Source organism: Meles meles, chromosome 6, assembly GCF_922984935.1.
Source record: "Meles meles chromosome 6, mMelMel3.1 paternal haplotype, whole genome shotgun sequence".
Lineage (NCBI taxonomy): Eukaryota > Metazoa > Chordata > Mammalia > Carnivora > Mustelidae > Meles > Meles meles.
Genome location: NC_060071.1, coordinates 42,646,070 through 42,790,248, shown reverse-complemented (window position 1 = coordinate 42,790,248; position 144,179 = coordinate 42,646,070). Strand labels below are relative to the sequence as shown.

Below are 144,179 nucleotides of genomic sequence, written 5' to 3'. Positions count from 1 at the left end.
AATTTGTTTAAGGGAAAGAGTGTTGACCAAAAGCAGGGTCACTTTTATGTGTGTTTGTTCTATGATATCAAAGAGTTTGACTGTTGAAATTTGGTATGCTACTAAAGAACATGAAGGAAAACATCACAGTCCATTAGAATGGCAGTCCCATTTTTCAAATGAGCATTTAATCTATCATTTAAAGTTATCTATTATGTCTGGTACATAGAGAGAAGGAAAATGGTATCTTTATCCATGAGCTGAGACATATGGGGCATATTACCTTTGTTGTCTATAGTCTGGTCCATTGCTCTTATCCACATTGATTCAGTTCAGTTCAACGAACAGTTGTTTTTTTTTTTTTTCTAAAGATTTTATTTATTCATTTGACAGAGAGAGATCAAGGTAGGCAGAGAGGCAGGCAGAGAGAGGGAAGCAGGCTCCCTGCTGAGCAGAAAGCCAGACACGGGGCTTGATCCCAGGCCCCTGAGATCGTGACCTGAGCCGAAAGCAGAGGCTTAACCCACTGAGCCACCCAGGCGCCCCAACAGTTTTTAAGATACAAGTGCCTGCCGCTGTGCTAGGTGCTGGGCACAAGACGAGCAATGAGAGCAGCCTGGACATTTAGGATTATCTCAATCGACTGAAGAAATCACCTAGATTGTTGGTAAATTTGACAAATGCATGAAGGATCGAACTGGTTGAACTCTAAGTACATAGAATGCCTGGAACTTCTTGTCCCTAAAAAGATGTTAAAGAAGAAGGCTAACTCTCTATGAAAGGAGAGTGTCCTTTGAATGGAATCAACTGAGACCCAGGATGTTGTCTTCAGCTTTCTAGGTCTAAATGACTATTTTAGTAATTATGTTTCCTACATGTGACTAAACCCAGGAAGACTGACTCAAGTTACCAAATTCACGTGGTGCTGTCTAATAAATGACATGACTGCTTATCAGTTTGTAATATGAAAAACCACCTTGTCACTCCTCTTGGCTGATCCACACGCACACACCTCTTAAGTACTACCATCTTCGTAGAAGCCAACTTGGAAAACATGGATTAGCACAGGAGGATCTGGCTGCCTTAACAATCACTCTGTCCACACACAGGCTGGCTCCCTTCAAAAAAGGATCTGCTGGGACGCCTGGGTGACTCAGTTGGTTGGGCAGCTGCCTTCGGCTCAGGTCATGATCCCAGCGTCCTGGGATCGAGTCCCACATCAGGCTCCTTGCTCGGCAGGGAGCCTGCTTCTCCCTCTGCCTCTGCCTGCCACTGTCTGCCTGTGCTTGCTCTCTCTCTCTCTCTCTCTCTGACAAATAAATAAATAAAATCTTAAAAAAAAAATTAAAAAAAAAAAAAAAAAAGGATCTTCTTCCCATTCCCCACTCAGTGGTTCTCTCCCCAGGCTCCAGATTCACCTGATTCGGATGACTGCATCTTGTTGGCTTCTTTTCATAATCCCTTTTCCTCAACCAGGTTTTCATCTTTCAGTTCTACTGATTTGGGATTGATATTTCCTGAGTTGGTCCCTGGTTTTCAACCTGACATTCACCCCTGGCTTTTGTCCTTCACATAACTCTTGGCACTGAATTTACTTGGTTCCAGCAACCAGAATCCTTCTTCAACCAATATCCTAGCACCCTCCTCCTTATTACTTTGCCCCGGAGAGAATTCAGAAAGTAATCTGATTCATGTACCTGTTTCTACGTATCCGTGGAAGGAATTGGAACCTGTGTCCCTTGGTTAGGACTCCATTAGCAGTTCTGGAAACCATTCTTTCTTTTGAGGCAGAGAGAGAGAGAGAGTAGAGTATGGGGTTGAATGTGTAGGCCCCGGAGTTAAGAGAGCTTGAGTTTCTATTTTCCTGTCACCATTGAATAGGTGTGGTACTTTGGGCAAGTTATTAGCTGCTTTGCACTTCAGCTTCCTCATGTGTAGGAAGGAGATTATAATAGCTCATCCCTCAGAGGACTGTTTTGAGGAGTAAATGAATTCTTTTATATAACACAATCCATAGGGCACACAGGAAGCACACAGTACTTGTTCCTGCTCTTCATCTATCCTTTTTCTGTATTCCAAGCAGCCCTTTTCCTTTAGGATAGCACAATGACCTGAGATGTTTCACAATACAATTGAGTGGGTTATAGTTTCAGAGTAACACCCTCTTGATTTGACCCAGGACTACTAGATTAGATTAGACAGCGCACTCACATTTGCATACCATTTCCAGGGTACACAACTTTGCAGGTGTCCAATCACAGTGACAACAGCCACCACTTATGGAGTACTTTTTATGTGCCAGGTACCACACAAATTGCTTTATGAATATTACCACACATAATGCTGACAACATCCTTGTATTGTTTTTGCAGTTCTAAAGATGAGGAAACTGGGCTTCCTGGCCTTAGGACATTTTCCTGGGATGGGTAACAACTGGGGGAGCCCTGATTTGAACCAAGGTATTCCTAGTTTCAGAACCCATGCTTTTTCCAGAATGTTCTGTCGTCTTCTTCATAAAATTCAGAGTGACCCTTTCCTTAAGTTGTGTGCAGTTTGTAGGGATATCTTCATATTGACTCCCCAAGTAATGATACAGGTCTCATTGTCCATGATCAGTTCAGGCCAGATGCCCAGAACTTCTTGGGACAGCCCTGGCTGTACCTTTTGGCACTAGGTTGTCCTGCATTTTATTTATTTGTTTTGCTTCTATTATTGCTATTGCTATTTTGGCTCCAATTCAGGATTCCTTATCTTAACAGGAACCAACGAACTGAACTTTTCTGTCTGACTGGCCTACTGTCTGAAAACCAATTTATTAATCATAGAGTTAATAAATTCTTAACCTAGAGTTCTAAATTCCCCTCCTGCTATGGATAGGATTGGTTCTGGGGTAGACTGCTGGGTAGGAGTCAGCATATCTATTAGAGGAATTGGTGGCTACATATTGAGGGCATCCTCCTCACGGCCATGAGGCTTTCATGGTATCTTCCATGGTGGTTAACCCATCTCTTTTCAGCTCTACTCAATTCCTGGCTGAGGAAGCTGTCCCCAAAACTGTCCTGGGGTGCTCCCTTGAGCCTGAGTCTGGCTTCTGGGTGTTCCACACACATAAATGCTCCCCATGGAGATCCTAAGTCCTGAGATAAACTAGGAACTTGGATGTTGGTGCCATAGGGCAGGCTTGTAACTGGGGCCCACGGGTGCCAGAGTGCTTGGCTCTGGGGGTCACAAGCAGACCAGGTTTGGCCCCTGGCTCCTGACAGAATCCAGAGGTGGAGCGATGAGCAGTGGCGAAACCAGAAAGGAATTTATTCAGTGACGCCAGCACCAGGAAGACAGCAAACTAGCATCTCGAAGACCTTCTCCAAAGTTCCGAAAACACTTCCAGGCTTATGTAAGGACAACATGGAACAGAGGTTTGTGGGTATGTGCAGGTGGGCAGTACAGGTCAGGTCAATCCCTGTCTTGGCATTAGTTTTGCAGGGTCTTGCTGGCTCAGGACAGTCATTATTGCTTGAGGGGGTAGTTTTGGTTCCCCTCTGGGGATGCTTTGCCTGCAGGGTCTTTTGTCTGCATTAAGAGGTAAGCTGGAAAGAAGAACTTACTTAATCAGTTAGAAAGTACAGACTGAGGTCAGAATGGAGGTAGCTGAAGTCCTCTTTCAGACTCTGTATCATGGGCGTTCCCCCATAACTTCTGGGCAAACTTTCTTGTCTTTCCACCTTCTCCATTCCTTGTTAACATATCTTCATTCTCTTGGTCTCTCCGATTTACAGTCTTTGAGTCACCTTCCATGTATGTCTGTCCTTTGACTGCATGCCTAGCCTTCTACCATAGTTGCTTGTACATTTATGTCATCTTTACCTGTCTCACTGTCATAGCTCTAAGCCTTTTCATTATTGTACGAGGTATCAACATAACCTATGAGCTCCAGAGCTTTCAACCTAAGAACAAAACACCCCCTAGAAAGTCAATACATAAGCTCTAATGGGTCTGTAAAACCCCTGAAATTATTTTTAAAAATACCGATGTGCTGGTGTGCGTACACATGCATTTTTCTTTTTTTGTCAAGTTTTTATTTAAATTCCAGTTAGTTAACATATGGTGTAATATTAGTATCAGGTCTAGAATTTAGTGATCCTTCGCTTACATAGAACACCTGGTGCTCATCGCAAGTGCCCCCTTTAATGCCCAACATCCATCTAGTCTTTCCTCTTCTACCTCCCTCCATCAACCCTTGGTTTGCTCTCTATAGTTAAGAGTCTGTTTCTTGGTTTGCCTCCCTCTCTTCCCACCCCCATGTTCATTTATTTTGTTTCTTACATTCCACATGAGTGAAATAATATCGTATTTGTCTTTCTCTGACTCACTTATTTCACTTAGCTATACTCTCTAGCTCCACCAACGTCATTCCAACAGGCAAGATTTCATTCTTCTTGATAGCTGAGTAATATTCCTCTGTGTGTGTGTGTGTGTGTGTGTGTGTGTGTGTGTGTGTGTACCACATCTTCGTTATCCATTCATTAGTCTATGGACATCCGGGCTTTTTCAATGATTTGGCTATTGTTGACAATGCTGCTATAAACATCAGGGTGCATTATCCTTTCAAATCAGTATTTTTTTAATCTTTTGGGTAAATACCTAGTAGTGCAATTGCTGGATCAGAGGGTAGCTCTATTTTTAACTTTCTGGGGAACCTCCATGCTGTTTCCCAGAGTGGCTGCTCCAGTTTGTATTCCCACCAACAGTGTAAGAGGGGTCCCCATTCCCCATATCCTTGACAACACCTGTTGTTTCCTGTGTTGTTAATATGAGCCATTCTGACTGGTGTGAGGTGATAACTCACTGTAGTTTTGATCTCTATTTTCCTGATGCCAAGTGATGTAGGAAGGTATTTTCATGTGTCTGTTGGCCATCTGGATGTCTTTGGAAAACTATCTATTCATGTCTTCTGACCATTTTTTTTTTAAGATTTTATTTATTTATTTGACAGACAGAGATCACAAGCAGGCAGAGAGGCAGACAGAGAGAGAGGAGGGAGCAGGCTCCCTGCCAAGCAGAGAGCCCGATGCGGGGCTTGAACCCAGGATCCTGGGATCATGACCTGAGCTGAAGGCAGAGGCTTTAACCCACTGAGCCACCCAGGCGCCCCTCTTCTGACCATTTTTTTACTGGGTTATTTGTTTTTTGGGTGCTGAGTTTTATCAGTTCTTTATATATATTGGATACTAACCTTTTATCAGATATGTCATTTGCAAACATCTTTTCCCATTCCATAGGTTGCCTTTTAGTTTTGTTGATTTTTCCCTTTGCTGTGCAGAAGATTTTAATTTGTTGAAATCCCAATAGTTTATTTTTGCTTTTGTTTCCTTTGCCCTAGGAGACATATCCAGGAAGAAGTTGCTGTGACTGAGGTCAGAGAGGTTGCTGCCTGTGTTCTCCTCTAGGATTTTGATGGTTTCTTATCTCACATTTAGGTCTTTAACCCATTTTTGAGTTTATTTTTGTGTATAGTATAAGAAAGTCATCCAGTTTCATTCTTCTGCATATCAGTGTCCAGTTTTCCCAACACCATTTGTTGAAGAGACTGTCTCTTTTCCATTGGATATTCTTTCCTATTTTGTAGAAGATTAATCTACTATTAAGCATGGGTTCATTTCTGGATTTTCTATTCTGCTCTATTGATTTATGTGTCTCTTTTTGTGCCAGTATCATACAGTCTCAATCACTACAGCTTTGTAATATAATTTAAGTCCAGAATTGTGATACCTTCAGCTTTGCTTCTCTTTTTCAAGATTCCTTTGGCTATTCAGGGTCTTTTATGGGTTCACACAAATTTTAGCATTGATTGTTCTAGCTCTGTGAAAATGCTGGTGGTATTTTGACAGAGATTATACTAAATGTATGGATTGCTTTGGGTAATATAGACATTTTAACAATATTTATTCTTTCAATCCATGAGCACAGAATGTTTTCCAATTGTGTGTGTGTGTGTGTGTGTGTGTGCACTTCAATTTCTTCCATCAGTGTTTTCTAGTTTTCAGAGTACGGATCTTTTACCTTTTTGGTTAGGTTTATTCGTAGGTATCTAATGGTTTTTGGTGCAATTGTAAATGGGATTGATTCCTTGATTTCTCTTTTTGCTGCTTCATTATTGGTGTATAGAAATGTAATATATTCTTGTATGTTGATTTTGTATCCTGAGACTTTACTAAAATTTGTAGGTCAGTTCTAGCAATTTTTTGGTGGAATCTTTTAGGTTTTCTATATAGACTATCATGTCATCTGCATATAGCGAAAGTTCTACTTCTTCCTTACAAATTTGGATGCCTTTTACTTCTTTCTGTTGTCTGATTGCTGAAGCTAAACTTCCAGTACTATGTTAAATAACAGTCTTGAGAATGGACATCCTTGTCTTGTTCCTGACCATAGAGGAAAAGCTCTCAGTTATCCCCATTGAGGATGATTTTAGCTGTGGGTATTTCATATACGGCCTTTATGATGTTGAGGTATGCTCCCTCTAACCCTACTTTGTTGAGGGTTTTTATCATGAATGGCTGTTGTACTTTGTCAAATGCTTCTACCTCAATTGAAAGGTTCATGTGGTTCTTATCCTTTCTTTTATTGATATGGTGTATCATGTTGATTGATTTGCAAATATTGAACCACCCTTGCATCCCAGGAATAAATCCCACTTGATCATGGTGAATGATTCTTCTGGTGTATTGTTGGATTCAATTTGGTAGTATTTTATTGAGAATTTTTGCATCCATGTTCATGAGCAATATTGGCCTATACTTCTTTTTAGTGGAGTTTTTGCCTGGTTTTGGCCTCAGGGCAATGCTGGCCTCAAAGACTGAATTGGAAGTTTTCTTCCATTTCTATTTTTTGGAATGGTTTGAGAATAGGTATTAATTCTTTAAATGTTTGGTAGAATTCCGCTGTCAAGCTATCTAGCCCTGGACTTTTGTTTGTTGGGAGATTTTTGATTACTGATTTAATTTCTTTGCTGATTATTGGTCTGTTCAAGTTTTCTATTTCTTTCTGTTTCAGTTTTGGTAGTTTATGTGTTTCTAGGAATTTATGCATTTCTTCCAGGTTGTCCAATTTATTGGCATGTAATTTTTCACAATATTCTCTTACAATAGTTTATATTTCTGTGGTGCTGGTTGTTATTTCTCCTCTTTGATTTATGATTTTTATTTATTTGGGTCTTTTCTCTTTTCTTTTTAATAAGCCTGGCAAGGGGTTTATCAATTTTATTAATTTTTTTTCAAAGAACCAGCTCCTGGCTTCATTGACCTATATTATTTTATTTTTAGTTTCTATATCATTTATTTCTGCTCTGCTCTTTATTATTCGCCTTTTGCCACTGACTTTAGGCTTCATTTGTTGTTCTTTTTCTAGCTCCTTTAGGGGTTAGGTTGTTTGAGATTTTTCTTGCTTCTTGAGATAGCTCTGCATTGCTATATACTTCCCTCTTATGATTGCTTTTATTGCATCTCAAAGGTTTTGAACTGTCATGTTTTCATTTTCATTTGTTTCCATGTATTTTAAAATTTCTTCTTTGATTTCCTGGTTGACCCATTCATTCTTTAGAAGCATGCTGTTTAGCTTCCATGTATTTGTGATCTTTCCGAATTTTTTCTTGTGGTTGACTTCAAATTTGATAGCATTATCGTCAGAAAATATGCATGGTATGACTCAGTCTTTTTGTACTTGTTGAGGCCTGATTTGTGAACTAGTGTGTGATCTATTCTGGAGCATGTCCTACATGCACTTAAAAAGAATGTGTATTCAGGCCACCTGGGTGGTTCAGTCGGTTAAGCATCTAACTCAGTTTTGGCTTAGTTCATGATTTTAGGTTTTTGAGATTGAGCTCCACACTGGGCTCTGTGCTCAGAGGTCAGTCTTCTGGAGATTCACTCTCTCTCTCCCTCTGACCCTCATTCTGTATGCTCTCTCTCTTTCTCTCAAATAAATAAATGAATCTTTAAAAAAAGAAAAGGTTGTGTATTCTGCTTTAGGACATACATGCATTTTTCTAAGTAAAATAAATTTTCATCAGTCTCTCAAAGGGAAATGTGCTGGCTTGCTATTATCACTGAGACAAATTATCAAAAATTCATGGGACTAAAAAACCAAAAATTTATTCTCCTACAGCTCTGGAAGAGACAAGTCTGAAATCAACGTTGGCAGAGGTGCATTTTTTTCTGGAGGCTATGTTCTTGCTTTTTAAAATTTCTACAAGCCACCCGCATCCTGTGGCTTGTAGCCCCTTTCTTGTATCTCTCCAACCTCTTGCTTCTGTGGCCATATCTGCTATTACTTGTGCTGATCTCCTACCTCCCTATTAGAATGACTCTTATGATTACATTGGGCCACTCAGGTAATCCAGGATATTCTCACCCTCTCGAGATCCTTAATCACATTTGCAAAGTCCTTTTTGCCATATAAGATAACATTCACAGGTTCTGGGCATTAGAATATTGGAAAGATTTGGGGGACATTATTCAATTTACCACAGGGGTTAATGCCCCCGAATGCTATCTTAACTGGCTTCTTTAATTACTCACACAAATATTTCTCAAACATCACTCTCATCTTGCCATCTTCTGCATAAATTTACAATGACTTCCGCTTACCTATCAGATTAATATACTTTCTGAGCCCAGCATTCAAGGCTATTAGCCAGTGGGCCCCAGTTGATGTTCTGCAATGTGAGACACTCGAAATCATTCCCCTGAGAATGCATTATTATTCCCAGCTCTGCCTCAGCTCATGTTGTTCAACTGCCACGCCTAACCTCATGACTCAGTCCTCTCCATCACTGTAATTTCCTTCCTTTTTATCAAAGACTTTCCTTCACGTCATTTATCATCCATAATGTTTTCCTTAATGAAGCCTTAGAGTCATTGTTGACCAAAACTATAATCATGAATTATCTCTATAATCATGAATTATCTCTAGCTGAGGATGAGCAAGTATTCTAAGGGCAGAAGTTTCTTTTACATTCCTCCAAACACTGAGAGGAGCTTATGAATGAAGAGTTCCTTCTACCTCTTCCACCTCTCCCCATCCACAAACACACTGTGTCCTTCTATCCAGTCCTTTCTCCACTATCCAACAGTAACTGTTCTGAAATATGTTCCATCATGTGACATACACAAAGAAAAAAGTTTCATGGATAAGAATTTTTTAAAGAATTTTATTCAACTAATGAAACCATTTTTATTTCAACCTTTGATATTTAAAAACCCAGGAGATGTTTCACAGGTTTTCTCCCCTATAAGGGATGGAAAGAAGGCACAGTTTAGAAAAGTTTGAAGAGGGGGGATTATTTTTAGTACAAAATGAGGTGTTATTTATTTATAGCTAGGTGAAAACACACCCAGTTTATCTTTTCCTCTTTCCATCAACTGGGGATAGGCTTGGTTAAAGTGTCGGGACAAATTCTTGTACAATTCTCTTCAGAACTCTGGGCAAATCCCCTGGTTGATAACAGGACCCTTCTACCTTCACCTTCTCCATTTGCTTCTCTTCTTGGCTCTAATTGCAAATTGTCTTTCCTCTGAGAACCCAGTTTCCTTTGTGACTCTATTTCCAATGACTCATTCTTCCACATTCTATTTCCTGCCTGCATCGCTGAGACAAGGGAAAGAGAACAGCACTCCTGAATCCTCTCTATTTCCTCTACTCTCATTCCTTTGAATGAGGCCACATTATGTGGCCTCACACTATGCAAAGAAACCCTGTGAAAGGGTTTCAGAGCAAAGACTATGCAGCAGACGATGCTGTTGCCTTTTGCCCTATGACCCTTTTGCTAATTCTGAGTTTCCCTGAAGCTACAGTTGACAGCTACTGTGCACACTGACATCTTCCTACGTCAAGGGTTATGTTGATCTACTTTGCTGCCTGATGGCTTTCTCCAGTGCCAAGGGAATTTGCTCTGCTCTGCAGAGCAGGAATGCCAAGGACATATTGCTTTCAGGAGAAAAACCTCAACCAGTGAGTGAGAGAAATCTATGGATAAATGCCCCAGCTTCCTGGCCCTTGATAGAACAATTCTGAGGCATGTTCTACATAGTTCCAAAGAGGATTCACAGAGGGATTCAGCCCCAGTTGTCCACACTGATTACTCACTCAGTAATGTACACTTTACTGGCTTTTATCCCTTCCCTGTCATGGCTTTCTGCGATCTTCCCCCTTATATTCCCTAGGATCATCCCACAAGTAAACTAACTGTACCCTAATCCTCATCTCAGTATCTGCATTAGGAGGGATTTCAAACTGACCGAGAATTTCTTATTCATCTGATTGGAACATTTTAAGAGCTTAATAAGATTAATATATGAGCAAAAGAATAAATTAATGAGGGCTGTAATGATTCCAGGAGCCGGGTGGGAAGTTGTCTTAGAGCCAGATCTGATGAGCAAGGATGGGACAGCCAGGAGTGAACAGAGTTGTCCCAAATGGAACCAGTGGTCGGTCATAAAGAGGCTGGAGCCAGAGAACGTGCAGAAGTTGAGGCAAAATCTGAGAAGTGAACCCATAAACAAACTAGCTGGGTACCCAAGATTAGTAGGGACCACAGGGGCTTATTTATTTACAAAGGGCAGGTAGGGGTCAAGGGTGGAGGTCAGAGGTGGAGTGATTTCTCTGAGCAATAAGGCAGAGAAAGGCATCCTGTGAGACAATAACAACACACAGCTCTCTTCTATCTGTAAGTGATGCCTGCCCAGCTTAATCTTTTCCCTCAGCTTACAACTCAGGCTTCATGAACTAGCCCAGGAGCTCACTTATTATTGTTCTAGGCTCATATATCTTCACTTCCCTTAGGAATCCTGCTCAAGATTCCTACACAGCCGTTGTTTAATACGTGGTACCCCGCCATGCCATGTCATCTCCAGTTTCCACATCTTTGCCCATGCAATTTCTTTGGTGCAGAAAAGCTTCCCTGACTCCGTCATCCTATTTAACTTCCAACTGTCCTTCAAAATTAGGCTCTAATGTTAGCTCTTCCAGAAGACTGTCCCTGATCTCCTCCCCTCTATTTCACAAAGTGAGGGGATTCTCTTTTTGCATACAAATACATGTACACAGAGCCATCAGCACCACCCTTCCTAATTGCCTTGGGTTTCTCTGTCTCTCTTATTTTTTTTTTAAGATTTTATTTATTTATTTGACAGAGAGAGACACAGCAAGAGAGGGAACACAAGCAGGGCAAGTGGGAGGAGAAGCAGGCTTCCCGCTGAGCAGGGAGCCCAAAGGGGCTCCATCCCAAGACTCTGGGGATCATGACCTGAGCCAAAGGCAGATGCTTAAGAACTGAGCCACCCAGGCACCTGTCTGTCTCCTTTATTAAACTGTAAGCTCTTGGATAGTAGAAGCTACCATTTATTTCTCCTGATAGCCAACTTTTTCTTAGGATCCTGGCCCAAAATTTAGCACATTTAAAGTAGCTATAGCAACATAACTTTTATCCTCCCAATTCACCACATAAAAACAGAGAGAATGACTAGACAGCAAAACCCAAACTCCACGATCAACAATTACTGCAAAAAAAATACAACAAAGCCTCTCCACAACGTCCACAATACAAAGATGCAAAATACAAAATAAACCACCAATGGCTGCAAAACATGAGCTCTATTAACTACTTCTGCAGGGGGAGTCATACTTTTTAACAACAAAAAAAAGTGTCTAAACTTGTTATTGGACTCAATCTTTTAGGTTGCTGAATTTTGAGATTTTCAATTAGCGTTCTAATGAGCTTCATAAAAAGCAGGCTTTAAAAAATCACTTCGTTTCCACACAAATCAAGACCGCAATGAGATACCACGTCACACCAGTCAGAATGGCTAAAATTAATAAGACAGGAAGCAACAAATGTTGGCAAGGATGTGGAGAAAGGGGAACCTTCTTACAACATATTACTGTCATTTACAACTTTGAAAAATGCCCACTGTTACAAAAAGAACTTGCCAGCACATGTTTTGTGTATCTCATATCAGACTTTTAAATTATCTTAAAGAATGTAAACCATTCAGATTTCAAGCCATCACTTCCATTTCTGGTTCCTTCTTTAATTCCTGAAATTGAATGAGTGAGTATGCGGGGGCACAGAGAGTTAAGAGGATTAGCAGAAACACAATGGTCCTGATAAAAAAAAACAACACAACAATACCCATTTCAAATTCCAAATCAAGAAGAGCAAGCCCATGCCAATTTAATGTATGCATATCCAAATTCTTATTTTTGTCCAGGACCCATGTTCATACGCCTGGCAGGAAATTGCACCTCTGACCCAAGAAGCTTAAGTTTCTAAACTGTTTATATTGGTCTCCCTTGAGTAACCACCCAAATACCATCAACAGAAAGAGAGACAACTAATCGAATTGAGTAGAACCAATGTCAAGGTCCTGAAACCCTTAGATTCATAGCACAAACAAATAATGAAACAAATAGACAAACCCTAAAATGGAACCATGTTTGGAGACTAAACCAAAGGCTAACTACCTCTCTCCAACATGAACTGAAAGAGAAGAGGAACTGAATTAGGAACTGACAAAATTAAAGTGTTTGCAGCGGAAGGTGACCTGAAAATTACTGATAAGAGTCTGAAGAACTGCCCAGGTGTATTCTGGAGAAAAGAAGAATGGAGTGGGATGTGATAACTGTCTTTGAATGTATACGGGGCTTTGATGTGGAAGACAGAGCAGATGGCTCCAGAGGCAGGACTAGGATCAAGGGGTGGGATTAATAAGGAGGCGTATTTGAGTTCTCTTAGGAATGGAACACTGATTTGTTCGTACCATGCCTGTCTTGGGCTTAATGGCAAAGATATGTGACTTGACCCACTTAGGAGTCACAGAATGGTCTGTGACCCTTCTTCCCGGTGGGTTCGGAGGCAGCTTGCTCTTGTTACCCTCATCACAACTTCCCCCACTAGCACTACATGTGCCCCAAAGCCCTGTCTCCTTCTGCTGCCACTGCTGTCAATGGAGGCACGCCATCGCCATTCCTTCCTTGGGGACTCGTCTTCTCACAAGCTAGAGCAGAATTCTCCTCCCAAGTGATTCAGCTCTTTTGACAATTTCAGGCTGCTAAGCCTTTGAATGACCTGAGGGCTGACTGCTTGTTTCTACACGATGAAAGCCAAAGGTTGGCCCTTGCTTAACCTAGTCCTATATCAACTCTAATTAGCAAAAATCTTCTACAGTATCTAATATTTGAACGCCACCCTCTTTAAGTGTCTAGTGCTGCTTTATTTTATAATATTTATGTCTCATTGACCATCAAGGATCCAACCACTGTCTTACCAGGAGTTCCTGTTACTTGCCTCTGAGTTCTTTGTGCCCAATACATAACCAGGCTCTTAGGCCTATAAATACTGAGTGAATGAATGAAGTCTACAGGCCGATCTGAGGTGCTAATGGGAAAAGAAGGAATGAAAGGTAATGTGGGTACTCACTTTCCACTGTTTCTTATTGTTTCATGGTCCTGTTTTTGTAAAAATTCCACTCACCCTTAAGAGATGCAGGGTTTGTTTGTTTTTAATGAGAGGGAACTTCTAGTTTTTTTTCAAACAAGTAAGTGACTAGACTGAAAAGGACAGTTTGATGGAAATCCACAAAATACTCAGTGGTGAGGACTGGTGGTGAATGCATATGCCATGGGTCATATGCTCAGAGAACATACAGTCTAGCTTTTGTATAGAGGAAGCACCTGGAGGGAGTAGGTGGCAGCACATTTATTCATTAACCTTCCAAACAGAGGCCCTGGCATGCTTAATTCTTGGCTGCCACAGCAAAGCTTTCTTCTGAAATGCACCGGGCACCAGCTCTCTTCCTAAACCTTCCCTAGGGTGCTATATATTTAGAATGATAAAGAGAAACGATGAATATTTAAAATTCTTTATTCTTCCTTTATATCTGTCCAGGGATAAGTTTGGACAAATATAGCCATCTTTAAGGATATGTTAATAGAAAACAAAGTGAAACCACCAGGCATATGAAAAGATTGTGCTCTTAAAAAAAATGCTTTATGTAATAAGAGCAAATATTGTCTTATAAAAAAATTAGCATATTTTTTTTAAAAAATTAGCTTCTTATCTAAAATAAGAAGATAACTTTGGATGATTTCTAATTCATGATTTCAAGATGACCTAAGAGCAAAAGAAGGAATTTCTGAGATCAAGAAATAAATGCATGGAGATGAAAACTTAAAAACTACAGTGAAGACTTCCAGGTGAACCCGGTGGACTAAAAGGAGATCATTCATTTTTCTTCCCGCAATTCCTTAGGAAATTAACTAAAAATAAAGGGTCAAAGTTTCATGAAAGTAACCAATCAGGGAAGGAGCACAACACTCAGCAAATATTACTGAAGAAACCATGGAGAGGCAGTCCAGTGTGGCTCTAGCCCGGCCCCCACCTCTTGGAAGCCTAGTGAAGGGAGAAGGTGAGTGAACTCAGTCCTGAGGATCTTTACGAATAGTCTCCACAATTTGTAAGGAGGGTACTATAGCAAAAAGTCAGGAGCCTTCCTAAAAGCAAACCAAAAGCCACGATGGCCGATGTTCTACCCTGTCACCATAGAGCCCTAGCAAAGGTTGGGGGGACTGCAGGATTTGCCATCATCCAGGGCATTGAGTAGGGTTTGGGGGAGTCAGCTGGCATCCGCAGAAGTGGTGCTCCTCCCAAGCCCTCCCCTCTCAGGAGGATGGGTCCTGGTGGACAGTGTGTGTGCTCATTTCCCCTAACTGCTATAGCAAATTACCACAAACTTAATGGCTTGAAACAAATTTATTATATTATAGTTCTGGAGATCAGGAGTTTTGAGCTATTCAGAGTGAACCAAAAAGAAACAAACAAGCCAAAAAAGGGGGGGAGGGAGAAAGCAGTTAGAGAGAAGGAAACAGAGGAGATAATCCACTATAAGGATAATTGCTATCTTGATTAGAAAACCCCCAAAATAAGGTGGAGATAAAAGAGTTCTCAGAGGGCGCCTGGGTGGCTCACTTGGTTAAGCGACTGCCTTCAGCTCAGGTCATGATCCCAGAGTCCTGGGATCGAGTCCCACATCGGGCTCCCTGCTCCTTGGAGAGTCTGCTTCTCCCTCTGACTTTCTCCCCTCTCATGCTCTCTCTCAAATAAATAAAATAAAGTCTTAAAAAAAAGAGTTCTCAGAGAACATTTTAAATGTCTCTAAAATAAATGAAAAATTGAATCTTCAAATTGAAAAGGCAAACCATACACACCAATAAAAATAATGCAGAATGACAAATAAGGGCATTTCTAGTTGTTGAGGAGAGAAGTCTTCAAGCAAACAGGCAGAGAAGGAGACCTATATTTATATACCCAACACACTTATCCAATTAGTTGTTTATATAAGGCTTAAGGACTGATACTATGAAGTCTAAAATATCACATAGTTGTTGAGGCTTCTGGGGGCATCCATGCCGGGAAATAGGGTTGAAGTCACATGGTTTTTACCTTCCACAGTTTGAGGGAATTTGTAGGTTGGCAAGTTTTCGTAACTATGTAGTTATTTATACCTGGAGGGGGACAGCATGGCCTTATTAAGTGCATGTAGTATATGAATCTTCCTATGACCTAGGTAAGTATGACTTTGGCCTACACAGATTCAGTTTAGCTTCAGCCCAGCTGGAACAAGGATTAGGTTATTGGGAACTACGTCATAGAGCTCCAGGAAAATTTCACCTCAAAATAGGCAAAGCTTCACGGTACAGGTGTTTTAGGCATTGATTTATAGAACAATGTTCATTGCTTTTATTTGGTTTATCAGCAAAGCTTGCAACCATGACTTTAGACTGTAAAGATAGTTCTACTTGGGCTACAAAGCACTAACGTGTGAGTTTCTTGCGTGCCCAGTTAGAACCAGATAAGCCCCTTTGTGTTTGAGCTGTTGCTAGGGACAAGAGAAGTAGTGGTGAATGAATAAGGTTTTTAGAATTACGTAGTTTGTTCAGAGGCTCAGGTGCTCTCAAGTTGGCCCTGATTTTCTTTGATTTGTCAGCTGTGACCATGGTCTGAGATCTGGTTTCTTCTATAAAATTGTTTATCATTAAATTATATTCATGAACAAATCAAAAAGAATAGCAGCTTTTATTATAAAGAGACTATGGTATCCTTCTTGGGTCCCAGAAGAGAAATTTCTTAATGAAATTATTACAAACATAAAAATGAAGGAGAAAATAGAAAAGGTCGAATATTGTCTTGGGAATAAACTCTGCTTAGTAAATGAAGAAGGTATTGCTTGAAGGAACTAGATGTGGATGCAGATTTTGTGGGGAGTGAAGATACATAATTTGGGTACTTTCTTTAAGAAAGAGACTATAATATTTTAAATGCAAAATTAATAACTCAAAGTTCTTAACTTTAAATGGAATCTAACTTATCAGTCTTTTCTTTTGTGGTTTTTTTTTTTTTTAATCCTGTTTTTTAAAAAATCCTTCCCAAATCCTAAGGTCATGAAGATACTCTTCTATATAATCTTAGAGAATTCTAATTTTGCCTTTTATATTAGATTTTTAATCATCTAGTAATGATTTTTCTGTATGGTGTCAGGTAGAAATCTAACTTCATTTTTCCTCATCTGAATAGGTAACTATTTCAGTCCCATTTGTTTAAAAAGTCTTTCTTTTTCCCCACTGCCCTGTGTGCCCTCTGTCAGCACTCACAAAGATCTGTTTCTGGGCTCTATATTCATTCCAGTGTTCTATTTCTTTATCCCTGAACAACTGTCACACTAACTTAATTACTTTAGCTTTATTATAAATCTTGATGCATGGTAGAGCAAGTTCTCCCAAGTAGTTCATTTTTAAGAGTATCTTTCTTTGATCTCCTGGGTATTTTGTATTTCCACATACCTTTTAAACCCAGTCTGTTAAGTTCCATAAAAATTGCTGTTGGACTTTTCATTGGTATTGCATTGAGTATGTTAATCATGTGGGCAAAATTGGCATATTTACAATATTAAGTCTTCTAAGCCATGAATATTAAATATCTCTTGTTTATATAAGTGTGATGCCATATTAGATAAAAACCAGTTTCTCTTTGGTGTTTGCCAGATGATTTTTGACTTTTTTGGGGAGGGGGGTAACCATTGATTATCTTTCAACAATTCTGGGAAAATTCTCAACCTCATGGCTCTTCCAGTACTGACCCTTCCCAATTCTCTTATTCCTCTCTGAAACTCCAATCATACATTCATTAGTCCTTCACACTCTAGCCTCTGTGGATCTTTACCTCCTTCATATTTTCCATCCTTTTATCTCCTTGAACTATACTCTGGAAATTTTCTTTGGCACTCTATTCAAGTTCATTAGCTCTCTCTTGAAATCTGTCTAATCTTTTCTTTAATATCAAATTTAAAAATTTTACTTTTGATCATATTTTTATTTTCTAGCATTCCTATTTGGCTCTTTTTTTTCCCCTCAAGTCTTCTTGGTGGTTTTTATAGTCTCCTGTATATTTTCAAATCTTCTTTCTACCTCCTAAAGTGTGTTAAACATGTTTTTAATACATATTAAGAATGAATTTTGTATTTGTTACTAATTCAATATCTGAAGTCTTTATGGCTCTAATTATGTTATGTATCATTTCTGCTGGCTTTTTCTGATAACTTATTCTCTTGTGTCCTATGATTTTAACTATGACTTCATAAGTGGAAATTCTTTGAGACCGAGGCTAAACTTTTGTTTCTTCAGGAAGGATTTGTGCTTACTTATGCAGGTTGCAGGGAGGATGATCTTTCCAGGCTCAGTTTATTTTTACTTCACAGTGATACTTATATTTATATTTTTGAAACAATCTCAAATTTACAGAAAGTTGCAGGTATTATATGAAAAACTGCATCCCTGAACTCTTTGTAAGTAAGTTGCCAAGTGATGTTCTATCACTTCCATTTACCCTAGTGTTGCCTACACACAAGGACATTGTTCCACGTAAACATGATACAAATATCAAAATCAGGAGGTTAACATTGATATTACCATTACCTAATCATCAGACCCCATTCATGTCTCAACAATTGTCCCAATATTTGTAACAGAAAAAGCCAGTCTAGAATCATGTGTCACATCTAGTTATCACACTAATTCTTCAGTCTCCTTCAATTAGGAAGGGTTCCTCAGTTTTTCTGGACTGTCTTGATCTTGACACTTTTAATCATGACAGACCAATTTACTTTATAGAATGTCCCATAACTTAGATTTGTATGATTCTTCTTTAGGATTAAACTGAGCAAGAACACAACAAACGAGGCAAGATTTTGAGACTGAGAGTAGAAAATAAGCTCAAGAATTAAAGTAAAAGCTAAGCCTCAGTCCAAAAGAATGCTTTTCTTTAGAAATAACTAATATTAATGAGATGATTTTAAAAAATTAAATGATGAGGGTGAGTAGGGGGAAGTTGAAGCAATCATGTCCTATGGCTTACCCCGTATGGCCAAATATCTTAAAAGGCAAGTCTGCTTCCACTTCCTCTTCACCCACCCACTTCAACTCCCACATTTCAAGAAGAAATTCCCCTTTAAAGGTCACCAGTGAACTTTTAATCATCAAATTCTAAGGTCACCAATGAACATTTAATCATCAAATTCTATAGCCTTACTCAGTATTCATTCTCCTTGACCTTCCTGCAGAAAGTGACACAATGGACCACTCCCTTCATTATTTTTTTTTCTTAAACAGCTAGACTGAGCTATAACTCACATACCATATAATTCATTCAAATAAAGTATACAATCCAATGACTCTTAATATGTTCACAGAGTTGTGCATGGATCATCACAATCCATTTAGAACACTTCATTACCCCTAAAGAAACCCCACTCTCTGTAGTTGTCAACCTCCAGTCCCTCCACCTGCCTCCAAGGACTAGGCAACCATTATCTGCTTTCTGCCTCTATGGATTTGTCTATTTTAGATAGTTTATGTAAATAAAATTTCATATGTAGTCCTTCGTGACTGGCTTCTTTCACTTAGCATGTTTTCAAGTTTCATTCATATTGTAATGAGTAAAAGCCCTTCATTCCTTTTTATGGTTGAGCAATATGCCATTGTACAGATATACCACATGTGTTTATCCATTCATTAGTTGATGAACATTTGAGTTGTTTTCATTTTTGGCTATTGTGAATAATGGTGCTTCTCTTCATCTTAAAACTTTTCCTTCTTTTGATTTTGACATCACTGTATGTCATAGTACTTTAATGGTTTTTCTGTTACCTTCTGAAGAAGGAAGGAAGGAAAGAAGGGAGAGGGAAAGAGAAAGAAAGAAAGGTATGGATTTGTTTTTCTGTCTCAATCTCTGCTTGTCTCTCTCTCTCTCTTTTTTAAAGATTTATTCATTTTTAGAGAGAGAGAGCATGAGTAGGGGCAGGGCAGAGGGAGAGGAAGGAGGAGAGGAGCAGATTTCCCATTAGGCATGCTGAGCCTGATGAGGTGTTCTATTTCACGATCCATGAGATCACGACCTGAGCCAAAATCAAGACCTGGACACTTAACAGACTGAGCCACCCAGGTGCCCCTCTGCTTATCTTTTTAACTGGAGGCAAACCATATCCAGTGATTTCAAGCCTGGATCTTTATTTTATTTTTACGTTTTAAAAAGATTTTATTTATTTATTTGTCAGAGAGAGAGACAGCACAAGCAGGGAAGCAGTGGGCAGAGAGAGAAGCAGGCTCCCTGCTGAGCAAGGAGCCCCATGCAGGACTTGATCCCAGGACACTCAGATCATGACCTGAGACAAAGACAGATGCTGAACCAACTGAGCCAACCAGGCATCCCCAAGCCTGGATTATTAGATGTTTTTTCATACGTTCCATTCCTACCAAAGCTACCATTTTCCATCTTTCAAGGACCAAACAAAACCTCCCAAATCTTCACAGTTCATCTCAAATGCCACCAAAAACTTTCCCATAACCTTTCTATACCAAATTTATGCATGCTTTGTTTTTGTCACTCTTACAACACATACTTTACATTATAAATATGTGTGTATTCACTGTCTTCCCTACCAAACTTAGTCTTTGAGGGCAGAAACTATCTCTTATCTTGTAGCACCTTGCTACACCTTACTACACCTTTGAGTAACTTGACTTACTCAAAGTAGGGCTGTATAAATATATATCTGTGAACCCACTTGAGGGAAATCATGTGAATGATTCAATGTTTCAAAAGAATATCTAGACAATTGAGGTAGAGCTATTTTGGGATTCTAAATTATTGAGAATCCAAAACTTCAGTTATTTTTAATTTGGGGTAAGAACATAGAGAAGATAATTATTGTCTTCTGACTAATTCCTATCATATATTTTTAAAGGTTTTATTTATTTATTTACTTGAGAGAAAGAGAGAAAGCATGAGTCAGGGAAGGAGCAAAGGGAGAGGGACAAGCAGACTCTACACTGAGTGTGGAACCCATTACAGGGCTTGATCCCAGGATCATGAAATTATGACCTAAGTTGAAATCAAGAGTCAGATGCTCGAAAGACTGAGCCATGCAGGCGCCCCTTTCTATCATATTTAATTTGAGACAATGACTCTACTTTTTTAATATATTGTGACTCAATACTACCTGTAACTAAATATCTATGTATAAGTGGTAAATGGAGAGTGACTAACAAAAGTAATTGGTTCACTAGAGTTAGGGGCATCATAGTTTCCAAAACCGTACTAGATCATAGCCTTTTATAAAAAACAAAAACAAAAACAGGGACGCCTGGGTAGCTCAGTGGGTTAAGCCTCTGCCTTCGGCTCAGGTCATGATTTCAGGATCCTGGGATTGAGCCCTGTGTCAGGCTCTCTGCTCAGCAGGGAACCTGCTTCCTCCTCTCTCTCTGCCTGCCTCTCTGCCTACTTGTGATCTCTGTCAAATAAATAAATAAAATCTTAAAACAACAACAAAACAATACAGCCATATTCAATGGCAATGTAAGCTAAAGGAGTTCTGTGGCCCAGTGAATGGAACTACCATGATGGTCCCTATATGCCTGGGTCTGTGGCAGAGGAAGACGTTTGAGACTGAGAGTAAAATAGTGAAAAGACATCATTAGTCATTCTCAAAAGACTGCTAACTCTGCACTCTTTATGAAGCATTCTTGTCTATAAAATTTGGACATGAACATAAACAGGCCTCTAGAGCCAACCACCAGTTTACAGGAAATGCAGGAGAGAAGGGAACAAGTTAAATAACACCAATAGTGGGTAATGGGTACATTGGGGTTTGTTAGCATTCTCCTTTTCCTTCTGTATATGTTTGAAAATTTCCATAGTAAAAAGATTTTTTAAAAATTCCCAATACGGGGTGCCTGGGTGGCTCAGTGGGTTAAAGCCTCTGCCTTCAGCTCAGGTCATGATCCCAGCGTTCTGGGATCGAGCCCCGCATCAGGCTCTCTGCCTGCCTCTCTGCCTACTTGTGGAAAAAAAAATCTTAAAAAAAAATTCCTAATACAACAGATTTGGATTTAATGAAGATATGCCATGTACTTTCTCTAGGCGAGGCCCTGCGCTAGGTGTAACACTTTTATAAACTATACTTCATGTAATTCTCAGTGTAATCCTGAGAGAGGTATTCCTCTTCCCATTTTATATATAAGGAGGCAGAGGCTCAGAGAGAGTAAAGAATGACCAGGCCTCACAGGGCTGGTAAACAGCAGAATCAGAATGCCCATCCAGAGGCAGAGGGAGAAGCAGACTCGCCACTGAGCAGGGAGCCTGACCTCGCACAGAGCTTGATCCAGGACGCTGGGATCATCACTGGAACCCAAGGCAGACATTTAACTGACTGAGCCACACAAGCATCCCTAAGGGTATAAAATATTAAAGAGAAAGTGCGGAAGTGTTAAGTATTCCTGATCAAACTGGAAGGCTACTTTGGGAGGAGAAAAAGGAGGAGTGACAGCAATGCATTCTGGGAAAACAGGAACTCCGACAAGATAGTTTTGAAGATCGCTGATACTGAACTGCACAGACTGCACTCCCCTTGCCCTGGCTGCACCTCCCTCTCCTTATGTTAATGGCATTTTTTTTCTTTTTTTCTTTTTTTTTTTTTTTTGAGAAAAACCACTTGGAAATGAGCAACAGGATGATTAGAGCTATTTGATTATACCCATGCCCACAGGAGCATGTCCCTTCACGTCAATGTCCCGATACCTCCAGGGCTGACTGATCTAAGAGATGTGAACCTAGTTTTCGTGCCCTGCCAGCTCATGCTTAGCTTGCTCCCTTCACCCTCCCTCTCTTCTTTCTGCTCCGGTCTTCTACTGACTGCTTCCTTGAAAAAAGTCAAGTTACAGCTATTTTCAAGTTCAATGGTCAAAAATTTTCAGAGTAAACCCAGGGAAAATACTCTGATCAATCTTGGCATTTTCCAGCAGATCCACTTTCTGGGTTCCACCGTCAGTATAGTGGCACCTGGCAGGTCAATGACAAGTCACAGAGGGGGCTCTTGGGGGTGGCTTTACTTCTCGCTTACCTTCCCAGAAATCCAGCTGAATGCACAAGAGGATTTTACAAGCTATCATACTTCAACCAGCAGTCTATGCAGGTCTCCAACTGCCAGGAACAATATCCCTGGGAAATTCTGGGGATTTACATAATACTAGTAAGAGACCACAGCTCCTATCTAGGGCTGGTGAAAATGACCACATATTAGAGGGCATTGCAGCCCAGAGCTGAACATCCAACCTACCATTTGGGTATGAACTGTCGGTTTGTTGCTGTGTGGATAAAAACAAATTAAGTGATCATAACCAACAAAAGCAGTTGCCTTTGATGACAGCCATTGTAAAGATATGGCCTCAGTCCATCATACATACAGTCACATACATAGAGTGAAAAGAATTCTGAGGGGTGCCTGGGTAGCTCAGTAGTTAAGCGTCCGCCTTCAGCTCAGGTCATGATCCCAGGGTCTTGGGATCGAGCCCCACATTGGGCTCCCTGCTCCACAGGAAGCCTGCTTCTCCCTCTCACACTCCCCCTGCTTGTGTTCCCTCTCTCACTGTGTCTCTCTCTGTCAAATAAATAGAAATCTTTAAAAATAAAAAAGAAAAGAATTCTGAATTTGGAAGCTAAAATACCTAGCATCAGGGCTCTGCTTTTTTACTCAGAGCCACTTAACCTTGAGCATGTAGCTTAACTTAGAATCAGGAAAGTTGGGGGTGCCTGGGTGGCTCAGTGGGTTAAAGCCTCTGCTTTCGGCTCAGGTCATGGTCCGAGGGTCCTGGGATCAAGCCCCGCATCGGGCTCCCTACTCCGAGGGAAGCCTGCTTCTCCCTCTCCCTCTCCCGCTGCTGTGCTCTCTCTCTCAAATAAATAAGTAAAATCTTAAAAAAAAAATCAGGAAAGTTTCCCTAACTATAAAATAGATAGAAAATAATACTTTGCATTAGCTTAATGCAAGGATTGAGTAAGGCTGTGAATATGAATGATCCCAGCAGAAAGAAATTTCTCAACAGGGGAATTCTGAAAAAGTTGAAACAAAAATGTTAACAAAATGGATAAAATTGCATGACAGCTCACGTAAGATATTATTGCCAACTACCTCTAGATAAATTTAGAGATGAGTCTAATATTTAGCAGGAAGAATGAGACATAAATGAAGTGCAAGAAAAATTTTAGTTCCTTTTATTTTTGGCTTGTATTGTTTTTCTAAATATCTCTTAGATTTCACATTCTACAATATATACTTGACAACTGACAACGGTTAAAGAGTATTTCTTTAAGTGGTGAATGATATTATACAGTGAACACTGTATGACCAACACCATATGTATTTAAAAACACATCATTACTCCGGGCGCCTGGGTGGCTCAGTGGGTTAAGCCGGTGCCTTCGGCTCAGGTCATGATCTCAGGGTCCTGGGATCGAGTTCCGCATCGGGCTCTCTGCTCAGCAGCGAGCCTGCTTCCCTCTCTCTCTCTCTGCCTGCCTCTCTGTCTACTTGTGATCTCTCTCTGTCAAATAAATAAATAAAATCTTTTTAAAAAAACAAAAAAAAAAAAACCACAAAAAAACACATCATTACTCCTTCGGTATTTACAGTCATCTTTGGTGTCAAAATAGTACCCAGTAGCATAAATCATATATCATAAATCAAAAATCATGTAAGTCTCAGTATTATCTTTATTTCACTCATCTAAATTGAAAAAGCCAGGCTCTACTTCCCCAACAGTTGAGATTCTCTTTCCCCTAAACATGTCCTTCCATGCCCCCTACAGACCTCTAGGACTAAGCTTTCCTCTGAACCCAGATGCCCGTGAGCTAGAGGCAGCAGAAACCCGAGATTATAAGACTGGCACCATGACCTTCATACTTGGAGAGAAGGCAAGAAGACACCAGCTAGGAGGAGTGTGCTGTTGGCCACTAGACATCATTAGGGAGGAATGGGGACACCATGAAAATAGACTCTAAATTTCTACGATCTGGATATAAGAAAGGGGAGAAAAAGACTGGGATCAAGGAGAGTGCTCAAGCATTTTGCTGTCCTCACTGACTGTGGCCACTTGGGTACATAAAAGTAAGACAGTCCCTAAACCAAATTAAAATTAGAAAAGTTTGCCTAAAAAATCAAAAATGCTTTCCTGCCCTACCATTCGCTCTGGTCTGGATAACTGTAACAGCCTCCTGTTTTTCCAGCCTCTAAAGCACCCCTTCCCCACCGACCTATTTCCATATCGCACCAGGGCTGTTCTTACGTCGCCTCCTTGATGAAAAAACCAAGTGGATTAAAATGATAATAATCATTGATTGTCTCTTGGGTCACTGTGGGTAGAAATTCAGGCAGAAAATAGCATGGATGATTTATTACAGCTTGCAATGTCTGGGGCCCTGCCAGAAGACCCAGTGCCCAGAATCATCTGAAAAGTCCTGTTCGTCTCACATCTGCAGACTAGCTAGGACCAGGGGCAAGAATACCCACACTTGGCTTCTCCATTGGACCTGAACTTCCTCAAAAACTTGCTGACTTCCAAAGACAAGGGTCCAGAAAGAGAGGGAGAGAAGCAGGAGGAGAGGGAAAGAAGGAGGGAAGGGGGGTGGGGAAAGCCATATGGTCTTCTATGAACTAGCCTTAGAAGCAGCCTTGGAAGTCAGGCAGCTTCACTCCTGCCACAGCCTGTTGGTCAGGGAGGTTATAAAGGTAGCTCAGGTTCGAGGAGACGGAACCAAGACCTCGCCTCTGGATGGAGGATTGTAGATCCTGTGGGATGGTATATATACTGATGAAGTCATTTTGAGAAACGGTATCACTTGAAAAATACAGTGTGCCGCACGGTAGACCCTTCACCTCCCACCTACCCTTTCAGCAACACTTCCTTCTACTCCTTGCCACTCACTCTACACTTTCCATACTGACCTTCTGTTTTGCTTAGTTTTTTTTTCTTGGAACATGGCAAACTTTTCCATGCCTCCGTACCCTTATTTATGCTATTTCTTATATTTGGAATGTCCTTTCTTCTCCATGTTAACTCCCTAGGAGAAACCTTCCCACACTTCAAGTCCAAATTCAACAGTAGCATCTCTGTAAAGCCTCCTTGTCTTAGCCCAGAGAAGATTAAATATTCTGTTCCCTAGGATCCTATGTATGTTAAACATATCTCTGTCTTACAGTATTATCTGGTTGACTTTTCATTCTCGCCAGACTGTGAGCAAGTCAAAGAAAAAGACCAAGCTCTGTTATTTTTATTATTATTACTATTATTATTATTATTATTTGCATATTTCCCTGTTCTCTTCCAGTTGCCAAATATTCAACACAGTGCTTACTTAAAACAAGGTCCCCCACTCATTAAATGTGAGTTTCATGGCTGAAGAAAACTTTTAAGGCGACCTTTGAAAAATTATCATTTCAAGGGCAAGGTGGCTTCCTTGACCTTCTAGTGCAATTATTTTTTTTTTCTATTTCTACTGCTGCCTGAAATAATTTACTCTTTTAAGCCTTAGAGAGATAAAGAGAGAAAAAGCTGGGTCGTACAAGTGCCTGGTGAAAGCAAAATAGCACCTCAGTCAAAGCAGGGCTGATGACAACGAAGCCATTTCTAGGTATCTAGAGAAGAGAAGGTTGGAGCAAGCACTCACTGAGGCAGTGAAGAGGCGAGGACACTAACAAGTCGGGAAAGAGAGCAAAAAGGGAAGGCTATAAACACCAGCAGCAAATTCTGCTGCAGTCACAATTTTGCCTTCAGTCAGATCTTGTTCACTTTAAGCTGCTTCTGAACAACTAGAAGCTGGGGGCAAAAGTGGCATGTGTTTGGCCTAATCCCAGCACCTCCGTGGGAAAGCAGTCTAGGAGTTTCCTCTGTCTACTGCTCTTCTACTACCTTCTACAGCCACTGCTGCCCAAAAGTTCCTGTTGTGGTGGCTCCACAAGGCTGGTGGGAGTGGGAGTGGGAGAGAGGTCCCTACCTGCCAGCATCACACACCCCCAGGAGTCTCAAGACGAACCTTACATAAGGCTCTGGCATAGACACGTTGGTGACATGATCATAAGGTCTGCAGTCTCATTCACAACTCTCCTACTTTTGGGGACCTCCATTCTTGAATACGGCCTATCCTCATCTGTTGTAAAAGGTGGTGGGCTCTCTCACTGTTTCCCCAAACCACCTGAAGATAAGAATGTTCTTGGAGAGCTCCGGTTGTTAAACACACACACTTCTGGACCCTTCCTTGATCCAGTGGGCCTGGGAGGACCCTGGGAGTCTATTATATTCATGAGTGATGGGGGCAGTTTAGGAAGGCTCAGACTAGATGACCTTAAGTTCTCTTGTTGGGTTTGAATCAATGGTCTACTTCTCTCACACCTGGTTATACAATTAACCCTCCAAAGTCATAGCTTTGACAGCTTAGGCCACATCAAAGAGTTTGGACTTCATCCTGTAGGCACTGGGAAACACTATGGAGAAGAGTAGCATGATCGTCACTGAGATGTTGAAAGGCCCCTCCATCAACTGCGTGAAGGGTGGTACAAAACCAGAAGCAGTAAGGACAAAATTATTGTAATAGCCCAGGCATTCTCTTCTCCTATCGGGGCTCAGAGCATTCCCACTTCCCACATCCCACAGGAACTGACCTGGTATCACTTAGCTTTAACTGAAATTCATTCTTGTCAGTGTAGACTTTTGCAGAGCTACCCCTGCTATTCAAGAGATGGGGAGGAGCAGGACCAATGCAGTAGCATAGAGGTGGAGAGAAAGGACGGGACAGGAGAATGGTAGTGAGCTAGAAGGTACAGAAGTTGGTGAGGAGAGGGTTAACACAGACACCAGCCTATACCTTACAAGGTACTGTACCCAGTGAGGTGGGAGTGACTCTTACCACCCTCTTAGCAACACTTCCAGGCATCTCACAACCCTTTCCTTTTCATCACCTTGCCTCCCCCTCCTGTGACCCTAGGAATTTCCCTCATATCTGGGAATCCTTTGATTCATGCATAGACCTTTTGAAACTTTTTCTGCTTTCGCCTGGCTATTTACAGTGTTGAATGGCAATAACTTACACATCATACTTCTCTAGAATTTGCTACCATCCATCTAACCCAGGTAATATCCTCATGTAAAGAGGTTTATGTGTGTGTGTGTGTGAGAGAGAGAGAGAGACAAAGAAAGAAGTACTTTAGCTCCCTGTTCTACTAAATCGATTTCTTAGCTTACTGTCTAGGCTCCATCCTTACCATTGGTCTATAGGGATGTTACACTTTTCCAAAACTTGCTCCAGTCTTCCTGCCACCCTATCTGCACCATCTTGCCTCTGTGCCTTACCATGTAGGTACAGCTCAGATGCCATCTTCTGGTTCCCATGAAGACATAACAACTTTCTCTTCTGATCTCTGTAGCACTGCACACCTGTTAGAGCACCACTACGCTCCCTGCTGGCTCGAACACAGAGCTTTCATCTGAGGCAACAGTTAAGTATCTTTATAGCCCCGAGTGCTATAGTTATTTTTGTTGGATTATGAAGATGTAATGTAAGAATCATATTTCACATATACCATAACTTGTTTAGCCCAACCATATCCTAATTCCCTATTCCACAGTTTTAGGAATTGCTTTGTAACTTAAAAAATTGGCATTGTTCTCCTTTGCAGTTTAAAAAAATGGCTGATCTCCTAATACAAACTTTGACACTTTCTCATGAGGATATGCTCACACTAGTATAAATATTTCTACTGGGGGAAGCAGGGTCCTTTCAATGGCTAAAGCATAGTGAGTAAGGGAATATTCAGGAACAGAATTTAGGTTTCCTGAATCCTGATCCAGTGCCTTTTCCATGCTGAAATAAGGTACACAAACAAAAAATTATCATGAAAATAAACACCAATATCAAAACTTTTGCACAGCAAAGGAAACCAGCAATGAAACAACAATGCAACCTAACCAATGGGAGAAGGTATTTGCAAATGACATATCCCAGAGGGGTTACTATCCAGAATACATAAAGAATTTATAAAACTCAACACCAAAAACCCCCCAAATAATCTGATTTTGAAATGGGCAGAGGACTTGAATAGTCATTTTTCCAAAGAAGACGTACAGATGGCCCACAGACAAATGTAAAGATGCTCAATATCACTAATCGTGAAGGAAATGTAACAAAAACCACAGTGAAATATCCCTGCATACCTGCCAGAATGGTTAATATTAAAAAGACACAAAATAACAAATGCTGACAAGGACATGGAGAATAGGGAACACTTGGGCACTGTTGGTGGGAATGTAAATTGTTGCAACTATTATGGAAAGCAGGATAGAGGTTCCTCAAAAAATTAAAAATAGAAATTCCATATGATCCAGTAATTCCACTACTGGGTATTTATGCAGAGAAAATTCAAAAAGATATATGCATTCTTATGTCTATTGCAGTATTAATTATAATAGCCAAGATATGGAAACAACCCAAATGCCTATCAATAGGTAAAAGGTAAATAAAATAAAATAGGTAAAGAATATGTAGTATGGGGGCGCCTGGGTGGCTCAGTGGGTTAAAGCCTCTGCCTTCGGCTCAGGTCATGATCTCGGGGTCCTGGGATCGAGCCCCGCGTCGGGCTCTCGCTCAGCGGGGAGCCTGCTTCCCTTCCTCTCTCTCCTCTCTCTCTCTGCCTGCCTCTCTGCCTACTTGTGATCTCTGTCAAATAAATAAAATCTTTAAAAAAAAAAAAAGAATATGTAGTATGTATATGCAATGGAATATTACTCAGCCATAAAAAAGAATGAGATCTTGCCATTTGTGATAACATGGATGGATCTAGAAAGCAAATAAAGGTAAGTGAAATAAATCAGACAGAGAAAGACAAATATCATATAATTTCACTTACATGTGGAATCTAAAAAACAAGAATAAACAAAGAACAACAGCAACAAACCAGCAGACTCAAATACAAAGAACAAACCGGTGGTTGCTGGAGGGGAATTTGGGGGGCGGGGTAGAGAGGTGAAATAGGTGGTGGGGATCAAGAGGTAAAAGAGGTAAAAACTTCCAGTTATAAAATAATAAGTAATGGAGATGAGAAGTACGCATGGGGAATAAAGAAAAAAAAATTATCGTGAGATAGAGAAAACCTCAGTAACGGCAATTCAACTTGTTGGCAATGCATGAAAACCACTTACAACTAAAAAGGTAATTAACATATTCAGTTCAAATTCAGACAATGTTTCCGGAAATTCTTTACATGCCTTTTCAGAGAAAAATTTAAAAATATGCAAGGGAAGTATCACAGCATAGTCAACTAGCTGAAGGTCTCTGAGCAGTCATAAGAAATCAGAACACAAAGAAACATCAATCTCTTAAGCCCCTGGAGAAAAGCAGCTCCTTATAATGTGGGCCAACCCCTAACATGTGTGGGGTCCAGAAAAGGGGACAAGTGGAGACCCAAATACCATACATTTAAATATTTTATAATTTTTAACTAAGCTTAGAAATTGTTAAATATATTATTCTTTTCTGCTTTAACAAGTAGAACTTAATGACGGCAACATTTTAAAATATGTAAAGCTATACTTTTTATTTGACTGAAAGCAATATATCAAGGCTCCTGAATTTCATTATTAGAAACTCTCTAGATCCATCCATGTGTTATAAATGGCAAGATCTCGTTCTTTTTATGGCTGAGTAATATTCTGTTATATACACACCACATATTCTTTATCCCTTCATCTATTAATAGACAGTTGAGTTGTTTCCATCTCTTGACTATTATAATGAATTCTGCAGTAAACATAGACATATTGTATCTGTATTAGTGTTCTGTTGACATGGCAGCTATGTGTGGGCAACTAATGAAATAGAGACTAGCATGGTTTGTAATTATATATATATTCCACAGAACACAAAATGCAGCTTTGCCCTTTGTTTCATCAAAATCACTGTATTGTTATAACAAAGATTTTCACATAATTTGATGATATTGATAGCAACGATTTAAAGTTTCTTTTAAGAAGGAATTATATTTGAAGTGTAAAAATTTGGCCATGTTTCATGACAAATGTCAGGTAAATAAAAATAGAAACAGTTTTAAAATATTTCTCCTAGATACTTTCAACGTTATTTTTCTAAACTAATTAAAATTTTCTACTCAAAAAGCAAAATAGAAATTAAAATTTAATTAATGAGTATCAAATTTAAATAAAATTACTGTTTTTTAAAATATAATTACATCTCATAAAATACTTTTATAAAAATAAAACTGTTAGACTCAACTTAATAATGGCCATATATGAAAAACCCACAGCTAACATCATATTCAAACCCCTTTGAGTTCCTAAGGTCAGGAACAAGACAAGGATGTCTACCCTCAGCACTTTTATTCAACCTAGTACTGAAAGTCCTAGCCACAGCAATCAGACAACAAAAAGAAATAACCAACTTTGTAAGGAAGAAATACTTTCCCAATTTGCAGAGGACGTGATACTATATATGCAAGACCCTAAAGACTCCACCAAAAAACTCCTAGAACTGATAATGAATTCAGTAAGGTCACAGAATACAAATATCAATATGCAGAAATGTGTTGCATTTCTATACACTAATAAGGAAGCAGTAGAAAGAGAAATTAAGAAAACAATCCCATTTACAATTGCACCAAAACTAATAAGATACCTAAGAATAAACCTAACCCAAAATGGTGAAAGATGTGTACATTGATGAAAGAAACTGAAGATGACACAAAGAAATGAAAAGGCGTTCCATGCTTGTGGGTTGGAAGAACAAATATTGTTAAAATGTTTAAACTACCCAAAGCAATCTACATATTTAATTCAATCCCTAACAAAATACCAACACCATTTTTAACAGTACTAGAACAAAAAATCCTGAAATTTATATGGAACCACAAAAGATCTTGAATTGCCAAAACAATTTTGGAAAAGAAAAGCAAATCTAGAGGTATCACAATTCCAGACTTCAAATTATATTACAAAGCTTTAGTAACCAAAACAGTATGTACTGACACAAAAATAGACTCTAGATCAATGGAACAGAATACAACACCCAGAAATAAACCCACAGTTATATGGTCAATTAATCTTCAACAAAGTATAAAGCACATCCAATGGGAAAAAGACAGTCTCTTTACCAAATGGTGTTGGGAAAACTGGACAGTAATGTGCAAAGGACTGAAACTGGAAAATAATGCTACATGGAAAATAATGAAATGGGACCACTTTCTTACACCATACACAAAAACAAATTCAAAATCAATTAAAGACCTAAATGTGAGACCTGAAACCATAAAAATCTCAGAAGAGAGCACAGGCAGTAATATCTCTGACATCATCTGTGGCTACATTTTTCTAGATGTGTCTCCTTAGGTAAGGGAAATAAAAGCAAAAATAAACTATACATCAAAATAAAAAGATTTTTTTAAGATTTTATTTATTTATTTGAGAGAGAGAGCATGAGAGGGGAGAAAGTCAGAGGGAGAAGCAGACTCTCCAAGGAGCAGGGAGCCCGACGTGGGACTCGATCCCAGGACTCTGGGATCATGACCTGAGCTGAGGGCAGTCACTTAACCAACTGAGCCACCCAGGCGCCCCAAAATAAAAAGATTTTTTTAAGATATCATTTATTTGAGAGAGAAAATGAGCAAGAGAGAGAAAGCAAGGGGAGAGGTTGGGGAGGAGAGGAAGAAGCAGACTCCCTACAGAGCAGATAGACTGTGGGGCTCCAGCCCAGGACTCTGGAATCATGATCCAAGCAGAAGGCAGGAGCTTAAACAACGGAGCCACCCAGGCACCCAAAATAAAAAGCTTCTGCACAACTAAGGAAATAATCAACAAAACTAAAAGGCAACCCATAAAATGGGATATGTTTGCACATGACATATTCAATAAAGGGTTAGTAGCCAAAATCTATATAGAACTTATAAAACTCAACATCCTCAAAAACCAAATAATACAATTTACTTCTTTTTTTTTCCATTTTATTTATTTTTTCAGCGTAACAGTATTCATTGTTTTTGCACAAAACCCAGTGCTCCATGCAAAACGTGCCCTCCCCATTACCCACCACCTGTTCCCCCAACCTCCCACCCCTGACCCTTCAAAACCCTCAGGTTGTTTTTCAGAGTCCATAGTCTCTTATGGTTTGCCTCCCCTTCCAAATTTTTTTTTAAATAAACATATAATGTATTTTTATCCCCAGGGGTACAGGTCTGTGAATCGCCAGGTTTACACATTTCACAGCACTCACGATAGCACTTACCCTCCCCAATGTCCATAAAATAATACAATTTAAAAATGGGCAGAAGAAATAATAGATATTTCTCCAGAGACACAGAGATGGCCAACAGACACATGAAAAGATGCTAACATCATTCATCATCAGGGAAATGCAAATTAAAACTACAATGAGTTATCACCTCACACCTATCAAAAACACAAGAAACAACAAGCGCTGGTGAGGTTGTGGAACCCTCTTGCACTACTGGTGGGATTGCAAACTGGTGCAGCCACTGTGGAAAACGGAATGGAGGTTTCCTTAAAAGTTAAAAATAGAACTACCCTATGATCCAGTAATCATACTACTGGATATTTGCCCAAAAAATACAAAAACACCAATTTAAAGGGATACCTGTACCTCTATGTTTATAACAGCATTATTTACAATAACCAAATTGTGGAAGCAGCCCAAGTGTCCATCAATAGATAATGGATAAATAAGATGTGGCATATATACAATGGAATATTACTCAGTCATAAAAAAGAATGAAATCTTGCCATTGGCAATGACACGGATGGAGCTAGGAAATACTATGCTAAATGAAATAAGTCAGTCAGAGAAATAGAGAACAAACCGGTGGTTACCAGAGGGAAGGTGGGGAGGGGATGGGTGAAACAGGTGACGGGAATGAAGGAGTGCACTCGTTGTGATGAGCACTGGGTGATGTACGGGAGTGTTGAATCACTATGCTGTGCACCTGCAACTAATATGACCCTGTATGTTAACTATACTGGAATTAAAAAATTAAAAAAAATAAAACTTAGAAATTCTAGAGCTTAATATCCAGCTGGTTGCTAAGTTAAAGAATCAGTAACACACTTTATGTCTCGACCTACATGTGTACATATTTTGGAGTATTATAAGTTGTTTAATATTGCAAAATATTCTCCAGTTAATGCATACAATCGATAAGAACACCATGTTAATTTGTGACTACACGCAAAACCATCTATTGGAATATGAGGAGAAGCAAGAAAATGGCCACTTGGCACTCTCAGGCAACAATGCTCCCACGTTGGAAGCCTCTCGCATTCATGCTGAGAGAGAGGACTTGGTAAGTTAGCTCATTTGCCTTTTTCTTTTTTTTTTCTTTTTTTTCTTTTTTTTTTCTTCCAGGCTCCCGGCAGAGCAGAGAGCCGGATGCGGGGCTCAATCCCAGGATTCTGGTATCATGACCTGAGCTGAAGGCAGAGGCTTTAACCCACTGACCCACCCAGGCGCCCCTCGTTTGCCCTTTTCCTCACCTCCATGCTAGCACTGCTCAGACCCTCCCTGTGCGCTCCTTTGTGAGGACAATGCTTCACGCGCTAAACTTCGAGCACTCGAATGCTGTCTTTTGTTTTCAGGACACAGGACAAGAGATGACGTCGGGGTCTGAACTGTGTTAGTGGTGACAGGGGATGTTGAGGGCTGACTGACTCTGAAAGCCAGACCTCGAAGGACCTGGGCACCTGGGTATTTTTATTAAATTGGCTCTTTTTGTATCTGTGACTTCAGGGCCCTCGATAGCTAGTGTATTAGGGCAGACATCCCTCTGACTCAAATATTGCTTACCTTTTCTCCCTCCAGCCTCCCTGAGCAGACCAGGGGCCTTTTATTTTTTTCTTTTTTCCCTCTGCTTCTACTGGGAGCAGCATGGGGGAAGATTTACTCATGCAGGGGCTGTTTTTCAGATACCAAAGAGGATAAGCCACCCTTGAAATGCAGTAAATCTTGTGGGTCTGGGTCTATGTGTTGTCAATTATAGAGGTTTTTCTTATGAGGATCAAATTATTAATTCCTTGAGGTGTGACCAGGCCTTATAGTTTTCTTTGTCATACCCCCAGGGAGTTTGGCCAGTGCAAGGCACCTAAGAGGTCATCAGTAATAGATATAAGGAATATCACAGTAATTCATTTTATTTTATTATTTACTTGACAGAGATCACAAGCAGGCAGAAAGGCAGGCAGAGAGAGAGGAAGGGAAGCAGGCCCCCTGCTGAGCAGAGAGCCCGATGTGGGACTCGATCCCAGGACCCTGGGATCATGATCTGAGCCGAAGGTAGAGGCTTTAACCCACTGAGCCACCCAGGCGCCCCCAGTAATTCATTTTTAAAAATATTTGACAAATGTGCAGTTGATGTTGTAGCAAGGATTTTGGGACTGCGCACTTGTATCATTGAAAGTAAGAGATGTGGTCTTTTCATGATTCCTGTGTCGGCTTGAATGTAAGGCATCTAAAACGAAAAAAGAAAAAAAAGACTTAAAACGACCCAGTATCCTAGCGTGCATGTGTCCTGAAATACTCTTACTGTCACATCACAGACCTGAGTCCAAAGTCACTTGTTTAATTCTTTTTCTGACTGGGGACCAGAGATTTCTGATTATTGCCCTCATGATCTTACCACCTCTAAAAGAGTCTTTCACATGAATTCTAGCTCTCAGCCACCTTTCCTGAAACTCATGGTTTTTTTCATAATTACCAAAAATGTCTGCTTTTTTCATAGCCAGAGAAATAAAAACCCAGGATTTCAATACATATTGAAAATATTGTGGAAACTCATTTTAGGTCTCTGAATTACCTAGATTCCAAATATAACCGATTACTGAAATATCCAGTTCCCAAGGTAATGTCTGGTCATATCTTTAAATCTACAAAGTCACATGAGTTTGGAATGACCCTAAAGTTTATGAGAGAAAGATGAAGATTTTGTTTCATTTGTGATATTAATTTTTCCATTGAGTTTATTTTCTTAAGCATTTTTCATGAAAAAATGCAGGTTAGAAAAACCTCAATAATTTGAGGTGAAAATCTAGACCTATACGGATTTTATATTGAAAAGGGTCTGCGGAAGTGTATTTCTTTTGCAATTCTGATTCTTGTATTTCTCTGGAAAGGCACTTATCTCTGGACAACATGTTGTCTTTCCTGTGTTAGCAGGCCCCTGAAACTCCTTACAGGCATTGCAGTATGCAGAAATCCGAAAACTGGAGGTTCAAGCTGTTTTAGTTATATGACAGATTTTTCTTTTTTCGTGGCAGAAAAGTTTGAGTCCTTTCAACTGGCAAGCAGATGTTGCCCTCGTGCTGCCTCCATATTCATTAGTCCATAATGAATCTATTAATTGAATATGTAAGTTTGGCTAATTAGATGTAAGACATTTCTGCAGATTTAAAGGGTAATAATAAAAAATTTAAACTGCAACACCAGATCGAGCATTTAAGAGTTGATAAATGTGAACTGGAAAGTGCACAATTCCGATATAAATTAGTTAATTGCCTCTGCTAATTTAGGTGAAATACATTAGCAGAAAGGTCAATCCATTTGAGGCTTGATGTGTTTTTCAAATAGTAAATTAAAAATAGCAAATCCAAGAGCACTACAGAGTAGGAAGAAGGGAATCCACTCTTCCAAGCCAGAGTAGACTCAAGGAACTCCAGAGTTAACCTTCTGGGGATTAACCAGCAGTTCTCAAAATAGGCTGTGTCTTATAGACACCAGGAAGCTTTGTTAAAAATAACAGTGCCGGGGTACTGGGTGGCTCAGTGGGTTAAGCCTTTGCCTTTGGCTCCGGTCATGATCTCAGGGTCCTGGGATCGAGCCCCGCATTGGGCTCTCTGCTCAGCGGGGAGCCCTGCTTCCTCCTCTCTCTCTGCCTGCCTCTCTGCCTACTTGTGATCTCTGTCAAATAAATACATAAAATCTTAAAAAAAAAAAAAAAAGCAGTGCCTTGGGCACTACGTGAGACTAACTGAAGTCTTCGGAGGTAGAACCAGGCCTCCATATTTTTTAAGACTCCAGACACGATTGTAATTGGAAGCTGGGTGGAAAACCACTGGACCATTCCATGCATGTCTGGTCTACCCAAGTAAGCAGGAGTATGGTGGCAATATCAATCCATTGTAGGTATGTAAGCATTAGAAACATGACCTAATGTCATCCTTAATGCTTTCTTTTATTCTAAGTGAGGGGAAAAATTCAGCTGCCCTTGGTCCCTCTACATTCTGTTCTGGCTAGGTCTGTACCAGAAGGTCTTATACTTGAGAACATTTAACTTGGATTTGGGAAGTGGGAGGAATCTCAGTTCTGAGTATTTGCTTTTGGGAGTTGCAATCTTAGAAATAACTAACCTCTCCAATCACATCAGTAGGCTTTACACTAAAAGATGTCAAAGGAGCTCTTTTGGGGGCCATGTTTTGAGAGATGTGCCATAGCTCCTAGAAGAGCGTGAGGCCCATGGAAAGGCTGACAAAGGGATTTGCCAACAGGTTGTGCTCTGTCCTCCATGGCCCTTCGCTTTCATTGTGTTCCGCATCTTTTGACTTCTTACCTGTCTCATTCGGCCCTTGACTAGCTTCACGTCAACCCACACACTTCTTTTTTGTTCTTCGGAGTATCTACGTCTATGCGTGGCTCCTAATATACTGTCAGGGAATAGCTGTTTCACCGGTACTAGTCTCACCAGTAGAGAGAGGACAAAGTCTGTGTTCAGCACCAGTAGTCAGGGAGTCACAGACACTCTGAAAGGGAGAGTATGTGTGCCTGAAGCAGGAGACCTGTCCTCTGCAGTCTGAGGCAGGGTGTCCACACTGGATGTCAGTGTCCCGGCTCTGAACACCTCCCAGTTTTGCCCTGTGTCTTTCACAGCTTGAACTCTGTGATTGAGAAGAAAGACATGGCACACCCGCTCTGTTGTCAAGACATCTAAAGAGAAGATTTTCAGTGGCTCGTTCTAGCATGTAAGAGGGAGACGGTAACTGTCAAATGAGCCTTGTCTTCTGGGGAACATGGATATGGATCCCTGTCCCAAATATCCTCAAAGTTCATGCAACCATTCCATCTGAAGAAAGACCCTTTGGATGACTGACAGCCTAAGAGCAGAAGAGGACCTGGGGAAGGAGCTTATGTTTAAGAATGGGAGGGCCGGGGCACCTGGGTGGCTCAGTGGGTTAAAGCCTCTGCCTTCGGCTCAGGTCATGATCCCAGGGTCCTGGGATCGAGCCCAGCATTCGGCTCTCTGCTCGCAGGGAGCCTGCCTCCCCCTCTCTCTGTGCCTGCCTCTCTGCCTACTTGTGATTTCTGTCTGTCAAAAAAATAAAATCTTAAAAAAAAAAAAAAAAGAATGGGAGGGCCCTAAAGTTAGTAGTAGTAGTTAAGAGTCATATGTAGATATGAAGAATTTTACAAGTGAAAGGAAAACTGCAAATTAAGGAACATGAAAGGAAAACAGAAAGGCAAACTTAACTTAGTTACATGCCAAAGGAGTTCTTTTTTTTTTTTTTTTTTTAGTAACCCTTCCTCACCCACCATGATAAAAATAGTTGCTCCCAATCTGAGACACACCCATGTGACTGGCTCAGGAGTAGCACATGCTCTGGACTCCTATGGAAGCAGGACTGTAGGGGTCTAAGCACTTGATTTTCTGTGCTAAACTCGGCTAATAAGCACTATCATTCTTTTCCTAAAAGTCAAATGTTTTTTTTTTTTAATGAGAGTCCCTCTCCTAAATTAACTGTAGTTTGAAATTTACCTGCGTTCGGAGATTTTTCTCCTCTTCAGCCTTTAAATTGAATTTAAAATTCTAACATATCCAAACAGTAGCAGATAAAATACGCTACATCCAAACTATTGCCTTTTGACACTAGTCAATTTCATGTTCGTTTGCACATACTTGCCATCAACTGCAGGGGGAGCCAATGCCTTTTTCCTCAGGCCCCACAGACAAGGCTGCATATCTGGGATTTTAATTCTTCCCTGTGCCTGTTAAGTGTGACTATTGATGAAGTCTGGAGCTCATCCCTGCCCCTAGATTGAAGCCTCTAAAACATATATGAGGTGCAACTGGGCTTTCCAACAAAGACAAATCTCGTTTCCACTTTCAAAACAGTCTCTCGGTGCTCCCAAAAAGTAGAGGATATATTTTAAAAGGAAAGAACTGTGTTTTGTATGAAAACATTATTTTTGGAGTCATAACCAATTAGGAATCTAATCCCTGAAACCATAAATAACCCCCTTTTCATAGAATACAGTGACCAGAGGCTACACTAAGGTATGAAGGACTTAATATGTAGAGAATTTTTATGGTTAATAAAGGCCACAATCTCAGTCTCTTTTCTTCTAGATGTTGGAAGGAACAGGATAATTAAATGAGTGTTTAGATCCCAAATAAAAAGTTAATATTCACGCTAAATAAAAATATAACTGAATTTGTTTTATGGAAGTTTTCAGAGTGGGTCCAAAATACTTCATTAAGCATTTCTAGATAAAAAACATGTAACACTCTTTATAAGCTTTTGTTACTAAATTAAATACCATCTCTCTATAAATATACTTTGCACTAAGCAAAGTATATTTTCCTGTTAGAGTTTTCAGGAAACATTTTAAATGAAGTAGCTGAACATATCCCGTTTGAGATGAATGAGATCATTAGGAAACACTTATATCTGAAATAAGCACTGAGATCATTCCCCATACAACCCAAGGGCCCTAATTTTTTAAATATTTCAAACAATGTGCTCCCTTTAAATCATTAGACTTAGGGACATTTAAGGAACTGATTCAATTAACCCGGAAGAGAGAAACGCTATAATGTGTGATTTATTTTTGCAGATAAATTAAAATGCAAGTGTATCTGTTAGAAAAGGTGGGCTGTCAGCATGTTAGTAATGGGAACAGGAAGGCAATTAAACAGGGCCACCTGAGGCTGAAACAGCACTTGAACACGGAAGCCTACAGTTCAAGCTGGACATAGTCCTTGTCAAAACCAAGTGTTCCTTGGTTGAGAGGGACAGTTTCCTTCACTGATTTTCTAAAGCATGTTTCTCAATTCGTTCCCCCATAAGTGCAAACTAAACATAAGCCCAGGCTGCTATAGTTTCATACCTTAAAAAAAAAAAAATCTAACTTCACATAAAGCGGATGCCTTAAAGTTACAACTTTGCATTCTGTTATTTAGGTGAGGAAATATGAGGCAAGAATTTATTTTTCTCCTCTACAACTGCAGGATATTGGCTCCACCAGGTCTAATAAATTGTTTTCACAAGGAAATAGAGCACGCTGTAGCTTGTGTTCCCTTGTGCACGGGGTCTTATAAACAAGATGTATCCTAAACAATAAATAATTACAGATGGGAGAGGGTGGGAGAAGGAAACATTACAAGGGTGGGAAAAAATGTTTCTTCACCAAATCACGCAAAAGAGTGAATTTCAAAATGCTAGACATCTGAAGGTAGTTGTGGGGAAGATGGCCACTTTAACCATGGTGAAATCCATACAGGAAGTGAGAAAAAAATAGAACAAAGAGAAGACAAGAGAAGTAAAGAAAGAGAAGCGAAGGAAAGACTAAATGTGAGAAAAGAGGTCCTGCAGCCTTACAAGTAAGTAGCAGCAGAGTAAGTCCTATGAACAGAAATGAAGAAAATATAGACTAAAGAAGTCATTATAATTCACTGTTCTTTTCTGTTCAATCTTGTCCCCCATCTTGAATTGGACACCCCGCCCCCCCCCAAATGCACTAGACCTTTTGGAGCCATTTATGAGGACAAGCTAAGAGACTCTCCCTTTCCTGCCTGGAAAAGAGGGAATCTCTTTATTTGCTCTACGTCACTGTGTAACGAATGTTAATGATTCCATCATACCGCTCCTTCCCTGGGAGAGATTTTTCCAGCCATGGTGCTAGAGCCAGAGTTAGCAAGCAAGAGGTGGGTCAAGGGAGGACAACCCTGTCTTATGCTTGGAGAAGAATATAGCTCAATGATTTACAGTTTGTGGAGAGCCTTTCCTGACAATATTCATTTATCAGTCTAATTTATACAGATTTCCCTTTTCTCATGCTCAGAATTTTTTTAAAAGATTTTATTCACTTATTTATTTATTTGACAGACAGAGATCACCAGTAGGCAAAGAGGCAGGCAAAGAGAGATAGGGGGAAAGCAGAGAGCCGATGCGGGGCTCGATCCCAGGACCCCAGGATCATGACCTGAGCCGAAGGCAGAGTCTTTAACCCACTGAGCCACCCAGGAACCCCATGCTTGGAATTTTTTGATGGCTTCTCAGTGTCTCAAGAATTAAAGTCCTTACAATCTGATTCAGCTGCTTTGCCAGGCTCATCCACTGCTCCTCCAGTCACATTGATGCTCCCCCTCAAATTTATATGCCTTTGATCTTGTGGTTCTATTACCTACTCTGTCCTGTGGACGCCTCGCCTCTCCTTTTAAGGCCCAACTCAAAGGCCAGCGTTCCCAGAGAACTGACCTCTTCCTTAGTGGAGCCCCAGGTCATATGGTTGATGATCTGTTGCAACTTTTCCCCACAGCCCCTCATAGTCAGTGATCTACCTCCCTGTGGGGAGGGGATTACAGCTTGCTGATGATAAGGGCTGCCCACCTTGCTTGTAACCCAGTCTCCAGTACTGTGCCCTGCAAAACATGTTGGCAGAATTTTTCCCCCAGCGCCATTAATTTCCCCTTGCTACTATCTTCTCCCTTTCTCCCGAACTAACTCTGGGACTTTATTTTTTATTCCTCAATTATATCTCCAACTTTCCAAGGCTTAAAACAAACAAAGAAACAAACAACAACAACAAAAACACCTGTATCTTATGGACATAGCCTGTTACTAGAACACAATTTTTGGTCATAGCGATTCCCTTGTGAATTGAGATCTTTCTATTGCCTAAAACTGAGGTGATTCCCTTAGGTAACCTCGGGTATTTACTTTGGTTCTGAGAGGCTGGAATTTATTTCTACAAACCTAATACTAAAATGGAATACTTTTGTCTGTTGGGTTAGTATCCAGGCACTGAGTATTAGGTATTTTTGGTAAGGGAAAGTATCTAAGGCAAGATCTCTTCTGGCTGACCCTTAACATCCGGAGAAATGAGGTTGTAAGGGCTCTGAATATGGCATTAAAGATATGAATCAGAAGGGCCCTGTCAATCTTACACTGGGAGTGAAGAGGAGAAGTGACCTATAAAGGTCTTTTTATCTGAAGCCCAGATTTGGACCACCCAGCCCAAAGCCCATCCTGGAATGGGAATCTCTGGGTTCTGGACGTACACCTGTATGCTGACCTCTAGGATCCCACAAACTAGAAGAAAGTTGGTTGGAGCTACATGGACAACTTAATTAGGGAGGTATAGATACGGAAGCTCAATCCCTAAGGGGCAGCCATATGAGGAACCCTATGTCTGGTGGAATGATAGCTCTTGACGTGAAAAACAACAGAAAAGCAAAGCAAACATATCATTGTGTTATTTGGGGGCGAGGAGTTAAGGGCTGGAAGGGGAATCCAAGAAGAAAGATCGGCCGATGAAACACGCAACTCCTAAGAGCCTGTAAGGACCCCACGGCCCGCACCCTGGGGCGCAGCTCAGACCGCCCGGGGCGGTCCCAGCCGGCAGAGGGCAGCAGCTGGGCGGGAGAAGCCGGGCGAGGGCCGCCTTGCGGGGATACTTAATTTTGAGTGTGGGTCCAAGGACTCGCACTCATCACTAGCCGTCCGGGACCCTGCGGCCGTGGCGCGCCTCGGACTCCGCTGTGGGGAGTGGGCGTGTGCCGGGCCACCCGGCCCAGGAAGGAGAGCTGAGGGCGTCCCCCGGGTCTCGGGGAGAGAAAAGGAACGCGTGCTCGGCTGGGCAGGGGACGCGTGTGGGAGGGGCCCCAGACCCGCCCCATCCGCGGCCGAGCCCCCAAGAGCCGCCCTCCGCGCCCCGGAAGCCTCCCTCGTCAGCCCCCCGCCCGCTCTGCTTCTGGGGCCACGACCCGCGCCCGCCATACGCTAAGGTGCGCCCCCCGCCGCCGCTGCCGCCCGTGCCGGGGCGAGGCCGGTCCCGCTCTCCGAGCCCCGCGCGGTCGCGTCGCGGGTTCCGGCCCTGGCCGTCGAGGCCCGCAGCGGGGTGGGCGTGGGCCCGTGCCCGCGGCCTGGGTGTCGCCGGCCACACTTGACCGTGGGCGCCGAGCGAACGGGCCGCGCGGCGCGGGCGGCGGGCTTTATGTAAATCGGGGCTGTGCCCCGGCGTCCTAGGTAGGATGGACCAGCCCCCCGCGCCTCGGCCCTCACGTCCAATAAGAAAAGCCCCAGCTTGACACCTGCCTATATACAGGCGAGCGCGCCCCCGGCCCGCGGACCGCGCGCACAGCCCACGCCGCGGGCGAGCGAGACCTCGGCCCGCCACCATGACTTCCAGTAAGATAGAGATGCCCGGCGAGGTGAAGGCTGACCCCGCCGCCCTCATGGCGTCCCTGCACCTCTTGCCATCGCCCACGCCCAACCTCGAAATCAAGTACACCAAGGTAAGCGGCCGGCGAAGACCTGCCGTCCGCCGAGGCTTTCTAGAACCTTCCTTCCTGTCCATGATCTGTGAGGGGGCGAGGGCGGCGTGACGGGGTCAAGGAGCCGGGGTGACCGGGGCCTGCCTGTCATCCCCGCGCAGCAGAGGGACGCCCCCGTCTTCGGGGTTGGGGGCATCCGAAGGCCTGCCGGGGTCTGGGGACGCCTAGGGGACTCGCCCCAACCTGAAGCTCGGCGCTGGGGGTCGCGGTCAATGGCTCCTTGCCCATTCCGCGCCTGCAGCTGCCTTCGGAGCCGATTCTCGGGGTCCGGACTGCCTCGGGCAAGGCGTCGGACCGGCTTCGACTCCTTAAGTGGAGAGGAAGGGTTCCCGCCAGGTGGGCCACGCAGCCCGGCCGCTCCTCCCGGCGGTTCCGCGTCTTCAGGGGCCGCTGGGCTGCGCGGCCCCCTCGGTCCTCAGAAGCCGGCGCGTGCGGAGCGGCTTTCCCGGAGGAACTGACCCGGCGCGCGGCGCTCCGGCCGCCTTTGCAGATGCGCGGAAACCTGGCTGCCGGCGACGGGCGGCTCCGGTATCGGCATTTCGTTCGAATGTTGTAGGCAGTGGCAGTTGTCCCGGAAAGCTCGGGAACTCTCTAAATGTGTGCAAATTAACGGACTCGCTTTCGGACTGAAAAGAAATCATTTTTTATAACAAACTCTGACATCTTGGGTTTGCCAAGCAGGAATCTCTGTTGCTGTTGCACCACATAGAAAAGAATATGCATTCTCTACCTTAATGGAAAGTGAATTTACTTACTACGAATTCCACATAGAAAAAGTATATTAATTAGACACACGGGGGTGATTATAACGTTAAAGCATGGAGTGGGGAAGAGATAGATGGGATTTAAAGTCATGTTCCCTGGAGTTCATTTTACAGTTCTCTTGTTTGATTTTTCTATCCTTTCAGTTGATTTCTACCCCAAATTTCTCACGATTAAACACACACTGCGCACACACAATAGGGTTAACGTTGTTTATTACAATTTTATCATGCATATTACAAGATAAACTAAATTTGTCGAGAAGTAAATTGGTTCTGGCTTAATGGTTGAAAGAGAAGTTTTTAAAAAATCCGAATATTGAAATTTTCCTTGTGTGTGTTTTAGAATACAAATCAAAATGATTCCTGTTCTGAACGCCCGATTTATGATGGGTTTGATGTACCTGTTAGCTTTTTTAGCTGGTGTGACAAATTTTTGAAAGCCATTTTAATGGGAGGTCGTTAATGGTTACAGCCATTTAGACACTGTTTGCATAACAATAGTGCCAACGCGGGGCACATGTCTGGGTTTGGGAACAAGCAGGGAAAGTGTACAACATAAACGTTTTGTTCTATGAGGGTCCCTAGTCTCATCAGCCTCTCTTTAAAGGTCTTAAGATCCAAGATCTACCCGTGAAGGAGGACCGAACTCTCATATTTAGGAGGGTTCGAGTTAAGTCTTAACTTTTGTTTGGCTTTTCCTCCCAGCCCCGGAAAGGAGTTTTAGGTATGCAGTAGGTATCTTGGAATTTAATTTGGAAGCTCTTCCAGTTTTCTTTTTCTCCAACTACCCTTGCTCTCTTTTTCTCTTGTTCTCCCCCAGTAGGAAAGACAACTGATTTATAGCTAATTGAAGCCTTTAATGTGGAGTCTTTTAGCTCTGGAGAGACTTTTATGCAGTATCCACTTTCCCACTTATTACAAAGAAAAACAATCAGAAATGAAATAATGGATTGTAACTTGACTCTTTAATTTGTGGGGAGGAGGCACCTTATTTTTGGCTTGACAAACAACCCTCGTAAACATTGAGTAATGCTAATCTAAAGGCAAGCTCTTTTCACAGAACCTTGTTAAATCAGGTATCTGTGAACATTTCCAGCAGCTTTCCTCCTTAGCTTTTTAGCGAGACTTCTAAATTTTCTGAGACAAGCGTCATGGGCGAGCAGCTTTTTTAATGTGAAGAGCAGAAGCTGCTCTCTTGGTAGCTGAGGGTAACGGGTAATGATTTGTTACTTAAGAGGAAAATAAGATTAGTGGAAAGGTTTCTAAAAATTCACTTATGATCAGAAGTGAGGGGTACTGGTAATTTGAAACAGAAGAATGAAAAAGAATGGACAGTTCATCCTTTAGAGCAGTAGTACCTTCATCAGGAATTTTTAAAAAGAGTAATGACTTAGAAATTACTGTGTTGGAGGGTTTGTTGAATAACATATAAACAAATACGGTGTTTGTCTCACAAAGTAGTACAAGGTAAACAAGATGGGTCCTTCATCATTTTTGTCTTCTTAAACAAATCTTTAGGGAAGGACATTACAACAGGCTTTTTAAATGTGTTTTGGGGATCAGCATAAAGTCACTGACCACTTACCTACGTGTAAGTGGTCAGATTATGAGAATTTCAAGTAGCATACATTCAGAAATCTTTGCATTTGTGATCTCGTATTTTCCTGTATTTTTCACCATTCTTCTAAAAGTATTTTTGCATTTTTTATAAGTGGGGGAATGGGGGAGAGAATCAGAAATAAAAGTTAGACCATCGTCAGAGGTCCAGTGAAAATACTCCAGAATTACAGTTTGGTCTCCATGGATGCTGAAAGGGTAAAGCTGTGCTCCTATATTGGCTTTCATGCAGTTATGTTTCTTTTTAAAAATAAACCTCCCTCTCTGGAGTTTTAATACCCATTTTAGACTAAGGATCAATGGCAGTACCAACTTTGGTATATGTCTAATCTGATTTCCTTAATGCAGTGAACTAGATCCCAAGTTTTAAAATGATTCCTTACTAAGGAATATGGTGGTGGTGGTGGTTGTTTTCAAAGACTGTGTTATTCAAGAAAGAGTGCTAAGTCCACCAGCAAGAAGTAGCAAGGGGACCACTTTGAGGCCAAGAGAATATGTGCTCTCTTGCTTGTATTCTGAGAAGACTGCTTATCAGCTATTGCAGGAATCTGATTGCTTTTAGCTGTGTTTTTATGAATTAAAGCTTTTCGGAATTGTTTCTCTTTCATCAGTCTGGTTTTTAAAACTTCGTATGGCTGAATATATTATAGGAGTTCACACATTGTAAAATCAAGGCTAGCACTTTACTGACTGCCCCTAACTGCAGGGGAGATTTCTTCCAGATTCCCAGAAGGTCTTTGGAATCGTTCGGTCTTTATCCCCCTGTACTTTCTCTATTGTCTCTATCATCTCTCTGGCTCCAGTGGTTCCTCCCCATTACACACACACACACACACACACACTGCACACATTGTGATGTCTTGGTGTTGAGTGTTTTCTTGGTGACCATTTATGCCTTTAACTACCAGTAACATAAGAGGTTGTGTTTTCTTCCAGCATCTGATGCTGTGGGGAGCGAGAACAGAGGGAGGAAGGGAACATTTATGGAGTGCTGACCTAATAACTAGGAGAGAAAAAAATAAAGGAAATCAACTGAAAATCAGAGCTAATGTGTATTGAGTAACTACTATTCATTTATTTGTTTGTTCATTTAAAAACTTTTATTGAACATCTGCTGTTTTCTGGGGTCAATTTCAATTCAGTCCAAAGGCTGTTTGAGTGGCATAAGGGTCTTATTAATATTCCTAACAACAGTGCTCTCTGTTATACTAGTTGGGCATTTGCCTTCCAGGAGGTTAGGGTCTTATTAGAAAGATTGAGTACCAAAAATTAATTGTCAGCATGGCAATAGTTCAGTCGATCAGTGTAATAACAATAATGATAATAAAATGCATAATGCCACTTACATTGTTTATGGGGCCTAATGGTTTACTTAGCACTTTGATGTGTATCTTATTTGATCCTTGCAAAACCTTTTGAAAGAGAGAGAATAGGAAGAGGTACAAATAACTGATAAGGAAGACCTTGGCCTTGACTTTTTAAAAAACTGCCGGAACTTGCTTCACCATATGTTTTGTTTTTCCTAATAGTCACATAGTTGTTTTTTGTTTTGTTTTTGGATTTTTGTTTTGTTTTGGCATGGTTTTTTGAAAGAAAGAGTTTAGATCTTTATTCTTTGCGTTGCTTCTGTTGCAAAGATGGGACAAACATGGGCTGGTCCATTTCTCTTAAGAAGTAACTACATCCATGGCTTTTGATTCCCTGACTTTAAATTACTATTTTTGATGTGCCTTTGAATTTTTGTTATCGTTGTTGTTGTTAGGTCTAGGGCAAGACTCTTGCCTATCCCGGGGATTATTTCTTAAAAGATGGTGTGGGTCTCGTTGTTCCCAAACCTCTAATCAAGATCGTCTTGATCATAAATTGTGAATCACACTTCCATGTTTATAAGAACCTCAGATTTTCAAAGAATACTTTTTCATAATTGTATAACTTTTTGATGTTTGTGTCATTGCCATTTAAACTAGAGAAGCTAACCATCTTAATTACAGGGCTTGAATTAGATAACTCTCCTAGGGTCCTCATGCCTTCTACTGCACAGTCTTATGCTACTACTGGGAATCATCATTTGCTAAGACAATCCTGCCTTCCACCTCTATAAAATGAGGAATGATAGTTTTTCACTTTGACGGTAGAAGATCCTCCAAGGAGCGTGTTCGGTGAGGTCTGATTTCCCTGTAGCCAGGCTGAAGAGAAGCCAGGCATGCATAGTACATTCTCTGTTGCATTACCCACACTCGGTGCTGAGACCATGGACCAGACCAAAACCATCTCACATACCAATGTACACAGTTGTGTCTCAAGTCTTTCTTAGCTGATAATGAAATAGAAATAGTGATGTATATTTTTGTCTTTTTTAGTTATCTGAGTGACAGCTTGCACCAGTTAGCAAACTGCAGATAATCTGCCTGATGTTGTAAATAAAGATTTATTGGAACAAGGCCACACCCATTCAGCCACATATTAGCATGGAACTGCTCTTGTACTACAATGGTAGAGTCAAGTAGTCGCAACAGAGATCATATGGCCTACATTTTAGAAAAAGTTCCTAAGCCCTTGATTTCAAAAAGAAAGGCTCGGACTTTGTTCAAACCTTGGTCAAACATGTACTTATTAGCTGTGCGGGCTGTCAATGCCCACTCAGCACACAATCCCAGCTGTGCCCCCGGGCCCCGGAGATGCAATGGTAAGCAAGCTATGGATATGGTCTCCTGCTGAGGGCTTTCTTCACTGAGTGTCAGTTGCTCCATTGCCCAGATGGGAGATAATAGTAGCTACCTTATTGGGTTGTTGTCAGGACTAAATAAACAGCTGGGTGAAAGTCGGTAGGATGACATTCAGCCAAGGGCTAGCTCCATTTCATTTTTACATTTGGAGCCATGGATGAACTGAGGCCCATTTTAAGAAAGATCAGAATGGTACGGTCAATAAAATCTTACAAAACAGGCCATTGTGTACTATCTTAATTAGTAGAGTTTAATATTTGGGAAGCTATGGCTCCTTTAAATGTTTACGTTGGATTTTCATCAAATGAGATCCCTTGGAGGTTTCCCTACTTAGATCTTCTGTTTACTAAGAAGTCACTGAATCAAACAATTTCTTAGCCAGTATTTTGATAATCAAACTAGATACCTGAAACTTGTGCCAAAATTTGGCATTAATGTGCCTCAGCACACCCAAGTGGCCAGCCCTAAGGGTCAGATGGCCAGCAGCCATTTCTGGCATGTTAAGCAGTTTGGGCAAAGATGTTGCCAAGTCTTTGGCACATAAATCTGGGAGGTATAGCAACATTTGAGGACATTCTCGGAAGGTATATATGCCTTTTAGAGGGGGGAAGGTATCCTAGTTCATAGAATATAAAACAAAACAGATTTTCATTGGTGTTCTCTGCAATTGACACTCAGTTGGGGTACTTCACCTTCCAGAAAGTGAAACCACCATGCACTGACTATTTTGAAAGCCCTTCTAGCATTTCACTAACTTTTTTATTTGCTGTGACAGATCATCCCAAAGCAAGTCATTTTCCCTCACACACCAAATCTGATGTATTATAAAAGCAATTGCCATAGTGTCACTTCGGATAATTTTTTTTTAAAAGATTTTGTTTATTTATTTGACAGACAGAGATCACAAGCAGACAGAGAGAGAGAGGAGGAAGCAGGCTCCCTGCTGAGCAGAGAGCCCGATGCGGGGTTCGATCCCAGGACCCCGGGATCATGACCTGAGCCGAGGGCAGAGGCTTTAACCCACTGAGCCACGCAGGTGCCCCAAAGATCTTATTTATTTATTTTGAGAGAGAGAGAAGGAAAGAGAGACTCTCAAGCAGATTTCATACTGAGCGTAGAATTGGACACAAGGCTCAATCATGACCCTGAGATCCTGACCTGAGCCGAAATCAAGAATTCAGGCGCTTAACCGACTGAGCCACCCCCAGGCACTCCACTTTGGATAATTTTTAATTGCCTTTCCAGATATATCTTTGCGCTCCATTCCATTTAACCTTTCAGATACATGAGAGTATCCAAATTGAGAATTTCTTACCTCTGGCATTTCTCCATTGTTCCTTTGTTGGCCTTTAAGATGAAATAATGTTTAAAACGTTTCCCTTCAAAATCTGAACCCTTAATGAGTTTATTTACAGCATGTCTCTGTTGGGTCACATGATTTGGAAATACTTCCAACCTTTGAAAATTCCAGTTGGAATAATAATTGGGTGCTTTCACCACCTAGACTTTGCTGGGCTCTCAACAAAATTTCCCTTGGGCTAAACACGGGGGTTTATTGACCTCTGTAGAATGTGGTTAAAAATTAGAATGTCTGTGAGTGAACACTCTAATTTTTATTATAGAAGGAAGCTTGCTTCTTACTTCAGTTCAGCTCTGTTACCTCCAGAAGTTGTTAACTGCTCTGTTTCCTTTCCTCATCATAAGCTGACCTTTGGAGAACCAGAGTAACAGTTGATTTAGCCCTAGATCTCTGGAAAGATAAAAGCTATTATCCAGCTAAAACTGGACACACCTTTCTCTTACTTGCAAAGAATTTAGGATATCAGGGGTTTTCAAACACTTTTCAGTTCTGATTGTAAAATATAGGGAGAAAATTTCAAAATAATTAAAGATTATATTTTTATAATTTTCTCATGCATTCTTTTCATTCCTCTAGCCTACGTCTTCTGATTTTTAAGTCCAGTGACTCTTAGGGTTTTTTGTCTCAGGTTATTTCTAGGGATTTCTTAAAGATTAATGTTAGTCAAAAAAAATGGTATAAATTAGGAACTCTTCTCACAGATATGATGAAACCTACCTTCAAGTAAGTAGATCTTACTAAATATTGTGAATTTAAGTAAACCAAGTAACAGACAGAAAAAAGCTCATTCTTTCCCCAGTCCCCATAACCAATACATACATCTAATCTATGGGCTGATACGTGTGTAATGATGGAGTGTTTATGGTGGGAAGGAAACGGGGACACAAGAAGACCTTGCCTGATAAGATAAATTATGACGTGTCTATAGACATCTACAGAGGATAACATAAAGTCTTATTTCCCTAGGTGTGAAAATTGGACTTTTGCCCAGAATCCTTTTGGGGGAGGAGACCCAGAATCAGTATGACTGGTTAAATTCCTGAGCACACCCGAAAGCAGTGAATTCTGGTTTCTCATCTATGTTTTAGAGTCTGATACCCGTCATACCAATATAACTTGATTTTCACAGGGAAGGGTATCTCACTGTAGTATCTTGAGGTCGTTTTTATTTGTACAGCCAGAGCTACCCTTTTGCTTACCTGAATTTATTTGTTTACTCCTCTGACATTTATTTGGGCCACTTGTGTACAAAGCACTGTTAGTCACTGTTCCAGCATGAAAAGATCTAGAGATGTGGGCCCTCCCCTGAAGAGGCTGGGGAGGGCTCCCACTTGGATGTTGGGTGAGAACCTGCGCCCCTATAACTGTGGTGCATAACAGAAGATGAGCAGGTGTTTGAGACGATCATCCTACAAGCCGCGTGAGCATTCAGAAGGGAAAGAGAGGCTTCAGGCTCCGCAAACCAGCAGCACACTGTATTGTTAGACCTGCGTGACAGGAAATGAAATGTTTCAATCATACGGAAGATTGTAGAGAATAATACAACCAACATGTTTTGTCCCTGTACCCAGTTTTGTTAGTTCTTAACATTTGGCAGTATTTGCTGCTACTTTTTTTTTTTAAAGAAATATACTGAAGCGCCGCCTGTGACCTTCCACTCATTTCTTCCCTTTTCCTTCCTCAGAGACATTTATCTTTCCCATAGGTTTACGTGCCTATATATCTATATGTATTCATAAACAATATATACTCTAGTTTTGCACGCTAATTTTTTATATAGATGGCACCATGCTACAATTTGCTTTGTTTGCATAGCATATTTTCAAGATTCCTCCATGTTATTGGATGTATTTGCGATTCATTCATCGTCATTCATTCATTCATTCATTCATTATCAGATCCCATTCTTTGAATGTATCACAATTTTTCATTCATTCTGCTAGTGACATTTAAAGTACTTCCAGCATTTTGCTGTTACAGTAATGCTGCATTAAATATTCCTAAGCATATTTTCTTAGGCGCCTGGGTGAGAGGCTTTTCTAGGGTGTATACTGAAAGGTTTTGCCAGCTCACGGGGTATGTGGATCTACATCTTCATTAGGGATTGCAAATTTCTGTCCGACACTGTTACGCTAGTTTCCGCTGCCACCAGCAGTCTATCACAGCCCTTGCTACTCTCCATCTTCACCTATGCTAGGAGTTCTCAGACTTCTTAAATTTGGTCAGTCTGTGTGAAATGGTATCTCATTGCCATTTTAATTTGCATTGTGTTGATTTCTTGCGAGATTTAGTATCTTTCCATATGTTTATTGGCCATTTGGCTGTCCTCCTTTGTGAACTGGCTAGTGTATCATTTGCTCATTTCTGTTTGCATATGTGTGTATTTTTACTGACTTGTAGCAATTTTTATGTACTTGGGATTATAATTTTTTGACAGTTATGTACCATGTGAAAAATTTCTGCCCCCTTGTGTTTTTTTCTTCCTCCTCTTCCTTTTTAAGTGTACTGCCATATGGTTTTAAATGCAAATAGGAATATTTCTTTTTTTATTTAAAAAGAGAGCCAGAGAGCACACGCAGGGGGAATGGCAGGAGGAGGAGAAACGGCTCCCCGCCCCCCATCCCTGAGCAGGGAGCCTGATGTGGGGCTCAATCCTGACCTGAGCTGAAGGCAGACACTTAAGCAACTGAGCCACCCAGGTGTCCCTATCTTTTCTTCATGTTTAGTGCTTTTGGTGTCTTTTTAAAGAAATCCATCCTTATTCTGAGTTTTTCAAGATGTTCCTTTATATAGTCTTCTGAAGGTTACTTTCATTATTAAAAAACATATCTTTCTCATTGTGTTTTAATCCACCTGTAATTGGTATTTGTATATGTGAAAGAATACAGGTAAATCTTAAGGACAGATGCTGTAACATATAGGAAAAATAAAATGATATTAATATGTAAAGAATTTTTCAAAATTGTATTCAATGCAATTTTGGAATGAGATTATGAGATTCAGAATATGTGGTTTTTCTCTAAGCCTGGTCTTCTCCGTAATGGGAAAATATCAGAAGCTTGTCCTACTTGGTGGATGATGATTTTGGTACATGTTGGTTTCCCTAAACTAAGAACAGTAGTGCATTCTATAAACCTATCTTTAAGGATAAAGATAGGTGTAAAACTTTAGGATAATATGATCATTATAAGTTTTTCATGCCGAGACTTATTTCCGTACATTTCTTGTATTACCTAGAGCAGAGTAAGTGCTTGAATGTGAGCTACTGTCCTCTCTCTCTCTCTTTTCTGTCTCTCACACACACACACCCCACTCATTTTTTGAAGGAGCATTACCAGGTAAATAGGTAAATTCTTCACTGTGTGCTATTTGTTTATATAGGACTGGAGAACAACTAGAGGGATGACGACTAATACAATGTGAAAAAGAATTTCCAATACACCTTTTTCTTGAATAACTAATTCAATAAGGTGCTACATCCTGTTAGCTTAGAGAATTTAAATTATTCCTTAGTACCACGCTTGAAAATGACGTTACTTTGCATTTCATTAATGTTTTAACTTACTGTGTTTTAAACTCAGAGTGGGTGTTGCACATTCACGTTTGTGTTTGCATTTCATAAGTCACTGATCTGTGCATGTGTACCCCTAGCTCTGAAGAGGCTACTGAGGAAGAACGAAATTCTCCAACCTGAAAACTGGATCTAGCCCTTTTGAGCATATTGCTTATGTAACACCTGACAGAGTTGGCCCCACACTTTTTTTTTTTTTTTTTTTGGATTATAAACTCTTAGTCATTTTGTATTTCTGAAGCATCTAGCTCAGTGACTTACAGTGAAATGAATACTTGTTACACTTCACTATCATTATTGGCCACTAATAGTTCTTTTTACTATTCATACGAAAATTTTCAAAGTGCTTTTCACATGTGATTACATTTAATAATTACAGCAGTTCTATGATGTGAATGTTACATTAATGTTCTCACTTTAAAAAGTGAGAAAATCAAGCATGTTAAAGTTAAATAAATTCTCTGGGCTTGATAGCTAGTAGGTGGCAATTCTAGGACTCAGTCTTCTTCCTTCTCTGCTCATACAACAGGAACAAGCACAATTTGAACTGTGGTCTAAAGCTCTGCTGAGTATTGTATGGGACAATCCCAAGCCCCTTGACTACAAATCCTATTACGAAACATAATTATAGTAGCTATTGTAGTTATCATTAGCAATAATTTCATAAAGATGAGTGTCCATTAAAAAAAAAACACAATAAAGTATTGATATAATCAACACGCAGAAAGATGTGACCCTTTAGGCTATGGTAAAGAACTGTTCTTGGATTCCCCACTGGCTGGTTAGCCACACACTACCCTTAGTAAGTCCTGCTTGATTGAGATGTGTATATATATATATTTTTTTCCCCCATTCATCAAGTACTTTCCTTTGTTATGGTTCTTTAGATCTACATGGGAATGAGTATGTGTGGGACCGTTGAAAGTGAATGTATTTCACATTCTTTCTAGTGCTTCCTCTCTCTCCATTGGCCATCATTTAGTGTAACTTGAACATAACCTGTGTGGGAGAGATGCATGCTGGAAGAGTCGGGGGCTATGTTCCACGTGGCCTTTTAGGAGCCCTCATTTCTCCCGAAGGCTTACCGCATTAGATTCTTCTGTTGCATGCAGCCTCACCGGGGATGCAGAATAGAGAAATAGAGAATGGGCCCCAGAAATTCACGCGCTATCTCTACTTTACCAGAGTTTCAGTGCCAGGAGGGGGGTAATTGGGATGCGCGATTAATGTTTTATTGTGAATGGCTCAAAAATCCTACCTCAGGAATCTGCTGACAAGTTGTCTCCTTGAAGCCAGATCGGAGAGTCCTCAGCTTTCTCTGTCTTCACGGTTAGAGAGAACACATTTCTCTTGCTCCTCTCCTTCTCAGTCAGAGGTATTCCTTCTTCTCACCTTTTTCATCTTTCTCTCTTCTCTTCCCCGAGTATTTCTTCTGCTTCTCTTCCTCCTCCCTAAGTATTTCTGTCAGGCTGGCCTTTGATGACCCTCATTCCTTGGTCAGATTCATTTACCTGTTTTCATAAAATGCCTAGTTCTGCCTGGGAACCTTTGTAGTCAGCTCTCCCAGCTGTTGGCTTGCATGGTCCTTTGGGAGACCAGAAGCAATGAACCTGGAATAACCACATTTGACTTCTGTGAGCCCTCCTGAGAATTTAGTCATTACTTAATGGATTGAATTGGTGACATACGCTATTCCAGATAACAGCCTGGGTTGCATTAAATTAACCTTCACAAATGGGTATTTATTGGTGTACTCTTAAAAGACTACATGTTGGCTGTAATTGTTCTTCCATGTTTCTCCATGCTGATAGGTATTTGTACCAAGTGAAAAATTTCTCAGATTAGAGCCTGGGTGGTAGTTCTAGCCATTCAGTGATGTGTGTCATTGTGTTCAGCACATTGAGCATAAATCCTGTCTTGTAAACAGCAGGGAGACTAATGAGGTTTGCCCACATTCTGGTATCATTACCAGGAATTCCAACAGAGAAAAAAAGAAGGCTTGGAAAAGAAGTACACAAATCAGTGGTTTCTCGAATTCTTGATGATCTGAATTAAGGAGAGAGGTTATTGTTCAACATTGAGTGTAGACATGTACATACAAAGACAGGTACATAAACTACATTTAGCTAAAAAAGAAAAAAAAAAAGAAACCGAAACTTTTGCTTTTAATGAACATTTGCGAAGTTACCAATTTAGTTGTACAGAGAGCTAACAAGGGGCTTATTTATGAGTGCTTCTAATTGTGAGTGGTATCAAGGGGGCGGCTATTGAAATAATGCAGCTGTTAAAATGATAGCCCTCTCTTTGCTTTCTCAGCCCTCTCTTTGCTTTCTCTTCATCATTTCAGCCAACTAAAGTTTCATACTCATTTGAGTCTTACAATTCTTGGAATGATTTGGTTGTTATCTTTATAATAAATAGCTTCTGAACTTGTTGCAAGAAGCCTTTCAAATGTGTGTGCGTGTGTGTGTGTTTTAGGTTGGTTTCAGATCTTTATTATTACTGTTGAATAACTTGTGTGTTTGATAATGCCAAAGCAAGGGATCCAATTATTGCTTAATGCCTAGACTAGTTTTCTTCCTAGATTTGTATTTTCATAAAAGCTAATTATCATGATGGTCTTGACGCAAAGTATGGTCCACACATCTTTGTGTTTGAATGAATGAGTTAAGGAATATAAGTTCTAGAAAAGAAAACTGTCTGATTTCATTTGCACTTACTGATAGACAAAATGCCAGGACCAGAAAGTGAATTCCAGGTAGAGTGTTTTGAAATGAATAGCTCTCTTCTGAGAGTGAGAGCAGCACACACACACACACACACACACACACACACACACTCTAGGATGAAAAACTCCCCTCCCTCAGTCCCACTTACCTACCCTTTCCTTTGAACTAGAAAATCTATAGTGTGTATCACAGAGAAGTGATTGAGGCAGCGGACGGGTCCCAGCATATGCGTACCTTGTATGTGGAGGCACGCAATACAGATTTGTGGAATTGAGTGAACAGATTATTTGATAACTTATTGAGTACTTTCTTCTATATTGGCTCTGGAGATATGAAAATGCTATGGTATACTGAGTTAGTTACTTAAATTCCCTGGACATCAGTTTTATTATAAAGTGATGGGGCAGAATAAGATGCTTATTTATGAACCTATCTACTTATAAAAAGATTGGATTGGAAGAGTTGTAAGGTTTTTTTGATCCCCACCCTGACTCTTCAGAATTCTTTCATTTCCTGGGCCCAACCTGGGATTATGAGGATCAGAAGGAAAATTTTGAACTTGTTTGTACATTTTCCTTGCAGTCTTTCTGGGACCCCAAATTTTTGGTCGAAGCTGTGTTTCAAGTATTTTCCCAAGGATGTCCTTATAATTACCAGAGAGCCGTCCACAGAAATCTGTTAATGATTGATTCTCTTTCCGTGAATGAGTGATTTAACCATGTCATAAAGATCCACCAGAAATAGAAAATGTGTTTATTAAAGACTTAACAGTACTAGAAATTTTAGAGCAGTGACTCCCAAGAGAATTCCTTCTTTAAATCGTAGGGAATGTGGATGTTAGCACCCCGGTCATGGTGGTAGAAACAAAGATTTGTTGGCATTTTTCCTCCAACCCACCTCGGCAGTTTTTCTGTCAGTGTAAGCTCATGAAAACCACGCCGGGTCCGGCAAACTCCATGGCGAGGATGCTTGTCCCCGGCCTCCGGCTTTTCGCTTGAGTCTAATAGAGACTTAGCGCTTTGCAGGTCAGTGCCACTGCTATTTGTCTCTGACCTAAGAGATCTGGAGTTCTTCACATCAAAACCACATCTTGCTGAGCAGAGATCAAACGTAGGAAGGTAAGGATTCTGCCAGTGATTTATCATGCCAGGGAGAGCGATCAGGCCATATGGGGCCGCTGCAAATGAAGTTGACATTCCGGCAGTTTCTCATATAAGGTCTCACATGTAGTTATGGCTAGTTTTTCTTGTAGAGGAATTCCGGGTCAAGTGGCAGCTTTCGGGGGTGTTTCTTAGCCAGACTTCCCTCGAGCATGAGGTTATTTCAAAATCAAGTCCTTGCAAGATTTTTCTAATATTTTGTTTAAATGGCAAATAGGGGTTTCTTGCTCAGTCAGTTGCAGGTTCATTTGAGCTTTTCATCTGATGTCTCCTTTCCTTTCCCCTTTGTGGAGAAGGTGTCTATTTTTAAAAGAAAGGGAAAAACACAAAAACAAAAAATTAAGGTGATTTGAGGTCTGCCAAAAAACTTTTCTTTCTAGATATTAGATATGACTTTAGGGTAATGAAATTGACTGTGTTGGGTATGCACAATTAGACTTATTAGTTCTTCATCACATTTTATTAACTCAGGGGTTTTAGGAATGAACTGTTGTAAATATTGCAATCCAGTTCCTGGGGTAGAAGAAGGTATCACACAGAACTTTTTGCATATTTGTAATGGTGGAGAGGGAGGAAGAATTTAATCATTGTAGAACACAGACAGAATTTACAACACAGAATTATGTTTGAAAGCATTTGCTAACGTTTGAGTCAAGGGCAATAATTTTAATTTTAATTAAAAGAAAAAGTCCAATAATCCCTCTCTTCATCTAACTCTATCAACAGATCCATGAAAATGATCATGCTATATAAAATTCAGCTTGCTTTTTGTTTACCGTCACAAGCAAATGTTTAGTCTCCTGTGAAGAAATCACTCATTTATTGTTTCAAAGGCCTCTTCAACGTTAGGATATGCCCTGGGGTATTTCAGCCTCTCTTTACACAGGATGTTTGCTTTGTAACGTAAATGAAAGATGATATTGGCATTTAAATGTAGTAGTTCATGACATGAAGTTCTAATTCAGCCAAAGATACCAGTTGTCCCTTTTGTGTTTTACTTTTTTGTAATGAGAAAAATTACCATAAATGAATGGGCTTTGGCGGTTAGAAGTAGGTTTCATCCTGTAGTCAAAGTTCAGTTGATTTCCTGAGGTACTGTTTATCTGTTCATAAACTGGGGAGTATTATTCAGATTGATGAAGTACTTCAACTCTGCAAGGAGCAAGTTTAAGTGTAATAATGAAATAATGAAATGGAATTTCTCCCAGTTTCCACTTGGCATTCTTGGAGCATGCACAACATCCATGAAAACCTGGTAGGATTGCCAGATAAAATATACAGCGTCTAGTTAAATTTGAATTTTAGGTAAATAACGAATATTTTTTAAATATAAGAATGCCCCATGATTTGCCAGTGATTTGGGACGTACTTACACTGAAATTTAATTGTTTTTCTGAGATTCATATTTTATTGGGCATCTTGTATTTTTTCATTTGCTAAAACTGGCAAACCTAAACCGTTATGCAGATGACTTGTGATTTTCATCTGTGACCAGCAAATAAACATCACTTTAATGTAAAATTAATTGGCAATAAGAATCAAAGACTCAAGGAATCTTTAAAAATTCTTGCACCAGAATAATGATGAGTGTAATAGAAAGACTTTTTTCTAAAACCCTAGCAACACTAGTGAGTAAATAAGGCAACTAGGCCCATTGTAAAGACAGCTTAATCTCCTAAATGAATTGCTCCAACCTTTTAATTCAAAATCATACAAACAAAAACATTGAGATAAGCTGGGTGCTTTTTCAAATGGGGACCCCTGTGGCTTTGAAAATAAACACTTCAGCCTCCTTCCCCCCCAACACCTACACCCACAGTCACTAGCCTTTCTGATGTCTGCCATTTGCAAATGAACAGGCTGAATTCTGAGAAAGACAGAAGACTAATTAAACCTAGGGAAGATAGGCAAAGAACATTTGTTTCTAAGCAGAAAACAAAAGAAATCATGTTACATTCCGCTTTCTCAAGACTGACAGGAGGGCCTTAAAGCCTTTTGCTGAGTCTCCTCTTCTCAGAGCATGTTTCCCACCCCACTGCTCAGACCCTCTCAGCGCTGGGCAACCCGGGTGTGTCTGAACCAGCCTACATTGCCCTGTCTTCATGGGAGAGTCAAAAGAGGGGAGCAATCAGAAACTCTCAGAGACTGATTCATATGCTGGTTGGCCTTCACAACATCTTTACCTTCTTCCCCGGTCTTTTTGCCCTGTTCGATGGTTTGTCAAAGGCCACTCAGTTACTCGCAATGAGAAGAGTAAATGAATGTGTAAACAAGCAAACACAGAACAAGCAGTGACTAGCTTTTTAAGAGCCCTAATAAAGTGCCTTGAATTGGTTGTTTACATTCAGAATCTGAATCAGTTAAAAGTTTGAGTACACACTATTGCAGACTTTTCAGTAGTCCAAAAAATTCTTACATCCACTGGGTGAGGTGGTTTTATTATCTTATTTTACAGATGAGAAAATTGAGCCACAGAAAGTTTGAAGGGCATACCCAAGTCATACCATCTAGTAATCTTTCTACACATAGGAAGTGTATCCATTCTATATATACGGTATGAGAATAGTGCGGAGGCGGAGCTTGATTTTAGGATACTTTTGTCCATTTTTGTGGTTAAACAAGACCAAAAGGAAGGACTTCCTAGTTTGACTATGTGCTAATCAAACGGTCATTTGATAAAGGACTGGGAAAACTAGATCATTTTGGTCTGTGGTAGAAATATCTTGCCATGCCCTTTGGAATCCTGAGTCAAATGGAACTCTAGGTCTTCCTGATCTGAATCACAGGTCCCTGGAATTACCCCGGAGCCCTTTAATCTGAACTGTCCTGGCAGCCTTCTTCAGGAAGAGGCCAGCCTCCCCCACTGCTTTCCGTACCTCCCAGTTCATTCAGATCTAGCCTTGTCCCCTGAAGGCTGCCCAAACTGAACTGTCCTCTGGGAACATGACTAATGAATGACCTTTTGTCTCTGGACTCTCATCAGTGTCCTTTCACTTTCAGAAACAGACCTTGAGGTTAGATGGATACAGGAAAAGCCGGGTGGATCTTTGCTACCTAGAATTGCTGAGGTCCTAACTTCCTTCTGTTTACAACACTAACACAAGTCGTGTAATCATTGCACATTAGTGTAATGGGCTGCGCATACAACCTTCATTTTTAAACACTCTGACACAATCACTTTGGATTAATAGTGTAAAACTGTTTTTAAATGTTGCCTCTCATTTCTCCGTTCTTTTGACCTTGTGCTGTCTGCATACTCGGAAAGTCTAGTTTGCAGTCTTTTCTAGTGAAGACTTTTTCCTATTCCTGCCTTTCAGCCTAAGACTCAGGATAAGTGGGGTTCGAAGCATACAATATTGGGACCGTTATTTGAAATAGTTAATTGACTTAAAGATAGAATTGATAAGTTAGTCCTTGTCAAAGCAAGCTTTGTAAAACCATGCTTTTGCCAGTAAGAGATTACACCTATTGAACCAAGGCCGTGTCTCTATAATATCAAAACCCCAACTTTAAAGTGAAAAACGCAATCAATCATCTAGGTGTTTTCCTCTCCAATGCCATTTGGGTGTTTTTTCACTTTTTAGCCAGATGTTTTGGCGTGAAGTAAAGCAAAGAATAGAAGTCAACAGAATCACTTTTGCTCTAACTACCTAGTTAGTTCAACAGAAGGCTTCTCTCCTATAAACGATCTGAGCATTGGCTTCATTCTTTTACTTACATAGGTAGCCTCTTAGTTAGAAGTAAAGTAAATGGGAGTATTTTTTCATCGGAGTTAAAAAATAACCTTTTCGCCTTTGGTTATAGTATGCAAAGGCTACCAGCTTCGCAGAGTAGTGCACTGAGGTGAGCCTCAGTACAATTCTGGATTACAAGAGAAATTTAATTCTGTACAGTTAAATGGTAGTGCCATGTGATCTGTGTCGTCCACAGCTCCCTTTCAGTTAGAGTACATCAGTAGAAACAATAGAGTAGTCATGTAAAAGGAGATAACGAACATATGACAAGTCCTTAAATTACTTCTTTGTACTGCTTAATTAAAAGTAATGGAACTTTTTTCTGTAGATAGATCTGTCTGGTTATTGATTTGCTATCTGGTACTCTCGTTTGATGAGCCCCAAGCAGTTTACGTGGCAAGCTGAGTAAAATTCAACTCTCCAAGGCACAATCCACCGCAGGGTTTAATACAAATCATTTGAAGCATTTACTATTAAAAAAACAAAACATTTTATTACGGAAATAAAACATGGCAGCTTTATGTCAAAGATTCATTGAGGATAGGAAATTATTTACACCTAACTCCTATTAATGCCTGCTGCTTTGGCATTCCATGGGGGTTTCCATTCCCCAATTAGAAAATTCACGGCAGCCTCTCTGGATTGTCACAGCCACTTTGCTGTGGGCTGAAAAGTATGGCAAGCCTGATTTGTCCTTGATTATCTTCCTGCTGCAAAAGTGGCCAAGTGATGTGGCTTGGCTTGCATGGCTGAATTCACCATTTTGAATCTCTATCCAGGTTACTGCTGAGATTTATAAAACAATGTAAAGCCACTTTTAGGTGACTCGGATCCCTGTGGACAGCCCATCTGAATTCCTTGCCCCATCTTCATTTCGTTCCCTGGTAATAGCATTTATTATATCTTTTGAACACCGACTGCTTATTAAGTGCTATGTTAGAGTACAGGGGAAACCAAACGAAGCCAAGAGAGCTTTTTTCCAAGGAACTTAGAGAAGGAAGAAACTTCATCTTAGTCAGCTAAGCCTTAGGCACACTCACATTTTATCTCACTTAATTGTACAACAGCCCTGCAAGGCAGATGGGCCTTATTTCTGTTCTTACAGAGAAGGGAACAAAGCTCAAAGAGTTTGAGAGTCTATTTAAGAGGGCTCAGGATTGTGTAAGTGATAACAGGCAGACTGGTCTTTATTTACACGGGGATCTTCCAGCTCCCGTAACTCTATTCTGGTTGGTTCTACAAGGAAGATAACGGAATACATGCAAGATTAATCACCTCAGTCATCAGTGGGTTTCCTTACTTTTCTGCTCTGTTTGACATAGGAACACAGCCCTCATAACACTCTGCTACAGTGATTGCATATGTTAAGCAACGTCAGTCTCTACACTTGTCTTGGGGAGAAAAGACTTGCAATTTGCTTTGTTATCCTGATGATCTCATTTGAAAAAAAAAATGTATAAACCAGCCTAGTCACCTTGAGTTGGCTTTCAGATAGCCTGTCTTTATGGTCCTTATTGTTTCAATCCAGAGGCGCAGTGCATACTCCATTCACATTTCAAACAGTGCATACTCCCCACATTTCAGGGCACATTTCACTGCACAAACAGTGCATTCCTCCCCACTGAAATACCTGTTCCTTTCAGATTTGGGATAGGACACTTCTGTTGGGCAGAAGCCTTTGTTGCAGTGGAGTATTGTACTTGTTAGAGTTCTGAAACACATTCCATCAGGAAGGGGCTAACATTTCTGAGATGGGGAACTATATAATGTTTCTTGCCCAGAATCTAGGATACCATGAAATATTTACAGGAGGAAATTATACTTACAGATATTTTCCCCCAAATACCTGTGTAGAGGGTCCCTAACAAAGTGCCATTATGAATTTTTACTTTAATTCCCTTAGCTGGGCGAAGGAACCATGAGCCAAACAGCTGTGACAATTTTATAAAGACTTGGGCATTTGATGCCCTTTTCTTATTCAGCCTTGGATACCTAGATTCTACAGAGAAAGGAACACATGAAAAAAGAGTCACTTTGATGCAGTGAAATTGTTACCAGCTCCTGAATCAGTCAAGGTTGGTCATTTCCTTTCTCCTCTGCTTATCCAAGACCAACTGTCCTGTGGGAGGCTATTAAGATGGTTTTGAAGGACCCATCCTGGCCCTCAAACATAGCCCTGTGGTGGTAAGAGCACAAAACTGTTCTTTAATAAGCCCAAGAAATAATTTCCTACCTGCAGATCACAGTAGTCTGGCTGCTGCCGCCTGTCCTCTGGTAGAAATTCATTGTTCTGTTCCTGGGGTGGAGGGGTGGGTACTGCAGAAAATATCTCAGCACCTCATCTCCAAGCAGAATCACATTAGGACTAGAAATCATCATTGCTCCCCGAACACATTTGGCTTTCAAGAAAGGAAATGAAAAATTATTTTGCTGTCACTTGCATTGATTGGGTTGAAGGAAAAGGGGACTCAAGCAACATTCCTTGTGCTGAGTAATTGTTAAGAGACATTGTGAATGAAATGCAGTGAGGATTGCTCCTGTGACCCGGGAAGCCATCACATCTGCTTTGCGTAGGAGCATCAGCGCAAAGCAGATGTGATTTAGAGAACGCACTAGGATGGAATCAGGATATGGGGGTTCTAGTCTCTATTCTGCTACTGGCCTGGTGTGTGACCTTGGGCAAGTCAATTGGATCCTTTTGAGAAGTTTACTTAGTAACATTTCTCATTTGTGTGGATTATATCCAAGACCCCTTCCAGCTCTGTCTCTTCCTAACCCAAGCAACCTCTACTCACTATATTTAGACGAAGAAAAAGATAATCCATTCATTATTGCATTTTAAAAACTGTGCTTTTAATAAGATTTGGCTAATAAAGTAATGATGGTGGCATACTGCGTAGTTTCACAAGACACTAAAACCAGTGCTTTGGGGGAGGTGGGCAGTTTCCAGCTGCGCTTGGTGTTGACCTTGCATAAGTTGTAAAATGTCTGTTGTAGGACTCTTTTCCACCTGAATTTCCCTTTTTCAGAACGGTGTCTTTCTAGTACATCAGTTGCACGGTCAAGTACTAGACATAACCGGAAAAGGAGACCGCCGTTTCTGAAGCAGAGGATGGACTGTGCCATGGGCACAGAGATATGTTGTTGAAATGGTTCTAGAAACATCAGCATATGCTTGGAGGAGGAGGGAAACAAAGCTGTGGTGTAACGGAACTTCCTATAAACTCCTCTGGAGCGCCCACTGGTGGCCATGCGTGTCGGATACCTGGTACCTCAGATGAACCCAGTCGCTAGAACTTGTAAGCCATTAGGGCAGACATCTTCCATTCAGGTGGCACTAGCTCTCTAACATGCCATGTTGAAAAGTATTTAGAAGTTCAACTGAAAGATACTGTGATCGATTATCAACATCTGTCAAGGGGCTGGACAGAAGACTTTATCATAAGTGCCCTAGGTTAGCCTGTCTTCAGTGACCGGGAATGAGAGCATCATAGACACGGACGCTGAGGGCTAAGGGAGCTGGGAGACTTGCTGCACAGTTAGTATGAAACTGAGAGCAGAACACTAGCACTCTACCTCCACCTCCTTCTTTTGCTGCAGGAGAAAATAAGACTGTTAAAGTGATGTCCCTTATAAAGAAACCCCTCGGCTTAGTCAGTTTGAATAACCAACCACATTACATAATCATTAATGGTCAGATGAGGACCCTTTGCAGCTGAGATCACTCAGGAGAGCTCAGGTGTCCTTATCCAGGGTCCCAGAGGAAAGGGGTTCCTTCTCGACCACCTTTCTCCTAAAGAGGTTTCGCAAGGTCCTGTGGCTCTGCGGTCTTTTTAGAGGAGTAAATAACTCCATTATCTCGGTATAGCAGTGTCTACCCAGAAGCATGTGCTAGTGAAAACTGATTGTCATAGCCTCAATCCAGACAAGAAGGAAGCACGTAGTATTAGTGGGATAGTATTCAGTGCCAAGCAGGGGCCTGATTCTCTGGATGGATGAAAGTGGTGCTAGGAGTCCAAGGATCTGGCTCCTGGAATTAAAACACACACGGTTTTGGTTTTTGTGAAAGAAAGCATTTGCGTCTCTGGTAATACAAATACATCTAAACATTTATTGAGCAACTACCATTTCACTGTTCCCTTTCTAGATCCTGGAAATACAAAAACAAAGATGACCTAGTGACATGGCATTTGTCCTTAAGGAGCCAACAATCTGAGGGGAGAGGGCATGCATAAAGTGTGACAGGACACTACGATACACAGGCAGAAGTCAGAGAGCCAGCAGTTAGCTCTGAAGGGATTTGGGAAGGCTTTCTCAAGTATTTGAACTGAGTTTTGAAGGATGACCACAATCCTAATGTGTCAGGTAAAGAAGGGAGGGAAGAACAGCAGGCTCCAAGGTCCTTACTCCTAACAATTTCTAGCATGTTTGGTGTGATTTCAGTAGAGAGAGCATGGGAAGGAACTTTGATCCACAGTTTTAGATCCTTGTGCTCCTCAGTTTAGGGCACACTACACGCAAGGTCGGTCTTGTTTCCTCCACAGACACCACTCCGCTGTGTATCTAGACACAGACATATCCTTGATGGGAAGCACGGTGTTGTTTTGTCATGAGCTGTGTTTTGCACTTACAGGAATTGTATCCTGCTGTGGATGTTACTCCAGCTTAGATGCTTGGGTGAGAGATGGCCAGAGATGAGACCAGAAAGGCTGGTTGGGACCAGATTATGAAGGAGCCAACCCCTTAGGTAGAAACATGCATATTTACTTTGGAACAGCACAAACGTCCCCTGGAAGGTCACACAGCAGTGAAAGAAACTGCACCCAGGCACTCGTCAGGGTCCAGGGCTGAGGGCTGAGTCTGACCCACAGGGTGTCAGACTGTGTCAATTTTGAGTCCCAGTTCCACCACATGCCTAGCCTTGGGCGAGCTCCTCATATCTCTGAGTTTCAACTTCCTCCTCTATAAAACAGGGATAATGATAATGCCTATCGCACGGGATCCTTTTGAGGACTAAATGAGTTAATACATGGACAGTGTCTAGAACGGTGCCTGGAACATAGTAAGTACTCACATGTTAACTTTTATCATTATTCTCTTGATTGGTTGGGTTTTCGATTCTAACTTGATGGGCAGTGTCTTAATTATATTCTTTCTGTTGCTTTTGGCCTAACTGAGCACAGATCTTTAACTTAAAGTTATAGTTTAGCTGAGACAAGGGGTGGGGTTGTGTGTGTTGGGGGAACCAGTAATGTTGAGAGGAATGGAAAAGCTTTGTAGTTAGCATTTAGAGACCTACGTTCAACTTTTTGCCCTGTAAATTATTTGCAGTATAAACGTGCACTTGTAACCTGAGCCCTCATTTACACATCTAGAAGGAAAATACCTACATCGCAGGTTTGTGACATAGATTAAATGAAATAGTGAAAATGCTCCAGATACCGTGGGCATCTAACAGTGATGTTAATATCGGAATTATTCATTGCCTGTGCGTTTCACACATACTTTGGGTTAAAACAAATTCCTGTTCCAGGTTTTCTCTCTGCGGGTTGTTTTCCTGTTCACCATGTAGTGAGGCATGTGCAGATGGGCTCTTTTAGCACGGCTCTTGAAGAAGGACTTCCTCATCAGACAATCCTGCTTTTTCAGCCATGGGTTCACAGAGCCGGTGCTTTTTCTGATGAAGCCTGGGTCCTGTCCTCCACAAGGATGGTCTCCTGGCTTCTGTCAGGCAGGTGTGGTTCTTTGGTGGGGTTTCTCTGAGGAACACACATGACTGGTCTAGTGTTTCCTAGAGTTGGAAGATGAAGTATATTGTCTTGGAAGCATATTCGTAGTGGGTCTTTCGCAAATACTTGTGAACGTTATTGTGGCAGCTGGTTACTGTGACAGTCTTCCCCTCTACAGGACTAAACACTTATTCCAAGGGCACGCGCTGATTCTTACTTCTTTTTGTCTCCCCCGATTCCCAGCACAGAGCCTAACATGTGGTAGGTGTGGAGCCAATGATCGGGGCTGGAGGAAGAGTTAAGGACTTGAAGGGTTATGGAGAAAAGAGGCCAGCTGCTTCCCCTTGACATGCAGCTCTTCTCTGCTGTCCTCCTCTTCCCTCTCTCTTTCCAGCTCCCCTCTCCCCATAACCAGTGTCGTGACTCACTTCTAGCCTTAATTCCCCCTTTGAGAAGACAGTACAGGATTTCTCTCGTGTCCTCTCTTCACAAAAATGAAAAGTGACACGTCTTCGTTATAAAGAAATAGCCCCAGCCACTTCTGGAAAAACTCTAGTGGTTAATCAGTTACTTTTAATTTAAATATATATGCTTAATGCTGAATTACACTGTAAAACTCCCAGGCTGATTTATGGTCTCAGTCCGCCTTAATTAACATCGATTCGAGGGGAATAGTAAATGGGAATGGCCTTCACAATTGAGGCTGAACAATGAACTCTCTGGGTGTTGTCCAATTTGTAACATGATTTACATGGAAGCAAGCCCTTCCTTTCCCAGGGTTATCCCTTTTTCATCTGGTGCGTGGGACAGGTTATATATAATCCATAGATAGGAACATTTGCTGTCAAATACTTTGGCTGATTTAGAGCCGGGCCACAAAGTGGTCACTATTAATAAAGAAGGAGAAAAAACCTAATCTGAGGCTTTGCAGGGATTCCAGGTTCTGGCTATGTGTCATCGCTTGTCCCGTCTGTGGCGTTTTTACGAAGTGGCCATAATGAAAGTCAGATTAAATGCACAGGATATATACATTTAATCAACAGCCATCGGAGTCTGCGGTACTGGAAGAGTTATAAGAGCCCTGTGAATGCAAATTTATTGCAAAAGAATCCAAGGGGTGGGGGAATGAACGTCTGCTGAATGGTACTACCTGACACGGGACACCGAAAACCCTTCCAGAGTGAGTGATTTAAGTGTAAGGTTTGGCTTGTAAAGCTGCCAGCTGCTTGGTTTCAAAACTTGAAACATTTCCAAAACATTGGATGAGGCACTTTATATGTGCACTAGAGTAAATACTCTGGTTTTACTGCCAATTTAAATGTGCTCAGTTTACAGTAATGAGCTTGTATAGGCATTACCTTGTTTATAGAAAGTGGAACAGGAAGAAATGAACATTAACCATTACCAGTAGCGATTCCCACTGCCTTCTCCCACCACGCTGACGGCAAGAAAAGTTTCTTGTAATTCGGGAATATGTCACAACTGACATTGGTGTGTACTTGGCCTTCATGCCATGTTGCTTCAACAGAGTAACAAATGCTCTAATTCAACGTGACTCTGATAAGGCCGCTCAGACCACTTGGCTGTTTCATACTATTTTTTCCTAAAACAGATGTCAAGAGCCTTCTCAGATATGGGAATCATGGGGCAGTAGAGTAGGTAGGACTGATTATATATAATTGAGTTTGTTTTAGCCAAGTCTGTTCTCTCCAAGTGAATCTATCATGGGAGTGATTTTTTTCCCTCTTTAAAAAATTATTCGAGTGTGTTTTGATGCGCTCCATGGAAGCGATAGTCTTTGTCTTTTGGGATGACTTGCACCAGAACCCCTTTGGCGCTCTTGCACTCTTGGGATCTTGGACTGGAGACAGGGACAGGCAGACATATTTAGCCTGAAAGACATAATTTGCTCAGACTGGAAAAGAAAGAAAATCTAGAAATCTAAGGAGACACTAGCAGGCACAATGCCTAGAAGCGAAAAGGTGTTTCGTGAAAACTGTCGTGGGAGATAAGGGAAGGGATGCAGGGATGGGAGAGTGTTAATAGGAAGAGAGCCTGGAAGCCCGTTTTTTAAGAAACTTACCCTCAAGAGTTCATCTGTGTTTAGACTAGACTTTTTACAACAAAGTTGTCCCTACTGATTGCCTGGGACTCCTTGTCTTTATTTCTGCATTTGTTTGCATGGCTTCTGAGAACCCTTTGGCCCAAGTACACATACTTAGGATAGCAGGATTATGCTACCCAAGAATACCACACTTACCCTGCAGGGTAATCCCTTCTCCATTGTGTGGGCTACTAGCAAAATGCAGATGTTGACCAAAACCGCGAACATGATCCGTGTCTGCAAAGAGCAGGATTCTGATGACACGAGTCTGTGGCTCTCACATTGTTCTACCACCGCGGGCTGTGTATGTTTTCTGGCTGGTCTGGCTTTAATGCTTTTTCCTAACTGCATTTTCACGGCAAAAAAAGGAAAAGGAAAAAAGGAAAGAAAACTAGTTATCCAGTTCAAAATATTCAAAATAGTTCAAAATATTGAATACCGGAACTTTCCTAGGAAATGAGCTCTAGCTCTTTCTCTTTTCCCTCTTGGACCCTCTCCTTTTCCCTCTACTTCCCATTTCTCTTTCTCTTTGGTTCCCTTCTCAGTTCATCGTTCCTCAGTAGGAAATCCCTAAGGCTTATTTTTCACAGTCTTTAAATACAACTGTATTTTTTAAAACATATTTGCTTTCTCACACTATTTTTTCAGTATTTTGTTTCCTTATCCTTTCAGAGCTGCTTCTTCCTATTTCCTCTGTCATAGTTTTTGTGCCTTTTAAGTACAGCTCTTTCTAAATATTTCAACTTACAACATTTAAAAGAATCTTCTCTCATGTCTCCCTTCTGTCTGTGACTATGACTAGCTTGATGAGTTTCTGACCTATGTACCCTGTGGGTCTTCGTGGTTTGGGGTCCCTGCTTGCTGGGAGGCACCCTGCTTCCTCTGAAGACAGTCCTGCAGCAGAGCGTGGGGCTAGGATCCCAGGAGTTGCTCGCGACGTACAGGGACTCCCGGAGGGAAGGAGAGCAGCTGGACTTTGATTTCTTCCTTCTCTGTCACCCTCCTTAAACCAGGGTATCAGATCATCTTCAAAGAGGAACTGAAGTCAAGGAGGAGGGGCTGATCAGGCCAGCTGAATCGTTTATTAGGGATAGAGTTTCTTTCTTCTACTTTATCCGTTCCCTACCCTGGGTCATACTTCCTCATTATTTCTTGTTTTCCTGAAGTATTCTTCTAACATGTCAGCCCACACCGATATCTCCCTTGTCTCAGGCGAGCTCCTGCCATGGTTATCTCTACCATTCACCTTGGCAATAAATTGCAGAGTACCTTAAATAATTTAACTTTTCGGAAAGTAATCTTGTCTTTGAAACGTGATTATAAGTTCCAGGACAGCAGAGAGCAAAGTACATGTCTTCTGTGGGTTTTCAGTAGTACCTACAAACAACTCTGTGTTTAGAAGAGGCGTTCTTTTTTTTTTTTTTTTTCTTTTTAAACATTTAATTTTAGGCACTCTCCACACCCAGTGTGGGATTCGAACCCACAATCCTGAGATCAAGAGTTGCATGCTCCATTGACTGGGCCTGCCAGGTGCCTCTGGAATAGGCTTTTAGTAAACATTTAGCAGTTTTTTCCTATAAAATTTTTTTTAAATTAAAAATTAAATAATTACAGTAAACTATATACTCTAGAGGGGTCTTCTGTCACAAAGCAACAAGATCTTGCATGAACTAATGTATGTGTATAAATATATGCATTTAAATTTCATTTTCCATTGATCTATTGATAATATATTGATCTTGTATCCTGACACCTTGCTCAATTATACCTTCAGCATTTTTTTTTGGTAGATTTTTTAGGAATTCCTATACGGACAGTCATGTCTGAAAAACAAGACAATATTACTTTTTCAATCTTTTTTGCCTTTTATTTCTTTTTCTTGCTTTATTACATGGTATAACATGAAATATTATTACAATATGAAATCAAAATTATTAGTACATACATTAATTTTAATGCATTGATTACTTGAAAGAACACTGATCTTAAAATGAATTGGGGGCAGAAGGAAAATGCAAAAGCTGGCTTTTCTATAAAAGGAAATGATAATATCAGCTCTAAGAACAGTAAAGTAAACCTCCATCAAACAGCAGCAGAATATGCATTCTTCTCAAGTGCAAATGGTGCATTCACAAAGATAGACCGTGTCTAGGCCATAAGACAGACTTTAACAAATTTAAAAGAATGGAAATCATATAAAAAATACTCTCAGCCCACAATAGAATTACACCATAAATTAGTAACAGAAGATTGCTGGGAAATCCCTAAATATTTGGAGATTAAATAATACATTTCTAAATAACACATGCATCAAAGAATAAGTCCCAAGAGAAAAGAAATGAAAATAAAACTAATCAAATTTCTGGGATGTGATGAAAACACAATTTAGTGGAAAATTTATAGCATTGTGTTAGGTATATATAGAAAATAAGAAATAGTCTAAGCTTCTACCTTAGGAAACTAGAAAAAGAAAAGTAATGAAAATCTAAAGCAAGCAGAAGAATAATAAAAAATTATACCAAAGATCAGTGGAATTGAAAACAGCAAAACATTAGGGAAAATCAATGAAACCATAGGCTGGTTCTTTGAAAAGGTCAATAAAATTGATAAATATCTAGGCTGTCTAACAAAGAGAAAGAGAGAAGACATAAATTACTAATATCAGAAATGAAAGAGGGACCATCATGGACATTAAAAGGATAATAAAGGAATATTGTGAGCAACTGTATGCCCACAAATTTGATAAGTAATGAGCCAATTTCTTGAGAGAGGCAGTCTACCAAAACTCACACAAGGAGAAATAGATAACTTCAATAGCTATATTTATTAAAGAAATTGAATTTATAGGTTAAAAAAAAAACAAAACCCTTCTCACAAAGAAAACTCCAAGCCCAGATACATTTACTGCTGAATTCTTCCAGATATTTAAGGACAATATAGTGCTACTTCTACACAGACTTTCCTAGAACATTGAAGGGAAGAGAATACTTTCCATTTTACTGTTTGAAAACATCATTACTCTGATAGAAATACCAAAGACATTTAAAAAATACAGAGATTCTTAAAATCTCAACACCTGTTAAATTGGCACCCACTCCTCTGAGAAACTCATCACTTGTCGCCTGCTGCTCCACAGTCCTTTTAAAAAGAAATTATCCTGATCAAGGACTTGGCCCTTTAATGGTCTCAGACTATACTACATGACCTTCTTCTCCCTAGTTTCCTGGACCCAGGAACAGTCATTTAATTTACATCTGGGGGCACTTGAAAAAAAGGTGTTGGAACTAATCAGAAGCTCTTCTTGGGAGGTTGACCTAAATGACACACCACAAAGGAATAGTTGATGGTGGAAGCTAAGGATGGAAACACCTATTGGCTAACCCTAGATGGGCACATATCAATTTAAGAAATTGAATTAGTAATTAATAACTTACCAAAAAAAAAAAAAAAAAAGAGCACTGGTCCAGATGGTTTCATTGAAGACTAACATACCAATTCTCTGCAATCTTTTTTCCAGAAAATGGAAGCAAAAGGAACACTTCCCAACTCATTTTATAATGGCCAGCATTACTCTCGTATGAAAACCAGATAAAGACATTTACAGGAAAGAAAAACTACAGACCAGTACCTCTTACTATCATAAATGCAAAAACCCTAAGGAATATTGACACATAAAATCCAATAATATACACCACAACAATGTAGATTTATTCCAGGTACAGGAGACTGGTTCAAAATTCAAAAATCATTTAATACAATTTGTCACAGGCTAAAGAAAAAAACCTTATGGTAGTATCTATGCATTTAGAATTAGCATTTGACAAAACCTAACACCCATTCATGGTGAAAACTCTCAACAAACTAAAAATAAGAGGAATTTCCTCAACTCAGGGATAAACATCTACATAAAACCTATAGTTAACATCATGCCTAATGAGAAATTAGATGCTCTCTGTCTGTGATTGGGAATAAGAAACTCCCTTTTGCCACTCCTTTTCAACATTGTGCTGGAAGTTCTGGCTAATACAGTTAGTCCAGAAAAGGAAAGAAAGTGGGAAGGAAAAAATAAAACTGTCTTTGTTCAGAGGTGACATGATTGTCTAGGTAGAAAATCCCTAAGAATTTACCAAAAACAAAACCCAGAACCATAAAAAACCCTTCTGGAACGAATAAATGATTGCAAGATATAAGGTTAATGTTAAAAAGTCATTTGCTTTTCTGTATCCCAGCAATGAACATTTGGAATTTGAAATACAAAACACAGTACCTTTACATTATCACAAAAAAGAGAACTACATAGGTATAAGTCTAACAAAATATGTATAAGATTTTTATAAGGATTTTATAGGATTTTATGTTAAATTGGCACCCACTCCTCTGAGATACACATCACTTGTCGCCTGCTGCTCCACAGTCCTTTTAAAAAGAAATTATCCTGATCAAGGACTTGGCCCTTTAATGGTCTCAGACTATACTACATGACCTTCTTCTTCCTGGTTTTATTTTATTTTAATATTTAATAATAATATATATTTATATATATAAATTAAAATATTTTTAATATTTAATAATAAAAATATTTAAATATTTACTTATTTTATTTTATAAAGATTTTGTAACTCTTGATGAAATTAATCAAAGGAGATCTAAGTAAATGGAAAGATGTTCCATGGATTGGAATACTCAATATTATTAAGATGTCAGTTCTTTCCAATTTGATTTGTAGATTCATGCAGTCCCAATCAAAATCATGATAAGGCATTTTGCCAATATCAACAAACTAATTCTAAGGTTTATAGAGAGAGGCAAAAGACCCAACAATATTGAAGGAGAAGAAAAAAGTTGTAGGACCTATGGTACCCAACTTCAGGGATTTCTGTGAGGCTATAGTAATCAAGACAGTGTGTTGGCAAAAGAATAGACATTTAGATTAATGGAATAGAGTAGAGAGACCAAAAATAAATGCATATAAGTATAGTCAACTGATCTTTGACAAAGGAGCAAAGGCAATGATGGACAAAGAATAGTCTTTTTGACAACTGATACTGGAAAGACTAGATATTCACATGCAAAAAAATGAATCTGGACTCTGACTTTACACCTTCATGAAAATTAACTCAAAACTGACCATAGACCTAAATGTAATAGAACTCCTAAAGGATAACATAGGAGAAAATGTTGATGGCCTTGAGTTTGGCAATGAGTTTTTAGATACAACAAAAGCATGATCCATGAAAATGAAGAAATTTCTTTATCTGCTAAGACACTATGAAAGGGAATGAAAAGACAAGCCATAAACTGGGAGAAAATATTTACAAAACACATATCTGATGAAGGACTTGTATCCAAAATATATAAACAACTCTCAAAATTCAACACCAAGAAAACAACTCAAACAATGGGCAAAAGATCTAAGACACCTCAGCAGAGAAGATACACAGACAGCAAAAGAGCATATGAAACAATTTTCAGCATTATATGTCATTAGGGAATTTCAAACTAGAACAACAAGATACCACTACACATGCATCAGAGTGGTTAAAATACAAAAAACTGACAAGACCAAGTGTTGATGAGGATGTGAAGCAACAAGAGCTCTCATTCATTGCAGGTGGGAATGCAAAATGACACACTCCACTTTTGGAAGACAGTTTGACAGTTTCTTACAGATCTGAGAATAATCTTACTACATAATCCAGCAATCACACTCTTAGACATTTATTCAAATCAGTTGAAACTTCATGTTCATACAAAAACCTGCACATAATAACAATTTTTATCCATAACTTCCCCACACTGGAAGAAAGCAAAATATCCTTTAAGAGGTAAATAGATAAATTGTGGAATATCCATAAAACTGAATAAGATCAGCCTTAAAAAAATCTAACAAGCCATGACAAAAATATGAAGGAAACTTAAATGCAGATTACTAAGTGAAAAAACGCTGATTTGAAGAGGCTACCTGTTATGAGATTCTAATTATGTGACATTCTGGGAAAGGTAAATTGATGGAGACAGTAAAACAAAAAAAGGAGTGTTTATCAAGGGTTTATTGGAAGAGGATGAGAGGAATTGATAGAGTACAGGATTTTAGGGCAGTGAAGAAACTATTGTGTATTATACTGCAGTGGTGGATATGTGATACACATTTTTCAAAATCCACAGAAGTATTCAACACAAAGAGTAAAGCCTAATTTAAACTATAGACTTTAGTTAATAAAGTATCAATACCAGTCTGTAAATTTTGACAAATGCACCACTCTAAGATTTTAAAAAGAATATCAAAGATATCTTTTAGATATTAAAAAGAGAAGAAACTGAGGAGGGGAATATAAGGATATATGAGACATCTCAGTACTGTATGCTCCGTATTCTACAAATTCAGAATGGTTCTAAATATTAAAGTGTTAATTTTTTAAAAATATTTTTAATTTATTTATTTGACAGAGATCACAAGTAGGCAGAGAGATAGGCAGAGAGAGAGAGGAGGAAGCAGGCTCCCCACTGAGCAGAGAGCCTGTTGTGGAACTTGATCCCGGGACTCTAAGATCATGACCTGACCTGAAGGCAGAGGCTTAACCCACTGAGCCACCCAAGTGCCCCAAAGTATTAATTTTTAAAACCAAAACAACACATCCAGGCAGATTTGAAAAAGAACAAAGCAAAACTTTTTTTTTTTAAGATTTTATTTATTTATTTGACAGACAGAGATCACAGGTAGGCAGAGAGTCAGCCAGAGAGAGAGGACGGGAAGCAGGCTCCCTGCTGAGCAGAGAGCCTGATGCAGGACTCGATCCCAGGACCCTTGGACGATGACCTGAGCCGAAGGCAGAGGCAAAGCAAAACTTTTAGAAATAAAAATGGACATTGAAATTACCAGATTAGACCCAGGTAAAGAGAACTGGATAAGGGGCGCCTGGGTGGCTCAGTGGGTTAAAGCCTCTACCTTCGGCTCAGGTCATGGTCTCAGGGTCCTGGGATCGAGCCCCACATCGGGCTCTCTGCTCAGCGGGGAGCCTGCTTCCTCCTCTCTCTCTGCTTACTTGTGATCTCTCTCTGTCAAATAAATAAATTAAAAATTAAAAAAAAAAAAAAAAGAGAACTGGATAACAGAACTGAAGAAACAGCCCGAATGCAACACAAAGAAAAAAGGAAATGAATGGAAATGAAGAAGCATTTTTCAGTAGAAGATCAAGTGAGTAAGTAAATTAAGCTACACACATATGTGCAACCTGCACAGTCCCCTAAGATACATGTAAACATACATATTGGAATATAAAGAAACCATTAAAAATGTCTGTAAGCATATTAAGTTTTTAAAAGCAAGTTGTAAAACTCATGCAAATTTGATCTTGTTTTATAAAATTATATATATATTATTAATATATGTATATGTATTGGGCCTAGAGATATGATTGTGTGAACTTTGGTTGTCTGTGGATGATGAAATTGAGGTGATTTTTTACTTTCTCTGTTTTTTTGTATAGTTTAAATTGTTTAGAATATATCCCACATTGACAAAAACAATAAAGCTATTTTTACATTAAAATATTTTAAAAGGGGGGGTGGAAAATCTGAGTGGTTAATGGACATTGAGGGTGGACTAAAAAGATGTCACACTTGGAGTTCCAGAAAGAGAGAGTAAAGAGACTGATACTCAAAGAAATGAGGATAATGAGTAAGAATATTCCAGAATTTATGAGGCAGAATTTCACAGACACTGTGAGCATAATGCTTAACTATTGAGGTAAAGAAAGTGATACTTAGACATATTATGATGAAATTTGAGGACACCAAGACAAAGACAAGATTTGAAAAGAAGGCAGACAAAAAAGACAGCTCATAGACAGGAAGTTTTAATCAGAGACTTATAGCAGACTTCTTATAAACACCATTGCAAGATACAAAATATTGGAATAATAAATGTCTCAAAGGTTTATGAGAAAATATTTTTATATTTAGAACTGTATAACCTTCCTGAGATGTCTTTTGAAAATGAGGGTGTGATAAATATATGTTCAGAATTGAGACTTTATTCCCAATAAATCTCGACCAAATGAAATTCTAAGGAATCATGAGAATGAAAACTTAAAACTTAAATATAAGAAATTGTTTGCTGTACTGAATAATAATTTTGTAACAAATAAACTCCTGGAGGAGAGCAATTAGATTTAGTATTCCAAGGCTATTTTAATTGTTTGGGAAGAATGTTAAGATATATATTAACTTTAAACTTCAAGTTGTTAAATATGCATGATAAAATATCATGGGTGACCATTGGAAAAAAAAATGTACACCTTCCAAACCAATAAAATGAAGAAATTGAATTGTAAAACCAACATCAATAGTTTAAAAAAAAAAAAAAAAGAAGAGGCAAGAGAAAACAGGACATAAAATAAGCAAGACAAACTGAAAGCATCAAGTCCAAATATCACACAGTATATAATACAAAATGCAATTACAATAAATACAAATGTATTAAACTTGCCAGTTAAAAGACAGAGATTTTTATATTGACTAAAATAAAATCTGGCCAGGCACCAGTTAAAGAAACACAGCAAAATAGTAGACATAGTTGAGAGTAAAAGGATGGGGAAAGATCTATCAGAGAAATATTACAGAAATATACAAAAGCTTAGGTAGCTTTACTAATATTAAACAAAATAGGCTATAAGACACAAAACATTTTAATAATGAAGAGGACCACTTCATATTGATAAATGGTTCTGTTTAACCAGAGGATTTAAAAGTTATGCACTTATATTCACTAATAAAATAACCTAAAATCTATAAAGATAAAAATGATGACCCTAAGGGATATATTGGCGAATCCACTACCAAAGCAAGAGATTTCAACACAGCTTTCTAATTATTGTTAAAACAAGCAGATAAAATGTCAATAACAATTAATTTGTCCCGTTACTGGTGATTAACATTGGTCGCTTGCTTAAGGTGCTGTCTTGCTAATTTTCTTCAACATAAAGTACCTGTTTTCCCTTTGTAATTACTAAGTATCTTGAGGGAAGATCCTTTGAGACTACAAAAACATCCAGTCTTTCATTATATTTTTATCCACTGATTTTACCACCCATTGATGATTTTTGCCTCCAGCAATTACTACTGTGGTATTTGACAAATGGTGATTATCTAATTCCATCATTCCTTCTCAGCTATTAGTGGGAATTCTTTTGTGAACTAGAGCTTTCCTTATCCCCCACTTACATAGTCATTAAAAAATTTCTTTAATTATGGGCTCTTGGATGCCTTTTTTCATTCTGCTATCAATCCACTGCTATCATTTATTTTGTTGCTTAAATTATCCCAGTGTTGGTCCTTGGGAGCCCCTTCACATCAGCTCCTGTATCTTTTTGGTGTGTTGCCATCAGTTTTTGAGTATGTACTTGATTTCCAGAACCACAATATTCCAGGATCATCTTCTGTTTTTCCAGCTACAGCCCGAAATAAACGATTTCTCCAGTGATCCTGGTCGGAGAAGAACACTTTAGACAGTACTCAAAACTTCTGAAATTACCTACAGGAGCTGAAAACCTTCAAGTATTGGAGGTATTTGTTAGCCTATGTACGAACAAAGTTACCAGTACCCGTTTTTAAATGTCATAAGGCTCAGTCTACAAAAAAGAATAACCTAGTAAAAATACCAAATATTTTCACCTTCAGTGTACCAGGGAAAATAATCATCGCATTTACCTTCTGGGTCCAGTGGACTCTTTATGCTTTTCAAATTTAAGTTATTTTATGAAAAATTTACATAAGTAAGAATAAATAGTGAAGCCAATAAAATAATTTAAACATAGCAAACCAAATTTTTCTTCCATATTTTCCTGGGTGTTTGGAAGTATTGCCCTGAAATGGGCAAGGGTCTTTGAATGTAACTATCTGCTCATCAACCATGTATGAAATAGGAAATATTCATGTCATAAATACTGATTCCAGATTTTAAACCGACCTCTAATAGGTTATAGCTTATGGTTATTTCTGGTTCTTCTTCCATGTGCAGTTTCACAATGTAATAGTATTGAAAAGTTTGAGTGCTCATAATTTTGTATGAAAGAGGATGTCTATCTTTTTGTTCCATAATTACAGAATGTTTCCTTTTTTAGTTTTATAAACAGATTGACCAATCCAATGAAATTTTTCATTTCTACGTAATATCTGTTTTTCAGTCACTTTTATATATACACCTATCTTCAGCATTTGTTCATATATGAATCATACAAGTAAATTTAACCTACAGATATAACAAAAGTTAAAGTAGTTGTCACACATGCTTTTGGCAAATCAGGTTCATCTAGGTTCTTGTTGCAAAATAGTAAATAATTATCTATTGAATGACTGAGTTAGAATATCATATTTTCTCTGTGTATCTATGTTTGCTCTTTGATTCTTGAATTTAAGAAAATTTACTGATTTATTCTAAAGACTCGTAGTCCAAGATTTTGCTTAGTCAAGTTCACCCTCATCTGTAGAGTCTCCCATGTGTCTGTCTCTTTGCCTTTGTCTTCTGACTCATCTACAGTTTTGAAATACCTCTCTCTGTTAATCTTCTCTTTCTCACTATGGGCTGAGATGAAAATTCCTGAATTCCTAGCTTTCCAATAAAAAGTGAAAAGAATATGACAAAGATGGTATCTCCAGACTTTTTGTATGTGGTTTTGAAAGATGCTCCATTCATTTGGACAGCACAATAAGAAAACTGAAGGATGATGAGATAGTCGTGATATGTTTATTCATTTCTGGACAGTGCCATAATTTTTTGTTTTGTTCTTTTTTAGCATGGTTGGAAATAAATGATGAGTGATAATGGGATGATTCCTAGGATGATGAAACAGCAAAATATTTCAAGATACGGGGAAAGATCACTAAGGTCATATCATGTATCTTAAATGGATAAGATGATCCATGTACCTAAATGAAAACAGTAAGAGAATGAATCAGTTTCATCCTGTTAAAAAAATAAGTAATTTTTCTCTTTGATCTTTGGAAGACCTCTAAGAATCGAAAAAAGTAATGAAATATCAATTCTTACATCTAGTTAGAACTGCTTGGTACCAAAGTTAAATAAATTGGATTAAAAAGTTTAAGAAGTTTCATTCAAATTGTGAAGAAAGGGAATAAGAAATAGTGACAAGACCCCTCTTCCTTAAACCTGACAATGCTCTAGAAATGAAACTGATCTCTTAATATTTTTCCCTTTGCTTCCTCGGAGAACATATTGTGTTTCAAAGGAGTACGCAGGTCTGATGAGCTGCGAACTATTAAGAAGTTTGATAAGCGGAGGGGAAAGAGAACTAGACCAGGAGTCCAAAAACTATGGATCTGATTCAGGCTTGGTCACTAACTAGTTGCATTTCTTTGGGCTGGGCAGTCCTGCAAACTTTGATGTAGTAGAGAGAGCAGAGGACTGACTCATAGCCGCAATGAGAACCTGCTTCCTCAGACTCTTAACCTCCCATTCTCTCAACTTTCCCATCTTCAGTAGAGATAATAAAATCCTGTCATTAGGGTTGTTGGAATATTTAATGAACTACAAGAGACTGGAAGACCCTGGGGGGCTGAAACTGCTAGTCATCTTTGACTGTCTTATGTTTAGAAGTAACTAAGTGTTTATTGAATAAACGAATATATTACATTAAGCATGTTTGTAAATTATACACTTAAAATGTTATGAAATTACTAGGTCATTGTGTTTGTACTTGTTACATATGAATTAAGTATTTAGGCAGATTTAAGTTTTTTCCCCCTGTATCTTAAAAAGCCTTCAGGGGGCTCCTGCGTGGCTCAGTTTGTTGACCATCCGATTCTGATTTCAGCTCAGGTCATCATATCACGGTCCTGGATCTGAGCCCTGCGTTAGGCTCCTTGAACAGTGCAAAGTCTGCTTAAGATTCTCCCTCTGCCCCTTCCCCCGCTCCTGCTTTCAGTAAATAAATTAAATAAATAAACAAATAAATAATTTCCTTTAAAAAAACCTTCAGGAAAAGAAGGTTCCTCTAACGCAGGCTCTTTTTTTTTTTTTTTTTTAGATCAAATCAAGGGAAAATCAAGCTTTGGAATAATTTAGAACGTGGTATTTAAAATTGTAGATATATCCTCATTAGCTTCATCTGTGACTATTAAAATGGTAGGCAGTAACAGATAAGTTTATCATTGTGTTTATTTTATTTATTTGACAGAGAGATAGATCACAAGTAGGCAGAGAGGCAGGCGGGGGGGGGGAGCAGGCTCCCTGCTGAGCAGAGAGCCCGATGGGGGCTCGATCCCAGGACCCTGGGATCATAACCTGAGCTGAAAGCAGGGGCTTAACCCACAGAGCCACTCAGGCGCCCCCATTGTGTTTATTTTAAATTGACTGATGTCTCATAAGTTTGGAAATTTTTGTTATAAGGCTACAAATTTTATAGAGTAAAATATCTTTGTGTTCTTTGAGCTTTCATAGTCCAAAAATATTTGTTTGGGTTTCTCTCTTTAGTATCAATAAAAATTTTTATATTTTTTTTACCTGTACTTTCTCTTTTTCTTCACTTCATTACTTAAAAATATTCTGAGATATTGACTTGAATAATATTTTAAACTATTAGTCTCTTTGCCATTTTAATAGAAACTCTGTTTCCTTTTTTTTAATTTTCATTTTTTTTTATTTCTTTTCAGTGTTCCAGAATTCATTATTTCCATTTCCTTTATAAGGAAACCAGTGGTCTAAAGAAATCCATGAGACACACACACTTATGTGTGCTTATATATAAATGAAATTATGTATGGTTATCTGCATGTCTGTCTGTATCCTTTATATAATAATAATCCAGTAAATAAAATGTTTCTCTGAAAAAAAAAAAAAAGAAAGAAATCTGTGAGAGACCTTTGAAAGACCTTTTCCCTTTGCTGAGCTGTGTAGCCTGCCCAGCAAAGGGAAAGAAATCTAACTTGGATTTGCACATTTAACTTGTTTAGCTCACTGATTAGTTTGCTCAGTTATTGCTCAGTTCAGGATCTGACTATAAATTAAGTGAATGCTTGTTTCTTCCAGCAGTCTTCAATTTCCCCTGTGAAGTTACTTACGCCTTTGACAGAGAAACTAGGATCTAAAGCTTGATGACTATTAGTTTGTTCTGTGATTTTACTATCCTCAGTGTATTGTGTGTATGTATGGGACACTGTCCTTCCATCTTTGTTTGACTCTCTCCCTGGTTGGAGGTTCACTAAAGGTAAGAACTACTTTTAATCTTTGGATAACCTTGAGGTAAAAATAGCATAGAATAAATTCCTGAATTCCGAGAGACTCTGGGCTGAGTGCTTATTCAAGGGTCTCTGGTAATGTTTCAAATTTTGTACTTTACTTATAGGCCATTAAACACAGAGAACAAATATTACTATCATGGTACTTCCATAATACTTGGCCGTAGGTTGGCTTCCTACCACCCATCTCACCGATCCCCTTCTTTTGTCTGCCCCCTTAGATTTTTATTAACAACGAGTGGCAGAACTCAGAGAGCGGGAGAGCGTTCCCTGTCTATAATCCAGCCACAGGAGAGCAGGTGTGTGAAGTTCAAGAAGCAGACAAGGTATGTCCTTTTTTAGCAAAATGTTGAAATAATTGCCTTCAGACAATGGAGCACTAAGCTTCTGCTCTCCAGACACGAGCACTGACATTTGTTCATCACCTTTTTCCTGAAAGCAGGTGGTTCTTTATTTGGAACGTGTTCTCTCCTGAGCTGTGCCTCTCTCTCTCTGTCTCTCTCTAATAGGCGGACATAGACAAAGCGGTGCAGGCAGCCCGCCTGGCTTTCTCTCTTGGTTCCGTGTGGAGGAGGATGGATGCTTCTGAAAGAGGCCGTCTGTTGGATAAGCTTGCAGACTTGGTGGAACGAGACAGGGCAGTTCTTGCAGTAAGTAGCCTAAAAATAACATTAAGTCTTTACTCCAAATTTACTGTTCCACTGAAGTGCAGATTCCTCAGTCTTTCTGAAGCCCACCTGGGGAACAAGCTGAGGAGTCCATAACACAGAAGAAATGAGAGGGGTAGGCTTTTGGCATCAGATGGGCGAATGCAGGACCAGCTGAGTGTCTCTTCTTACTGAATTTTGAAGCACAAAACCGTAGCTTCCCCTCACTGTTAAGGACCTCTCTGCCTTCTTTTCCAACCGTATCCCACCCTAGACAAACAACACAAAACAGAAATGGTTCGGCAACAGAAGAGTCATCAGGAAGCCTGTGTAAAAGCAATTCCAGATGAATCTTTTGAGAATCAAATAGGACTGTTTTGTTTTTTTTTTTTAACCTCCCCAGAGTTAACCTCTCCTGACTAAAGAGAGTCCTTCAGAAGCACAGGGCCTTTTAAACATGTCTGCTTCCTTTGTTCTTCTGCCACGTTCTAGAAGTGGTAAAAAGGAGAGATAGCCAGGGACAGTAACATTCTTTCACTAATGCAATTTCTCACCTAAAGAAGTTTCTCTCACCTGCGTTTGTTTTTTTTTCTCTTTTTAAAATAAAAGTCGATTTCTTAGAGAATATAAAGTTCTGGGAAACCAGAACCATTTGGGAATGTCTGTGTCATATGTCAGGGATCTCCAACTGGATCACCCACGGGTGATCCATTAACATGAGGATGTCCTTGTTCAGTCAGGCATTCAAACCACAAACGCTGCGTCCTCCCCTCTGCCCAGGAAAGCAGGGCACAACTGGGCTTGCTCTGGGGAAGGGGAGCCCAACGGTCATTCCCTCATGTCCCCTCCATCTTGGCTCTTTCCTCCAACTGTCCCCTTTGGATCCCATCAGGGATCTGTCCATAAGATGGGAACAAAAATGAATCCTGGAACTCTGGCTGTATGTAACATTTACTTTTCTATAAAAACATTTTCTAATATGGTACTTCAAGGAAAACTGTTCCAGTGAGGTGTTTCTGCATTTTGTGAAAAAGGCATTCCATGGTGAAGTAACTCCTTCTCAGATATTCCCAAGACATGAGTCTATGAGAGACCCTGGAAAGCCCTGCTCACTGTTCTTCACACTTACACTTAAGACTCAACACTATTTTTCTGGTTAATCTACCAACATTGTGCAAAACTGAATTCTTCGGAACACTTGGGAGGGAATACTGGTAAAGATGCTTTTCACTGGATTATAATTTCTTTGCGAGTGAAAACTGTATTTTACTTCTTTTTTTATAAGCCCAGCACAGTTCCTCGCATGTAAATGGTTGGGGAGAGGGCAGCACATTGATTGTTTGTAAGTATCTGTTTAATTGAGTGAAATCTACCCAATATTTACAACATTCCACTAATAGTACGTACCAGATAATGATATACTTCATTTCTGCAGTTACATTTTCATGTCATAAAATTCAAGTGCAGCCCTTTTTCTGACATTCTGTCTCACTGGTCAATTCCCTTTTGCCCTTATACCTAGATGAGATTTCTCCTCTTAAACACTCCCGAGCCATGGGAGGAGTAAGTTTTAATAAGAAATAGCCTCTGAAATGTAGGGGAGCCCCTGATCAGAGAGCAAATTTAATACCTCATCCAAGTACACACAATTAATTGAAAATAAGCAAGTGAATTTGACTGATGTCAGCAGCTCATTGGGACGATATAGGTGGCCCAGATTCTGGTTATTGACTATGTTTCACTTAGTGCTGTGTAGACCCTGGCCGTGTGCTGGCTGCATGGAGAATGTAGTGCCCACCTCACGAGTGTATACATGTCCTAAATAGTACAGGGAGATAATTTGATTCCCTTTAATAAAGAGGAACCAATATACAGTGATAAGTAATGTGATCTCTTAAAATGATTTCCATCTTCTACACATAGTAACTGGGTAAATTTCATTGTAAGTAATTGTATTTTTATGTCATCGAATGGAAAATATTTTCATTTTACTTTTGTCAGCACTCAAGTCATTCTCACACCAGTATGTCGTAAAATGTGCTTACAGAGAAGGACGGCAGATTATAAACATATGTATTTGCTTATTTAATTTGTTAAACTTGTAACGCCTTTGATATTTCTCAAGTTGAAATACTCTTTTCTCATTTCAGTGTGTCCATTTGGATTTTTAGTTGTTTCTACAGATTTAAGCAGTTTAGGAATATGTCATTCAAACAGTAACATTTATAATCTACAACTGCTCACCATGTCTATTTTTATTAAATGGACCAGATACTTCCCTATTAATAGGTAATGGTTGTTAACATAAATATTTACCAAAAAACCAGCCCTGAAGTTGTTAAAGTGTGAGCTTCCCTGGAGGAGATCTTGTTTATTTGATGGTAATAAATAAACTTGCTGTGCACTGTGGATATTCCATTTCTCAGCAGGGGTCTTGGCAGCAGTGGAAAACGTTTTATATTCTCGTCAGTCGCGTAAAAGCCCACGTCCCCACTTCTCTTTATGGATTCAGATTACTGGTGTAGCCTCCAAAAAGTCCCCACACAGCTCCGATCATTAATATAACAGACGCTGGTTTGACAGGCAGAATATTCTCTATCAACAGTTGAAGAAATGTCGTGTTTATGTATTATTGGGATAGTGGTTCCTGGAGCGCCCAGGCACGAGAACATGTGCATGCGTATTCATTGTGGCTTTTACTAGAAGCTAAACTATATTGGTGGTGCTAAAAATCTGTTTATTTGGGAAGTCAGGGTTGACCACGTATGCAACATTATTCATATTCATATCTTCTCTCTTCCTTTTTTTCTTCTGCTCCAGAAATTATTTAGTATATCACTAGAAAGCTGTCTCCATTTCTTTTCCTACAGACCATGGAATCCCTAAATGGTGGCAAACCGTTCCTGCAAGCTTTTTACGTGGATTTGCAGGGGGTCATCAAAACCCTTCGGTATTACGCAGGCTGGGCTGATAAAATTCACGGGATGACCATTCCTGTAGGTATGTGAAATCTGAGTACATTGAAAGGGAAACGTGAGGCTTCTCCAGAAATACACTTTCACCATCAAACACGAACAGCTGTCCCATAGCAGATAGGGCACTCTCACAGCAGCTTGAACTGAAGAACCGAACAGACCACATCACTAACTCTGACAACATCCCTGTTCCTGTGTGTGGACAGTCTACACATAAGTGCAGTGGCAAGCCGCTCCCACACACCCGGCACTCAACTAAGGTGCAGGTGGATGTGGCAGTCACAACGTTGGGTGCTGGGGGTGCAGTGAGAGGGGTGTTGGACATGGGGAAGTCAGGGACAATTCCACGAACATTAAGACTTGGTCCTTTCCCTCCTGAAACATGAGATCTATGGGTTTGGAAGAAAGTACTCTAAAATGTTAACAGTCTCTTAGGGGTGAGATGGTGGATAATTTATTTCTCTTTTTTATACTTGTCTGTATTTTCTATAATGAGCATGAATTACTTTCATAGTCTGTAACCATCCTTTATCTTAAGATCCAGGTTAAGAGCTAAAAGCCACAGCAGAAACAAAGACCTCTATGGGAGAGTGACAGTGAGCGGCTGCGTCGTGTGGCTTGGTCTGCAGTGCTGTAGTCCTCTAAAGGGGAGGGGAGGTGTCCAGACTGAGTTCGTCAGCGGACAGGGTCCGGCCCACGCAGCGGGTGCCAGAGATAGCTAGTACCAGGCTGAGATCTCAGCAACGCCAAGGGGAAATTAGTCTTATTAGCATCCTCACTGACAGAGGAAGAAACCGAGGCCTAGTGAAGCTAAGCAATTTTCCTGATTCGCTGGCAAGTTAAGTTGTAGAGCTGAAATTCTGACATTAGGGTCTGGCAGATCACTTCACTCGCTGATCCATGTTAGATTCTGGGAAGAAGATACCATGAGAGGAAAGGGAGCAGCTGAAGGAGATAGGAGGGTGCCGGTAGTGCAAACGCACGTAAGGAAAGGAAACAAGTGTTCCTGGAGTAGCTCCTGGGGGCAGCTAAGTGCTTAGCCAGGCACTCTACCTTTGTGCTCTGAAAAACAGCCCGATTTCCACATGCACAGTGGGAGGCATGCAAAGTAGGGCTGGGCCTTCCTAGGCCAAGTGTTGCTTGGCCAGAAAAAGGGGAGGCTGGCTGGCCGTGTGGATGGAGGGCTTGGAGCGGTGCGTCTCAAACTTTGGCCCATGTATGTATTGCTTGGGACCTTCCTCAAGCACAGTTTCTGCCGGAAGAAATCTGGGGTGGGGCCCGAGATTCCGCGGCTAACCAGCTGCCCATGGCTGCCCAGGTTGGGGTTTTTCGGCCTTGAGCAGCGAGGAGAGGATCCAGAGACCAGCACCAGGCAAAGGGCTACTATGACCCTTCACTCAGGCAAGGGGTGAGACGGGAAGTCGCCGTGAGCATGGAGAGGGGACAAAGGTGAGACTGCAAAGGTCTATTTTAAAATTACCTCCATGAGTGGTGGCAGCCCAGGGAATGTTAGTCTTTAGAAAATGGGTTTGCTGTCCTAGGCGCTCTTCCTTGCCATGCCGAGGTTTTCCTTGTTCAGCACACTTGGTTGGAGAAGGTAGCTCCTCAGGAATGTCAGGCTTTCTATGCGGTCCTGGCTTTGAGAATTTTACAGAACCCCTGCTCTCTAACCCCACGGGCCGGATTTAGGAATGGCCTGAGTGGAGCAGGGTTACTGAGCAAACCTGTTGGGGGCCTGAGAACGAAAAGCTTTGTTATAAACAGAACATATGTCAGCCTTTATAGGTTGGCTTCTCCTGGGTCAATGCAGAAAGATAAATAAACAAGGACGAGACCAAAGGCCTTTGGTTTTTTGTTCTCCCTACCTCCCCCCACCAATTCACTACTAAAACAAAATATGTTTTGGGCATTTAAATATCTTATGATTTACAAACATCTTAAGAAATAAGGTGAGACAGAAGGCTGAACACATACATCTCTGTTTGGCCTAACAATGTCTTAGTGTTTTTTGCTTTCTTAGAGAACACTCTTGTTAGGTAAAGATTTTCTGGAGTCTCTGATGCTTGATGCTTTATTTTACTTTATGTGGTAAGAGGTGTTTGGTGCATAGGCCTCACTGCTTTCATCTGATGCTCTTTGGAGATCATGAGGACATTGATGTAGGAGTTAGAAATACAGGACTTCGAAAAGGCTGTTTACTCACAAAATGGTGTTCAGCCCATGAAGGAGAAAAGAGGTATTCTCTTAAACCCTAACTCACGTTTAGTTTCCCTAATTTTTCTTAAAGTGCATTTAGAGGGATACCAGGTGAGGGAGGCTCCAGAGAGTCAGGAGGCTAGTGGGGATTTGAGAAGGAAGAGCTCTCACTGCAGTGCCTCCTGCGGATGAAGGAAGGCTGGAGGCAGACGTGAACTTGACCACTCTGCTCTCTATTCCAGGTGTAGGTACAGCGGCTCTCAACTGTAGGCTGCTAAGAATTCAGCTCCTCTGCCCCTCCAACTAGCTCAGGGCTTAGGGAATCTAGCTGGACTGAACCGGGGGAAGGGGAGATAGGGGAAAGCCAGGGAAGGGGGGGGCAGTCATTATTAGTCACTTACTTATTCTCAAATGTGTTTAATCAGTCCATTCACGTTTGCCTTTGTAACTCCGTAACTTAATATCAGCTTCCTTTTGTCCCTGCTTTCCCACCAAAATCAGGAATATTGGAAAGTTATAGTCTTTAACCTTGCTGTCTTTATTGTGTTACATACATTTCTTTGTGAAATACCGTAGTTTTACATTTGGAATTATAATACAAAGGAATAATGTAGTTTACATTTGCACAGTACTCGATTGTGTAAAATGTTCTTTTACACACAGGACCTGTGTGATTCTGTGTGTGATCCTGTGAAGCAGGTTGGGTTTTAAAAGGTATTGTACCCATTTTACAGATAGGAAAATGAGAGAGCAAGGGTTTAGTGTCTTGAACAAGGTTACATGGCCACTAAGTGGCAGGCCTGAGATTCAAGCCCAAGTCTCTTTCTGCCTAAGCCATTGTAGACCCTCTTCTTATGGAGACTTGGTCCAGCAGGACAGGAAGATGAAGAGGCCAGTTACCCTGGTGAAATCTTTAATCCTCAGCAGATTTTTAGATTAATTGACTTTTGATTCTTGTTATTCAGGGTAGTTATGTTCTGTAAAGTTGGCTTGGACACTGAATCAGCAAATACCAAACTGTTGCTTCCAGAGGAAATATGGGGATGAAAAGCACAGTTCTGTCTTGTCACCCATTAAAAGTAAACCAGAAAGGTTTTTTGTGTTTTCTTTTGTTTTGTTTTGCAAAATATAAGATTACTTTGTTTTCATTGAAGGACATCCTGTGGTTCATCCAGCCTAGTATCTCTGACACTGAAGGACAAGACCCAAAGACAGTGGGAAGAATTATGCTATTGTCGCTTTCACTCCTTCCCATTTAGGGAGGCAGGGCGATCTGCCCTGCAGTGGAAGAACTCTTCCTTCATCTCTTCTCCCAGGCACCAACTTAAACTTCTCAGTCATTCACTCTTTCCTTCATGCATTCATTGACTAGATGGGTTTTTTGTTTTGTTGTGTTTTGTTTGTTTTTGAGCACCTGCTATGTTTCCTGGCCATGTAAAGTGCTGGATATACAAAGATGAGTAAGCAAGATGGTCAAAGAACAGTAAAGAAAACAAGGTAGACAATTTTTGCAGTTGCGGTTGCAATACAGTGTGGCTTATTCAGCTGTAGAAGCATGAAGTCAGATGGGATGCTGCAGGAGAGGCATCTCACTTCCTGGAGCAGGCAGGGGGATGTACACCATGAGCCCTGAAGGGCAGGGCAGTTCAGTGAAGATGGAGGTAGGACCGTCATGGGTGGTGACAGTAGCCTGTGCAGAGCGTGGAGGGAGGACAGTACTGTGTGGCAGTGGGTCTGACCACATAGCCAGGTGGAAAAGACAGTGGGGCTCAGGGTAAAGCATGCTACAAGCTGTATTCCAAAGTGGCAGTGAGTCACTAAAGTCTTTTAAATAGACAAATGCCTTGATCAAAGCTGCATTTTACAGAAAGCACTTTGATTCACAGGACACCTGGGTGGCTCAGCCAGTTAAGCTGCTGCCTTTCACTCGAGTCATGATTCCGGAGTCCTGGGATCGAATCCCACATCGGGCTCCTTGCTCTTTGGGGAGCCTGCTTCTGCCTCTGCCTGCTACTCTGCCTGCTTGTGCGCTCTCTCTCTCTCTCTCTCTGACAAATAAATAAATAAATAAAATCTTAAAAAAAAAAAAAAGAAAGCACTTTGATTCTATAATCGGTTGTTAGAGCAAGGACCTGCTTCTTTCCCCTCCGGTTGAACTGTAGCCTTCCTTAGGATATTTGAGAAGAAGAGAAACGGTTACAGCATGAGCACTTTGAACCTTCTACTGGAGAGCTGCTTCTCCCTGTGAATGGAGAACTTCTCCCAGCCCTCCCCATTCCCTCTCCCGCAAGGCCCACAGTGGGACACTGTCATGGAGTTATGCAGTATTGGTGTGATTCACAAGGGTTTCAATGTTGTTCTCTTGACAACACGGGTTTTTATTTCCTGCCATGCTATTCAATGGAGCTGTTCTTTCTGAGCATAAATCCTAAGCTTTGACCCTTTTACTATGGCACCTCCTAATTATGCTGATAAATAATAACCATTACTGTGATTTATTGATCACTTTGTGCCCATTAAATTATCTCTAATCTCAGAGCAGCCCTGCAGGGGGAATATTATTTTCCCCATTTTGATTGTTTTTAATCTATATCAAAATCTTCTGCTGCTTTTCACGTCCACAGACTCCTTGTGACAGAGGAAGGATCCAAGCTTGTTTTCAGTTTACTGGGAGAAATGGAGGTTAATCGATTTGCATGACTTAAGATTTTTCTCTGTAACAAGTGATTTTATTGATTGTGTGATATATAAGCAGGGAAAATATCCATGCTTTAAGCTGAATTCTGACATGAAAATGGCCTTATGATATGTTAGCATATAGCAAAGGCTAAACAGTCTACCCAGTCATATGTAATTATTTTTCCACTATACCCCCTTTCAGATTTACCTTTTGAACTAAAGAATAAGCTAAAAACATGCAGACATTGGCTCAAATCACAAGGCATTGCCTTCGAGAGCTCAGTCTAGCTTAGTGTTGTTGACGGAGAGTGGGCATGGTGAGGGCTCTGTTCATTCAGACCGAGAGTGAGGAGCTGTTTGCTTGGCCCACCTACAGAGAACCCGGATCCTTCGTGGGATGTGAATTGCTGTTGACAGGAGGTTGTGAAGCCTGCTTCACACCTCTTTGAGAAGTTAGGGTGAAGGAAGACCGAAGGGGTCCCAAGGCCAGTCTACTCATTTTTCAGACAAGGAATCTGAGGTGGAGAAGTCAGTTTTTTCAAAGCGCACATGATGGAGTAGTGGTGGAGCTGGGAGCTCTTCTTGACTCAGGAACACGTGCCTCACCTCTGGGAAGCTACTAGCAGAGTCCGGGGAGGAAAAATGTTCGCTCACATCAAGTCTCAGTGTTTGCATAGGCATTTATAGAGTTTATCATTACAGCTGTCAGTGTTCGGTGAGGTCTGTTCAGTGTCGGAATACATAGGTATTTGCTAGGGGACATAATGGAATAGCTCAGTATAGCTGGTCTAATTGTTGAACACTGGGGTCATCACAAGTGTTACTAACTCCCCGAAACACAGCCTAGAAATTCCCTTCACTGAATTGTGTTATAGATTTTTATGCTATTAAATAAACTCAGTTTTAGTGAGTATATAAAATTTGCTGTAGTTCTTGAAATATGCTTAGCATTGTAATTGGAAGCTATTTCTGGAATTTCCCCTCAATTTCTGGCACATTACAGATTTTTCTGATTTTATTGACATATTGTCTAAACATACTCAAGTTCATGTAGAGACTTGAACTTGGTATTGGCTGGTATTCCTATGAGAATAAAAATTCTGTTAAAAAAAAAAAAAGAAGTAGTATTCCAAGCAATGATAAAATCTGCCTTAAGAAGCAAGGATAACGCTGAAGGAATAATTCAAGTAATGAAGTTGTTCTATTAAGTAACTACTGTCTCTCCTGCGTAGTTTGACAAGTTCCCATCGAGAACATAGAACAGTAGCTTGATACTTCCCAGATACAGAAAAGGGTTTATCTAGTCCTCATTTCTAGGGGTCAAAGACTTTTCTTAATATAATTCTAGAAATGGCTCAATAAAATTTGATCCAGAGGTCAACCAGATTCATGGTATAATCAAGTTTTTAATTTAAGATTTTTATATTCTTCATGAGTTGTAAAAATTCAAATATAAAAGACATCAGAGCAGTTGGATCTGGGTGGATCTAAAACTCCTTTCAAGAGAGTATCTTTAGCCCTGTATTTTTTAGTTTTTTGAGTGAAAAAGAAAAGAGGCTGAGAGATAAAATTCCTACAGGTGTGATTTTGTATTTCTGGCTTGGTATCTTACCTTTTCTTTAGTTTTCTCCACCGTAGTTATGGTCTAACTTGTTGGGTCAGAGTTTGGAATCCATAATATTTTTCTCGTATTCTTTTCAAATACAGTCCTTTCTTGCTGAGTCTGAACTCTCCCTGTAATATCTCCTATTTCCTAAGAAGCCCTAAGATCATCATAGCCTTAAAACAGAGTATCTGAGTTTGTATGGAGATTTTTTTCCTTTTTCCTTTTTCTTTCTTTCTTTTCTTCTTGGGGGTTAATGGTGCAGAGGGCAGAGGGAGAGAGAGGACATGAAGCAGGCTCCATGCCCAGCATGGAGCCTAACACAAGGCTCAGTCTCACAACCTTGAGATCATGACCTGAGCCGAAATCAGGAGTCAGATGCTGAGCTGACTGAGACACCCAGGGTCCCCAAGATTTTTTTCTATATCCGGTTGAAGCCCTCTATAGCACAATGCTAGAGAAATGAAGGGAACACCTTTTAAGTCATCTTGCCATATATACATAGAATTATTAACATAAAAGGTGTGAAAATTGGCTGTAAGTTTCACTTAGGCAGAGAAGAGTGCTCATTATGTAGCATCTAGGTATATGAGAGAAAGAAGTAACACTCTGTTACCCAACTTGAAGTTGACTCTGCTTCCATGAAGAGGAGAAAAGCACTCAGTTCCGGGTGCCCCGTCTGAGGGGAGGAGGTGTTGCTCTGCAATGTTCCCTTTATTTCTTAGATACTGAAGTTTATGTGAGTTCTCTGTGTCCACACAACAAATCTTCAAACAATTATCTTCACTCTTCACAAAAACAGTTATCACCTTTTCCTTCCTTGGCACTCCTAGACATCATACTCTGATTCTGTGGTTTGTGATATCCACCCAGATCCAACCTCTATTCCCAGAAGAGTCTTCAGTAATATTTCAAAGGGCAGTGAACTTGAAGTCTGATGACCCAGATTCAAGTCCAGAAGCCACAATTTAACCAGGTTAGATCACTCTAGACTTAACCTTTCTGTGCCATTTTTTCTCTACTTACAAAATACTGATAATAACTGTTGCCCGATTTTTTTTTAATAAAGCTGTTTTGAGCTGAAATAAGAATGTGAAAATCATTTGTTAAGCTCTATAGAAAGACACATTTTTGTTCTTTTTTAGTATTTGTAAAATATTGAAAAGGTTCATCTGATTCTCCTACACTTACACTCTTTTGGGACACATCAGTAGAGTCATCAGAGAGGCAGACAGTAAAAGAAACAGACAGGAAGTCAGCAGCTGTAAAGCTGCTTTAGGTCCTCATGATACCCAGGGACCCTCTTTGTTCTTTCGGTTCCTCTGCACCTCACTACTTGGAGTGTGGTCCCTAGATCAGAAGCACCATATCGCCTGGGAGCATGAAGAAATGCAGACTCTCGGGACGCCTGGGTGGCTCAGTTGGTTGAGTGGCTGCCTTCGGCTCAGGTCATGATCCCGGCGTCCTGGGATCGAGTCCCGCATGGGGCTCCTTGCTCGGCAGGGAGCCTGCTTCTGCCTCTGCCTGTGCTCTCTCTCTCTCTCTCTGACAAATAAATAAATAAAATCTTAAAAAAAAAAAAGAAAAAAAAGGAAATGCAGACTCTCAGGTCCTGCCTCAGACTCCCTGGTTCAAAACCTTCATTTTAACAAGCCCCCGAGGTGCTTTGTATACATATTTAAATTTGAGAAGCACAGTACACACTGTCCTCGTGACACTGGAGCATGCCAGATTATTCTACACGGTCAATAGTGAGCATCCTTCATTTTAATTATTAGGTTTGAAGAAAATATTGTTAGCTCCTGAAACTGCTTGTTCCATGGAGTTTTTTGAAGGTGAGGCTAACAAGTAGCTCTTTATGTATTTCTAAAAGATGATTTAACACATTGTTAAGTAACAGTGATGTACTTGGACGTGGTAAACGTGATAAAGGTGTCTCTTGAGTGATTGGCATTTGGGTAACAGTGGGGCAGCTGGGTGAGATTCAGGGTAGGGTCAGTGTAGCTTGAAGGACCTCTGTGGTGCCATTAGCCCTAGCCACAGCTACACGTAGAAGGCATAACTCTCATCTTTGCCCTGCACCTCTGGTCAGACTCGGGGTGTCTGGGATCATCTTCCACTGATCAGATGAGAATACAGACTGAGCTCAAGCCCCTTTATTTCTTTCTTCCAGCATTCTTTGGGGAAGAGTTCAAGCACTTTCAAGTCCTTTATTTCTTTATTTTCCTCTTAGAGGAGCTGTAGAGATAGAAGGTTCTTCAGTCTGTTTTTTTTGCCAGGCTTTAGGTAAGTGTCAGATCTGTGGACAGTTCATCCAAGGAAGTGCTCATTCCCCATAACTCAGTTTCTCTTGGGACACAATTATAGAGTCAGTTCCGTTCCTTATGAGGTCAATCTCGTAAGATGTTGCCTACATTTTGTTTCTCTTTCATTTCTTCAGGAACCTATAAAATTATATATGTAATACAACTAAATTCTTGAGCCATTAGAACAGAGGGGGACATGCTTCATTGGAACTGCTCCAGCTTCCCGCATGTGCTGCCACAGTAAACGCCCATGGTCTTCTTCAGTTCAGATCCCCATCCTTTTCTCAGCCCGTTTGCACCCCTTCTTGACACGATACTCTGATTCTGTCGTCTGTGATGATGCACCCAGAGCCGACACCTTAGCCCAGTTACAGTTGAGTTGGGAAGGATTTCTGTGCAAATGACACCATCTAGCCTCGTGATCAGGGTTACCGCTCCTTAGGAAAAACCTTCCAGGAAGAAGAGCCTGACATCCCATTTATATCTTCCACACATACACACAAAGTGAAGGAGTAAAAGGTACCGATAGTTAAGACAACAACAGCAGCAACAGCCTTTTCTGAGATTGTAAGTTGAAAAAAGAGAGGAATCTGTACTTTTGTAAAAAATGATGTCTATGAAAAGCTTTAGTTGTCTGCATACAAAGCTAAGAGAGTTGATTTGATTTTTGAAGTATTACTCCGTCTTCTCATTGTCGTCCTGTGGACAGTTTCCATATCTGGGCTACTTTTGTTTTAATGGGGATATATGCTAAAATAATTTCCTTCCTATAGTTGTTGAATGCTACCTATTTCCTAATTTCTTTCATTTAAAGCATTGCCATAAAACAAAATTTGGAGATGAGCAGCCAAATTAGGAAAAAACTTCGCATATACACATGACAAAGACCTATCCTTACTGTACATACGTAGAGTTCTTCAAATGACTAAAACGTTGAATAACCCAATAGAAAAGAGCAAAAGATATAAATCTGAAGAAAACAATTGAAAATAGCCAGTAAACATGAGAAGATATTCATGCCATATAACATGAAACACAAATCAAAACAAGTCATTTTCCACCTGTCGGGTTGACCGAACTTAAAATGTTTGAAAAGCCCCAGTGTTAAAGGATGGGGAAAGAATACTATGTTGTTGTTAGAATTGTAAATTGTGTAAATTTTCTGAAGGATGATTTGGCAGTATTTATCAAAATGTGAAATGAACCTACACTTTGACCATGAAATTCCACCGATATGCAAAGATAATGTGAAATGATCACGTCTAAAGCACTATTTATAATTGCCTAAATGGAAGGCAAGCTTTCTGTCCCTCAGGATAGTTCATAGTAGTTACAAGTATTTGTTAAGCCAATGGACTAGCATTCAGCCTCTTAAAAAATAATTAAGCTATATATGAAAAAAAAAAGTGAGAAAAAATATAGAAGACTGTGAATAATATGACTACATTTACATTTTTTTAAAAGCTGGGGAGAAATGAAAGGATGCAGCATACCCTTGTGTGTGGAAAAAGAAAGTTCTTTGAAAAGATGCACAGCAACAGATAGCTGTGAATTCTGAGAAGAGGTCCAGGAGAGAGAGAGACCTTTAGTTATTTTATAATGCCTAGATTTGAATTTAATTAAAACAGTTCTGTGTGATAAAAAGTGGCTTCGTTGTGTTGACAGACAGTGATAAACAATCAAATCCTTTCTCTTCCCCCACTCCACACAGTCCTCCTGCCCCTACTTCATCCTCATCCTTAAGAATAATGCTCTTCAGGAGAATTAGCTAAGGGTCTTCTCTTTTCCTGGGGGATAGCTTTTGAGATAGAAAACAAATACGTGTGAAGTGGCCAGTTGTCAGTTGAGGGAAAAGCAAAGACTTTGTCCAGTACTGGCATTGTAGGACCATATGCTAAGAACAAAACATTTTTGGTTATGTCATTAGCCTTTTAAAATAATTCAAATAAAACATGATATAAATATTATATCATATATAAGAATATTATTCAGCCATCAAAAAGAATGAAATCTTGCCATTTGCCAATGCAGATGGAGTTAGAAAGTATTATGCTAAGCAAAATATGTCAGTCAGAGAAAGAAACCATATGATCTCACTCATATTTGGAATATAAGAAAGAAAACATGAACATATGGGAAGGGGGAAAAGAAAAAAAGGAGACAGGGAAATAAGCCATAAGTGACTCTTAATGACAGAGAACAAACTCAGGGCTGATGGACGGGGTGGTGGGGGGATAGGCTAGCTGGGTGGTGGGGATTAAAGAGGACACTTGCGATCAGCACCAGGTGTTGTGCGTAAGTGATGGATCACTGAATTCTACTCCAGAAACCAATATTGCACTACATGTTAACTAACAAAATCTAAATAAATAAAAAAAAATAGTGCTATTGATACAATCTATCACACATTGTTGATGGCTGTACAAGTTGATACAATACCTAGGAAGGTCAGGTCAAAAAGATTTATTATTATTCAATGTGAACATATGATTTCATTCAGCAATTCCACCTCAAGGAATAGATCAAAATATATATGTACAGGTATATAAAGATGAAATAATTCATTGCAACATTGTATTAGCAAAAGACTGGAAACAACCTATTCATTAATGATAGGCTGTTTCAATAAATAATGCATGTATAAAAAATTAAAAAATAAAATCAGGTAAACATAATGGTATTTTCCTAAAGAAAATTTTGGTTTGAATTTCCTGGGTAATTATTCCAATGCCTATTCCTCTTATAGAGAAAAATCAGATTATTAAATAGTCCTTATTTTCATGGCTAATTTGAGTGGAAACTTTGGGGGTTTTGATGGAATCTTTTTTAAAGAGGACTTTTGCCTTCTTGAAAGAGTCCCGGATATGTCTCTGTTCCCCCGGTGCCCAGAAAGCATGTTTTGTCGCCTGGATTCAGCTATAAAAAAGATCTTACTGTATGACTCACCTTTTCTAGTTCCCTACCATGTAGCATTTACTTCGTTGGTTTTTTTTTTTAAGATTTTATTTATTTATTTGTCAGAGTGAGCACAGGCAGACAGAGTGGCAGGCAGAGGCAGACGGAGAAGCAGGCTCCCACTGAGCAAGGAACCTGATGTGGAACTCGATCCCAGGACGCTGGGATCATGACCTGAGCCGAAGGCAGCGGCTTAACCAACTGAGCCACCCAGGCGTCCCATACTTCGTTTTTTTTTTAATACTTCAGAAAGTTATTTAAAATGTTGAGATACATTGAAGTACCATTTTAGCCCTTAACGTATTAGTTAAGTATTTATGTTTTTCAGTTCCCATCTCCCCTCCTCCCGTCACCTGTCCCCTGCCCCCACCTCCCCGCTAGACTGCTTCTCGTGTCATAAACTTGTCCTTCATTTCACCTTTGAGGGCCCCTCATCAGTACTCTGGGTGTCCAGGAGCCGTATCTGGAGACACCCTGTGCCGAGTGATAAGCTCTTCCACCAGCTTTCCTACACGGTTGAGTAGGGTGTTTTCTCAACTTTACTTCTGGTTTTTCCATCACCCCCCAAATTCTCCCTCTACATTTTTTCGTTCTCATCCAAATTCTCTGATAGTGACCGGGGGCATTTCTTTCAGATGGAGATTATTTTACCTTTACCAGACATGAACCCATTGGCGTGTGTGGACAGATCATCCCGGTGAGTGAATCTCCTCACGCCTCCTATTTGTTTTCATTTGAATCAGTTCTCTTAAAAATACATAAAACCTGGACCTCAGTGAGGTATGCTTTCCATTAAGGGGGGTGGGGCGTGGGGGACAAACTGAGCTCATGTTGTTGACGTATCTTTAACAGCCTCCCCGCAAATGCTTATTTGAACAGGTTAATAGGGTTTCGGCTCCGTTACCAGGAGTTGAGTTCTCAAGCCATGGAATTCTCATGATTAAAATAAGCAAAGCAAAGCCCAGTGTATTAATAACCTGTCCTTGGTTATGGATGTCCGTTCTGCTTATGGAAAATTAATGCTTTGTTATATTTGCTTGTTTATTTTTTAGAACTATGACTCACCATCTTTCCAGGCATATTGTTTTATATGGTCTCTTAATCCCATTCTTTCCCACTGTTTCTTTTCACAAGAATCTAGATAGAAGACTCTACAGAAGACACAGCAGTACAATTAACGTCACGGTCATAATTGAAACCATGCCGGGCTGTTGTATGTCTTGTAAAGGGAAATAGATGTAGTGCTTAGTGTTTGGATTGGAACATTAAACATTGTCTTTTTTTCCCCTCTCTCTCTCATACACAGCCTTGGCACTGTATAAAACATCATCGAATCTTCCAGCAGTACTAGCTAATCATTCTGGCAGGGATTTCGGGGGAGGCTCAAATTCAACTCTTAAACGGTAGAGACAAGAAGTGTTCTCTTTCCAAAATATAGGAGGAAGTCATCTTTGGCTTTGGGGGCGGGAGGGGTGGATACAAAGATTTTTGAGAGGTATTAGTTTTTTTAAGTGATCAACAAGCTGCAGGTTTCTGTGAAATTTACTAGAGAATGAGACAGAAAATGAGAGGTTGGGCTAAGTTCTGCTGCTCCTAACCCACCTAGGGAAATCTGCTGGGGATCAGGCCCCGGGTGAGGTCTGTTCCCTCCACTGCGGGAACTCAACCTTGCTCTTCTTGCCCTTCCTGGAGGCAAGCTCAGAGCTCCAGCTTTCACCGACAGGACAAGAGCCACTTGTCAGCCAGCTCCGGCTCAATTACCGCACTCCAAGATTTATATACTGTAGATGGAATTAAAACATCACTGTGGACTCCCAAGTTTATAAACAACCAAGGGGAAAAGAAATTGGGTGTTTGGTGAAGGCAAGACACTTGTATATTTTTGCAAGCTTGCCAAGGCCAGTAAGAATCTTTCACGGGTGGCCGCTGAGATGCTTCAGGCAGAAACACATTGGGTCGAGGGCTAGAGCCAGGGGACCCGGATTTCTGCTTTCTTTCTTAATGAAATTATCAACAACACCTGATGGTACTCAGGTTCATCCTTGTGCTTATGTGACAATACGAGCCTAACATCCTTTTCAGAATCTGTTGAAACCATCTTAGGCCCTGAATTCAGATACTCCCCAGTATTTCTCAGCATCCCATGTGTTTAGTTTGCAATGGAAAGGAGACAAGTGAACAATTTTGCATACTCATCAGAGGTTTCTTTGTCGTCATCGTGTGCTTTGTGACCATCCGTGCATATGAAGGAAAGGGACTTCCTCCCAGTACACATGGACTTAACAGCCAGAGTTTTCTCCTCCAGCTCGTCCACACGAGTTCTCTCCAACCCGTCTGCAGTTTCTGGTGTAAAAACACAAATGCAAGAACAAGTTTTCATGCCCAAGAACTTACTGGAACCAAAGTCTAGTTTTAAAAACATAGAAAATGACAACAATGAGAAACCCAACCAAAACTAAGCAAAAAACAGAGACTCCCTTTTCACCCGGAGATTTCTTTTTGTGGGTCACTGGGATACAGTAATTTGCTGAACCGAGAGAAAAGGAGAGATTTTCTTTTTTTTTTTTTAATACTTATTTATTTGACAGAGAGAAATCACAACTAGGCAGAGAGGCAGGCAGAGAGAGAGGAGGAAGCAGGCTCCCTGCGGAGCAGAGAGCCAGATACAGGGCTCGAGCTCAAGACCCTGAGATCATGACCTGAGGCGAAGGCAGAGGCTTTAACCCACTGAGCCACCCAGGTGCCCCAAGGAGAGATTTTCAAGGCCAGTCCCCTTCTCTTCTTCATGAAGGAATTAAAATCTCCAAACATCTATGCTCTGTGGTGGGACAAGATTTATGTTGAGGAGTCGTCTGAGGAATCCGAGCAGTCCCAGCTTGAAAACAAAGTGGTAGAGGAATATTTTTTCATTTATCAACCTTGAGTTTTTTCCTTTCAGTGGAACTTCCCCCTGCTGATGTTCGCTTGGAAAATTGCTCCGGCTCTTTGCTGTGGCAATACAGTAGTTATTAAGCCTGCAGAACAAACGCCGCTCAGCGCGCTCTACATGGGAGCCCTCATCAAGGAGGTAAGGGAAACCTTTAGGAGTGACTCCCACTCCCCTTGTGGCTGGGGCCTACTGGGGCATATCCGATTTAATGTGCTTCATCAACTTTCACAAGCCACATTTCCTCCAATTCTGTTTTGTTAGGCTGGCTTTCCACCGGGAGTCATCAATATTTTGCCAGGATACGGGCCAACGGCTGGGGCAGCAATAGCGTCTCACGTTGGCATAGACAAGATTGCGTTCACAGGGTCAACGGAGGTAGGTACCTAAGAAGCCGTGGGGGGAGAAACAGTCCTGCCAGTGAGTAGAGGGTTGGAAAGAAAGCAGAATGTGTTATCGCTAGAGGCGGGACACTGAAAGAGAAGTGAGTGCCCAGGCCCTCAGAGGGGGCGGCATGGGTGTCATAGCTAGAACCCTCGAGACTGTGGAAGTCAAGTTGTGCGTTATCCTTTCAGTGGTGCGGGTCTCAGAGTGTTTATCGTGATGACATCTGTGGAAAACCTGTCCCAGGGGGAAAAAAAAAGACAAAACCCCCACCCTATTATGTTTGAAATAAAAGGAACACTTCCCAGAGCAAAAAAGAAACAAACAAAATCAATCCCAGAAGCTGGGGTTCTAAACACTTTTCTGAGTCAAGGACATTATGGTAGAAGCAGGCTAAGAAGCTGGAAATCCAGACTCATCTCTAGTGGAGATGAAAATGGAAATACAGCTCTCTCTCCTCACTCTTTCACCAGATCCTGTAAATGCAGCTAACTATGCCCTTGAGCTTTAAGGAATGAAAAAAGAGCAGGGGTCCACAGACTTCTCCGGGAAAGGCCGGAGAGTCAATGTTGGAGACCTTGCAGTACTCTCGTTTCTGCTGGGAGTGCTCCACTCTGCCCTCGTGAACTAGGAGGTTGCGGCTAGGGGGAAGGTACTAGCCGAGCTTGGCCGCAGGTCCATCGGACTTTGTTTATAGATACTGAAATTTGAATTTCATATAATTTTTTCACATCCCCAAATATTCATCTTCTTTTGATTCTCCTGCCCTTCCCCCACCAATCATTTAAAAACACAATAACAGTTTTTAGTTTGCAGGACATAGTAAAATAGACAGTAGGCCAAATTTGGCTCATGGACCATTGTTTACTGACCCTTGATAAAGAATTGTAAGTCCGCTTAGAAAGATGTACTCTGAAAGGCTACTCTAAATGTCTTGAATTCAGGTAACAGAGATGATAAAAAGAAGGTCTGATTCATTGTTTCAAGTAGAACTTCACAGATGACCTCCCTGTTGAATAAAGGATGTTTGCACATCTAGAACAGAGCTGCATTCCAGAAATACAATGAGCAACACTTGTAACTTAAAATTAAACATTAGTCCCATTTAAAAAGTTTCAAAACAAGTGGAAGTAATTTTAACAATGTCTGTTATTTAATCCAGTATTTCCAAAATAATATTTCAACTTAGGATCAATGGAACAAGTCATTGTCCCAGAATTTTACATTCTCTTTTCAATACAAAGTCTTTGAAATCTGGCACGTAGTTTGCATTTGCAGCATGCAGACCAGCCCCTTTGTGAGACTCTGCAGCCGCCCAGCGGCTAGGGACTCCCACACCGGACCACGCCGGCTGGAAGGGCTTGACTATTTCAGTGGATGCAATTAACAATACTTAAGTTGACTCATGTTAAAAAGTTTCATAAGAGATTGCTTAATAAACCTGAGTGTTAATTTATGGTTAGAGATTCTTGAGTTTTATGTTCGTAAAGAGTTAATCTTAAAAAAAAAAAAAGAGTTAATCTTGTTTCCAAACCTCTTATTCTAGTTGTACTTGTTACAGTAATTTGCAGTTTTAATGAAATACATAAACCAAAACATGGGCGTGAAAGGAAATTATAGCTCCTATTTAAATTGAGTCCGGTGCTTTGAAAAGACTTGCTAAGGGCTAGATGCCTAAAAAATTGCAATCAACGAGGAGTGGGCAACACAATTATAAGAACTTGGGGGAAAGCATAAAGCTAGATAGAATGTGCACCTGGCTGGCTTTGCAAATATTTTTAAGTCTTCACTCCACTTTAAAGAAACTGAAACCAGAAATCTTAAACAGTATTTTAGGGGAATAGTTTCATCAGAAAGGAAAGGTAAACCCATAATTAAAGAAAAGTCCTTGGTTCCACATCCAAAGACTAGAGAATGAATGTACATATTTTTTAAATTAAAATGAAATATTTAAGGATCTTTCCTTCCTTTAACCTTTTTTCTAAAATTAACCTGTCACAGGGCACCTGAGTAGTTCAGTTGGTTAAACCTTTGACTCTTGATTTCTAAGCCTTTGACTCTTTTTTTTTTTTTAAGATTTTATTTATTTATTTGACAGAATTCACAAGTAGGCAAAGAGGCAGGCAGAAAGAGAGGGGGAAGCAGGTTCCAGGCTGAGCAGAGAGCCTGATTTGGGGCTCGATCCCAGGACCCTGAGATCATGACCTGAGCTGAAGGCAGAGACTTTAGCCCACTGAGCCACCCAGGCTCCCTTAAACCTTCAACTCTTGACTTTGGCTCAGGTCATGATCTCAGGGTCGTGAGATCTAGGCCCGCGTCTGGGTCCATGCTAGGTATGGAGCCTGCTTAAGATTTTCTCTCTCCCTCCCTCTCTCTCCTCTCTCAGCTCCTCCCACACTTGTATACATACTCTCTCCTCAAAAATAAATCAATTAATTAAATTAACCAGTCAGTGGTTCAGATTGAGCCAGTTAAGGGCTTCCTGCCGTACAATATCTTTAATAAAAATGACATCATAATATATAAAATGAGATATAGCACCTTATATGTCAGTACTTACAGATCTCCTTCATTTATTTCATAGTTGAATAGCATACTCTTGCATCACTGAATCATAGTTCAATTAAAACACTTGGGCTATTTCCATAGTTTGGCTATTGTAGATAATGCCAACATAGATAATCCCTACGGGGATTATGTAGGGGTGCACATATCCCTTCAGATCAGTATTTTTGTACTCTGTGGGTAAATACCTAGTAGTGAAATTGCTGGGTCAAGGGTAGCTCTTTTTTTTTTTTAAAGGGTTTAGTTATTTATTTGACAGAGATCACAAGTAGGCAGAGAGGCAGGCAGAGAGAGAGGAGGAAGCTGGCTTCCTGCGGAGCAGAGAGCCCGATGCGGGGATCGATCACAAGACTCTGGGATCATGACCTGAGCCGAAGGCAGAGGCTTTAACCCACTGAGCCACCACGCACCCTAAGGGTAGCTCTATTTTTAACCTTTTGAGGAATCTTTATACTGTTTTCCAGAGTGGCTGTACCAACTTGCATTCCCACCAACAGTGTAAGAGGACTCCCCTTCCTCTGCATCCTCACCAACACCTGTTGTTTCCCCTGTTGCTAATTTTAGCCATTCTGACTGGTGTGCAGTGGTATCTCACTGTGGTTTTGATTTCTATTTCCCCGATGATCAGTGATATTAACTAAGTTTATTTTTTTTATAAGTGAGTGTTCAGTTAGTCCAACACTATTAAATAATCTAATCTATCTTTTTGCAACTAATTTGAATACAACATTAACATTATATGATAAATTTCCATATAAACATGTTTTTGTTTTAGGACTCAAAATTTTATTTGTCTCTTCTTTCACTAATGCCAGGTTGCTTCAATTACTAGGTTTTAAAAACTGTTGCAATAGGGGCTCTCGGGTGGCTCAGTTGGTTAAGTGTCCAACTCTTGGGTTCGGCTCAGGTCATGCTCTCAGTGTCCTGGGATCCAGCCCCACTTTGGGCTCCCCACTCAGTGGAGAGTCTGCTTCCCCTCTCTCTTTCCCCATGCCCCTCCTTCTGCTCGTGCTCTCCCCCTCTCTCTCTCTTTCGCTCTACAATAAATAAATCAGTCTTTAAAAAAAGGTGTTTCAAGATGGCAGGCAAGGTACCCTTTTATTTGGTTTTCAAAACCTTTCAGCTATTCTTGTCCATCCTTTCAGCTAAAATTTCAAATTGATTTTCTAAATGCTTTGCCTTCCTCCTAAAAACTCTGGGAATTTTGGCTGGTGTTACATTATCTGTCTGTACTAAATCAGGGTGCGTGCTTTCTGTACAAGATTGACTTCTTGTCTAGGAGCACCATGCAAATCTCTTCGTTTACGTGTCAGTCCCATAGGTTTTTTGAAGTCACAATGTCATGTATTGGCATGTTATATTGACAGGTGATCCAGTCATTCAGGCTGGTCGTTGTTCTTTATCCAGTCTCATGAACTCTCATCCTATGTATTCCCAGCTTAGCATTCAGCCAGAGACTCAAGGGGAACCCCTTGCCAATTTCCAGACCTCCTTCTCTCTGTCTGGTACTAAGCCCCTCACCTTTAAGCCACTGCAGCCTCTGTGAACTCCAGTCTTTTTCCTAAGTTTAGTGAGACCACCCTGTTCTACTTTGGTCTTCCCATCCTATGCTGCAGTCGAGAAAGTCTTATGGCAAAGAGGTCTTCCCTTATTCATTTCTCTCACCTCTAGGATCACAGTCCCGTACTGCCCGCTGACCAGTTTGAAGAAAACTGTTTCACATACTTTTCTAGTTGTTTACAGTGGGAAGCCAATTTCAGGGCCATTAGTCCATCATGACCAGAAGTAGAAGCCTTTGTGGCACCTTCTGATTAATTTTGATACTGTTCTTTGATTTCTTTCTTAAGATTTTAGGCAGATCACTAATTCTCATAGTTTGTCCTTGTTCTCATTGCCTCAAATTGGATAGATCATTGTCAGTAGGCTTATAAATTTATTTAATTTCTGGCCATATGTGCAGGTTTTAGGGAGGCATTCTCTTTGGAGTCTATCTTGGGCATTCTTCTCACTACCTCAAGTAGTATCTGATGTGTAGTCAACATGCATTATAAATATTTGTTAGCCTCGTGAGGGAGGAAGGACTGCATTGGGTGGGGGGAGTAGCTTGATCTCAGAGCTAGAGGCGGTGTTTATGCTAGGCTCAGCACAAGTGTACCTATCATCGGCCAACATACAACACTATCACAATGTCATTGGTTCAAGATATTTAAGTTTAAATGAAAAGCTACTTCATTCAGAGATAACAATATTTAAGAAAAAGATAATTCTACATCTTAATTCCACGGTTCATATTCACAACTGGTAGAAACATAGGCCTGTCTCTCTTTTTTGTCTTGGGGGAGAATGAAATGGTGGCAATATGGGGACCAGTGGACACAAAGGCCTTGGAGGACAGTAACCCCAGACCCGAGGACCCTTGTGAGTAATGTGTTGCTTGATACTGGCAGATAAGCAACAAATACGGGAATCCATTCCATTCTCAGAATCGTTTCCCAAGCCTGATATTAAAGACCAGGACTTTCAAAAAGCTCAATCCGTGTTTTGCTGGTTTGTAAAATAGGACATTAGGTTTCACTGTTTGCCCCTCAAAAGCAAAAGTAGTTTTCATTTTTCTGTCATTTCAGACAGCTCTACTTTTCACAGGCATTGAAGTTCCAGAACTGTAGATTTTATGCTAAATCAGTGTGTATCCTTAACACTCTATTTGGAAATAGAGATGGGGTGAGGAGAACAGCCCTAAGAACCTAAATCATGCCAGATAAGACATACCGAGAATTTGGCGTGTGTTTGATTTCCTAGTGCCCCGAATACTTGGTAGAGGGAACCAACACTGGACAGCAGATGTTCAGTGACTGTGAAACATGGAATCCCAGCGTTCTAGTGGGAGTAGTTCACATTCAAAGGATGCAAAGATGTGCCAGAGTTAGGTAAAATATTAGGTTTAATCCTATACTTATTCCTCATAAATCATCTTTCTAGAGTATGTTACTCTCCCCTTTCTTCAGGCCAGATAAATCTCTATCTCTGTCCAGTGGCTTCTTAAAACCCAAAGTTAATCACTGAGCCAAACCGTCAGTAATCAGTCCAATCAGTCTCATGATCACAAAGACCTCCTCATAGAATCTGTACCTTAGTTTAAGAATTTTAGAGCTTTAATGTCGTTCAACTTGAGTTAATTTCTTTCAGTCCTTTATTGAGAGCCTCTTAAAGGGAAAGAAAGTCCTCCTCTTTTGCTAAATGAAAACTTGAAAGAACAGTGTGTCATAACACAAAGTAACACATACTTTGCCTCTTAAAAAAAAAAAAAAACCAAAGAAGGTAAAAAAAAAAAAAACAAACAAAAACCAGGAGATCACTTTTTCAGTAAGAAATTCCAAGCACAGTCTTCAAGTCACACTAAAAGCAATCAAGATTAAATAAGGTATGTTAGATCTGTATCAGAAAACTAGGCATAATTTCAGCCTCTTTAATGGTGGTGTGAATTTGTTCACAATACGTGTGATTATTTTATCCTTCCAGCCCTCAAATGCCTACCTGGAAATAAGGGATGAAAGTTTCTAATTCATGGATTGTAAAGACATAATAAGCTAATATATGTAACGTGTTTAGAACAGGGCCTGATTCTTAGTAAAGTACCAGTAAATATTAGCTGTCACTGTTTTCTGTTTGTTTTTAAATGAAATTTATAGAAGAATTTATCCTTGGGAAAGTGGGTAGAATAGAAGGGGCTGGATTCAACCAACCTGGGGTCAAGTTCCAAATTTCCTGATATGTGACCTTTGGCAAATTATTAGTCTTTCTGACCCCTCGTTTCTTCATCTAGTAAGAGGGGCTATGAGTAACTCCTAATTCCTGCTGTCCTCTGGTGGTTTTACTTTCCATTTGTTTTAGGGCTTTTATAAATAGTTTACAGATATTTTTGTCTTATAATAAATGTGGGGGTGTTTTTGTTGTTCTGTTTTACTGTTTTGAAAGATTGCCCAGGTACTTGCTTGGATAAACTGATTGTAAATCTTCCCCCACCCCCCGCTTTTTTTAAGTGGCATAGTGGACTCAATTTAGAGAGCGTGCTAGAAGAGGACACTTGGTACCTATTAAGGAACTTGTGTATGATTCCATTCTAGCCTAGAGCGAGGGCCACTCCCACAACCTGTGTTTGCTGGAACCAAATCCCAGCGCAGGGAGAATTTCTTTGCCGCAAAGTGTAACGTGGTTGCCGTATTCTCCAGTAGTTCTTCAAGGACTCCCTCACCTATGAGGATTGGGGAGGGGGTCGCAGCTGATGGTGGAAGGGCTTGTTTAATGCAGATTCTTGGTGCCACCCAAGAGCCTCGAAGTCAGAACAACTGGAAACAAGGCCCAGGAATTCTCATTTTAATAAGTTTTCCTAGTGATTCTTATGTTCACTAACTTGTAGGAACCACTAGTTTATACATAGTTGGACTAGTTGGGTCATACTCAAAAATGTGTTTATACATAGTTGGACTAGTTGGGTCATACTCAAAAATGTGTTCCGAGGCCTGGTTAAGAAAACAGCTACAACTCTGAGTTTGTTAACCTGTGCCAGAGAGAACATTTGTGCAAACTGACAGCTGTCACAGTGTCTCTCTGTCTGTAAGTTCTTTCCAAGGATTGTATCTCTTCTAAGCGCCAGAAGGGAAAAAGGTGAATTCAGAATCAGTTTAGCACAGCCATCATATCCAAACCTTTCCTTTCAGACTTCATAATTTCTCAGAGAAACAGCAAAACAGGCCCATATTATATATATATAATATGTATATATATATATATATATATATATATATATATACACTAACATATAATGTATTATTTGCTTCAGGGGTACAGGTCTGTGATTCATCAGGCTTACACAGTTCACAGCACTCACCATAGCACATACCCTCCCCAATGTGCATCTCCCAGCCATCTTGTCCCTTCCCTCTCCTCCTCTTCCTTCCAGCAACCCTCTATTTCCTGAGATTAAGAGTCTCTTATGGTTCTCCCTCCCCAGCCCCATCTTGTTTCATTTTTTTTCCTCCCTTCCCCCCATGACCCCCAACCCAATTCTTAAATTTCTCGTATCAGTGAGATCATATGATCATTGTATTTCTCTGATTGACTTATTTCACTTAGCACAATACCCTCTAGTTCCATCCACGTCATTGCAAATGTCATAATTTTGTGGGTTTTTTGATGGCTGCATAGTATTCCATTGTATATATATACCACATCTTCATTATCCATTCATCTGTTGATGGACATCTATGTTCTTTCCATAGTTTGGATATTGTGGACATTGCTGCTATAAACTCTAGGGTGCAGGTGCCCCTTTGGATCACTACATTTGTATCTTTGAGGTAAATAAATATCCAGTAGTGCAATTGCTGGGTCGTAAGGTAGCTCTGTTTCAACTTTTTGAGGAACCTCCATGCTGTTCTCCAGAGTGGCTGCACCAGCTTACATTCCCACTGACAGTGTAGGAGGATTTCTCTTTCTCTGCATCCTTGCCAGCATCTGTCGTTTCCTGACTGGTTAATTTTAGCGATTCTGACTGATGTGAGGTGGTATCTCACTGTGGTTTTGATTTGTACAAAGGGCTCATATTTTATTTAGAAGTCTACAAACCTTTCCAAAAGCTCACACATACTACAGAACTATGCAGCATTGGTTATCAGGGAAACCCCGGCGGAACACGGGGGTACTCGTTGCCAATTCTGCCGTGATTATATTTCTCCGAAGAAGCCGACACTCACACAGTGCCCCTGTAAAGAGCTAAGACTTCTCTTATTTCCAAAAGCTTCATCTCAGGAACAAGAGCCACACCAAGTCCTCTGCCACTTCGTCTGTGTGTAGATAATGACACTCTTCTTCTTCCCCTCCCTAGATCCTGGAGCCCCGAAAGGCCTGCATGGGCTTGCCAGCTCCCCAAGAGAAAGGACTTTGATAATCTTAGAACTCAGAGTCCCTTTTCATCCAGTTAACATTGGGACTCTCTACATTGTGCTGGGCCCCAGTAAAGATGCCCTTATGTCACTTCTTATTTGACAAATGACCTTGGGGTTTCCCTAGCACAGAGAGCTGGAGATTCTTCATGAGTTCTTCATGAGCTTCCTCCTCCCTCTCTTCGCTAGTTCTTCTGTGCTTCAGGCCTGTTCTGCAGAGGGTTCTCCGGGCTTAGCACAGCTCCAAGGTCATGGTATTATCCTATGTAACCCCTGCAGAGGTGGTTCAGTGGAGCCCAGAGAATCAGCTGATGGATTCATTAAAAACTTTACACTCCAGGCTTAGCTGATCAGATTTCCTTCTTACAAGCAATTTCTTTTGTCCTTCTCTGCATAAAAGCACTATTCCTCGGGGAGGTTACAACGTTCATTTCTGTCATTCACTGATAACTATTGGTTTCTGAACTTGGCATTAACTAATTAAAGGTAGTTAATGCCAAGTTCGGAAACCAATAGTTATGACTGACATGCTCCAACTCTTCTGTCCTCTAAGACCTTCAGTGCAAAATATTTTTCACCTGGAGTAACGTAATCAGTCCCTTTAATGTTTCATTTATCAATACGAAATAATCCAATGAGGGAGTCAACACAGTATGTCATTTAGAATATTTCCTTGGAATAGTTCACTCTAATTATTGATCTCTTTTTTGAGCTTAGACTTCTGCTTTCTAACTGCAGAGTGGACACCTCCACCTGGATGTCCAGACTCCTCCAGGTCGTGGACAGGTCGGTTCATGACCTGGCCCCGCACCTTCCCCTGTCTCCAGCCTTCCCAGACCACCTGCAAAGCCCTGCATGTGTCGTGCCTTTCTGTTCTGTGACCTTGCCCCTTGTGCATGCGGCTTCTGCCATCAGAGCACCCTCCTTTCTGTTATCTGCCCCGCGAGTCCTTGGTGCAATGGTTCTATTCTACCATCCGTACAGGTAAATGAGAACTGGTCTACTTCTCTAGTGAGCGTGGTGCTTCATTCTTACTGAGTCTGATTATCTCAAATGTTGCCTCTTTCTAGTTCTTTTGTCCTCTCATCTGTTCTTTATTTTCATCACCTTTGGCTTTCCCTTAAGTTTCTCTTTTTTCTCATCACTTCTCTCTCCCTCTCAAGCTCAAATTATCTTAAAATTTAACTGATTTATTCCTAATGCATTTTACTTTAATTAAAACCATCAAATCATATTTTAAATAGTCAAGTAAATTCATTATTTCCCCAACAACAGTCCAGAAAGGAAAACAAAAAGGTGAATGGCATAATTACTCTGATAAAGTAACCCTTTCATTGTTTAATATGTCTTTATTGACAGCTTTATTGGGGTGTAATTGATATATAGTAAATTGTAAAATTTGTTATGTCTAGATGTATATATCTACTCATGAAACCCTTACCACATTCAGATAGCAAATACATTCATCACCCTTGGAAGTTTCCTGCTGGCCCTTTGCTATCTCTCTCCTCTCTCCCTCCACTCCCTTCCCATTCCCAGGCACTGATCTGCTTTTTCCCATTGCAGATCATTTGCATTTTTTTGAATTTCATGTAAATAGAAACACACTTTATGTACCCTTCTGTCTGGTTGTTCTTACTTACACATTAATTTTGAAATCCATTCTTGTGTATCTCAGTAATTCGTTCCTCCTTATTGCTGAGCCAAATTCCATTTTATGGATATATCACAATTTGTTCATCCATTCAGCTGTTGGTGGACATTTAGGTGGTTTCTAGTTTGGAACTATTATCAATAAAAGTTCCTATGAACATTTCACGTGCAAGTTTTTGTGCATGGGTGTATGTGTGTGTGTGTGTGTGTGTGTGTGTGTGTGTGTGTGTGTGTATTACCTAGAAATGGAATGGCTGGATCATATGGTAGATTAAGAAACTGCCAAACAGTTTTCCAAAGTGGTTGTACCATCTTACATTCCTTCCAGCAATGTATAACATTTCCAGCTCCCCTACATCTTCTCCAGCATTTGGTATGGTTGGTCTTTTTAATTTTAGCCATTCTAATAAATGTGTAGTATTATCTCAACATAGTGGGGATTTAAAAAAAATTTTTAATTTAATTTTATTTTTTCAGTGTTCCAAGATCTGTTGTTTATGTACCATACCCAGTGCTCCATGCAATACAGGCCTTCCTTAATACCCACCACCATGCTCACCCATCTCCCCACCCCCCGCCCCTCCAAAACCTCAGTTTGTTTCTCAGAGTCCACAGTCTCTCATGGTTCATATCCCCCTCCGATTTCCCCCAATTCACTTAATCCTTTCCTTCTCCTGATGTCCTCCATGTTATTCCTTAAGCTCCACCAGTAAGTGAAACCATATGATAATTGGCTTTCTCTGCTTGATTTATTTCACTCAGTATAATCTCCTACAGTCCCATCCATGTTGATATAAAAGTTAGGTATTCATTCTTTCTGATGGAGGCATAATATTCCATTGTATATATGGACCATATCTTCTTTATCTGTTCATCTTTTGAAGGGCATCTTGGTTCTTTCCACCATTTGTTGATTGTGGCTGTTGCTGCTATGAGCATTGGGGTACACTTATGGCCCTTCTTTTCACTATATCTGTATCTTCAGGGTTATATATATATATATATAGAGAGAGAGAGAGAGAGAGAGAGAGAGCTTGGGAACTTTTGCCTATGCACCACATTTTAAGTTTTTTAAAATTATAGAAGCCCATTTAAAAGCATTTTGCTACAAATTTATTCCATAAATATATAATTAGTACCAAATTCCACCTGTTTATTAGGTTTCTGAGTCTGTTTTCTATGAAATGGGGAGAGTGACATCTATTTGACGAAGTGGTTGTGAACATTAAGCTAGACAACACCTGCAGAAGATCCTGTTAATACGGTAACCCTATTACTAGCTTACAAGTGATTCTTCTGGACTGTGGGTTGAAATCAGACATTGTGCATATTAATTATCCTTAACGGTGTTTGAAATTAGGTAATAATCAGTTCAAACCTTGTCATGAGATAGATCAATGTAGCATACCATGTGACATAATTGGAAGTGGGTTCCTTCAGTTTTTAAAAAAAATTTTATTTAAATATTTTATAGATCTCAGTGTATCAGTTGAGGGTCTTTCCCCTTATTCTTAGGATCCTGTTGCCTGTGTATGTGTGTGCATTGTATACAGGTAGTTGATTTTATGTGGTATTTCCATTGCACATGTTTTACTTCTGGATTCTGGCCCTCCTCCCTATAATGTTAGTTTCTGAAACACTGAGTGCGGACGTGTTGACAGCTGTGGTCCTGCCATAGAGTAAAGCACCTGCTTTACGGATGGAGAACCTGAAAGACAGGCTGTTTCCCATACTTACTCTTTATATGTTAACCCCCATTTTAAGAATTCAGTTTATTTAAACTAAAACAAAAGCAATTCACCCTTTTCTCTCACTCCCCACCCCCTACTCCTGGCAGTCACCCATCTGGTCTCTGTATCTATGAACTTGGTATATATACATCCATCTATATCTACATTTACATATATGTATACATATACATACACACCATACATATATGTTGTGTATATATATGTACATACATATATATATACACACACACATCTGATATTTCTTTCTCTAGATGGCAAGCATTATATGTTTGTATGTATATATATACATACATATAAAATATAGTTATTTTGGATTCTACATATGAGAACTCATATAGTGTTTGTCTCTCTCTGATTTATTTCATTTAACATAATGCCCTTGAATTTCATCTCCATGTCAGAGAGAGCAAGAGTTTGGTAATTTTATAGCTGAATAATATTCCATTATTCATATATATCCACAATTTCTTTATCTAATCACCCACTGATAGACACATAGGATTTTTCCATATCTTAGCTATAGTAAAGAAGGCTGCAGTAAGGGTGCAGATACATGTTTTCCAGTTAGTGTTTTTGTTTTCTTCAGATAAGTACCCAGAAGTGGAATTGTTGGATCATACGGTAGTTCTATCTTTAATTTTTTGAGGAACCTCCAAACTGTTTTTCATAATGGTTGTACAAATTTGTATTCCCACCAAGAGTACCTAAGGGTTCCCATTTCTCCATGTTCTTGCCAACACTTGCTATGTCTAGTATTTTTGATTCTAGCCATTCTGGCAGGTGTGAAGTGATATCCCATTTTGGATTTGATTTGTATTTCCCTCTTAATGAGTGATATTGAGCATCTTTTCATGTGTGTGTTGGTCATCTGTATGTCTTTTTTGATGAAGTGTGTTTTAATCTTTATCCATTTTTTTACTGTTTTGTTGTTTTATTTGTTTTATTGTTGAATTTTAAAAGTTCTTTGTGTATTCTGGATACAAGTCTATTGTGCTTTGCAAATATTTTCTCCTAGTCTTTAGCTTATCTTTTAGTTCTCTTAACAGTGTCTTTTGCAGAACAGAAGTTCTTAATTTTCATGACATCCAATTTGATTCATTAATTTTTAAATTTTATGGATCAGGCTTTCAGTTTCATGCCTAAGGAATTTTCACCTAACTTAACATCACAAATATATTCTCTTATGCTCCCTTCTAGAAATTTTATAGTTTCATGTTTAACATTTAGGTCTCTGATCTGTTTTTAGTTAATTTTTGTGCATGTTATAAGGTGAAGAACTAAATTTTTAAAAAATTTATTTATTTATGTATTTGACAGAGAGAGAGAGATCACAAGTAGGCAGAGAGGCAGGCAGAGAGGGAGGGGGAAGCAGGCTCCCTGCTGAGCAGAGAGCCCAATGCAGGACTCGATCCCAGGACCCTGAGATCATGACCTGAGCCAAAGGCAGAGGCTCAACCCGCTGAGCCAACCAGGTGCCCCAGTCTTCTTTATTTTTTTTTTTAAGTCGATAATAAGTGTTCCAGCACCATTTCTTGAAAAGACAGTTTTTTCCTGCTTAATTGGCTTTATGCCTTTCCCAGGAAGCAGCTGTCCTTATTTGTATGGGTCTTTTTCTAGTTCTGTTCTGTTCCACAGATCATGTGTCTGTCCCACACTATTTCCTTTCATTACTGTAAACTTGTATAACATAGGAAATTCTTTATCTTAATGGGAGATCATTAAAACCTAAATATGTAATTTTCAAAGATGCAGATCTTCAATGGAGGGACCTAAGAGAGAGAGAGCAAGAGAGAGAGATGAGAATTTGAGAACGAGAATGAGGTGGAAGGTGGCCCTGTGAGGAGTTTTGCCCTTAGGAATACTTAGAGCACATGAGCCAGCCCATTGCAGTGGGCATGGAGCAAATTTCCCTGACTTATTCCAACTCAGTCTCTATTTGTTCTTTCTCTCCCTAGAGAGGCTGGCATTCACTTGTAGGAGAACAACTCCTCGGGCCTCTGGAGTATCTCCTAGTTTCTTCTCCAGAATGATATCATTGATAGACCATAGAAGACCCGAGGGAGAAGCATCTGTCTAGAATATGAAGGCCAACTTACAATTACCCATATTAATGGTGGTGGGTAGAGAATGTTCACGGGCAAATCAAATGATCTTGTAATTCTCAAACTCCCTTTCAGCTTGCTTTCATCAGTTTTTGTTTTTGTTTTGTTTTGTTTTGTTTTACTTCTTTATTCATCTGTTGTTGTTTAACTTTGTAGCTCCTTGGGAAATTGTATAGATTCTTCCAGAGGAAACATGTTACTTCATGCAGATTTGAACATGGCTCCTGGTCTGATTACCCTAGGGAGAGGGGACTCACTGGGACATCACAGAATGTCTGCAGCAGTAACAAGAAGCTTATTTGAGGTGGCTGCTTTCCATTTTACTTTCGCAAAAGGGCTTTGAAAAACAAACAGTTCCTCAGATTAAAGACCAGATTAATTTCTCCTTATACAGCCAAGTACATAAGTGATGCATGTAAATATTTAATAAGTGAATATAAAAGGGCTCTTATAAACACAGAGTCAATAAACAACCTCAAGCAAGGACAGGAAGGCAGTTTGCACTTTGCTTGGTGTGGTGTTTTCTTTATTCAATTAGATGAACAAACCATGATTTCATCATTAGTCAACAAGATAGTAGAGAGACCATCAAAGCAAACTACAGGAGAGTCCAGACTGATTCGTGCCAAGCAAATGTTTGTAGCTAACAGCTGTATTAGCACTGAGTCTCATTCACACAGCCGGGGTTCTCCTCTCACTTCCTAAGTGGGAGAAATGTCATGTCGCACGGTGCCGTCGCCCTTGCTGCTGCTGGAGGCAGGAATTGGGGCAGCGCTCTCTCTCGCTCACTCTCTCATAGCCACACCACCTCTCTGTTGGTGGGGGAGGCAGCCTGCTGGAGTTTTCACTCTTTTTTAAAAAAGTTAATGGGCCTCTTCCTAAGGGTGTATGAGTCCACGAGCAAACAAACCATCTAAAAACTTGAACCAAAAATACCAGTTCGATGGGTCAGTGCCTCTGGATATACAGATTTTAAATTCTCTTTTTTTCCTTTTCTTAATACTTAAGTCAAAACTCGAGTACTGGAGAATTAAAAAAAAGTCTACTGTGGCCTCTGCCTGCTAGCCAAGATTGTTTATTTATTCTGCAGTGGGTCCCCCTCCTGGGAGCTGGGGATGATAATGAACAGGTCCCAAGATGCCCAGCCCTTTATTCAGCTCACCTGGTGAGTGGGAAATGTCGTACCATTGACTTGAGTACTCCAGGTGTCTTCCTATCAACCAAGAAACCAAAATCTTGCCTTTTTTATTTATCTGAAATAGCAAGGGAGAGTCCTGTGTAGTTAACAGACAGACGGCTAACGGTACCAGACAGCTGATCTGGCCCATCTGTTAGCTAGGTTGGGATTCTTGTCCTAGCAGAGGGGACCTAACCCTCAGGAGGGCATCTGGAGAAGAGAAGCAGGAGACGCAGACAGAAACTGTAATGGGCAGGAAGGACCAGAGGCGTGGGATGTGCGTTCAGAGTCCAGGGCTGGCTCCGCCTCTTCACAGGTGCCCATCAGCAAATCATTTCTGGACCTCCCAAAGTCCAGTAGTAGTTTCGGCTCACTGAAACATGGAGATTAAATAACGCTTGTGACAACAAACAACGCACAGTATGTGCTTAGCAAACAGTAAGTTTGCACGACTAGAAAGGAGAAGAAATGACTGATGTGAGGTGAGAGACAAGTGTGGGAGAAATGTGCTTGAAAAGATTCTTGAATCTCTTGGTTCTCAACCCTAGCAGCGCATTAGAATGTTCTGGGACGGACACCTAGGTGGCACAGTCAGTTAACTATCTGACTCTTGGTTTGGGCTCAGGTCCTGATCTCAGTGTCATGAGATTGAGCCCCATGTTGGGCTCCACGCCCAGTGAAGAGTCAGCTAGCGATTCTCTCTCCCTCTCCCCACTCTTGCTCATGCTCGCTCGTTCTCTCTCTCAAATAAATCCTTTTTTTTTTTTTTTTTTTCTTAAAAAGCATGCTCTGGGGAACTTTTAAAAATAATTGGAGTAAAATAATCAGAATCTCTGGAGGAAGAGCCTAGACATAGAAAAAATTTTTAAGTGCCCCATCTACTACTGTTCAGCCAGTAGTAGATGAAGTCATCCCCCCTTCATTAAAAAGATGAAATTTAAGCCAAAGATAAGTACAGGGAAGCCTAAGATTATTCTGTGAGTTGTAGTAGAATACAGCTACCTTGGACATAGGCATCCTGTATTCCAATTGCTCACTTGTTTCCCTAAAGCCCTCCTAGTCTCTGATTTCTAGAGACCTCAAGAACAGGTGTCCTGTTCCGGTGCAGTTGCCCAACAAATCTTCCATATGTGTGTCAGATGGAGCATCTCTCTGCTCTCAAATTTGGTCTAGAAGACAACTATTAGACAAGAACAGGGTGAGAGTTGTTTGGGATCAGAGGATCAGACTTTTAGGGAAGCTGGGTCTGAAAAGCTAGCTTTACAGCAGAAGTAACAGAAGCAGGTCTGGAAAAATGAGTTTATCAGCAAGCAAGGGGAAGAAGGGCATTTTAGGCAGATGAAACAGCTTGTACAAAGAAAGGCAAGTGATTTCATGTGGCTGGAGAGGCCGGTGTGTGATGGGGGAACTGGTGGCTAGCGACCATATTGGCTTTCATAAGCCGAGTTGGACAAAGTTTGGAAATTGCTGTTACACTGAAATTAAAGGAGCTGCTTAAATATCTTGGCCCTTTTACTTTCTGGTGGAAATCTGAACAGACTGATTTGAGCTATTATTTCTAGATATTTCAGAAAGACAAGAAATAGCCAATTATGCATATTTTCAGCATTCTTATTTCCATCATGGTCAGCCAGTAAGCACAATGAAAAATAAGAAAGGAGAGGAGAGAAAAGCATAGAGTCAATCTGTTTGGGGTTTAAGAAATGAAAATGTATTCCAAAAAGCAGGCATCTCCAACCAGTTTACTGAGATGTTTCTGTTTTGTCTTCTTTTTTAAACATGGCATATCTCTGAGAAAGAATCCACCCTTATTAATACGTGTGATTATTAATAAAGAAATATTTCTGAGAAAGCACTTATCTAATATGGACAATTCAGTAATTAATAAAAAGAAAAGTTTACCTAACTTCAGAAACTCTGTTCAGGAAGCAACATGGGAAAAAGCAAAGAGTGCACAGGACGAAGGCCTTTCATGTGTTACTTTGTCCCATATAACAAACCCTTCCCTTGCAAAGCATCAAAATGCCTTTCCTTCCCTGGCTGTGCTGCCATGAACGTGGTCCGGTCCGTTGTGGCTCTTCTAGGAATCCTCCTAATATCAGTCTGGAAGCCCATTCAAAACAAGGGCGGGAGTCAGAATTGATGGGTGCCAGCACTCCTGCCGAGAGCTAGCCCAGTCCCATTACGCGTGGGGGAGCCCCTACTTCTCACCCTTGCACCTCTTTGGGATACACAGATCCAGCAGACTGCAGGGGTTGCAAAGTTAAGAAACCACAGGGCAGGAACGGTGTCACTTGCTCTTTCAGAATGAGCTCTGTGCAGGAAACTGGAAAAAAAAATTCACGTTGTCCCATCATTCAATGCAGCTGGGTACTTGTGTGAAAAGCTACTTCTGCTCCACAAGCAAGAAGAATGCAGAATTGTGGACAGACTCTCAGAACGAGCAGGGGCTCCAGGACCTCTATGTGTCTTTTTAAACTCTTCCAGCCAACTCGAGTACCACAGACATTAACTGCTTGGCCTGTGCCTTCACCGTGTCTGTGAAGAACCCGAGGTTCAGGGCCCCAGAGTGGCTTTCCCACATTGCAGTAGGAGCTAGGAGCCAAGCCGCAGTTGGGAGTACCTCGGTCTCCCAACTCCCGCGGGCCCCACTGCAGTCCCAAGCCCGGAGTATGCTCACGATTCGCCAGGTTGTCGGCCATATGACAGGAGACGCTGCGTATTTTATGGGACTAGGACTTGGTTTTATGTATCCTATTGACTTGACTCTTAACCCCTCCCAGAGCTTGTGCGTTTTGAAGCCCTGTTTGTGTCTTCAGGTTCTTCCGCCTTCTGACCAGGGGCCCATGTCCCCAAAGAACACCACTCACTGCTTTCCTGTCTGGGGAGGGCCAGTCAATCCCAGGCCTTGGCGTGGTGCCTGTATTTCATTCTTTCTGAAATTGTCTAACCCCATAGACTGTAATTCTGGAGGCCTCTGTATTTTAGGCTCGTTTGCACAGGACCTATCATATTCTGTAAGCCGACACGGAGTCAGCTCTCACTTGAACTCTTTGTTTTTAAGCATTACTTTGCCCTATTAAGGATCTCCTGCCCTGGAGTTGTATCTGTTCTCTCCACCATCTCTTTTCCCTTCTTGGGAGTGATCATGAGGAGGGCCTCCCATCTGGGGTCATTTAATCTCTGTCCTCTCACAGAGAGAATTCATGAGCAATATAGTACATTCTCCAAAGCCCAGGTCTGTGCACTCAGACTCTAGCTTGTAACAAAGTATTGCAGAACCCTGATTCCATCGGCTCGGATCTAATGTTGAACCTGAACCAGTTTTTTCTCCAAGCTTCTCGAAGCTTCACTTACTGAGCGCCTGCTAGGTTTATAATGCAGTCCTCTTAGCTGCCAGTCTGCTCCTGGTACAGGCCTGTGCCCCGCATTGCACCTGGCACTAAGTAGGAGAACCAGGAATGTGTGTTGATTGAAGGGGATCAGTGAAAACTGGGTTTTTCTCAGTGTCCGGTGCTGAAGCCCCTCCAGATGGATGGTTCTCCCGTGGCCTCACACATCCAGTTGTTTCTTGAAGCTGAGCTGCAACTTGACCTTCTTCCAAAGATGAAGAGGAAAGGCATTATTCATCTGAGATTTGCCTTGCAGTGTTTAGCACGAATTTGGTTTCTAAGGAAAGGCTGGCAAACCACTGACACAGGAAAAATTATTCTTAGGTATTCTCTGATGACCATAGACTGAGCGAGGTTTTTGTATAGTTACCATAGCCATGAAAATAATCACTGGACAACATTTTGCCGTGGCAAAACACACCAACCCCGAGAATTTTTTGATTAATGGCAGGGAGTAGGGCTAACAAAAACCTGATGCCAGCTGGGCCATCACTGCCGTTATGAACCGCAAACATTTGTTCAGCATCTTACTGTGTGTGAAACCTGCAGTTTCTCTGTGCTTTTTGTTTGTTTCTCAATGTCGATCAGAAATCGGAATGCTAGTTTTGCAACTGATGGTGTGTGACCATCATTTGTATCTACAAAAGGTGACATTCCTAGTCACTTTGGAATCAATTTAGAGTTCAGGGACAAGGTTTGGGTGGTGTGTGGCACACTGTAGGTGCTCAGTGTATACAGAAAGGCAGGCAGGAAGGGGAGCAGGAGGAGAGGAAGGGAGGGGCATTGAGGGAGTGACCCACCCTTGTGCCCTGGCGTTCGTCTCCCTGGGATGTGACAGGCTCTGCCCCCCACCTGCCAGTGACCAGTTGACCTCCAGCTCTTAAGTCTGGTCACGTTTAAAATGAGATAGTACCTGCTGTGAAGGGTTTTTAAGAGATCTAGATGAGCTCAAACATGCACATGTCTGGCACAGAATGACTCAGTAAATGTTAGTTTTTTTAATTATAACTAATAATAAGTTCGTGAATTCCAGTGATTGCCTTTTTTTGAGAAAGCATTTGCCTGTTTATCTTCCTGGACTTTAAGATGAGTCACCATCAGTTCATACAGATTCCATCAGGGCAGAGAGAGCCAAGAACCCTAGAATTCCTTAGAATCGATGGTCTCTGGGGATCACCTGGTCGGGGACTCCCCACAGTGCTGCTCTCCCAACTGCCCTTGTGTGCAATTTTCCCAAAACTCTCACTCAAGATCTCGGGCTTCAGTCATAATTTTCACCTGACTGCTGTTCTCTTGCCAGAACAGAGAGCCAGATTCTCCTTTCCTTCATATACGTGTATTTTCTTCCTGAAGAAGAGGGAGAAGGGAGCATGTCTGCCTGGGAACAAGGTCTTTATTAGCTTGTCTTCCCAGGGAGTTTACTTTGAGGTAGAAGACAGACGAGACAAGCTGGCAAGGCAGGAGAGGGGCCATCTGGTTGGGGGGCTAATGCCTGCCCAGTAATATTTAGGGCTCCGTGTTAGTATTTTTCTACCCCTTGGAAACTAGCATTGTCCTGCAAACTAAGAAACTCTGTAGTTTCTAGAAATTCTAGCTCTTTCAGAGACATCACTATCTTTCCCCCACAGGGTTCTTCAGCATGAAAGTATATCTTCTACTTTTTTTTTTTTTTTTTTTGCCATGAGGGAGAATAATAATAAAAACTTAAAAGCATTTAATCCAGTGAATGAGTAATATTGGAGACTGAGGGAAGTCAGAACAGTTCCCCCATTGTTTTCCTGAAGCAGTTGATATGTACAGGCAGTTTGGGGGATGTGGGAGAGACCTGCTTGGATAGGCTGGCAGCAGTAACTCCTTTTACAGTCAGCTCTGTTTCTCTGCATTGAACGAAGAAGAAGAAGGGCCCTGGTTTCTGCTACCCGCGTGTAGTTACCATGTGTGGGTACTTACTGTGTACCAGGCTGGGTTGTAAGGGCCAAGTACCCTCACTTAATCTTCGGGACAACTGCATTCTGAGGTAGACACTATTTTTAGCCCCATTTACAGAGGAGGGAACTGAGGCTCAGAGAAGTTAAATAAATTTCCCAAGGTCAAACAGTTGGTAAGTGATAAAATCAGTAGAACTTCAGGCTCCGGAGCCTTTTTCTTTCAACCATGACTACACAGCCTTGAGGAGTTACTAGCCCTACTTGAGGATCTCAGCAAGGTTCAGGAGGGGCTCAAATGTAGCACGTCTCTTCTCCAAGCTTTTAAAATGTTTTATTTTCAGTAGGATTCCAGGCAAAGGTTGCATTTTTCATCTCAATGAGAGCAAACTGCCCATGTGGGCTCTATGGGGACTTGGCCTTTTCTGTAACGGGACCTCTGCCCCAGAGTAGAGTAGCACCTGCGACAGCTCAGGTCTTCAGAAGCAGGTGCTGAGATGGAGTTTGCCATGCAGATTATTTATGGGGGATCCCTGCTGAAGGGGAGTGGGCACAAGGGGAAACTGAACTGCAACGCAGGCCTGGGAGCTTCCACCAACAACAGGCAGCATGGCGGACCACAGATGGTCCTTTGGAGCTGTGCTGTGGTGAGCTGAAAGTGAGGGTCTTTATACACCTGCCACCAGTGGATAGGCCACCCAGGATAGGGAATCTATTGGATAAGGAAACACTCTTCATCTGAGGCTGACTCTGAAGAAGTTGGCAGCATTTCTACTCACCGAGGCAATCACTGTGCTCTTCCTCGAAGGGAGGCTGTAGGTGGGACATCCCTGTTTCCATTTTGACACTTCCAATTTCCTTACAAATGCGAGTTTACACATTGGTAAATGCCATCTGCAGTGCAGCCTCTTGTCTGCTTGATTTCTAAGTCAATAGGCATTGCACACATATAGCCAGATCTCAGTGTCTGGACTCCTCTTGCTTACAGAACTAAGTAGAGGCAAAGGTGTTACACCTATATTTTCTTTGAACCAAGTGATTAAAGTCATACCTGGCAGTTTTGTAAATCCATGAAGTTTGTTTTACATTCATCATGTCTTTCATGTGGAGCCAGTTGGCTTGTGTGTGTGTGTGTGTGTGTGTGTGTGTATGTGTGTGTGTGTGTGTGAGTGTAAGGGAAGAGCATTGTCCAAAAGCTAAAAGCCACAGATCAGTGGTGGAAAACCTCTAGTCACATTTTGCTTGCCAGTTGCCTTTAGAGAAAGTTTTCAATGATTAAGATTCCAGATTAAACCCCTTTTCAGTGCTCTTCCCTTCGTGAAACTAAAGCAGTCTTCCAGCTCACTTCGGCACAGACATTAAATTGTATCCCAGCTGACTTGTATCTTGTCCACCCAAGCTGACCACAGGAGCCACTCCTGCATCATCCACAGGGCTGGTTTGCCTTGCAAGATCCATCCCTGCTGCCTCTCACCATTGTCTACGGTTGGCTTTGGCCACGGGCCATCTTAGCTGCTAGGTGTGCAAAACCTCCTTCCATTTCCTTTCTTTCAGGTTGGAAAGCTTATCCAAGAAGCAGCTGGAAGAAGTAACTTGAAGCGAGTAACTCTGGAACTTGGAGGGAAAAGTCCCAATATTATTTTTGCTGATGCTGATTGTAAGTCAACAACAGATCTCCTCCCTGTCCCTGTACACTGCCTCTTGGTGCTCTCTGTTGTAGCTCCACTTTCGACAGGACACTAAGGAAAAGATCTGTGAGGCTAAGAAGAAGCTTCAAGTAGAAGAACCTGGACCCTTCCTCCCAAGGGGCAGCTGGTTTAGTACTGGGGAAGAGAGCTTGCCGGTTGATAGCTGAGAAGAGTTTGTTTTCTAGACACTCCTGAGCCCTTTTGACGCTGTGGTGCCACAGGGCAGGGTAGAAGAGGTGAAGGCCTGCTTCGTGCTGCATGGTGGGAAGGACAATGGTCTAAGCCTCCCAACACCACAAATATCCTTTGCCTAGATTCTAGAAATCTGAAACTACTCAACTGTGTCTGGTGGCTTTGTAGATCATGGAAAAAAAAAATTCTAGTTTACTAGTCTTGCCACATTTTCCCAAACCCACAACCCTTCCTCTGTTTAGTCCCCCCATCCTCTGCGGTGTCCATGACTTTCAGCCAGAATGACGATGCACATTCAGTCAGGTGCTTACGCCTTGGAGCTAGGACCCTCTGGGGGTGTAGAGCAGTAATTTAGGAAACCCCATGTCTTCAGGAAGGATGCCCTCTCAGCCATTCTGCTTAGGGATGGTCTTTATGGTTTGAAAAGCTTTCCGGGGAATAAAAATTCAAAATCTCTTCTGGTCCCTCTTTTTCTCCCTCTCATCCCACCAGACTGAGCTGCTATCCCTTTCACCACTGGGAGGTCAGAAAGCAGAAAGCAGATTGCTTGCCATCCAGCCCCAGCTTTGGAGTCCGTGAAGAGTTCACCATCAGCTTCATGCTGGTTGTCAAGAGGGATCAGAACTGTCAAACCTAAGTTTCTCGTGAGGAGTAGTTCCTCCATTGACAGGACTGATGGACTGATAAGTGACGGTTGATTCAGCCAGTCATTTAGCAACTAGCACACACCAGATTCGCTAGTGTATCTTGAATGTAAGCTCTGAGATGAAAGTTACGTGCTGCTATACAGTTACAGTAAATGCAGAGGAAATTTGGGTATCTTTCAGGAAGATCCGTTTCTTTTACAATTTAATTCACCATAATGCTAATTAAACATACAGCTACAAGGTTCTCTATAGATGAGTGGTTTCAAGTTAGCAGTCCCTAGACCCAGTGCATACATATGTTTACCTGTCGAAATGTCACATAGCACTTTAAAATAGGAACACTGTACATGAAAAATCCTCATTTGTTTTTTCTTAAAATCAGGAATCTGGCAACCAGTGGTTTACATTCATGCATAGCAACAGCCAAATGCAGTGGATTTCCTTCTGAGTCTCCATCAGACCGTTTTGCTAGCTGGTGGATTCATGCCACTGCATTATTCACCCGGGCCCTTGGCCTGAGGAGCTTGACACTCCTGTTCTAGATGGTGTGGTCCAGTCCCTCTTCCTACAGAAGAAGAAACAGATTCAAAGAAATGAAGTCGTCCAAGTTCAAGGTCACGTAGCAAGTCACATCAGGATCTAGTTAGAACTTGAACTAAGGTGTCCTCTCAATCCAGTGCTTTCCCCTGTGCTGCCTCCTCACCATTAGGCTGTGGGCTGAGAAGGGCATTCCCCCAGGGGCTCCGGCAGAGGGAGGGGAGGGGGCTGCATGGATGGGCCCTCCGTGGGTGAACTGCACTGAGGACACCACTCTGTCCCTTGCAGTGGACTACGCTGTGGAGCAGGCCCACCAGGGCGTGTTCTTCAACCAAGGTCAGTGCTGTACCGCCGGGTCTCGCATCTTTGTGGAGGAATCCATCTATGAGGAGTTCGTGAGAAGGAGTGTGGAGCGGGCCAAGAGGCGCATCGTGGGGAGTCCCTTCGATCCCACCACTGAGCAGGGACCACAGGTAGGGAAATCATAAACATTCCCTTTCTTAATTCCTGGCGAGCCCCAGACACTCTATTGGGACCCCAGAGACAACTTCCTTCTCCCAGTCCCTCCTTTCCCTTCTGCCTCATCTTCATGGCTGGAATTGTAACTGGTGAGAGACATCGCTTATTCCTCATGCTTCCCTTTCCTTTTCTAAATGTCATCTCTGAAACATTAAGGGATTAAAGTTGCCTCAAGGATACTTTGGACTTTGAGGGTAACTGGGAGTCTCTTGGCTCTAAAGAAAGACCTGCATGGGGGCGCCTGGGTGGCTCAGTGGGTTAAAGCCTCTGCCTTCGGCTCAGGTCATGATCCCAGGGTCCTGGGATCGAGCCCCACATCGGGCTCTCTGCTCCGCGGGGAGCCTGCTTCCTCTTCTCTCTCTGCCTGCCTCTCTGCCTAGTTGTGATTTCTCTCTGTCAAATAAATAAAATATTAAAAAAAAAAAAAGAAAGACCTGCATGTGACCAGATGTAGGTTGACCTCAGAACCCAGTCCCAGTGCTAACCACTGACCTTCAAGACATCCCTACAAATGCCATGGGCAAGGACAAAGGGTATCTCTCTCTTTTTTTTTTTTTTTTTTGGAATTTCTTTTTTTTTTTTTTTATTTATTTGTTTATTTACAGCATAACAGTGTTCATTGTTTTGGCATCACACCCAGTGCTCCATGCAGTACTTGCCCTCCCTATTACCCACCACCTGGCTCCTCAATCTCCCACCCCCCCGCCCAAAACCCTCAGGTTGTTTTTCAGAGTCCATAGTCTCATGGTTCATCTCCCCTTCCAATTTCCCACAACTCCCTTCTCCTCTCCATCTCCCCATATCCTCCATGTTATTTGTTATGCTCCACAAATAAGTGAAACCATATGATACTTGACTCTCTCTGCTTGACTTATTTCGCTCAGCATAATTTCTTCCAGTCCCGTCCATGTTGCTACAAAAGTTGGGTATTCATCCTTTCTGATGGAGGCATAATACTCCATTGTGTATATGGACCACATCTTCCTTATCCAGTCATCCGTTGAAGGGCATCTTGGTTCTTTCCACAGTTTGGCGACCGTGGCCATTGCTGCAATAAACATTGGGGTACAGATGGCCCTTCTTTTCACTACACCTGTATCTTTGGGGTAAATACCCAGCAGTGCAATTGCAGGGTCATAGGGAAGCTCTATTCTTAATTTCTTCAGGAATCTCCACACTCTTCTCCAAAGTGGCTGCACTAACTTGCATTCCCACCCACAGCGTAAGAGGGTTCCCCTTTCTCCATATCCTGTCACATATGCATAGGAGTTCGAGAGCTACTTGGCCCTCTGCTGTGTGGTTAGCTCTTACTCTGCATGCTTGGTGCAGTGTGCTGGGGAGGGCCACAGAAGGCCCTGCAGTCCACACTGTTAGGCTCTGCAGGCTCTTCACAATCATCAAGGTTTGTTTCTGGAGAGAATTCTGGTTCGATCCTAAACTAGATAGAGTCTGGGAATTTTTAAAGGATACTAGGATCAGGTTGCATCTGAATCTCTAGTGTATGGGTCTTCCCGATAAGAGACAGCATCTCTGAGGTTTGGGGACCATTTGAAAGATGACTGATGTTCCAGCCGAGTAATTCAAACTCAAGTGAATTTAGGTTTTTATATTTGCCATCATAATGGAGCGATGACTACAACTTGGGGGAGGCCAGACTAACTGTATTTTATGGAGTAGGAAGCTAGTCCTTGCTCTTTATACTTAACCCTTTCCTCTAAAGATGTAATAGGAGCTCTGTTTAAAATACACCAGTAGGATTTGAAGCAACATAGAGCTTACCCATTGTTTTCATCTTTTTAGTATCAGTACAACTTGGGGAACTGTTCATTTGGTTAGAGCGGTCAGCTTTTCCCCGTGTAGAAACTGCAAATAATCAATTAGCCAGTTCCTCCATCATTTAGAAACATTGCCTAATTCTGCATCTGGTACTGCTGCTTTGGCCCTATGCTCAGTGCAGGTCCTTTAATGGAATTCTCAGTGTATTGGGTTAAAGCATGCAAAGTCACCAGTTCTTCAGAGGACAAAGGCTAAATGGCAGCAGTTCCCTATGACATGACTAGATATAATGGAGCTTTGAAAAAAATCCCAAGAGATTCTTGGGTACACATTTCTTTTTCTTTTCATAGAGGACTTTACATGGAGTCATGGGAAATTTCTTTTGTAGATTGATAAGAAACAATACAACAAGATCCTGGAACTCATCCAGAGCGGCGTGGCCGAGGGTGCCAAGCTGGAATGCGGAGGCAAAGGGCTGGGCCGGAAGGGGTTTTTCATCGAGCCCACCGTGTTTTCCAATGTCACCGATGACATGCGCATTGCCAAGGAGGAGGTAACATGGGATTCTAATGGAAGCTTGCCTTTCTTGGGATGGCTTCCAGAGCATTTCTTGTAGGTGATATTCTGGTTTGGTCTCTTTATATTTGATAGACATTCTGTGACAGTGATGTGCAAATCCCGTTTTCAAGAAAATGTTAAATCAGAAGGCAAGTAAGCTAGATGGAGACAGGTGACATGCTCCTCAATTGCAATTATATTAGCCAAGAGGACAATCGTAAGAGCCGATCATTGACCTTAGTAATACACTGCCTATGGGCTAGTTCCTTCAAACATGGGTTCCTAAGCTCTTCGCCGGGAAGGAGGAAGCATCCAAGCCCCCTCACGTTTGTGTGGGCGAGGGACCAGAGCACATCAGCCAGCGTCCGGAGGGGTGGCTCTGAGTTCGGCAATAGTGGCTGGGGAATCACAGAGAAGGCAGCCCTGGTACAGACAGCGGAATTGGGGGTTGCATGGGAGGGGGGAGTGTAGGGGGCGCTACATGAACTCTAAAGTTAGACGACTCAGGCAGTCTGGGCAATTTACAGTTCTGTGCTGCTGAACGTCAGTGTCATTCAAATAATGAAGGAGTAAACTTTGAAATGTGCAGAGCAGGTCAAGGGGTGGCAGAGCAACCACCCCATGATGGCTCAAACCATTTTGTTGCAGATCTTTGGCCCCGTTCAGGAAATTCTGAGGTTTAAGACTATGGATGAAGTTATCGAAAGAGCCAATAACTCAGACTTCGGACTTGTCGCAGCCGTCTTCACTAACGACATCAACAAGGCCCTCACAGTGTCTTCGGCAATGCAGGCTGGGACTGTTTGGTAAGATGAGAATCAGCCTCAGGGTTCTGGCCATAACGCACGCCACTCGCGGTGTAGGGGCCTCGTAATCTTGAATACGGGGGACAGAGCTTACCCTCCGGGGGGAAGGGGAAGACAGAAGGCAAGCAGCCTTCCCTGAGAAAGGATATGCACTCCTTACTGACTGGGCCAGGAGATCAAAGTCAATTTTAAATGATAAATATTTCATATGTCAGAAAGGGAATTAGAAAATGAAACTTTTAAAGAAATACTATGACGATGGGACTACTTCAGTGCAAGCAGAATTCAAACTCACGGTACTGTGTTTTCTTTTCTTAGGATCAATTGTTACAATGCCTTAAATGCCCAGAGCCCCTTTGGGGGATTCAAGATGTCTGGAAATGGGAGAGAAATGTAAGTGTCCAAAGTTGCTGGGGCTGCAGAGAAACCGGGATGGCAGATACTAGCCTTGAGGAGTATGCACCCAACTGTTTAAATCTCTGACTCACCCATTCATTCCACAAACATGTTGTTGAGCACATACTTCTGCAAACGAAGCTCTGTGCTACGTGTCACAAAGACAAATAAAACACAACTCCCTTCCCTTATGTGGGGATGGATAAAAATTAATATACCATCTATTTTATGAAATCGGGCTACTTTCTTGATAGAAGTGTGCCAAACATCTTGCAGGTACTGAGGAAACTATCACCGATTTTGCCTGATGAGGGTCAGAGAAGACTTCCCAGAGCAAAGAACTTTCCACTGTGTTAGGGGCAGTGCTTCCGTGTGGAGGGACGAGCAGGAACAAAGGCGTAAAGGCACAACAAATGCAGAACATCAGGGAGTTTGGGGTGTTTGAAACAGAGGTCACCAACTGCCAGCCCAACGGCAAATCTGGCCAGCAGAGATGTTTCGTTTTGCCTCGCAACATTTTAAAATCCTTAACTGACATTCAAAAAAGGAAGAGGCTTTCCGTAAAATACGGATGTCTTGCTTATTTTCATTCCCCCAAAGCAAAATTGCTGCAGCTGTGAGCGCTAGAACTTGCCTTAATCCCATTCCTTTTGTTTCTGGGGCCGAAATATTGGAAGCCCTTCATTTTTACACAAGCCCAAGCCCCTCCCTTAATCACCTCCTCGGCCCTTGTAGGTTCTCTGAGGCTGGGACTGCGAGGTTTTGACGTGGGATGGCTGGAGGGAGCTTGCTGAAGACACAGGTGAAAAGGTTGTTTTAAACCAGTCTCATAGGGCTTAGACGTTCCGTGGGAGCTGAGGAGATAGCCGAGGTTTTAAGGCCGAGATTTCTGGCAGGTAGAGGATGTCCTGGCAAAGACTAGAGGAAGAAGACCCATCATGAGGACTTTACAATAGCAGTGATAGGAATCATTCATTAAATGCCCACTCTATATATGACTTTACATCAGCTTCTTCCCTAACATTGTTTCATTTGATTTTCACAGTGATTCAGTGGGATAGATACACTTCCCCTTCACATCCCACTTGGTTCAGGTGGGGAACTGGGTCTTACACCAGCTGAGCAGCTTGCCCAGGTCACACAGCCAGTTAGTGGCCGATGTGAGATTTGAATGTAGGTTTCAGTGTTTCCGATCATATCCAGCCAAGGAAGCAGTGGGGCCTCGGGCAGGGCTCAGAAGGGACAGAATAGGAGCTGGGCAGAGTCCTCCTGAGAGGCGAAGGTCCTGGAAAAAGGGAATGTAGCAGAGGAAAACTATAGTCACAGAGATGTTATTTGCAGCCTTCATATATAAATGGGATTGAGTAGCATTCAGAGTGTGGATGGTAACTGGGGTTTTCCTGAGCTGACACACACTCCCTAATTAAAAAAACAAAACAAACAAACAAACAAAACATTTCCCCCCTGGGGCATTTGGGTGGTTCAGTTGATTAAGTGTCCAACTCTTGATTTCAGCTCATGTCATGATCTCAGGGTCGTGAGATCAAGCCCCGCATTGGGGTCCTCACTGAGCGTGGAGTCTGCTTGAGATTCTCTCTTCCTCTCCTTCTGCTTCCCTCTCCCACCCCTGCCTCTTTCCCCTGCTCATACTCACTCCCTCTTAAAACAAAAACAAAAACAAAAAAACAACTACATAAACTACTTTCCTTCCTCTTGAAGGGGGCTGGCTCCATGCTTCTTATATCCTGTGATGCCCAAGAGGAAACATTCTTATGTCCCTTCCCTCTGCCATTATTGAATGCGTCCATTTGTGAGCCAATGCCGGCTCATGATTAGTCTGCTAGAAAGTATTGAGTGCTTGGCTTGTGGGGGATGATATAGGGCTCATCAAAGCACTTGAGATTTTGCTAGATAAATGAAATATAGAACTTTGAAAGAAGTAGAAGAACTCCAGAGAAGACTGTGATTCGTAGAGGAGTTCAGGGGTGGGGGAGATCATTGTGAGCTGTAGAAGCTTGGGAAACCTTTGGATAGGATCGAATATAGGGATCTGAATTGGCCTTTAAAGGAGAGGAACATTTGGGTAGATGGAGAAAGGGGAATAATTTGCAGGGTTTGTGGGCAAAGCAAGGTAGGAGTGGAGAAAGAGGGTGTAGAGGCATTGTGGGAGAAATAAGGATGGTGTTTGGGACAAAGTACAGGGAACCCATAAGACCAGCATTGAGGATTTACGTGCTTCAGACATCAGCTGGTAATTTCTAGCTCTTAGGCATTAACCTATAAATTAAGCATAGCGGTGAGGCTAAGAGCAGAGTTTCTAGAGTCATGCGGCTTCAGATACATATCCTGGTCCTACCACTTACTACCTATGCAACCTTGTACCAATTACTTAATCCCACTAAGCCTCTGTTTCTCTAAAATGGGAATAAGCCTCATTAATCTCTCTAAGCCTCATCTCCACAATGGGAATAATTATAGTACCTACCCCAAAGGGTTGCCCTGAGGATAAATTGGTAGGATTCAGTGTTCCAGATAGCCAGCAGTGTCTGGCAAACCTCCAGAAATGTAGAGGTCAAGCAGATGAGTGTTACATAGGTGATCCTTCTTTTTCCTTATTTCTTTCTTTGGAACATTTGGCAGAATGTTGCCTGAATTTCAGCCCGAATCATCAACTTCCATTCTGTCCCTGGGAACACCAGGGGGAAATCGCTCTTGCTTGAGTCTTGCTTCTGGTCTTCAGTGCTTCCCACTTGCTCTACAGCCAGAACCCAGAACCACTCTGGATCCCCTTTGCTCCGTTATTAGTACTTTTCAGCTTTTATAAAGGCTTCGTGTACTCACAGCTGTCTCTTCCTAACTCGCATATGGCCTTCACTTCCTGCTCCCACCTTTCAGGATGCGTTTAACTTGATATTCTGTGTCCTGCTTCTGTGTTTGGGCCTTCCTGGTCTCTGAAATGTTGGGACAATCCCTGGCTCTGGGAATGCTGCTCCCGCTGTTTTGTTACAGATCATTAAGAGGGTGAATCATGGGCATAAAATATAATAAATAATTGCCGCTGGATGGAGCTTGTCCCACGCTCGCCCTGGATCCTCAGCATGGACAGGGTTTGGGCTTGTGACATTGTCCAGGTCCAGTCTATCCCCATTAGCAACCTTCCCCTTGCCTGGAGAGATGGTCCAGGAGACAGTTTGGCTGTGTCAGAACCACATGGAGAACAGTGGCCCAAGAGACTGAAAAGCAGTCTTTCTCCACTTACCACGTTGGTGCTGTAGTGACTTGGCCTTCCCAGTGCAGTTTAAAAATAATTAGGCAACAGGGCTCTTTGATGAGACTCACTTCATCTTGTTTAAATCATTGGATAATTTGTCCCTACTTGCTCTCCAAACATGTTTTTTTCTCCCTTAAATGGCCTGGAGTGGTCACAAGGCTTCAAATAAAAGCTCCTGCCCTATCCTGGTCTCCCACTCTTCCTTCGCACTTATTGCAACCCCAGAAACTCCCCTGCCTTCCTCTGGACAGTACTGCTTATCTCCAGGCCTTGCAAACTCCATGTGGCTCTGGTCCTTGGCACGACTTTTCCCACCTCTAAGAGGCACAGAGAAGAGAAGTAGCATTTTCTGGAAACAAGTTCCAAGGCGGGCTGTGGGAGCCCCAGAGTTCTCCCCCACAGAGCGCTGTGGAGGGCTGCCCTCTACAGGTTGCCTGATGGGCTGGCCTGATTCCCAGGGTCAGAGATGGGGGCAGCTCACTTCAGTCTGGCTCTGCAGCCGCTTCTCCACATTTCACTCCTCCCATCCCCTCCCTTACCTCCTTTAAGCTTCTCTGAGACAAGCTGTAACATAAATGTCACAAAGGGAGCACATAGAAAGAACCTCATGTTCTGAGGTTCTAAAAAAACCTCATTTTAAAAACTGAGGACACAGGCTTTGAAGATGAGAAGCATTATTAAGATATTCTAAATAAGGCATGCATGCCTGTGTGCTCATATGTATGTGCAGAGCATGTGTGTGTCCGTGTGTACCTGCAGACATGTCTCTGTGCCCATGGGTGTGTGCCCGTGTGTACGTGTATGCATGCTCAACCGTGTGCCCATGCATGCATGTATGTGTGCTCATGTGTATGTGCATAGCATGGGTGTGTGCCCGTGTATATGTGCAGAGCATGCATGTGTGCCCACATGTGCATGCAGAGCATGTATGTGTGCCCGTGTATACATGTAGAGCATGGGTGTGTGCCCGTGTGTACGTGCAGAGCATGCATGTGTGCCCGTATGTGCAGAGCATGTGTGTGTGCCCATGTGTATGTACAGAGCATGGGTGTGTGCCTGTGTGCCCATGCATGCATGTGTGTGTGCCCATGTGCACGTACAGAGCATGCACATGCACAGAAAGTCACCTGCGGTCGGACAGAAGGGCTTGCCAAGCATGCCTGTCTGGGGACCCACGCTCGGAGATTTGGCTGTAGTAAGTCTGAGCTAAGGCAGAGGATCTGCATTGTTAACAGGTTTCTGGAATGGTTCTGGTGCAGGTGGTCTGGAGCCCCTGCTCCATGAAATGTTGCTGTAAGGCAAAGAAAAGAGCAGGGAAATAATACATCCTACACAGTAATCCCTCTTTGTTTTAGGAGTGATTTTTCTGCAGTGACTGCCTGAGAGGCATCTTACCTTGCCCCTGGGTCTCCCGGGTTTGGTTGGTGGCAGGGAATATAACCCAGTCTGGCTCAGAAGCAGGAACACAGGCGTCCGAGTGTGCCTCCACCCTGACACTCTATGGAGCCCAGCAGGCAACCGTATGGAGAGATTGGGGGGCAGCAGGAGAGGCATGTCTGCGTTTGCACGGTAGTGCGGTTCTCCTGTAACTGTGGGATTTAACTGGATTAAGCTAGATTGGAGAGAAAGCCCCCAGGAGAATCTAAACAGGGGACCCTCAGAGACTTCCCAGCAGCGCTTCTCAAAGGGTAGCCCAAACAACCACCTGCATCACCATCTCCAGGCTCCTCTCCAGACCTACTGAGGCAGAGTCTTTGGTGGGGATGGTCAGGAGTCCACAACATAAGCAAGCTCCAAGGACGGTCTTAGGTTTCCTGATGCCTGAGAGATGCCCGGGCCCCAGGAGGAGGCTGGCCTGGAGTCACAGTGCTAGGTACTGGCAGAGCTGAGTGGGTGACCGCCTGCTAACCCCCCAGCTCCAGCATTGCTTTTATGGCAGATGCAAGGCCGCTCTGCAGTCTCAGAGCAGGCTGTGTGCTGACCGTGGTGGCTGATGACTGCACAGGACTCAGGGGAGGAGCTCCCCCAGCGCGGGGTGATTTTCCACGTCACACACCCAAAGATTACGGGACCCAATACTCACACTCAAAAGCAACCACGCCACCGCACCCCTGACTCTGTAAGGCTTCCTTACGCTCCTGAAACCGACTTGGAGATCTGAGTAGGAGGAAATGGTTCAGGGTCTGCGCCATGTGCGTGCACAAGCCAGGAAACCAGAAGGGAGTAACCCCACTTCAAACAGAAGGCAGATGATGTCCGTGATGAAGAGACACTTTCAGAATTGCCCAGGGGAAGGAAAGAGTCCAGAAAGAGCCAGAGCTAAGCTGGTAATAAAGACGCAGGTCCTGGAAGGAGCTAATGAGGGAACCTTCTACAGAGTGGGGCAGTCCCGAATTTATTCTCATTCCTGTAAGCAACATGGCCAACACAGATAAGAGAAGAGCACACATACCCTGCTCTCTCCTTGGCTGCCTCTGGTGTCCTGGTGGGGAGGGCATGGTTATGACAACCTAGGTGACCTTGGTGCTCAGCTGCTGCTGGCCAAGTGATTGGACGTTTGTACAGAACATAGGGTTCCTGGAAGGTAGCAGAATGAATCGCTCGCAGCAGGTCTTGATTGTAAAGCCCAATTACTTTTTACACATGATTGTTTTGGTCTTTTTAAAAGACTGATTTAATTTTAGAGAGATTCAGCGGGGAAGAGGAGAGGGAGAGAGATTCTCCAGCAGACTCCACACTAAGTGTAGACCCCAGCGCCGGGCTTGAGCTCATGACTTGTCCAAAACCAAGAGTTGGCTGCTTAACCAACTGTACCACCCAGGTGCCCCATACACGCCTGTTTTTAAAGACAGCCTTTATTAATATTTTCTTATTCAAATACATCTCCAAGTGTCCTTTTATTTTTTCCTGAAAGAGGTGGTATGTCTACTGGGTGGACCTGGGGAAGGGGAGGGTGGGTGAAAGCCCTCCCTCCCTCTCTCCCTCCCACAAGGGCCGCCTGAGCCTGAAGCTGTGGGCTCTACACGAGGTTTGGTAGAGGGCACGAAACAGGACCAGTAAGCTCTGAGTCCTTGGGTGGAGACGGCCACTCAGGCAGCCCTTCTCGCCTCCCGAGGGACAGTGTTGTGATAGCTGGCGCCGGGGTGCTTTGTGAACATAGAGGCAGGAGGCGATCCTCCTACTGAGAGAGCCAGGAAAAGCCTCATGGACCGTGACTTTAAAAAGAATCGTGGTTGGCGGGGGGAGTTCCATTTTTAAAAGAGAAAATTGGGAAAATGTGCTTGACTTTACAATGAAATAAAGAAAAGGGGGCAAGGGCAATGAAAAATGAGGTGACCTGAGGAGAGAGGACAGAGAGGAGAAAGAAAGGAGCATGGCAGCCGCCAGGCTTGACTGAGCCCGGCCCCTAAGGGTTGGAGACCAGCGCTGCCTGTCCAGAGGGCCAGGAAGGCAGCATCTCTTGGCTCCTGCAGAGACGGGGGACCAGCTCACGGCCACTTCCTTTGTGGTCAGTTACTTGGATTTCCTCCCTCTTTCCCCTGACTCTGTGGGGCTGTGGGCAGCACGCATCAGGATGGTTTTTTAGGCATTGTTGGTGATCTGTGCTCTTCCCTGTCCAGGTCTTTGGGTCCCCACTTCCATTTGTTAAGTCTAAGGACCAGTGGAAAGGAATTTAGAACAAATGGGAGGGGATCCCAGCCTGGAAATCTCTGGTTTTTCTTTCAGTTAAAGTGGACTAGGTGGCCAGGAAGAGTGACTAGAACACAAGACACATCAGGGGGTGTCCCATGGCAGGAGTGGGTTTTAGAAGAGCAAAGCACACCATTGTCCTCTAGGGCCATTACTGCCAGTGGTAGAGACACAACAGCAGGGGCCTGGACCTGGGCCTCTGCTGTCCGCAGTGTACCCCCAGGGGCGTGGTCCAGGGTCTGTATGACCGCCGGCTCAAGCTAATGCGCGTGCCTGTGTCTCTGAGTAGTTGGGAATGCTGCTGCCTCTTCTGCGCCATATTGTGAAGACAGATCAGCCTTTGACTTTAAGAAACGGTCACTGCTCATGACATGGTCGCCCTCTCTGCCTCTCAGAGGAGGGCTGGGCTCTCCACTCATTAGACATTTCCGCATGGAAACCCCATGGCCTGCTGTTAGCAGATGCTAAACGGCCCCTTCTCGGGGCCCTTGCCATCACTCAGACCAGGCTGCCTCGGGCTCCGGTGTCTGACACTGCTTACTTCTGCCTTCCAGGGGGGAGTTCGGCTTGCGAGAGTACTCCGAGGTGAAGACGGTGACTGTAAAGATCCCTCAGAAGAACTCCTAAGAAGGCCGAGGAGGAAGGTGGAGGCCAGCCCACAGGACCCTCCCTCTCTGCTCTCCCTGGGGGGCCCAGCTCTCAGGAATCCAAAGTCTATACTCAGTCCTTATTTAAAGTTGTAAACAATGACATGTAGGCCAGGCCAGTCACTGCATAAGGAAAGCAGAGCATGTGCGCACGGTCTCCTGGCACTCCGTAAGGGATCACCTTAATGATACCAAATATTGGGGAAGAGGGGTGCAGGCAGGAGGAGTCGCTGTCAGGAACATCCAGTCTCTCTTTCCGGAGCGATGGGCTGATGCCTTTTGTCACAAGGAACTTTCCTCCTGAAGAAAGGTCATCTTTCCATTGTCTCCATTTTCCCCCTTCCAGGCTCTCCCTGCTCACCACCACCCGCCCCTCTTCCCACCCCTCCAAGGAGATCTCAGCTGAGCTCATTTGGGGCAGATGTTTGGGCCGGGAACAATTTTCCAAGGGTTTGCAGCCAAATTACCATTTCATGTTATCCACTTCTTCAAAGCAAAACATGAAATGGTTTTAGTTAGAGCCAGACCAGACTGAGACTGCCAGGAGCTGGTACACTGCAGATGTACGGAGAACTGAGAGCTCGGGACGTTCCTGACCCAGTCTGGCTTTCGTACATCCATAAAAGACCCGAGTGAAAGATCAGGAAAGATGCAGACCCAGAGATCACATGTAGTTCACAGCTTCTGAGCTTGCCGTTTGGTTTTAGGGTGTGTGGGTGTGCGTGTGTGTTCTATCTTCTGGGTGATTCTGGAATAAGGCAGCGGGGGCGGGAAGGGGGTTGTTTTTCATAGACTGATAAGATCTTTTTCCAAAGCTCTTAACAATCAACCCCAAAACGAATTGAGTCAGCTCAAGAATTTGGTACCAGGTAATGCTGGGGGCCTTGGAGAAATAAGTTCACTTCTAGTACTGGCTGACAACTCTTAGGAAGTGAATTATCTCTGCAGTTGGACTTGGCAGCTATATCTGCCCCCCAACCCCCACTGCACCAGCCCCGTTCCTGCCAGTGCTCTGGGTGTTACTTTGGCCTATCATGCCCTGAATGCACTGGCAGTAACCTTGGAAAATCCGGCCCAGCCTGGAGGTTCCGTTGCCATTTGCAGAGTTGCAGCACGCCACGCTTGCTGTCCTCCACCAGCACCCCGCTGCCACACCCAGTGGCTCGTCCACACGTGGGCCTCCCTCCCGACAGGCCTCCCGAGGGGGGAGGTACAAAGCAGCCCCTTTCCATCTCCTCCAGCCACACACTTCTCCTTCTGCTTTCCAGTGCATCCAGCAGCTGATGGACAGCATCGGCTTCCTTTCTTCCTTCACTCTTTCCAGTTGCTGAATCCAACCCAGCCTGTAACCTAGATGAAGATCATTTAAAAGTACCAACCATAACCTAGAGTACATGGAATATGGGCAATGCGTATATAGCCTTCTGTATGTAATGGGTTCCTGCTTTCTAACCATACCGGTTTTCTATTTATGAGTCTCGTCTATTCATGATGTTTAAAAGAAATCTCCGTCCGCTGTTATTTACGAACGACAGTGCACTCAGTGGCCCGATGCCTCAAGAGACGCCACGCTTCTGAGTTCTCCCATGTGAATGTCATGCTCTCCTCCTCTAGCGTGTGTCCAAGTGAACATATCCATTAACCAGCTAGTTACCTTTCAACTGCAATATAGAATGTGAAAATGAAGATTTATTTCTTTTAATTTACTTAAAAAGAAACCTCTGTGCTAGCAATAAAGCATTTATATTGTGTACTCCTTGGGATTATGTGGCTGTGTTTATAAATCTTCGCGTCATACTGAGCACACTTGGGTCCTTCTCTCAGCTGCTGGGTTTTTCTCAGCTGTGTGGTTTTCTCTGGTTACTGAGCAAAAGTCTGGGAAAGCATTTTTATAGAACGCAGTAAACAACACCCTTGTTTTCTGACACTGCTTAAAATTTGAGTACACATGCAGTTTTATGCGGCCAACAAGTAGAATCATGTAGGAAACTGATGAAACAACTGTTTTAATTCAAAATAGTCTCCATGAAAGCTAAAACGTAAAGGAGGGTTTAGGGCCTGATCCTCAGAGTCGTGGGCTACACGACGGAGCTCACGTTGATGATGGCGTTTGGCAGTAGCTTTACTTTTATTTACCGTGGGGAGATGAAGTCAAAAGCTGACAACCTGATGCCCTCTTTTTGCAGCTGCAGAAAGGAAGCTGTAAGTGGTGACTATATTAGCAGGCAGAGCTTGTTTGCTCTCTCCGCATTTTCAGAGTTGAGTTTCTGGGGAGCGGTTTCTCCCCCTAGACCCACATATGCCCTGTTCCCAATGTTTGGAATCTCCACCTGAGTCCTGGTCCAGGAAGACAAAACAAAAACTAACGAGCTGGCCACAAAGGGAATCCGACTTGAGGCGAAATGTACCGCTCTCTGGCTGCTGCTATTTCATCCGTTGGAGGAACAAAGTGAGTCTGGGGCATATAGTCCTCAGGGCTCTGGGATGTCCTCTGAAACAGAAGATGTGGGTTCCCTGTGATTTTACCTCCTGTCTATTACCTTGAGCCACCAGGAAGAAAACAAAAATGAGATGGGTATAGAGTAACCATGGAAAAGTCCTCTGGCAGGTGGTATTGTAGAGCTTATAGAGAAGAGGAACCCAGCATAAGATAGACATAATTTGATGGTTCTTCAAAGCATAAAGTCCCTCAAACCTCATCCCTTTACGGTACCAACATAAAGGCAAATGGCAGCATTACAGACGTCACTAATGAAACTAACCCAGAGATAGTCCATCATTTGCCATCGGCACTATATACTTGGGGTCTCTTTTTTACTGTTAACCCCTGAGATTTCCATTGTACCTTTTCCTCCAAAACACCCTCAGTGCCTTCATATTGGTGATCTCATGCTTTATCACGACATTTTAGATAATAAAGGGCAAGAATATTATAGGGATTAAGGAACAGAAAGAAACAGTGAATACACTGAACTGCACAATGAAATAGGAAGATGCCCAAGAAAAGAGGGCAATCGGAGAAGCTAACAGAGGAGGTGGGTTTTGAACTGGGCTTGAGGATGGAACGTATTTCCCATAGGCAAGGGAGCAGGAAGCCGGCACTCCAGGGAAACCATAATCTGCAGAGGTCCAGAGATTGGGGGGTGGGGGGGGCGGACATTGTCATGTGATCATGAGATTGGGTGGGCACCGTGTGTGGGCAAGTGTTCAGAGTGCCGATGGTCCCGGGGGTCAGCCAGAGCTCCCTGGTACTGTTACAGAAAATGGGGGGGGGGTCCCCAGTGGTTTGGGGATGGGAGAATAACAAAGCAACATTTAGAGCCTACTGTTCTGGAGCCGAGTGGATGGCAGTGATAAGGGAAAAACTGTACTCTAAGATGGCCCACCAAACCATCAAGGGAACTCCAGCCCCTGTCTCAAAGCCCTTCCGGGTTCTTCTTCCCTACCCCACTTCCTGTGAGCGCCGGAAGTACCAAGTATGCGGAAGTAGAAGCGGGTAAATTACCCTCCCTCTTTGTGCTAGGGGTCAGACCTTGGGAGATCACTCTCCTCGGAGCCTTCCTGTGTTAAGCAAACCTCCCATCCTCCAAAGCCTCCCAGTACCGCTTTGTTCTTCTGTCAGGACCCAGTCCAGGTTCCCTAACATTTGGTTCCCTGACCCGGAAACCCAGCTGCGCTGACCTGTTGCCACTGGTTTGGGGGCAAGGGAGGGACAGTGACCCCTGAAGGGGTCAGAACGGAGAAGGTGCGCCCTGCCCAATCTTCCGCAGTCTCCTGCCGGGTGGGCTGGGACCCGCCGGCGCTGCTGGTCCTTCCAGACTCAAACGAGACTTGACAGGTGAGGACCTGGTTCCGACGTTGGATCCCGGTAAGTCCTGGAGCCCCAGGACCCAGTCAGGCCCGCCTGTCAGAGTGGAAGGGAAGACTTAGCACCTCCCAGAGACCTCTTAGAGGTCACACAGGTTAGGCCTCCAGGGGTGGGAGTGGGAGGAGGAACTGTAATAACTTCTGGAGTGAACGCGTGAGTGAATGTGCAGTTTGGCCTGGCTTGTCAGGCAGACTGATTGTGTGGCTCCATGGTCTTGAGACTACGGAGTCCGAGTGGGCCCTAACCTGCTTCCATGGTGACCTCATAGGGTCTATGACGAGCACCTTCGGGGCTCCAGTCTGGGGTTTATACGGACATGCTATGGCTAAGAGGCACCCAAGTCTCCTCCGGGAGGACGGACAGGCAGGCATCAGACTGGTCTCTCCTTGGGAGGGGCACCCACCCTTTGTCTGTCTCCGCGCCACTGCACATGGGAAACATCACCACGGGATTGGGGCAGAGAAAACCTAGGGTCTTAGACTGTTTGCTTAAAAATTCAAAGAAGGGATTCTTGAAGACTGTGGGATCAAAAAGTCTCCTAGAAAATTAGGCACATTACGGGAACTGGAAATGGGCCCACTGGCCCTCCGAGGGGCCCTAAGACCTACCCACTGTCCAGGTCATTTACAAAATTATGGTCGGGACTCCCAAATGCTCTGACCAATTCCCATATACTGATTCTTGGCTTTAGATAGCCCAAACTCTGCCCTCAGTGGTCCGATTCTGTGCTAATAGGAAGGACCCAAAGTAGGATATTTGTAACCCAAGTAGAAGAGCCCAAGGGCTGTAAGGAACAAAAGCATATCAGGGAGGCCCCGCCTGGGGGCATCAGGGGCAGCAGCAGGGATGGGGATGAGCTCTGGACAAGGATGCGCCCATCAGGAAGCATGGGACCGCAATCCTCCGGCCCCGGGGCCTAAAGCTGAGCTGCAGGAAGACAGTGCTCCTGCTTCTTCTAAGCAAGTGGCCTATGTGGGGAGATCGCTGATTTAGCAGCTCTGACAGCCCAAGGAAACCTGATCCAGACAGAAACAATGTAAAACAACAGGAGCTCTCATCCTTACGTTTAAGAGATGGGGTGGGGGGCTATGGAGTCTCAGTCGGTTCAGCATCCGCCTTCCACTCAGGTCATGGTCCCAGGTGTTCTTCAAGACAGGGACTTTAAGGAATATTCCCAAGCAGCTGCCGAAACTCCCTCTGTTTCGGGGAAATTCCTTGTCTTCTCCGGCCGGACAGGGACTGCCTATCCCCCCTTGTTGGCGGGAAAATACGGAATCTGCTCCTCTGTTGGAACTGATGAGCTCCTGAACCAGGAACCCTTTCTCTGCCCTCTGGCAGCTCTTTGTCTCTTCTGCCTCCCCGTTCCCCGCCTACTCCTGTTTCTGTACCACCTTGGGCATAGCCTGCATTACTGGCTTCTAGACCATCCTGGGTGCCTCAGGCACCGTTGCTCCTCCCTTCACTGTCAAGGAGCAGGAAGGGCACCCCCTGGACCTAACACCGCCCACTCCAGATTTCCCCAAGTGTCTCAGGTGAAAATTGGCCATGGGGAGGATCTAGGTGGAACTTAATTCAGTATTTAAACCAAGTTAAATTTGTGGGCTTAATTAAGACAGACATGTCTTTTAAGTTATCAGCAGTAAATGTGAAACTTTTATTCTGTCAAGGTTTACTGAAGGTCAAATAACCTTGTGTTATCTCTGTTGCGATTTGTCAGCAAAAAGATGACAAAAATGGTGGTTAATTGTCTCATCAAAATGTTCATGGATAATTATTAAGATAGCTTTCAAAGTCTCTGGTGACCTGAAACGTTAAAGTTTTGCTTGGATGATAAATGGTATTCGTTGGGCATCTTGGTCTTTTCCAAATAAGATAAAGTGCTAAATCATTGACAACTAGACATGGGTTTGTGCTTTTGACTTATTGCAGAGAAGCTAAGGATATTTAAATCTGTTGGTAAACATGTTTTGTGCTTAACTGATTCCTAAATTTGCCATCTAAAGAATTCTGGTGTAACAGTTCACAAGTGGTTACTAAGTTTTCACTGGCAACTAAGGTTTCTAAGAGTGCAAAAATGCAAAACGTTGCTAACTGTAACTGAGACTGATGGAAATAAGGCAAACAACTCTGTATGCGCAGAAGTAGGAGATACATAGAAAAGATACAAGGAATGGAAACGTATTTCTGTTGAAGGTAAAAGAACGTAATTTTGTCCTAAATGAGAAGGTTCTTTGGAAAGAAATGGCTTGGGACAAAATCTAAATGCAAAGGAAAGACATAGAAGGTTTATGGAGGGAAAACTTTGGAACAGAATTTCAGATGTGGTCTGGACGGACTAAGAGTTAAATGAATGGATTTCATAGTACGTTGCTGTAAGACTGAAAGTTTGCTTTCTCTCTGTTCAAAAAGACAAAGTTTTCTCCAGTTGTTGGTCTGCTCTTGATAAGAAAATGTAAATAGTTGTTATCTCTTTGCCACCCTGAAAAAGCAGTTTCTATGTTTTGCCTTTATCAGGTCTTTAACATCCCTAATTCTACTTAGGCAGGTGCTTTAAAACTTTCTAAGCTTTTAACAAATTTCCCAAGATTTAAATAGTAAGTGAAGTCTTCTTAACTTATTAGGCCTTTTATTTGGTATGCTAAGTCACTCTGGAAGTGCTGTTAAACAAATGACAAGCCTTGGGTTATATTTGGGTGGGTGCTAGAACTACGCTGGAGGTATACTGTGCAGTTCCTAAAGTTTAATGTACTAATACAAGAGCATCACTCAATGTTCCGATTATTGAAGTGTTGTGTGTCACAGAATCACTAAGTTTCCTCGTCAGTTGTATCATGGTGAACTCTCCTGCTGGATCATTGGCAATGTCTATTTTTGAGTTCCTGTCATTTGTAATTGTTCTTATTGTCTTACAAACTGAGTTTCATCTTCAAGGAAGTTCAGGACTTAGGACAAAAACAGATATTTAATATCTTTAAGATCAAAACTGAAATGAGTAAAATTTTCCAGAACTAACTAAAAGTTCGATTCAAAAAAAATTTAGTAACATGGGTCTTAATGAACTGGAAGGATGATTATAGTGTTGTGACTCTGGTTTGAAATCTTGCTGGTCTCTAATGTTTATCAGATTAAGAAAAAGTTCTCTTAAGATATCTGTGACTTTAAAAAAATGTGATGAAGTATTCATTTGTAAACAAATTGAAGCTTTAACTTTTCTCTCTACCTGAACCCTCTAAAATTCAAAAGGTCTCAGTAATAAGTAGTCTTTCTTCCATGCCAATCACAGTTATTTGTGTAAGTTCAATAAGAATCTGCTCTCCTTGTGGGGCGTCTGGGTAGCTCAGTGGGTTAAGCCTCTGCCTTGGGCTCAGGTCATGATCTCAGAGTCCTGGGATTGAGCCCTGCGTCGGGTTCTCTGTTCAGCAGGGAGCCTGCTTTCCCTCTCTCTTTCTCTGCCTGCCTCTCTGCCTACTTGTGATCTCTCTCTCTGTCAAATAAATAAATAAAATCTTTTAAAAAAAAGAATTTGTTCTCCTTGTAACAGGACACCATTGAAAACATTGGTTATTTTACCAAGGCTTTGACTGGAATATCTTATTTGAGAAACATGTAGACTCAGATACGACCAAACAGTTTTAATGAACTAAGATTGACTTTATGAAATGTGGAACCATAAAGTCCCTTGGAAATGTTGGCTTGATACTTTGCTTACAGAGTTCCCAGCAGCCTCACCAGGTGAGTAGAAAATGTCACTCCCTAGCAGGTGAAGGAACCTCAAGATATATTGGGGACATCATGAAGATGAAGCCACCTAAAACTACAGGCATTGCAGGCATGTCTGATGGCGAGTACTTGGCTTGGCTTCTGGCCTGGAGAGGCTACTAAACGTTTGACCTAGAGATTCATTATGGAAGTTCCAACAAAGCAGATTCTAAAAGATCTATATGGTCAGTCATTCTTGCTGAGCTTATATAAATAATGATGCTATCTGTTAAAACTGGACTTTTTTTTCAAACAATTTTTTTCAATTTTCAAACAATTTTTTCAAACAAAAATTTCAAACAATTTTTTCAAACAAATTTTCAAACAAATTCATCTTATTTGGCTATCTCTGGAAATGAGGGTTACTACAGAGAAAAAAATATGTTTCAGTAACACACCTTTGTGGATGTTAAATTTAGTTCTGATTGTCTTTGAATAATGTTTACCTAAGCCAGACAAGAGATCAAAGGCCCCATAAATGATGGGAGGCAGACTTATTAAATACCAGGCAATGCTTAAAATAACACCCAAAACCTGTCAAACTTTAAACCCAGCTACCCGTGCGCCTGGACCTGAACATTGTGCTTTTATAGAGCATAATTTTTGGAGGCCATTGATCTTGTTTTTTCTAGTCAACTGATTTAAAAGATTCCCCTATCAAAAATACAGGTGACAGTTGGTTTACTGATGGTAGTAGTTTTATGAAAAAGAAAATTAAAAAATGGGTATGCTATAGTGTTTACTCATGCTTGGCAATTGCCAGAGTCTTAAGAATTAATATTTATGCCAACTTTAAGTATGCTTCCCTAGTCCAACATGCTCAGGGAGCAATTTGGAAATTATTAGTCTTCTCACAGCTGTACACCTACCT

General features: G+C 41.5%; 1 protein-coding gene across 1 annotated transcript; it reads left to right on the top strand.

Annotated features, from left to right (window-relative positions):
- The first annotated feature begins 42,548 nt into the window (after positions 1-42,548).
- On the top strand, positions 42,549-137,434 carry ALDH1A2 (aldehyde dehydrogenase 1 family member A2). The gene is made up of 13 exons (XM_046010353.1): positions 42,549-42,989; positions 81,998-82,102; positions 82,286-82,426; positions 85,294-85,423; positions 97,773-97,834; positions 100,076-100,204; positions 100,328-100,441; positions 122,509-122,611; positions 124,307-124,491; positions 126,702-126,866; positions 127,520-127,677; positions 127,996-128,070; positions 135,589-137,434. The coding sequence occupies exons 1-13, from the start codon at positions 42,873-42,875 to the stop codon at positions 135,659-135,661; spliced, it is 1,557 nt and encodes a 518-aa protein (XP_045866309.1). The 5' UTR covers positions 42,549-42,872; the 3' UTR covers positions 135,662-137,434.
- Positions 137,435-144,179: the final 6,745 nt, after the last annotated feature.

Excerpts from the sequence above, each read along its gene's own strand:
- ALDH1A2 (XM_046010353.1), top strand. The coding sequence starts at position 42,873 with ATGACTTCCAGTAAGATAGAGATGCCCGGCGAGGTGAAGGCTGACCCC. Across the intron at positions 42,990-81,997 it reads TCGAAATCAAGTACACCAAG|ATTTTTATTAACAACGAGTG; the intron begins GTAAGCGGCCGG and ends CTGCCCCCTTAG. Across the intron at positions 122,612-124,306 it reads TATTTTTGCTGATGCTGATT|TGGACTACGCTGTGGAGCAG; the intron begins GTAAGTCAACAA and ends TGTCCCTTGCAG.